Below are 117,239 nucleotides of genomic sequence, written 5' to 3'. Positions count from 1 at the left end.
AAAAAGGTTCTGGAGAACCATCCAGCGTCTCAAGAGGGGTCAGAGGAGCTTTGCTCAAGCTGTGTTTAGCAAAAGCTAAGAAACTCTGAACTCAAATGAAGACATTGTTGGGAGGTGGGAGGAGCATTTTGAGAAACTCTTAAACCCGAGAAATATGACTCCCTTACAGGAGTCAGGACCAGAGGCTTCTGGGATATTGGAGTCCATTTCCCTGGTAGAAGTCACTGAGGTAGTTGGGAAGGTCCACAGTGGCAAAGCACCGGGGGTGGAAGAGATTTGCCTGGAACTGCTTAAGGACCTGGATGTTGTAAGGCTGTCATGGCTGACATGCCTCTGCAATTTTGCATGGACCTTGGGGACAGTGCCTTTGGTTTGGCAAACTGGGGTGGTGGTCCCAGTCCTTAAGAAAGGGGACCGGAGAGTGTGTGCCAACTACTGGGGTATCACACTTCTCAGCCTCCCTGGGAAAGTCTATGCCAGGGTGCTGGAAAGGAGGCTCCGGCCGATAGTTAAACCTCAGATTGAAGAGGAAGAATGCGGATTCTGTCCTGGTCGTGGAACAGCGGACCAGCTTTTTACCCTCTCACAGATAATTGAAAGGACATGGGAGTTCGCTAATCCAGTCTACGTGTGTTTTGTGGACTTGGAGAAGGTCTATAACTATGTTCCTTAAGAAATTCTATGGGAGGTGCTTAGGGAGTATGGGGTGCTGGGGCCACTACTGTGGGCTGTTTGGTCTCTGTACACACAGAGTGAGAGCTGTGTCCGCATACTCAGCATTAAATCAAGCCCGTTCGATGTGGGTGTTGGACTCCTCCAAGGTTGTGCCTTATCTCCGCTCCTGTTTGTGGTTTTCATGGACAGGATGTCAAGGCGCAATTGAGGTCAGGAGGGCATTCGATGTGGGAGTCGAAAGGTGATGTCTCTGCTTTTTGCAGATGATGTCCTTTTGACACTGTCACATGGTTGCCTCCAACACGCACTGGAATGGTTTGCAGCCGAGTGTAAACTGGTTGGGATGAGGATCAGTACCTCCAAGTCTGAGTCCATGCTTCTCTGACGGAAAAGGATGGCATGTCCCCTCCAGGTAAGGGGAGAGAATTTGCCCCAGGTGAAGGAGTTTAAGTATCTTGGGGTCTTGTTCACGAGTGAGGGGAGAAGGGAGCATGAGATCTGTCGCTATACCGGACTGTAGTGGTGAAGGGGGAGCTGAACCGTAAGGCAAAGCTCTCTGTTTGCTGGTTGATCTATATCCCTACCCTCACCTATGGTCATGAACTCTGTGTAATTACCGAAAGAATAAGGTCGCGGATACAAGTGGCTGAAATTAGTTTTCTCTGCAGGGTGTTGGAACTCACTCTCCGTGACAGGGTGGGGAGTTTGGACATCTGGGAGAAACTCAGAGTAGAGGTGCTACTTCTCCATATTGAGAGGACCCGGTTGAGGTGGTTCAGGAATCTGATAAGGCTGCCCCCTGGCCACCTCCCTTTGGAGGTATACCAGGCACAGCCAACTGGGATGGAGCCCCGAGGTCGGCCCGGGACCCGCTGGAGGGATTATATCTCACAGTTGATCTGGGAACTGCTGGGGATCCCCCAGGCTGGGCTGGAGGAAGTTATGAGGGACAGGGGTGGCTGGTTCTCTCTGCTCTCCCTGTTGCCACTGCGACCCTAGAAGGACAAGCGGGCAAGAAAATGGATTGATGGGATCAAACCTGTGTCCTTTCACATCACCAAAACACCATGAGGCAACCGTGTCGCATACTGAACCATCATGCTGCCCTCTTTGGCACAGGCCTTTTGTTGAAGTTTCAGAAGCTTTACCAGTTTAGAACTGAACAATGGCTACATGATTTTTATAGACTTTACCTATTTACCAATATTGAAACTTTTCCCATAAACCTTTTTAGTTGATAGGACCACAATAATTTGCATTAAACATAACACATTCAACAAACAGCAAAATTAACAAATTTCACCTATGAAATTCACAGTTTGCTTCTTTTAATTTGTCAACATCGAACAGAGAGATAAAAAGAGACTAAGGAGGCACCTGTGGATGAAACTGTCTGAAAGGAGCATGTGGTACGGAGGATAGATTGTGTAGCAGTTTTGTTTGTTGGCTTTTGAATTCAGCAAATCAATAGTAATCACACCTTAAAATAGAAAGAAATATGTCATGTTCAAGGCTGTATTCTGCAGAGGTTGTCAGCTTATTTTTAGGGGATGGGCTAGAGTGCAGCTGGTAGCGTAGTGGTTAGTGCTGCTACTTTTGGATCCAAAGGTTGCAGGTTTGAGTCCCACCTCTGGCTGTAGTACCCTTAAGCAAGGTACTTACCCTCAGTTGCTTCAGTAAAGTTACCCAACTGTATAAATGAGTAAATAATTATAAGCATTGTAAGTCACTTTGGAGAAAAATGTCAGTTCAGGGAATCATGCAATCTAAAGAGATGGTGCTTGCACCTTTGCATACTTCAATTTAAGCTCCAACTTTTTATTCAAATTTCCTCCAACAGGTAATGGCTTCTGATTTGTCATGGTAATTTCAAACAGTGTAAGTCTTCCATTGTTACATGTTCATAATTACACACATTCCCATATTCGTCAATATGCCCCAGAAATCCCCAGCTGATCCATGGCTTTGTACTGTGATACAGTTAAGTCCATTTCAACATAAGAATTTATATTCAATACAAAAAAACAAGTGAATTAATTTTTTATTGATAAGCCCAAGCAACCTTTCTTTGGGCTAATGTTGAATCTTTACAGTATTAATTGAGAATAAAATATTTCTTCAAGTTCTTACTTTCTCAAACTTTTGCTGTGTAAGTGTTTGTTTTGGAATTTTATCAAAAGCTGTACTACTCATACTTTAATCATAACTTTACATCTTTTTGATAAGGTGTCTTCATTTCTTCAGAAAAATCAAAAATCAAATCCAAAAATCTTTTTGTTAAGGTGTTTTCATTTTTGCCCACTGATGGACATCTCCTTGGTGTGGCAATGACAGTTGTATTTGTCAGGGAACTTCACTGCTTTATGACACCTTACGCTCCTGGTAGGGTCTCAACTGGCAAACAAGTCTCAGGGTAGAGTCTACAAAAAGAATGGCATTTGTGTTTGAAGGAACTTGTGCCGGATTCTTTAAAATATAATATTCTTGTCTGTGAAATTCTGAAATTCTCTTGAAGGGGTACAGTGTGTCTTCAAACATAACAAAAAGTTTATGGGAAAGGTCTTGGCATTCTATTTACTGCAGTCTTATGGAGTCTCACATTTTCATAGCCGTCACAGCACAGGTCTGAACATCTCATCACAGGTCTGAGTCACAGCTCATATTCTGTATGAGTTTTTGTGACTACCAGCATGGTGGCAGAGTGACTAGCGGTGCTGTTTCACAGCATCTGGGTGGTGTGAGAGGATGTTGGTTCAATCCCGCCTCAGTCTGTGAGGAGTTTGCATGTTCTCTCTGTGTGGGCTTTCTCCTGGTGCTCTGGCTTCCTCCCACAGTTCAAAGACATGCTGGTTAGGCTCACCTATAGAGTATGTTCCACTGATGTATGGATGACTGACCCGGTGTAAGTAGTGTATCTAGCAGTGTAAGTCACCTTGGTGAATAAGGTGTGTGGGCTGATAACAGTACATAGAGTTCATTAGAAGTTGCTTTGGAGAAAAGTGCTAAATAAATTGTTGTTAAATAAGTTTAGCATCTGCTCTTTCTTTTTGTGCAACTGAAACAAAACCCATCGAGCTACTGCTTCTGTGACTGCTCTTGTGGAATAATGCATCTCTTTACACTGATAAAATTTAACAAATTAATGCAGTTATATTAATGCATAATTTTGTTTTTGATTCTTGACTCCCAATATGCAGCTATTGCAGACAATATGCAGTCGTTCTGTACATCTGTATGATGTAAGAAAAAGATGATTAGATTATTGCAATATTTTAAAACATTATCATTTAAAGAATAAGGTATAAAGGTAAAGTATAAAGGCATACATTTATTTAAAAAAAGTATATATATATATCACCCACACACATACACACACACACAGTGTCTACAGCTGCTTGTCCTGAGCGAGGTTGCAGCAAACCGGAGCCTAACCGGGCAACACAGGGTGCAAGGCTGGAAATCCCAGCACAGGAATGGCAGCAGGGTATAAAGAAGAGGCATGAAAAGGCAACAAACAGAGTACAAGTGTGGGGGGTGGGAGAGATGAAACAGTTCAGGTGTGCAGTGGAGATAGCGGTGGGAAAGAGTTTGAAATTTGACTCGGGCTCTGAGTGGGAGCTGCTGTAGAGTATAGGATGGGGTGGTTTGTATGTCGTTGAGAGCTGAGAACATCAGGTATCCAGCAGAGTTCCTAAAGAGATATAATAGTCATATAGTTGAAGGAAAGGAGTCAACTAGCAAAGGACTGACATGATTTGGTCTCAAAAGCACCAGGAAAGGGTCCGCTTTGGTGGGTTTTATACAATAAAGTAGACAGCATAACGTGTCATGTAGGAGATAAGGTGAAAGAGTGGCAGATGGGTTTTAGGGCGCTGTCGTACAATACCAAGATTTCCAAAAAACTGCGAAGGGGAGATAATGACAGTGTCAACCGTTACACGCAGGACGAGTTTACCAACAGGGGAAGGGGAGGAGGAAAGGAACAGGATGTCTGGCTTCAAGAGGCTCGGTTTCAGGAGATGACCGTTCATCCAGGCCGTGATTGCTGCAGATCCTGAGATAACTGATTAGTCACATAAACAGTAGCTTCTGCAGTATTTCCAATACATTAAGTTCAAATGTGCTTTTCTATTTTGTCATATATATTATGAAAGGTTTTTTGAGAGGGTGTTTCAGATTTTTCTTGAATGTACTTTAACCATTTTTACCAGAGAGGACTTGACAGTATGGTGGCTAATGACCTTTGGGTCATCGCCAAAAAATCTTAAAGGCCCCCTTTGCAGGGAGAGCTTGCTGTTGTGCACTAGAGAAAACATGGAACCAGAAAACATCCAGTGGTGCCCTGAGAATGAGTAAAAAGGAACCGGGACAAACCACGTTCTGAACCTCTACATAAACATTTACTCCGAGACACTCCTATCACTGACGCCCTGGGACGTGTTTAGAGCTGAATGTTAGCAGTTGAAATGCAGTCATTCAAAGACAACAGTTCAGTTTTTGTATATTTTGTCTAAGCTCTTTGCATGGATTTGCATGGATCATCAGATATCTGGAATGGAGTAAAAAAAAAAAAAAAAACATGCAAACGGTAAATGCTAATGAAAAATCTGCCCTGGAAAGCTTCTTTCAGTACGTTCATAAAGTTATCAGCCAGTAAAAATATTCATTATTTGAATGGTTTCAAGTAACGGTCTTTGCTAAGAAAACAAGGGACGTGAGGCTCTGTCGGTGTTCCATGAGTTTCGGCCCAAAACAGGAGACCTGCTCTTAGCCGCTGGGAGCTGGAGAGATGACTACAGTGAGAGTGTGGCGGAGTGGCCACTACAGTGTCCTGTGTCACGTCTGCAGTCACCGTGACAGTGACAGAGCCAAGAGACCTATTAATAGTGACCGTCATCATGGCAATTGTTGCTTTGGCCGCACTGCCAGTGGTGATAATCTCCATCGTGACCCTCCCCTTGTTTGAACGTGACTGGAGAGTTCTGAGTTTACACGGGATATTGTTGGTTTGAGCTATCGAGCTCCAGTTTGTGGAATTGTTTCCATTTTCCATTGTGTCAATAAGGGGCTGAAATCTCCAAAACAATGGAATGCTTTCTGGACTAACATTGCACATGACAATTATGGGCGGTTATCTTCAGTTACAATATATGCAGCAGAGTTTTGACTTTATATCTATGGGTATCAATCGAATTTGCAGGCTTCGGCACAAAAGCCAAATTGCTTGTGTGCTTATGAAAAGCAGTCTCCGAAAAACACAACTGTTTCACTGGAATCCAAGGCACAGGAAATTATTTTTCTCTGTCGGAAGACATGAATGGCACAAACCATTTAAATGCCCATAAGGGCAAATCTCAGATTCCATCTGAATGTAATCTAAGCAGACGGTCTTTTCACGTGGTTATCCACGTAGATAACCATCCTACAATTGCGCAGAGGCGGCATCATATGGGTCCAAGGCAGACAGGCTGGCAGATCTGCTTCTGTGTACCAAGTCACGTCCTCACAGATAAGGGTTGGGAGGCGGGGATTTTGGCTCAGGAACGTGAAAATGGCCCTAAAGTAAAGCTTGTGCATGCACTCTGCAGAGGGAGAGCACTGGGTAAGTCCAGGCCAAGGACAGACATAAGGGTCACTCTTTCTTAGAAGGACCCAGACTGGTCAGTTGTTCTGACCAATAAAGCACTTTGCCATTGACTATAAGCCAACAACAGGGAGACTGGAATAGCATCTTGTCATTTATTGCATCATCACTGAGGTGTTTAATGGTTGCCATGGCATCAAATGACTGCAGACACTAACACATGCATTTGAAGTAGAGGAAAAAAGACGGGGAGGTAGCTGTTTACAAATAGCTGACCAACAGTTGAACCTGCAGTTGGGAACAACAGGACAAGCATGAAGAGTAGAGGGCAAGGAAGGTGAGGACCGAAATAGTGACATTCAGCCTCGCAGATGGTCAGTCTTGGATCTGCTGTTGCTGAACAGGGCCAAGGCCGGAGTGCTGGAGCAATGACCAAACAAAATGTCACAAAGCCCATGAGGTTACCACACTCACAGATGTTTTTTTAACTATAAGTAATCAAGGCACTGTTTATTCATGCACAACACAATGTGTAGTCTAGAAGTGCTTGGGTTTGGTTTTAGTTAGGATCTGGACAAACGGTCCACAGTAGTAAAGCATTGCATGGAGAAAAGCTGTAGTTTCAAAGTTTGTGTGAATGCAGTTTTATTAGTTATTACTATGTCAGCTGCAGTTTTGTTGGCTAATAGTACTTATTTCAGTGTCAGTTATTACTGTGTCATTAGTTGTATCTATTTATTAAATTTTTATTTTCTTGGTTCAAGATTAATTGAATGAGCCCCCTGTCCCTCAGGACTGCTGAAACCCAGCCAGCATTCAAAAAGGGTCTCAAAACGCATCGTTTTTGGATCCAATTCTTTTTTGATCTCATAAATTTGACATTGACTATAAACATACATAAATTCTATCTACATACTATCACCTACATTCATCTACATCTACATCATAAATTTGTATACATTTTCATCTGACCACTTGTCATGATCACCTTTGCATTTGCTATCTAACCCAACTCTGTAAGCAGCTACTCCAGAAATGGTGTCTCAGAAAATGTAACTGTACTTCAGCAATCACACGTGCATCTAGAGCTTTTTGTTGCGAAATGCACTTCTGTTTATTCTGAGCTGTTTGTCACTTTGGTGGAAGGCATCTGCTAAATGAATGAATGTAAATTTAAGAGCTATTTTTGTTAGGGTGATGAATAATGTATTTGACATTCAAACACCTGGTGAGAAGCCTTCACATTCTTGAAGTGTCAGTGAACTGCAGGGCATTGGAAAGAAGACTAAACACTGGACCAGATGGATGTGATAATTCAAGCTTAATTCACTTTAATATAACCTTAATTTGAAAAGAAACATTTAAATCTTTTTAGAAAAGTTTCAAAGTTTTCAAAAGTTTGATGATTGTGTGAGCAACCAGGGCTGTGTTACGGCAGAAGAACAGGGAAGGTAAGGTCCCCCATCTCCTCACCTAACTTGATAATCAAAACCTTAGTAAAAAAAAAAAACAGTTTCTAGCAAGAGTCCTCAAACTGCTTGTCAAACAGCAGCAGGTAAAATGACAAATTCAGAAAGTTGTATTGGTAGCATTTTAAAATACACCTTTAATCAATGCTAAGACAAGTGTGGAAAGACTGATGAAGCCTCTTTTTTATCAACAGCCCCCTTTCCAAGCATATGTAGCAGTGCAAGCGTGGTTCTGCGTTACTGAGAAGAGGAAAGGGAAAGACTGATTGTGTGTGAATCAGTGCTCATCTAGAGTGTCTCGGTGTGCTTTTGCACGTACAGCGTTGGCCTACAGGGAGCCATGAATTCCGTGGTTTCCTGCATCTCTGCATGCCTTGACAAATGGAGAATGCATATGGACGCGGAGCACATGGAAGGTGACACTGGACTGCGGTCTACAAACAAAGACACTGCTCTGTGTTATGAGCCCCCACCCTCATTTTCTCCTTCCTCCATGTCCTCTGGAACAATGCAGTACATGTCTGGATGTCTTCCATCAGTGAGTTCCGAACAATAACTGACTGCAGTCTTGTCCTTCCTTTATTGTAACATTTCACCTGGACTGAGTCAGTCCAGCCTCAATAGTTATATGGACACCAGCAGCACTGGGTGGACATTAAATTTATGTGCATATTAATTTTTTTATTAATTTTTGCAGATCTTAGCGATGCATCTGATGCAGAATGACATGACAGCTTCTTGGTTGTCACCACTCTACAACGGTGCAACTCGCCTCTTAGTTATTGGCTTGGCTTCTTTGAGTCCAACTTTGCGCCAAAGAAAAAGGACATCTCATGGGAATTTGCCTCTTACTTTTCTGTATGTACATTCTTCTGTTTAGCTGTACGTGTTTTCAGCCATTTTGGAACTTCTACATGTATAACAGCAAATCCTGCATCAGCAGAACACGAGATGGTGATGCTGTCACGACCAACGTTGCTTTGGAAAGATTAAAACCTGACTACTGGAGCCAAATTTTTAAGTGCATTTTGATAAGATGGTTGTCTCAACGGTCTTGAACCCATATCATCCAGGCCACTGGGGATGAGTTTATCGTCACATCCCCTATTGGCAGAAATCCGTCCGTTTCCTTCTACTGACGTTTCAGGTACGCCAAGAAAACAGCATTTTTTTCACCTCCATAACATTGCCCACATCAGAATGTGTCTATCGACCACTGATGCGAAGAAACGAGTTCATGTTCTCATCACGTTGTGTCTTGTTTACTGTAGTTGTCACCTTGGCTACCACCACTACTTCAAGTCTCATTTGGCATATCTTGCCAGTTCAAAGAGTCCAGCTGGAGTTCTTTTGTTCAAGCTTTTGGCTAAGGCTGCGTGACCTCTGTGATGTGCAATAACTTGCTTGACTCTAAAATCCTCTGTCATGCGATGATTGTGCTCATGTGTTACTAATTTTTTACTGTAATAAATTAATGTAAGATAGAATGTTAGATATTGCTCAACTTAGGTGTGGGCTGAGAAATAGTATGTGCTCCTGTTTTTAAATGTGGAGTATCTCATTTTTCATCTTAAATGATGTACTTGTCTTGAACAAACTTGAGTGATCTTTGTGGCTCATTTGTTAGCTTGACTAAACTGACTAGAACACAACGTACTGTATAGCGTGTCCTGTTTTATGGCAATCTTCTTCACCCCAGGTAATTATAATGACAAGATACCCAACATCCAGGAAAATTATTACACATCCAGTGTTCTCTTGGTAAAGACATTGTGACAGACACTGAATTTCTTGCACTTATACACATCTTGGTATTTTTACCCAAGTTATTTATTTATTTTCTTTAAGCAGATATCAAGAGCCTAAACGTTTAAATGTTTTCAGATGTTTACTGATTTGGGCGATTTTGCTTCCCGTGTTTATTACTTGCAACAATTAACTGAAGCAGAGCGTTTTCTGTTTTTTACACGTGCAAATGTTGTGCGAGGGTAAGTAAAAAAAATATCCTGATGGAATTTTTTTCTAAACATTATTGTGGATACTTTTTGACTACCCCTTGAATGTCATTTGCCCTTTTAACTATTAAATGTTGTGTCTTCTACAAATATGCTGCAGTATAAGTACACATGCATGCATTGACTGAAATCGCTTGTCCTGAGTGGAGTCATGGCGAGCTGGAACCTAACCCGGTAGGGTGTGGGGCTAGAGGGGACACACCCAGGATGGGACGCCAGTCCACCACAAGGCATTGCAAGTGGGACTCGAACCCCAAACCCACCAGAGGGCAGGCCCAAGCCAAACCCGCTGCACCACCATGCCCCTCGCAATGCAACTAATGCCAGTAATATAACAAGCAATATGACATATATCTATAAATTAAAATGAAAACATTTCTACTAGTAATGCGTACTTAAGTAATGAATCATTTTTAATGTACTAGAATTTACAAGAAGTCCACCCAGCATGGATAGCATAGTTTTTAGAGCTGCTGCCTTTGGATCCCCAAGATTGCAGGTGAATCCCACCTCCATCTGGTGTACCCTTGAGCAAGGTACTCATACATTGCTCCAGTAAAGCATTGTCCAGCTGTAAAAATGGATAAGTTGTAGGTTACTCAAAATTGTAATTTGCTTTGGAGAAAAGCATCAGCAAAATGAATAAATGCAAATATAACAAATATAAATATATAATAAATATAAGTGTGTGTGTGTGTGTGTGTCTGCATGTTTGTGTGTGTGCAAATATAACACTCCTATGTTGTTTTAAAGATGATTTTATTTATTTTACATTTTGTTACGCAACATATTTGCTATTTACTTACTCGGTTTCATTCACTATGAAGTGTGGACAATAGCCTATTACAGCTGGCAATTCTAATTCACTCAGGAATTTTGGTGAATTAGGTATCTGCAAATAAAATGAATGGCGTCAAGTATGGACTTACACTGACCAAAAATAGAGTTGCCACTGCTGGTCACTGGAAAAAAAGGGGGATGAGTGATGGAGAAGGTGCTTCTCTGTCCTGTGTCACGTCTGCAGTACAGAGCCTGATATCCTATTAATAGTCAACGTCACCATGGCAAGTGTCTCACACACACACTGACTGAAGCCTCTTGTCTCAAACGGGGTTGCAGCAAGCCGGAACCTAACCTGGCAGTACAGGGAGTTGGGCTGGAGGGGGAAGGGACACACCCAGGATAGGACACCAGTCCATCACAAGGCACCCCAAACAGGACTTCAACCCCAGGCCCACCAGAAAGCAGGACCCGGCCAAACCTGCTGTGCCACCACACCCCCCAGTGTGACTTTAGTAATTATTGACAGAATTTGAAAATGACAGGTTGACCTTTAAAAAAAATTAACTTCAGCTATGCATCAATTCTATGAGTAAATTCATTTTTTGAAAATATTTTCTAAATTTTTGTGCATACTTTTAAAGTGAACATTTTCATCATAACGTAAATACACACACACACACACACACACACACACAATGTCAACAACCGCTTGTCCCGAGCAGGGTTGCAGCAAACCGGAGCCTAATCCGGTAACACAGGGTGCAAGGCTGAAGGGGGAGGGAACACACCCAGGACGGGACGCCAGTCCGCCACAAGGCACCCCAAGCAACACTCGAACCCCAGACCCACCATAGCATAAATACACACACACACACACACATTTTCTGAACCGCTTGTCCCATACGGGGTCGCGGGGAACCGGAGCCTACCCGGTAACACAGGGCGTAAGGCCAGAGGGGGAGGGGACACACCCAGGACGGGACGCCAGTCCATCGCAAGGCACCCCAAGCGGGACTCGAACCCCAGACCCACTGGAGAGCAGGACCCGGTCCAACCCACTGCGCCACCGCGCCCCCTACCATAGCATAAATACTACAATAATAATTTATAATATGATTATAAAGTGATATTATAATAATCATATACTGTTCAGCCCTGTGAAGTCTCCCAGGCCATGTGGCAACATTATGCTGTCAACACTGTGATAGCAGCAATGACATTGGCTGGACAGTGGAAATTGGGTTTCATGCCAAACTCATGCATTTTTTTCATTATTTCGAATTTCGACAATTTTAAATTTAAAAAAATCTAAAATACGGTGGAATGAGCTCTCTTTGTCCTTCAGAAATGTCGAATCCCTTCAGCATTCAGGATCTCAAAACTCATCTCTTTCAGACCCATCTCCCTCCCGAACTCCTTAAACCTTTGTGAGGTAGTACTTCATCAACTGCTACTTTTTTATTGAGCGCTTTTTCTTTTTTGTGAACCACAAGTCCAGGAAACTTCTGGAATCTGTGTGCTATCCATGTACACGTGTATGTATGTAAGCCTTCTGCTGTGGAGAAAAGTGTCTGCCACTTGCATACATGTAAATGTAAACTTCACGAAACGTTGACTATTAATTAATGCAGTCATCGTTTTTTTTGCATGTGCAGCTTGTGGATGTTTTAGAATTACTGAATGCTATGTCAGTTGCCTGCAAATATGCAAGAACTGTAAAGGTGGCAAAAGGCACTGTCAAGGTGAATCCAGGACAGTCTTTGCTCCACTCTCAATCTAACCTGGACAAGTGGTTAATAAAAGTGAGGGTATGAGTTTATATGCAATAGTATCTAATTTATTTATCTTTCATGGCAACTAATGAAAAGAAAAAAAAGAGGAACGAAATAGAGGTTCTCAGCACAGCGTGTCCTGAATGACTGAATGACACAATGTCATTTAAATATACCTGGAATCTTAGATTGCTTTCAGATAGCAAGTGCTGTTACGGCATATGTAAAGACTATGGCATGTGGGTTGTTGCTGTGCACCGAGTCACGTCCACACACAGATAACGTTGACTGAGTGGGTACAGGGAGTTGTGGGGCGAGCTGGACGAGGAACACACAAAGCTACTCTCAAGCCTGAGTGTGTGCCCAGAGACCAATGGAGCAGAACGTGACGGAAAGGGCTCTCGGTTTCTGAGAAGGACTCCAAATGGAGCATTAAAAATGCTGTTTAAGTAATTTGTCTCTGTACCACAGTAAGGGAAACTGCCAAGGCCACCAGTCCCACTTCTTAATTTCAATATTTAATAACTGATATGGGAGCATGGAGCAGTGAATGAATGTAAAATGTGAATACAGCGAGGAATGTGAGGGGGGTTGGGTGCTGGTATTAGAAATAGTTGACCTGAAACTGGGAGCAACGGGACAAATGTAAGAGGAGAGGCCAAGGGGGTGTGATGACCATAATAGATCCCGTACAACTGCACATGCGAAGACTGCTGGGTATGTTGTAACGGTAAAGGTAACAAAAACAGTGCATTAATGACCTACTGAAAGCTCATCACTGAGTATGAACTTACTGGACACTTCATGTTTTAGCATTGTTTTAATATAATGACCAGTATCCTGCCCTTGACATTATCTTAGTTCATAGGTGGATTATGTTATTCCACAACTGCCTAAAGGGCAGCATTAACCAGGAATACTTAAACAGGCAAAGTTAGCATTGAAAGTAGTTTGATGGCACAGCTGGTAGTGTAGGGGTTAGAACTACTGCCTTTGGTTCCAACGGTTGCAGGTTCATAACTTGCTTTCCAGCAATGTACTTATCCTAAACTACTCCATTGAAAAAATTATCCAGCTATGTAAGTAATTATAACCTTAACAGGCAAGTATCAGCTGAATAATGTAATGTAGTAAGGGACTGTTCTGTTTTCACCCAAGGCTGAACACATTGCTTTGCTGTGTTCATGTTTTCACTTCATCCTGTGACTTTGAAGGATCATTGAAAAATACATGAGAATGGAAGGATAGAAACACACCGGCCTTTGCAACGAATGCATTTATGTTTAATAGTGACCCTTAAACTGCAATACAAAATGCACAGCAATAATATGATGTTAAACCGGCAATAACCAGGGCTAAATGTTTAAGAAAAGGAAGCATACGGCATTAGAAAGTGTTAAGCTTCACCATAAAAAAAGCAAAGATTTCAAATCCATTTCAAAATTAAAAAGCAGTTCCCATCTCCCTTCTCTTTGGAAGTATCACTCTCTTATGCTGGTCTCTCATTGAAATGAAGCATGAAATTATATCATAGTTAATCCCTTTTATGTAACCACCATTTAGCAAACTGAAAAGTACAGCAGTAGAACTGAAATATCGTTGTGCCCATAGAGAAAAAATTTCCATTGCAGACATTCTATTAAAAAATTCAAGCTATAGGCAAATTTAAACTCATCATTAGTCATAACTGTGGCGCTTTCAGTTAGCAGGGTTGTGTTCATCCCTGGAAATTCGCATCCTTATAGAGGGCATCCAGTTCAGCAATCATGGAGCTCATCACATTTCTGAAGGCATTTTGCCCAGCTGCGTCCAGTATCCCCTTGTCTCCAGTGATCTTCACAATAACGTCCGTGATCAGCTGGGAGGGGGAAAGGCAGACAGAAGGGGATCAGTGCTGCACGCATGCACCAGTTTGATGGACCTGGTCTACCACTGGAAGCAACCAATGATTTGAGTTTTAAACATTAAACAAATCTTTATGAGCAAAGTACACATAAATTTCCCAAAACCACACTGATGATGAGCTAAGTAGAGAAATGATGAGAAGATCACAATGATTAAAGCATTACTTCCAACACAAGGAGGGTAAATACAGCACCTGCGATAGAACGCTCACCTTAAAATTGCTGGTGGGAATCTTATGTGTTTTGGCATGGCTGTTGGCGAAGGGCTTAAGGATGGCTGCGTGGTTCCCCCTGGCCTTCAGAATCTCGGTCAGCTTCCTCAACACTATCTCACCATGTTGCGCCACCGCTGGGTTGGTGGCCAGATCACCAGGTGGGATACCAGCAAATTTTGGGAAATATTTCAAGGTGTCTGGGTACTCCTTGAAGAGGCTGGAATGAGAAACCTTAGGGCATTAGAATTTGCATAACAGATGAGAAGCTTTAGTTCTTTAGTCACAAATGTGGATGACAAAGTTAAAAGGGAAATACAGACAGTTTAACCAACCATTCCCTATGCAGAAAATTAACAGAAAGTATAAGCGCATATCCTTGTGTGGAAGACAGTTTAAAGCTCATGCTAAACCCCTGTATTCTCATTTAAAGCTGTCATAACCATGTGCAGCGCATTCTCGGATCAGAATGAACTCTTGTCCTTGAGTCCTTGGAGGGTGGTCCTCTCTAAATTTTTGTGTTCCCATTTTGTGTTCCCATTTTGTGTTCCCATTAACACCAGTTAAAATGTATGCTGCAAAACCTGTATGACACAGTCCCACAAGAACCAGATGTGTGCATCCCTGAGCTATAAATTCACAGAATATTTTGGAAAGAATGTGAAGCAGTGTGAAATCCCATTGACTGACCCGTACAGAACCTCTCCACCGATTCCATTCGGGTCAGCCTCCACAGCATCCCAGTTTTTCAGAATCTTATCGTAGTCAGACATCTGAAAATAAGAAAGATGAATTACCCGTCTTTCTAGTGACTATATTATCATCTCATGTATTTCGTATTTCCGCATTTGTTCTGACACCAGTGCACAAGTGCCACTCACAATGAAGAGCAGAACTGTAAGATATTAACCATATACATTTTCAAAAATAATCCCAGCTGCACTTGGGTTACTATTAATGGTGATATAATGTGCACAACTATATAAGGCTTCCACACGGAAGGAGGCAGTGAACTGCTGGCCAGATTTCAATGACCGGTCCAGATCAGTCCGTTCAGTGACCACTCGTGATGTTTGTATCCTATTATGTGATTTATTGATCTTAACTTAATTGAGTACAAGTCAATTTAATTTTTAAACAATTCAAAGAGTTAGAAGTCACTGTGGAATTCACTGCATTAGTAGTACATAACAGATCTTAAAGTGCTTCGACGGAATAATGTTGTTAAGAATTATATAAAAATTAATTGAATTAAATATACTTTCTAGTGTCTAAATTATACAAGCCATTTTACATTCAAGCGTAATAGCAGAGTTAATTTATAAAGTAACAAACACATCTTCATGTGCAGATCTTCCATTGGTGAAAGATATATTAAATATGCTGCTTATAATAAAGTAATAAAATATACTTCTAAACACACACACATTTTCAGAACCGCTTGTCCCTTACGGGGTCACGGGAAACAGGAGCCTACCCGGCAACACAGGGCGTAAGGCCGGAGGGGGAAGGGGACACACCCAGGACGGGACGCCAGTCCGTCGCAAGGCACCCCAAGCGGGACTCGAACCCCAGACCCACCAAAGAGCAGGACTGCGGTCCAACCCACTGCGCCACCGCATCCCCCTACTTCTAAACAAATAAATGTAAAAATGTAAAGTTAAACTCATCTCTGCACAAAAGTGTTGGCCGTGGACCACTGAAGGATAATATTCTAGGAATAATCCAGCACAACTACATCCAAAAAGCATTAAATACCTAAAATAAATACCTTCAGAGCTCATTACGTTGAACTGTTTCTTACTCTTGACAGGGAATGCAACATTTTATAACAGGAATACTTTGGAGCATTAAATTTGAAACTAAATAAGCAACAGTTAGATTGCTGTTCTTTGGCATGTCTTTTACTTGTCTGCATTGAGCTTTTTTATATTGTAAAGGTGATTTGATTTTTGGTTACTCTCATGTTAAAGTTGCATAACCTAAATGGAACTAGTGAAATTCCCACTATATTCAGTTCAATTAAACTCAGTTTATGTTTATTTTCGTCCGTTAAGCCGATACTTTTTTCTGCTTAACTGTTCGAGTGAAGGATGCAGCAGCACTGTCCCTCCAGGGTTTGAACCGCCAACCTAGTCAAAGCTCCAGGTCCATAACTACTGAACTATGTGCTGTACAGTACTGCTTGGTCACAAAGTCAAATAACTTTACATTCAGTGGTGGGAAACCTTCCGTATAATGTGCTGACTTTTAAATAAAGGCTGTCAGTAATGTCCCATTCCATTTATAATAAACAGCAGAATTTCAGTGCCTACTCATATTTTGTGAAATCAAATGATGTTGCTATTATTGCAAGGGGTAGATGATTACCTTAAAAGAAACAATACAAGAAAGTTTAAAAAACAACCTTGAAATTTTGAAAAAAGCAAGATCAGTTTTTCTTCTCCTTGTACATCTCGAATTCAGACCCTCAGCCTTCAAACACTTGGCAGTCTCGCTTCTTCCCACTGACTATGGGATGTTTTATTCTAGTAAATGTGCATCATTTTTCTATTGTTATTCAGTGTGACCATTTCACACATCTAATGAGAGCGAAAGAGCTTGAAATCAAGCAAAGAATTAGATAAAATAGCACTCATGTCAATCACTTTCTCTAGTGACCCTGGAGCTGTGGCTATGTGAAGAAAAAAAAAATCCTCATTTTGAGTGATGACTGTGAGTGAATATCAAGGATCAATGACAACTTTCCAGTAGTGTGACACTGATTTTAACCACTTCACCCATTCCTTAAGACACGCGGGAATAAAATGACTATTGGTAACAGGTAAGGCGGTGTCTTCGGGGGAAAAAAAACATTCTTTGGAGGAACATTTTGGTTGCACATGGTGGAAATGATCGCTCCCTCCAGTAACTTGAAACTTGCATATTTTGTATTATTTCTTCTACAGTCATGAGCTGTCACTTGGCTTTCATCTCTACATGAATTGAGACCTAACTGGTTAATTAATGAGGTTGACTAATTGAAAACTTGTATGCAGATGTGTCCATTATAAACTTGTCTGCTTAAATTCCATCACTGATGATAAGTGAAGTGCAGGTTTGTTATTATTAAAATATTAAGCTTTTCACGCACATTGATGGTCACAGAAAATGCAAAGACACCCAGAACGGCTTACTTGTTCACATTTTTTGATGCATTCAAAGTCCTGAAATGGAAAAGCTTAAGGAGAAACCAGCAGACATACCGTAACAACCAAATGAATGCAGTCCCAAGTGAAGATGTGTGATTCCTTCCAACTCCCAAAGTTGGTTTAGTCTTTGCAGTTCCACAACATTACTTTATATACCCACTCAGCCTCACTCATGTATTACATCCCACCTATCAGTCTATTTCCCTCCTTCCTACTGTATTGTCTCACTGTACAAACTCCACCTCTTATGCTTCCTCCTTGGTATCTTTACCATCTCTTACTGTCTTATCCTCATTTCACTGTCTTGCAGTTTTATGTTGCGTGACATTTTATTTTCCTATCCGTCTGAGATAGGGATGCTTTTTTTCTTTTTCGTCCTGTTTCAGTGACACCGCTGCAGAGCTCTGACACATCTTTGTCTTGAGACAATGTGTCTCTTCAAATTATCCATCTCCATTTTGCTCCCATTTTCTTTCCTTTTATGTCACCGATCCTGTGCACTACACTTTGTTGCTCAATCCATCACTATAAAACTACTTGCTACCGGAATGTCAGAGAAAAGAATCAAGATGTTTCCACAGATGCTATTAACACCGTCATTGTTTTGGGGTTGGACTGGAAGAGTGCAATTAAAGAGGATGTCAGTCCAACACAAACAGGCCTTGGACTTCATAACAAAAATAATGTTACACAATGATTTACACAAGCAGCAACAATGATCAGAGATATGTGCAGGCCTGTCATGCTATCTCTGAGAGGAAAAGGCCAGAAAAACTTTACTGGAGATTCTGTTGAAGTTCTCACAAGTCAGGAAACTCTCCGCAAAGGTTAAACATACAATGGTTTTCGGTCTGAAAGCACAAAGGTTTTCGGTTCTGGCTCCAATGAGGTGGAACGACCTCCCCCTCTCACTCAGAACTGCTGAATCTCTCTCTACATTTAAAAAGGGTCTTAAAACTCACATCTCCTGGACTCATTTCTCCCATGATCTCTTAAGTTCATGTTAATGTGTAAATGTTCATACACTATAACTTTAAGAACATAACTATTTAACAACGATAAACTTTCATGCAGCTACTCATGTAATGTAATGTAAATGCTCAAAAAAACATTAGGAATGTGATTAGGAATTGTCGATATTCGGATTAAGTTTTATGCAGCTACTCGTGTGATGAACATTCTTTCATATGGTGGAAAGAAACAAACTGCACTTAAGTATCACATGTCTGTTTCTAAGTCTCTCTTTCTCCTAATGTAATGTACACATTGTATTTTCTATGAGATGTACGTCGCTTTGGAGAAAAGCATCTGATAAATGAATACATGTAAATGTAAATGTCTCTGTCTCCTGTCTCACACTTCCTCTTTAATTCAATTCCTCCTTTCCCTTCACTTTTCTCAGTAATTTTTTCAATCACCGCCTCCAGCTGCTGGGTAACTTTCTTACAGCCAATGTCATAACAGCACTGCAATGTGCTTATAGGACAATAGCATATCTTTCTTACCATTAGGTCCACAACTGACATTTTCCCAAATGTTCATCGAACTCATAGCATCAGAACTATAGGTTAATGGTCGAAATCTGAGCTTTCCTGCTAAAGTTTTAAATTTTAAAAGCAGATTACAAATGAAAAAAACATTATGAGACTTACTACCAAAACAAGGTCTTCATTTTTAAAAGGGAGATTGATGTGACTTTTTATGAGAACAAATAGTTTGAGTACAGTGCCTCCTGCTCTAATAATTAATGTCCTATATTGGTACCCATGAGCATCCTGAACACTGTAATGAACAAGCAGGTTGCGTTTGTGCTGTACCTATATGTGTAATGAGGGATTCAAAGTGTGTCGCTTTCGTGATTTGACTTCAGACCTTCTAGCATTGAGTTACTTTCCTGCAGGGTAAATCATTACCTATAGAAGTTAAACATTGACAGCAAGCCATCTTAAGGGGGACACGTGGCCTGTGCCTATTGGGGAAATATATCAGGTTTCATAAAGAGGGAAAGGGAATTGTTACATAATGAGGAAACGTGTGGTAAGGGGAGTGAATACAGCCAAACAGACAAATAATGGGGACTGAAGGGAACGGGTGAGAGATCAGACTAGCGTTCAGTAGAAGTGGAGGGGACAGTTAAAGATCAGTCTCTAACAGTTGCCAGAAGAAGCAGTCACTCACTCAGTGAAGTCTGCAGCTGCAGTGATCTTTGTGGTTAACTCAGTGGTGGTGCTATGGGATGGTACATTGGGATGATGCACTGCTGCAGGTACAACTGCTACTGAGAGGGTGCAGACAGGCATGCAACATCTGTGATGTAATCACCCCCTGCTGACCGACAAGAGAAAAGACATCACAATCATGAGAGTAGAATATAACACCTTCAAAAGTTCTCATCTCTGTGTCTAGTTTCACTGTGTTTGCAATGTCAAATTAAACAGGATCATTTTTACATTATTTATTCATTTAGCAAACGCTTTTCTCCAAAGTGACGTACGTCTCAGAGAAAATACAATTTGTGCATTACATTAGAAGAAAGAGAGACAGTTGCAGACATGTGAGCCTTAAGTAAGCGTACTTTGTTTCTTTCCACTTTTTTTTTCAGAGTTTCTGCAGTTCTGAGTGAGAGGGGGAGGTCATTTCACCACAACGGAGGCAGAACTGAGAACCTCCACGCTTTAATTTTTGTGTGTGGTACCATCAAGCGAGCAGAAATAGATGAGCAAAGTGGTCTGGCTGGGGTGTAGCAGTTGATCAAGTCTTGTAAATAGCTGGGAGCAGTTCTACTGATGCATTTGTAGGCAATACCCAGGGTCTTGAATTTGATCTGGGCAGCTATAGGAAGCCAGTGCAGAGATCTGAGTAGGGGAGATACATGGCAGTAGCGGGAAGGCCACACAGGAGAGTTGCAGTAGTCCAGACAGGATGTCACCATGGCCTGGACAAGTAGTTGTGCAGTAAGGACAGATCCTGAAGATGTTATGCAGGATGTATCCGCAGGTCCAGGTTGTGGCTTGGATGTGCTGAGACAAAGACACACACACACACACACACACACACACACATTTTCTGAACCGCTAGTCCCATACAGGGTCACGGGGAACCAGAGCCTAACCTAGCAACTCAGGGCATAAGGCTGGAGGGGGAGGGGACACACCCAGGACAGGATGCCAGTCCATCACAAGGCATCCCAAGCAGGATTCAAACCCTAGACCCACCAGAGAGCAGGACCCGGTCCAACCCACTGCGCTACCGCACCCCCTACGAGACAAAGATAGACTTGAGTCAATGTCACTGCGAGACTCTTAGCTGAGGAGGTAGGCAAGATGAGTGAGTTGTCCAGTTTGATCAATAGATCATGACAGGAGGACAGGCCAGCTGGGAGATGAAGAATCTCTGTTTTGGAGAGGTTGAATTGGAGGTAATAATCAGACATCGAAGCAGAGATGTTTGACAGGCAGGCAGCAATGCGTGCAAAAATGTCTGATGCTCCAGGTGGAAATGAGAGGAAGAGCTGGGTATCATCAGTGTAGCAGTGGTATTGAAATCCATGGGAGGCTATGACCGGGCCGAGGTAAGAGGTATAGATCGAGAAGAGAAGAGGACCCAGTACCGAGCCCTGCGGGACACCAGTTGAGAGAGGCAGAGGAGAAGAACGGGAGCCCTGCTAGACCACTTGATAGGATGTGTCAGATAGGTAGGACTCAAATCATCTTATCGCCACTCCTTTGATCCCAAGCTGACTAAGAGAGGAGAGTAGAATCTGGTGGTTGACAGCGTCGAATGCTGCAGACAGATCAAGGAGGATCTATCGATAATTCCATAATTAAAAAATTTAGTGAAGTAAATTAAAAAAATTTGCATAGTTAGCAAAAATGCATAAAATCACTTGATAAGTCATTGCCCCTTTGCAATAATCGAAATTGGATGAGAAATATTACATTTCTATGATCACACTAGAATTTAAGATAAAGTACACTTGCATTGATTTAGAGTTTGCTAAGAATAAATACTACTGACCTTGTGAGGTCCCAACTGAAAAAGCACATCAGATCGGTTATGCTCTCAGGAAGATCAATGAGCTGCCTTTGGAAATCAAAGTGAAACTGTTCAGAGGCAGTTGGAAGTTGTCAATAGAATAGTAAACCATTTATTCTTTCTTGGAACATTGTGAAGTCAGCTGCAGCAAAATGGTAACACTCCAACAGAATCCAGTCACTACTGAGATCAGGTTTTCCCACCAAACTCAGCAAGCATCTAAGGAAGGCAAAAGACTAAAAGGCCAACTATAGCCCCAAGGGAACCACAGAGCATCGGCTGAAACAGGAAATATCGTCTTGGGACCAACAAAGTCTTCAACACTAGAGAGATTTAGGAGTTACCAGACAGAAGGCACTTATGGGAAAGGCCAACATTAAGTTGTATGTCAAGTTTCCAAGGCGCCATGTGATACAACCTTCAGAGCTTCTGAAGATTGTGCTCTGATGAGCATACAGTTGGCCTGCAACTGGAAATAATAAAATAAGAATAAGAAAAGATGGCAGGAAAGGTGAGGACCAGAATATATCACATAAAACTCTATAGCTGGAGAGCACTGGTAAGAAGAAAATGAAACTGGGTAGTGCACTTGCTAGATACGTTCCTAAGAGCAAATCATTAATCATGAATTAGCTTAATACTCTTCTTTAGCTGCAGTCAGTCATGACCCCTTAATTCCATCACGATACCTAGGCTCTTGGCTGCATCACAGCTAAGGAAACTATCCACTTTAGCATAGTAATGCATTAAAGTAGTGTGTGATCAGCTTCATTACTGTATTTAAACGTGGATTTATATCATAGCTCAGTTAACTGAAGAGTAAATAATCATGAAACCCTCTGGACCTTTGTAGATTAAGCAGTCAGGTGGCATCGTTTTACACTACATAGAAAGTTGGTAGGGTTAAGAAAAAAACAAAGTGTTACTTTACAACTGACTTTATGGCATTGTTGTCAGTCAGGGGAACTTGAAATATTACATTTATTCACTTAGCTGACATGTTTCTCCAAAAACTTACACTGTTAAGGTCACAGTTGTTTATTCCTTTAGACAACTAGATAGTTTTACTGGAGCAATTTAGAGTAAGTACCTTATTCAAGGGTACTACAGCCAGAGGTGGGGACTGAACCTGCAATCTGGGGGTCCAAAGACAGCAGCACTAACCATTACACTATCAGCTGCCCCTAATGTTAATGTTTCATTGCTTTGAGGCGGGGTGCGGTGGCCCAGCAGTTTTGGCTGGGTCCTGCTCTCTGGTGGGTCTGGGGCTTGAGTTCTGCTTGGGATACCTTGTGACAGACTGGCATCCTGTCCTGGGTGTGTCCCCTCCCCTACCAGCCCTGTGCTGCCAGGCTAGACTCTGGTTCACCACAACCCCACTCAGGGCAAGTAGCTTTGGCCAGTGTGTGTGTGTGTGTGTTGCTCCAGGGTACTATAGCTGGGATTCAAACTTGTGACCTTTGGGTCCAAATTCAGCAGCTCTAACCATTACACTATTACTACCAATAAGCTGGTCAGACAAGAAATGAGTCCATTTTCACCAATAACTGATATTGCTTCTTTTTCCAGCGCTCATGTTTTTACTTTGCCCTGTGACCAGTAAGGATCGCTCTAAAAATACACTTTACAGGATGGAGGAAGAACAGACAGACACTTGTTTTTTTTGTAAACCAATGCATTTTTTCTTTAATAGCAACTGTGACACTGTAACAGAATACACCGCAATAAAATAAAATAGCTGGTGTCAGGAATCACAGTACATTACAAAGTCAGCAAAAGTAATAGTTGCAAGTTGTGATTTAAGTCTCTTTTAGGACAGGACAAAAAAACATTTTGTTACCCCTTTAAATTATGGCTTTCTCTCTAATCAGATTTCTTAATATCAATTCACTAAACTGTATTCATCCAAAAACAACATACTAAAACTGAAATGTATTACAGTAGAATGAATTGTCATTGTGTCAGAGTTACAGAGATTACATACTCTATTGCAACTGAAATCCCTAATGAAGTTAAAGCTCCCATTAGTTATCACAACGGTAATTTCAGCTACTAGGGCACTGTTTATCCCTAGAAACCAAACTTCTTGTAGTAGCCATCTATTTCAGTAACAGTCACATCCATAACCTTCCTCATGGATGCTTGGTCATCTGCTTCCAGTCCTACCTTCTCTCCCATGACCTTCACCGTGGCGTCCGAAAGCGGCTGGGAGGGGAAATGCAGGCAGAGGGAGGTCAGTGGCAAAACCACACAGTTCATAGGAGTCAGTGTACCATCACAAGTTACCATCACTGTAAGCAGTGTAATATTGTACAAATTGGTGTTGTGACCTAAATGTGGAAAGTGATCACACTGAGAAAGGAAAACAAAGCATTTCCATGAAATTGTTGGCAAGGTGATGTTTCCATGCTTCTTCCACATGAAGTGCCAGAGACTGCATGGGGGGGTTGGGTAGTGGTGGTCATGTGAGAATCCTCACCTTGAAGTTTTCAATACCAGTCCTGTGACTGTTGGCATGGATGTCAACCAAGGGCTTCAGGACTGATGAATGCTACCCCTGGGCCTTCAGCAGGTCACCTAGCTTCTTCAGCACCAATGCCCCATGGGCTGCTACTGCTGGGTTGGTGACAAGCTCATTCTGTTGGGCTGTCAGAAACTTGTGGAGCAGCCTCTGGGTTTCTGTGTAGTCATGGAACAGACTGGAGTGACAAAATGAAGCTTAGTATACAATTAGAAGCTTTGGTTTCTCGGCCACCATCACAGATGAAAGGAAGTGAGAAAGGTGTAACTAAGCAAAAAAACCTCCCTGGTTGGGCAAGACTTTGAAACAAAGTGGAATTCCATTCACTGACCGGAGCAGAACCGCCCTTCCCATTCCATTATAGTCTACCTGAACAGCATCCCAGCATTTCAGAACTTGATTAAAGTCTGCCATCTGAAAGCAAGAAATAGGAGTTACCATGTGTTCAGAAAGCACAATGACACAATAGGTGAATATTTAGACCAGAGTGGTACCAGAGACAAGAAAGAATCCCAACAGCTGATTCGAGGTAGTCAGAGTGAAACAGCTGTAACAGGACTGGTCCTGGGGTTTGTACACAGGATGGCTCAGATGCATGACTGCTGCGAGCTCAGTTTACCAGGGAGGCTGAGGTGAATTGAGCGCTGCGTGGGCCAGGAGAAAGGCATGTGGCATCCAGCTCCAAGAGGGCTCACAGGAGGAGGCAGGATATTTCTGGGAGAATGGGATCTGGATGTTCACACCAGCTATGCAGATACCTGCATGAAATTTTCCTAACCTAAAACGGACTGGCTAAGAGTTCGGTTTCACTTTAGCTTCAGGAAAAGGTTTGGTTTAGGGTTAGGGTGTACTGCAGCACTGCTCTACAAGTCCTTCTGTATGCAGCAGTAAAAACAGTACTAGCTTAGGACATAACACATCTCCATCTGAAACCGCTTGCCTCTGCAGTTCCCACTGAAATTTACTTGTTTTTTTTTTTATTACATTTCTTTGTATTTATTCTTTTTTACTCTGTAAATATGGTATTTATTTATTTATTCTGTGTCTGTGTCAGCTTTCTGTCTTGTCTTTTGTCTGTAATATTGAAAGCACCAAGCACCAAAGCAAATTCCTTGTGTGCGTAAGCACACTTGGCAAATAAAACCTCATTCTCATTCTCATTCTGATTCTGAAATATTAAATACACTCTTCGCTGTAAAGCTAAAGCCATTCGTGCAGAGCGGTCTGTGGTGATCCTGGTCTAGGAGCAATCCAGAGCAACCATGTGCAATAGGGGGTTGATATATTATTCCTGATAAAAGTATTAACAGCTTTTTGCATAAATGCTGTAGGAGCTCGTTCCAGTTCCTGCTCATGATAGAAATTGCTACCTTTTCTATACAAGCATATACTATATACTTAATTACTCACTAGGCAAAATTAGTGCACTTCTTTAAAAAAGGTAAAAATTTCTCAAACTGAACCTCTGAAGATTTTTGTCATTTTAAGAGTTTTTTTTGGGTGCAAGCATTATGCTGCATGACTCTGCATTCTGCAAGCACATTGGACCTGCTGTTATCTGCTCTGTGTTCTTCTTATCCTTCTTATGTTTTGAAGGTTATTGTCCGCATGGACTTGGTTTTAGGTCAAAGGAGGTCTTGAGAGAAGAGCTGTGGTGCTTCTCTTCTCTATAAATCTCCCTTTTCCCCCTTGTGAAAAAACATGAAAGCATAGTTTAATTTTTGTGCACATTTTTGAGGTTCAAATATGTGCTCAGCAAATGAGTAATGTAGAGGAACTGTATAGTCATCACTTTTCTCACACATGACGGGCACGCAATTGTAATTTTTATCCATTTCAGTGCAAGATGTTTTTTTTTCTTATTGAAGAATTTGTATTAATTATTACAGACAAGTGCACAGCAGCAGTGTCCATCCAGGATTTGAGCTTGAGAACAGTTACACAAACAATTCTTTAAGATAAGTAAGTAATAAGTATTAACCATTCGGCTGGAGTAGAGCATAGACGGCATTGAAAGAAACAATACTAAAAAACTCCTCCATCCATCAAATCAAGAGACTAGCTTTAATATTTGTACCAGAGGGAGTTAGCATAACCTGTACAAACAAAATGGTTCTTTTTATACTCTCACACACACTGCCTGAAACCACTTGTCTTGAGTGGGGTCATGGCAAGCCGGAGCCTAACCCGGCAATACAGGGCCCAAGGCTGGAGGGGGAGGGGACACACTCAAGACAGGACACCACTCCATTGCAAGGCACCCCAAGGAGGACTCAAACCCCAGACCCACCAGGCAGCAGGCACGGGCCAAACCCGCTCCACCACCAACCCTCCGCTGTTCATACTTCTATGGGCTAAAATGTTAAAACTACAGCAGATAGTGTCGTGGTTAGAGCTGCTGCCCTTGGATCCCACAGTTGCAGATTTGAATCTGACCACCAGCTCTAGAACACTGCAGCAAAGTACTTGTCCTATATTGCTCCAGTAAAATGTATAAATGGGTAAATAACTGTAGGTAACAACATTGTAAGCTGCTTCAGAGAAATGTAAATGTCATACATGCTGGCATCTTAAGAACAGATTTGGTCATCTTGTTAAAATGCAATGTTAATCATCACTGTAGGGCAAGTTTCCCATTATTAAAGTAAAAAAGTTTACCCATTCCAGCCCATATTCACAAAACACACACACTCACAGCGGTCTGTTTCTTCAGATGCTTGAGTACGTTAAAAGTCAAGCAATACAGACTCAAGAGGAAATAAGGACACATACCATCACAACCAGACAGCTGAATTCCTAAAAGAAACTGAGTATGAATCCTTCAAAGCCCCAAGCTGGTTTACTCTTCCCAAGTCCCCAACCTTTCCTTTTACACCAACCCACCATCATTTTACCATCACTTATTACATTTCACCTATCAATCGCCCTCCCTCTCTTGTCATAAGATATTTACTACATCTCTGACCCTTCCTCCTTAATATTGTTACCAAGTTATTCCACTCTCTCTTTTAAATTGTATGCTGTATGCAGCGCTGATTTTAACTTGGGCCCGTATTTGTGATAGGGATAATTGTACTCTTGTTCTTTCTTGCTTCAGTGAGAACTCTGTACAGGACTGATACTGTGTTTCTGAAAGGGTTTGTGTCATGTTGAACCATTGCATTTCTGCTTAAATTATTCATACCTGCTTTCCCTCTCATTCTCTTTTGTCCTCTGTTACTGACTCTGTGCATTACACCTTGTTAGTGAGTAGATCATTAAGGTATTCCCCACTTTATTCCAGCTTAAGAAATAGATGCTACTCTCCCCTTTGCCCATTGGGAAATTGCTATTTACTTTCTTTGAGACAGAAATCACTTCCAAGTCTAACATTAACTGGGAGGGGGAAGGTCTCTCTCGAGACCTCCTTTGACCTGGAAGGGAGAAAGACAGACAGAAGGGGATCAGTGCTGCATGCATGCTCCTCTTTGCCCATTGGGACATTGCCATTGACTTTGGGTTGGGCTGAGCCAGTGCATTTGAAAAGGATGTTTTGCACCCCTTTCCATCATTGGCTCCATGTCTCTCACTATCTCCAAGTGCTTTGCAGTTTTAAAATAGTTCTAGGACCAGAGCAGGCTGCACCAACATTGTCAAAGCATTATGCCATGGATAAATTTATGTCTATAACGTTTTCCTATTGCCATTAGGTGCAAAACTGATGCTTTTCCAGATGTTCAGCTCACTATTGAATTGAATTCAGGCAAGACAGTGATTAATATGTATTCACTTAGAATTTAATGAGAAAATTTTAAACCTTAAAGCAGATAAAAACTTTGCAAAATTATGAGATGCACCACCAAAATAAATGATTTTAATCATTTAATTATTCAAAAGCAGATTATGTTTTTTTATGGCAATGTATGAAACTGTGCAGCATACAATGTCTTTTTTTCTGGGTACAGAATGGTGTCCTGTAATAAACAGTGTTCAGCATTAGTGCTAATAAGTACTGTAATGGAAAAGTGGATTGATAGAGATGGGCTCAGAACATGCAGTCTTTGTGATTTTACTACAAACGTGTTAAAATTGAGTACCTTTCCAACAGGGTAAATCGTTACCTGTGAATGTCTACCACAAGCCATCATAAGGGTGGCATGTGATCAGTTCCTTCAGGCTTATCCCCCCTTCAGGGAAACACACACACACACACACACACACACACGCTGTCTGAAACTGATTGTCCCATATGGTGTCACAGGGAGCTGAAGCCTAACCCGGCGACACAGGGTGTAGGGCTGGAGGGGGAGGGGACACACCCAGGATGGAACGCCAGTCCGCCGCAAAGTACCCCAAGCGGGACTTGAACCCCAGACCCACCAGAGAGCAGGACCTGGTCCAACCCACTGCGCCATGGCGAAGCAAAACTCAGTAACCGGGAGAGCAAGCAGGGGTCAGAAGCCCTGAGAGTCAGAAACACAAAACAGGGAATAAGGTACAGCGAGTAGACCGCTAAATCACAAGCCACATAGGGAGGGATTTGCAAGATTCTACAACCCTGTGCGGTTATGGTGCTCCCTTTATACCTAGCTGTGCTGATTAGCAGCAGGTGTGGTCGCTTGGCTTGCTGCTGGGGCCGTGACAGGGTGGTTTCACTGACAGCAAAATGGAACTGTTAGAGTATATATTGTCTATGAGATGTACTTCACTTTGGAGAAAACACACACACACACACACACACACACACACACACATACACATGCACGCTGCTTGCCCCAAGCAGGGTTGTGGTCAGCTGGAGCCTAGCCTGGCAATGCAGGATGCAGGGAGAGAGCACACCCAGGACAGGGCACCAGTCCATCACAAGGCACCCCAAGTGGGACTTGAACCCCCAGACCCACTGGAGAGCAGGCACAGCCCACTGCACCACTACCCACCCAAGTGAATACATGTAAATGTAATGAGGAAGGGCAGGGTAGGGGGTGAATAAGGTCAGATAGACAGAAAACAGGGCTGGATCAAAGAGAGTAGAAATAGAGGTGGAAGATACAGGCAAAAGATAGCATCTGGCAGCAGTGAGAAAACAACCCCCTCAGTGTAGCCTTTAATCCTAACTACGCTTTTGGTCGACTTCATCATCTGCCGAAGGGTGGCACTAGAGATTGATGCACTTGGGCAGGTACAGTGACTGCAAGACTGCCTGCCAAATCACTATCTTTATATAGCTTCAGCATGTGTCTATCTGAAACGTCCACCCCTCCACCCAATTTCAATAGCCTTTTGCCTGATCAGGGCTGCAGTGATCTGGAGCCTATCCCAGAAGCATGAGGCACAAGGCTGAGAGGGGTACACCCAGGATAGGATGCCAGTCCATTGGAGAGTAGCAACACAGTCACTCACTCATTCACACACTAAGGGAAATTTTGAATCACCAATTCACCTGAACCATGGGTCTTTGGACTGGGGGAGGAAACCCAGATGTGTCGGAATACACATACAAGCAGAGTGAGTCACTTGGTTTGTCACTTGAGCTTCACTGAAGGCTCAGGTTGTGTAGAGGTCATAAGCAACAATACGCAATGCCACCATGCTATTCTCTGTACCAAAAAAATGAAAGCAAATCTGAATACAGCCTTGTACACTTCCAAGAAAAGTAAAGAAACAGGATGGGAAAGAAAAACTCCCCTTAAAGGTATTTATGTGGAGTCTGTCACTCATGCATCAGGTTGCGCAGAGGTCTTGGGAGGATACAGTAAGTATCGGACATTCTGTCCCTCTATTGACTAGAAAAGCATGGAACCTCCAGAAAGCAAACAGCCTTGGTAGATATTTTGATGCCTTCTGTAAATGACAGACAAATCTGCAGGGTTAAAGCAAACGAGAAGGGTTTATTTTTAAGATGCAACTCACTCTACACATACACATCAGTACTAAAAGTCAAACTGGGACATTTTTCCTAAATTCAACCACAGAATATTGGGAATTGCACCTGAGAGAGATATTTTGCCATCAGTGAAACAAATTAATATTGGAATCTGATCAAGAGACAACCTTGTTGCTGTCAAAGTTGAGATTTTAACCATTTTTTTAAAAATAAAAAAAAAAAAAAAATTCCAATCCTTTTCTAGAAGAAGGCAAGAAACTTGTTGCACTAATGCTCTTCCCCCCCTTTAAAAGAAATTCCAAAAAGTCTACTCATTTATTACAGAGTAAATATACACACACACACACACACACACACACACACACACACACACACACCAGGCCTGAAACCATTATGCTTTTGTACTTCAGAAGGGTGTTTTCAGGGACTAGAAGGAAAGGGGAGAGAGAGAAGGAGAAAAGGTCCTGCTGTGTGAGATGTTCCACTAGGAAAGGATCCCAGTTGCCAATACCCAACATTCTGGAGAATTAACCCCCCCCCCAAAGACCTTTAAAGAAGGGAAACAATGGTTTTTGCATTAAAGTGCCTTTAATGGAAGCTTTTACACCAACACAACAATGGCCAGGGCTAGATGACAAGGATCTACAGGTATACTGCACTAAGATTTTTTTTAAGTGCCAGTTCACAAAATGAGGGGGCAGCAGTTCCATACATCATCATTCAGTTGACCTACACTGAACAAGATTTCACCATTGCACTCAAGTGCAACATCTCATTAGAAACATTGATTTGAAGATGTCCTGTCATTTGTGGCCATGCTTGTTGGGGCTGTATTCATCCCTGGAAACCCAATTCCTTGTAGAAGCCATCTATGTCAGCAATGATCACATCCATCACATTCCTCAGGGCAGCTTGTCCATCTGCATCCAGTAGTCCTTTTGCTGCAAAGACTTTTACAAGGGCTTCTTTGAACATCTGGGAGGGGAAAGGAGTCAGAGCATCACAAGTTGGCACTACCCCTTTGTAATGGGTAGCTACTGATGTATCAAGCTGTTGAGCCAGTGATTTAAAATTGGTCTTCAGCATGGAAGTCTGCATTTGTCAAACATGAGAATACTGACCTTGAAGTTATTGAGGCTTATCTTATGAATGTTGGCATGGGTTGTAGCTAAGGGTTTCAGGATTAGTGTGTGGTCTCCCTTGGCCTTCAGCAGCTCACCCAGCTTCCTCACCACTACCCCACCATGTTTCCTCACTGCTGCATTGCCAGCCAGCTCAGCAGGTGGGATGGCAGCAAATTTTGGGAACTGCTTTTGGGTATCAGGGTACTCCATGAAAAGACTAGAGAGCAAGATGTTATCAAGTTTAATAATACAGGATAACTGGTTATTCCATGCCCCAATTTAGCATGCCTTTCATCCTTGAAAGCGATGAACTCATATGCAACACATTCACTAGTCAAATTTTAGTCTTTGAGCATACACCATTCTACCTGGTCTCCTTTGGATTGCATGTTATGCTTTACTTAGTCTTAAGGCTGATACTGTTCCATCAAGCCAAGCCTTATCAGATGAACCTTGAAGGACATATTCTGGAATGAAATCCTTCCTGTGGGTTTGATACACAGTCAAAAACTTACCAATTCAGTACTTCCCCACCAATCGCATCAGGGTCAGCCTCAACAACAGCCCAGCATTTCAGAACTTTATCAAAGTCTGCCATCTGAAAACAGTTACCATGTGAATTAGAAGAGTGTCCAGACAGTAGTCCAAGTGTTACCCACAAGCAAATAAATATACAGCACCCGCCATAAGCAGGTTAAGGAGGCAATCCCATATTATCAGTGTATACTGGGGAAAATGACAAATAAGGCATGCTCAGCTTTTGTACACAGGGTGGGTCAAGTGGCCAGCTATTTTAAGTGGCCTACAACACACCAATTAGATAATGACACTGTACTATTCCAGAACTCCTTGCAGCATACCAGTTTAGCAATACTATCAGTCCTGTGTGTCATTTCTCCTCATTCATTAAGACACTAAAGATGAACCCAGGTTTTAATGAAGCTTTTAGATTGAGCAACAGTAGCATTGCAGAGCAAGGTAATCCCCACCTCATGTAGTAGTGAGGAGACTGAGGGAAGTCATCCTCCACAGAGAGAGAGCCCTACCTAGTGAAGGACAGGCATTTGCCCTGTGGCTTATAGATGTTTTCTAGTCCACCCTTTCTTAGCAAAAGCACTCTCCATGCTTAGTACCAGAAGCATTCAGAATAGTAGATAGCACTAACATTCAGGAAGTACTTCAAGTGACTTTGCCTAGATGAAAGCAGCTATTACTGTTGAATTAATTCACATATGTGAAATGACTAGCATCACTGAGCCCTTACCATTTCTTCAATTAGAATGTGACCCATACACCAGATTATATTAGTATTAATTTGATTAGAAGTTGTTTCTAGACATCTGCTTAAGTCTATAAGGCTCAGTCAAAAACACCTTAGTCAACACTTTCATCATCCAGTTAAAAACACTTACTATGATGATAGACTAAAGCAAAAAAAAAAACCAACACATACCCTAAAGACAAGCCAGATACAATCCCCAGAAAAACCGTATGAATCCTTTAAACTCCCAAACTAGCTTAACCTTGAGAGTGCCTCAACCTTCCCTTTTATACCCCCCCCACTTCACTCAACCATTACGTTGCACCTGTTACACTCTTCCCGCCTCTTCTTGCTATTACCCTACAATATAAACTCCGCCTTTTACCTGCCCCTTCTGATATTGCTATCCTTTTTTTCCAGTTTGTTTTTAATCACCCCTCACATTGCTCTTTACTTGTGTGTGTATTCAAAAGAATGGTACTTTTATTCTGGCAATATTTACACATGGGTTTCATTCTGGTTGAACCATTGCATCTCCCCTTTTCAGGTTACACTGAAATGAAAACAAGGTTCACCTGAATTAATTTGGAGTCTATTTGTGCTCAGTCTCAGAAGCTCAGCACAACTTTTACTGACTTTTTAAGGTCTCAACTGGAAGACAGATAAGATCAATTACATAATAATACCAAGGAACTGCCTGTGGTATTTCAGATTGAAGCTGCTTAGATGTAAATAAATTGGAAAAACTATATAAAAAGGTAAAGAATCAGTCCTTTACAGGAATACAATTGAGTCTCTCACACACACACACACACACACACTTTCAGAACCGCTTGTCCCATACAGGGTCGTGGGGAACCGGAGCCTACCCGGCAACACAGGGCGTAAGGCCGGAGGGGGAGGGGGACACACCCAGGACGGGACGCCAGTCCGCCGCAAGGCACCCCAAGCGAAGCGGGACTCGAACCCCAGACCCACCGGAGAGCAGGACCGCGCCCCCCACACAATTGAGTCAATTGTAACAAAAATGGAAGAAAATCTGTTATAAGTCAGACACTACTATGAAAAAGAATTCCTTTTATACTGAGCAACCAGGCAAAAAAGGGAAGAGTATTTCTGAGATTGAACAGTTGAAGATTGAAGAGTCAATTGAAGAGTAATTGACAGTGAAGTGACTGAGAAGCCAGCTACAATGCAGACAGACTTTGATCACTGGCTGAAAAAGGAAATGTTCTTCAGAGATTAATACATTTATTAATTTAACAAACATTTTTCTACAAATGCAACATACAAATGAGAGTAAACAAAAATCAAAAGTGCACTGGAGAGAGATATAGTACAGAGCAATACCAATTTTTGCCATCATACATTGTAGCTGGATATACAATTTATAGAAAATCTTTTAAGAATTTTAACAGATAAATGGAGAAAATGTATGGGACAGATAGAAGATCAGGAAAGAAGTAGGTCAAAAAAAGAAATGTTTTGAGACTCATTCTTAATCTTGAGAAGGATTGAGCACTTCTGAATGAGAGACGGAGGTCATTCCACCACACCTGAGCCAGGACCAAACTTTCAGCTTTTGATTTTGGACCTCTTGTATTGCAGGACCACCAAGTGGCCAGAGGTGGAGGAGCAGAGCTTTCTGATTCAGTTACTGAGAGCAATCAGGTTATGCAGATATCGATGAGCAGATCCATTGATGATCCATAATCAGTCTTGATCTTGGTGTAACCAACTATAGAAAGCCAGTGGAGACAAAGAGGCAAAATACAATATACAGTTTTGGGAACATGGCTAGACAGAAGTCAGTTCCAAGGCTAACATTAAACTATGCTTGGTGTTTTCCAGAACCAACTGGGCAAAGCCCTCATTCCTTATAATTCTGTGATGTGACAAAACTGAAGTTAACCAGCATTCATTGAAGTATGTATTGAGTTCTTCAGTGGCTATTTCTGTACTAGATTGTGTTGGCTTGCACTGTTATTCCATCCTGGACTGCCATCTGTTGGCTATCTTTGCAAAGCTGTAAACAGATTTGGTCTGTATAATCTTTCAATGTAAATCAGTCACAAAACTCCCAGAAACAAATCAAGCATAAGAGAATGTGTAAGTCAGAAAGAAAACCGTGTTAATGAAGCATGTTGGATGCAATGGAAATGAAGGTTAATTTGCAAAGGTAATAGCTGACTAAAATTTTGAGAGCATGGGTTAACTACACCATCTGTAATTATGCCCCCCTTCATAATAGACAGCTGGTAATATAATGGTTAGAGCTGCTGCTTTTGGACCCAAAGGTTGCAGGTTTGATTCCAACCTCTGGCTATAGTATCCTTGAGGAAGGTACTGATCTTAAAACTGCTCCAGTAAAAATTACCCAGCTGTATAAATGGGTGAATAATTGTAAGTAGCTTAATATTGTTGCTTTGTTGAAAAGTATCAGCTAAGTGAATAAATGTAATTATAGAGGCTCCTTGCAAAACTTCAGAAAATTTAGCTTCGCAGTATATCATATATGATCACTTTTCTTGCCTTTATTCTTTCATCCTCCGCTCTAATTAAATTTCAAGACCTTGGTACAGTACATCTACTTCTCAGCTGATATCCAAATTCCTAGAAGCCTAGGACAATGAATAAGCAGGTAGGTGGCTGTATTACAGACATATAGGAAGAGGAATGTCCAGTACATGCAATATAAACTGGTGACTATTTCCAGGGTAATGAAGGGACCTGCAGCCCAAATATCTATAGGTAAAATTGCTCTTTGGAGCCAGGGGGATTGTATTACCTTTTTATCACCTAGCAGCAGTACCCCCAGAGCTCTCAGTCAGCTGGACAGGACACCTGCATGAACAGATGCATTTTTATTTGTTAGCATGGCAAAGCACCACCACAATAACCAGGCATGGATGAAAAGTATCAGAAGATACTCCTTTAAGAAGCTAAGCACCAGAATATGTATAGATGTTAAATCATATCATACAGGGAATTTTAAGTCCTCCCAAATAACATTCCTCTTACAAAACTTAGTGGCATTTTAACCAAAGTAATACTGATGCATAGATGTGACCAAGTTAGAGTAGTTTTCTTGCAGACATTCCATTAGAGGTTTGAGCTCTGATGTTGAAGCTTTCAGTACCATTGTGGTTTAATTTATTCAGCTGATGTTCCTCCCTGGAAACCAAACTCGTAGAAGCGATCAGCGTCAGCAATAACCACATCCACCACATTCCTCAGTGCACTTTGTCCATCTGTATCTAGTCCTGCCTTTGTTGCCAAGAGTTCTCAAGGGCTTCGTTGAATGACTGGGAAGACGGGTATCAGATCAGCGAACTCTGTCATTGACAGTTACCAGCTGTGCCATTTAACACTTAATCCCCAATAAAACTTGAACATTTACAGGAAAAAAGAATTGGTTTTATGAAGTCACATGCCAGAGAAGGTCAGGAATGAAAATTCAATACCTGTATGAGATTTTATACCTTGAAGTTATGAAGGCCAGTCCTATGAATGTTAGCATGGGTTGTGCCCAGGGATTTTCAGGATGAAGGTGTGCTCCTCTGCCTTCAGCAGCTCACCCACCTTCCTCAGCACCACTGCTCCATGTTGTTCTACTGCTGTGTTGGCATCCAGCTCACAAGGTGGGGTGTGTGCAAATTTGAGGAACAACTTCTGGGTGTTCTGTGAACAGACTACTGCAAGAAGAGAAGAGCTTAGCCAGAATGTCATCCTTTGATGAACAAGCTTTTCATATGTTCACTTTATAAACCAACTACTGTGTAGATGCAGTTCTTCAAGAGTTTTCTCAGTACACTAGGTCACCAGTAAATCACTGCCTTAATAGATGTTTGGTTTCGTTACAGCCAATTCTGTACTTGGAACGTTGAATGGCTGCGGGGCATGTAGTAGTTTGCTAAATGGCAGTTCTTCATCATGTTAAAAAGCATTGATGTGCCCTTCTCGTACTATGAGTCAGGCACCACATAACACACATTTTGCAATAACTGATCATTTCTTGCTTTGAAATACTTTAAAATCCATCTACTAACTTGGTCAAAACCTCTCCACCAATTCCAATGTACCTCAACATTATCTCAGCATTTCAGAACCTCATCAAAAATCAGCCATCAGAAAGCAAAAAAAGGGAGGAAACAAATTGAATAGTGCCACTTAAGTTATAAACATATCTAAAGCTATGAAATAGTAACTTTATGTATTAAACTACTAGCATAGTACTCCTGAGAAATTAATCTTATTTATACCATCAGATAAAAACTCATTTATTGTTAAAGGGGGTAGAATTTAAAATAGTTAAAACATTTTCATTAATTATCAGATGCACTGGCTACCCTTTAATAAAGAGAGGTTTTGATGCCTCTTTTCATGAATCCTAAGTAGTGCTGTGCAGTATGTTTCAAATGTTGCAATCCCTACACTCATCAAGAACTGGTTAATTGAGGAATTGTTCACAAGCAGTTCTGTTTAAGTATGCTTTGCCACCATAAACACAAGTCTGGCTTTTGAAAATCCCACCAGTGAAGAAGTCTTAAAACCAGAAACCCATGCTTAATACATAATATTATTTCATTAAAAATAAATACACACAGTAAGGCTATAACAAATTGCAAAGTTGAACAATGTAAAGACTTAAAGAGAAATCAACATATATATATACCACAACAGCAATCCAGATGATTTCCACAAACACATACATCCAACCTTTCTTTCCTCCCCTGTCTGGTATCCTACGACATTTACATTTCTATTTATTCTCCCTCCCTGGTATTGCTCCCCTGCTCCACAATCTCTTTTAATGATCTCTCACATTTTATGTTACATTAATGGGATCTCAATTTGAAAAAAAACAGGCCTTTTACTCAACCTTGATTATGTCACGCCCACACCCATGACCTCAGCGTAACAAGGAACACCTGCAGCAGATTATGGGACAAGAACATAAAAGGCGTGCACAGAGCCCAAGAAGAATGGGGGACCATGTTCAGTTATTTTAAGTGGCTGGCCAGTTTTTGGGCTTGTTTCAGCTGGGTTTCCTTCTATTGAAGGATGGTGGTATCTGTCCATACATGGATTACCAAGGATTAAACTGCATCACAACAAAATACCTACATCCATTACCCTGATCACTGCTGACCTCAAACAGGTTCACCAGGCTCATTGGTTCACCATGGTAGATCTGCGAAGCACATACAACCTCATCTGTGAGGGGAATGAGTGGAAGACTGCCTTTAGTATGTCTCTGGGGCATTATGAATAGCTCATCTCTTTCAAGTGCTCTTAGTGTTTTCCAGGCCTCTGTTAGTCATGTTTTAGGTGACCTGGTCAACAAAGGCATATTGGTGCATTTAGATAATATCCTCATCTATTCCCCATTGCAAGAGCAGCATGTTCAGATGGTGTATTAGGATTGCAAAGGCTACTCCATCACTGCCTCTTTAAGGCCAAGAAGTACCAGTTCCAAAGGCAGATCTCCTTCCTAGGGTTCATCCTCAGCAAGAATGGCATCACAATGGACCCCAATAAGATGAGAACCATTCTTCACTGGCTTTGTCCCGCCTCGCTTAAGGCCCTTCAAAGGTTCTTAGGATTTGCTCATTTCTACCAGCGGTTCATTTGGGCCTTCAGTACACTTGCTGCCCCTTTGACTGCCTGCAAGACAACTAGGTTGCCCTGGTTGGAGGATGTGCAATGAGCCTTCAATCTTCTGAAGAGCAAGTTCACGTCAGCCCTGATACTCTGCCACCGGGACCCTGACCCTCCATTCCTTGTGGAGGCTGATGCTTCAGAAATGGGTAGGTGTAGTCCTTTCCCAGAGGCAGGGAGACTCTGCCAAACTGTATCCCTGTGCTTTCCTTTCAAAGGAACTGTCCTAGGCCGAACAAAACTATGATACTGGGACCCGTGAGTTACTGGCAGTGAAGCTTCTCCTTGAAGAGTGGAAGCACTGGCTAGAGGGAGCCAAATACCCCTTTGTGGTCTTCCAGAATCACAAGAACCTGGAGTATCTACAAACGGTCAGGCAACTAACACCCAGACAAGCCAGGTGGGCACTCTTCTTACTTCAATTTTCACCTACAGACCTGGTGGGAAGAACACCAAGGCAGATGCCCTCTCTTGATTATATGAGAAAGACCCAGAGTTCATCCTGCCCCTCGCATGCTTCATAGCCCTGGTTCAGTGAGATTTCCTTCAAGACCTCACTCAAGCTACTGAATGCGAGCCACCTGGTAAGCCAGAAGGGAAACTGTTCTCCCCCCCTTCAAATGCGGTCCACTCTCTTGCAATGGGCCCATGACCTTCCTGCGGCTGGCCACCCCAGGTTCAGTTAGACCCAGGACCTTCTGCAGAAGATCTGGTGCCTCTCCTTGCAAGAGGACACCCAGGACTATGCTTGGGCCTGTCAGACTTGCGCCCAGCTAAACACTCAAACCAGAAACCTGCGGGTCTGCTGGAACCTCTGCTGGTACCCAACTGCCCATGGTCTCACATTGTCCTGGACTTCCTGGCCAACCTGCCCAATTCAGATGGTAAGACCACTATTATGACTGTTACTGATCACTTTTCCAGGGGCTGTCATCTGGTGCCTCTCTCCAAGCTGGCTTCGGTGCTGGAAACTGCAGCGCTGCTGTTTCTGCATGTCTTCCATCTCTATGGCCTGCCTGAGGACATCGCTTCCAATTGAAGACCTCAATTCACCTCCTGTCTCTGGAGGGCATTCTGGCAGAAGCTAGAGTCAGTGAGTCTCATCTCTGGGTACCATTTGCAGGCCAACGGCCAGGTAGAACAGCTACAGCAGGATATAGGCTGGTTCCTGTGCAGCTATTGCTCAGAGAAGCTGCAGCAGTGGGTATGGTACCTGCCCTGGGCTGAGTGTGCCCACAATGCTCTCACTCATACTTCTACAGGCTGTTCTCCTTTCCAGTGCATGCCAGGATACCAACCCTTACTGTTACCCTGGCAACCAGGGTCCAGTGATGTACCTGTGGTGGACACCTGGTACCGCACCAGCAGAGGTATGGCAAGATGTAGGAGGTGCCTCCGTACACAGCCAGGCCTTTCTTCTTTCTTCTGCCTGGGCAGAGAGTCTGGCTGTCCACCAGGGGTCTCCGAGGGCTGTACATGTCCTGGAAGTTCAGGCCCAGTACCTGGGACCCTTGAAGATCATTCAAATTACCCCAGTATCCTACTGCCACAACATCTGCAGGTCTACCCAACCTTCCACACCTTTCTCAGGCCTTGTGCTACTTCTCTGGGCTGCCACCCTCTCCCCTTACAGGATGGTGGTGCAGTGTGGGCTCTGCTAGGTTCTCAGCGATGGGGTGGGGGGGCTCCAATATCTCATTGACTGGGAGGGCTATGGGCCAGAGGAGCAATGCTGGATGGTTACTTGGGATATATTGGACCCTGACTTGATCTCTGCATTCCACAGGGACCACCCAGACCTCGAGGCTGCCTTCTGAGTCGCCGCAGTGCGGCTAAAGCTGCCCCTAGAGGGGGAGGTACTGTCACAGAAGATCGCAGAACCACGTTCAGCTATTTTGGGTGCTTTCCTTGTACCACTCAACCTGCCTGTCCTCAACCTCCTGCCCATTCCTTGCCTTCTAAGTCTTCCTAGTGTTGCTGATCTCCTGCTTGTCTTCATGGTTTATGACTTCAGATTGTGTTCTTGGATTATGTTTGTTCATGGGTGACCTTGGCTTGTTCTGACTTTGCTTCCTGGATCATAAAATAAACTCTATGCTCTGCACTTGGGTCTGATGGCTTCCTTCAGTGTGTGACCATGACAGATTACATGACTCCAGTTTAAAGCCCTGACACAAGTGTGGTAAATGTTTCTGGTTGAGCCCTCAAGCCTATTTAAATAAATCCTGTATTTTTCAGATTACATTGAAATACAAGCAAGGCCCATGTGTGTTGATCTAAAGCCTGTCTATTCAGTTTAGAGCCCAGAATAAATATGACTCTTTTTAGAAGAGAGATCAGAACAATTGCACTCTTGTAAAGAGCAAGGATGTGCCTGTGGGAGTTCAAAATGAAGCAGTTAAGGGATAAAAATAGTGGGGAAATGTATGAAAGGAATAGTAAAGAATTTCCAAATTAAGTTATGTCCATTGTAACAAGCAGGAAAAAGTCTGGTACAAGGCAGACACAACCACACTAAGGCCATACAGAGCAACCAAACAAAAACTGTAATTGTCAGCAAAGTAAATAAGAGGCCAGGTTAAACTTTTTTTTTTTTTTTTCCAGGTCAGAATGGATCAACAGCCAACCCAAAGGTGTCTGGCTCCACACAGTCTAACCTGACAAAAATGAAATGTGCCATAAGGATTAGAAACCCTACACCTAACATAAAACACAACACACCACAAAATGCAGCACTTACATTCACCAAAAATAGGAGTTACGGTGTTTTATAAGTGCGAAAGGACGTGTTACTTACCCCAGGATGGAGGATCTGCCACAAACCTGTGGGGTCACAGGCAGAAGAGGCCTTTCAACTTCTCTTTGGCTTCTGAATAACCTCATTGAGTGACATCTTTCGCCATCCTAAACGTTAGGTCAGCCCAGATTTTATGATACACACCCTGGATGCCCAAGTCTACCCCTGTCTGGACCAGCTGGGTTCTTGCATTCCAAAGCATTTGCTTGGCCACACTAATCACCAGCCACATCTGGGCAGCTGCTGCCTTCTGAGAGCCAGGGTCCCATCCTCTCAAGACTTTGTGGTATATCAAAACCATCTGCAGATCAATCTTCTTGCACAGGTGAGTCACCAAACGCCAGACCTCCCACACCTGCCCGGAGTCCCAAAAAGTATGTGCGAGAGTTTCACTCTCACCTCACTGGAGTCAATTTGTGCCTGTACAGGACTACTTTGACCGGAAACTTACTGTGTAGACAACGCCAGTTCAAATCTTGCAGATGGTGGTCAAACTCCTTTGGCTGAATCCTGGCCCAAGTGCCCTCCTTGAGCCTCAGAAGATCTCGAGTTCCTCTCTTCTTGACCAAGGTCTTATACAAGGCCCTGTGCTTAAGGAGGGTCTCTGCATCGACCCCGGGGCCGTGGTCTTACTCCAATTTACAGCATGGTTCTAATACTCAGGCCGTGTCTCAGCCTTTGGCCCGGTGTTGGACCAGGACTTCACCAATTGGTGCATTGGAAGGGCCAACCAAAGACGCACAAAGTACTGGTGGGGATGCTCAATCGGAGCTGACAGTTGGTTACATAACTGGGAGAAGAAGAGACAAACCAGTTTAAGAGGAATGTCAGGCACATCCCTCCGTCCCTCCTCCTTTGGAAGGTACATGACCTCCCTCCTCATGTACTCATACCTGCCCCCCCCCCCCGGCGAGATCAAAAACGTCCTTCGTGAGGCCTCTCCGCATCGTGTGGGGCAAGGGGTCATTACCTTCCTCAGGTGCTCGGTCAGGACTTTCGCTATGATCTTTGCATCGACACAAAGCATTATAAGGGGTCTCCAGTTGGCAAGATCGGCTTTATCGCCTTTCTTGTACAACAAAGAGAGCACCCCTGTACTCATGCTCTTGGTAAGCATGCCCCTGCCCAGCACCTCCTTGACAACGCGCAGAAAAACTGGCTCCAAGACATTCCAGGTTGTGGAATAAATTTCCACTGGTAAACCGTCGAGGTCGGGAACCTTGCGCCGATTCATCTTACCAAGCGCCTCCAACAGCTTGAGCAAAGTGATGGGGCTCTCTAAGCTGCCAAGGGCATCCTCGGGAACCTGTGACATCAAATTATCTAAAAAGCTTCTTTCCGTTACCGGGTCCGTTTCCCTGACTTTAAAAAGATTTCTATAAAAACAAGATGCAACTTCTAACATCTGGGTGGTGTCAGTGAAGGACTCGCCCTGGTGGTTCCGCAGAGAAGTAAGACCTCTCTTACATTTCAAGTCCTTCACCTTATTGAAAAAGTAGGAAGTACACTTCTCATTCTCCTCTACCTCCTTAACTCTGGCGCCAAACAGAAAGGCTTTGGCCTGCCGCTCATGCAGCCGCCTCAAAATAGCCTTTATCGCCACGGCCCTATCATAATCAAAAGTCCCTCTGTTATTGTGGCAAGAATACATCTTCTGGAGTTCCTCCTCAAGCAAGCTGATATCCTGACGTTGCAAAGTGGCATGTCGGATACAATAGTTGATAGTGAGGGTTTTGGCCTTCGCCTTGACCCCCCTCCCACCAATTAGCCGCCGAGGGGTAAAAATCCACGGAATCCTGCCACAACGAAAAATTCTCATGAAAAGGTTTCTAAACTCCTTTTCTTGGAGAACTTCAATATTCATCTTCCAGCAGCTCCGGCCATGGGTCGGAGACAAGATGGAAATTGTGGCCTCGACCATCATATGGTCCCTGGGCCACTGGGCAGTTAAGAGAACCTTCTTAAAAGTAAAGGAGGGCGATGCGAAAATGTAATCTAAACGACTACAGGCATCGCGACTGTTGCGTCAGGTAATACCCGGATCAGTGGGGTTGCATTTCCTAAAACCGTCAGTGAGGTTAAAACTGCTAATAAAGTTTTTAAAATGTTTAATACTAGCATTGTCCTTGCTCTCAAGAACAATGTTGAAGTTTCCTCCTATTAGTAAATGTCTATCAGTCACACAATGAGGGACCAACTTGTCAAACAGAGTGACGTGGGACTTGACCTCCACCGGAGTGTAGATGCACAGAACACGTAAGTGAAAACTTCTCCACGTGACGTCCACCCTCAACACTTGGCTGGTATGAACAATGAAAGGCCTTACTTACTCAAAGGTGTGGTCCCCAAAAAGTATTGGCACACCTGTAGAGCGGACGCCACCTGCGCTCCAGTAGAACTCACCCTTCCTCCATTCTTGAGAGAACAGAGTCACGTTCCGCTGGTCCCAGAGGTGGACTTCCTGCAAAAAACACAGGCTGAAGGCATAGGACTCAAACTGGTTAAACAAAGCAGTTTTAAAATCAGCCACTGGGGTACGTTGTTGAAACAGCAAATAAAACAATAAAATAACACTAAAATGAGATTAAAAACCAGCCCTTTTCAATCCATTAAGACCTCCTCCCCAGAGGACACCACTGCCGCTGCCCCGCTAGAGTCCCTGTCTGGCAGATACACCTCCAAGTTGGGCATTGCCTGTCCCCCCTCATATGACGACCGCCGACTCAGCGACGTCGATGGGGAGCCACGCAGGGCCCACACGGCTTCCATCTCCTCTGGGGAGGAGGAGCGCTCTAGGCCTTCTTCCGAAGGGGGCCAGGCCAGCAAAAGGCCCCCCTCTGGTGCCGTAGCCTCCCTTCCAGACTTTTTCTTTTTCTTTTTCTTTGGAGTTGAGTCCTAATTTTTCCGCTTTTGAATCTCCGCAAGGGTAGGGGCAGGGCTTGCACCCAGGACATCATTGGCTTTGCCAAGGGATTCTCCAGTCCCCGCCGCCATTTCCACTGCCATCTCCATCACTTCGATTTTGTTATCCACCAGTGTTAATTCCTGAAGATCCTGCTCCACAAATACCCTACTTCCAGACAGGGCATCTGCATACGAGGATTTATACTGCGGACAGAGACAAGTCAGGTGGTCTTTGCTGCTGCAAATGTTGCAGCGACGGGGGCCCTTGCAGTCCCTGGCGAAATATCCGGTCTCTAAGCAGTTATTACATTTCATGTTTTTGCACGCTTCTGCTGCATGCCCCTGACCCTGGCAGAGCCTGCAGAAGGGAGGCTGCTGAGGGTAAAAGAGGTAAACCTTACTATTCTGTATAATAAAATATGCCGGAGGATGATGGAGGCCGTCAGGGGCCACAGGGTCGGGATGCAGGCGCGCCTGAAACTGCCTGCGCCTGTTCCATATGTCAGACTCATCTCAGATATTCCTGTGGCCTGGAAGGAGGTCGACGTGGCGCTGAAGAAAAGCATGGACGGCCTCGGCGGGGACGAAGGGGTTGAAGAGGTGGACAGTGATTTTCCTTCTATCTGTACACCAAAGGTGCTCAATCTTGTATTGCTTCAACCCCCTGTCCTTCTCCTTCTTACAAATTTCTCCAGTTTTTTGGTAGGTTTCATCTGCAAGAACAGTGATGTCGACAAACTGCTGGGGTCCATTCCTTTGGATGCAAACAACTTGTGCAGCAGCCAGACAGACCCAGCTTTCTAAAGATGACTTCCCTGATGAACCCTGCATGGTCCGGGAAGTCCTCTGCTGCCTCCGAGTTTCGCCATCTGAAGCGAGTAGTGTGCTTCTTTCTTGGAGCCACTAGTAATGCAGACTGCTTCTTCTCCTCTGGACATCCACCCGGGGCATCAGGGCTCTTCTCGGGCCTGGCCGCCTCTTCTGTAGGTGAGACCATCGTTGCTTCCACCCTTACAGTTGTCATCTCCTTCCTCGTCGCCTCTGCCGCAATGTTCAGGCTTGCCGCTACTGCCACCTCCACCACCGATCCTCCTCCTGCCAGCGTTGGCATTGCGGCTCCCTTGATAAGGGGCTCCGACATCCCTGATGATCCCTTTTCATCTGGGGAGCTCTTCTGGGTGTACAACTCCTCAGGGAGAGCAGCATAATGCTACTTCCCTGAAGGAGATGGCCTCACCTGCCCCCTAGTGATTGTCTTTGTCTTCGCCATTGTCTTCTCCGCCGAGGCCGTCGTCGTCTTCTTCCTGGCTGAAGTTGTTGTTGTCTTCATTCCCATCGCCAGCCTCCCCGCTGATGTCTGTGAGGGCTTCATCCCCCGGCGCAATCCAAGAGAGGGTTGAAAGCGATGTGGAAAGCCCTTAAAAGGGCTATGCTGTAGAAAAGCTCTCTTATTGCCCCTGGTGACAAAACTGCGGTACTGCACTTGATCTTAGCCAAAAGGTCGAGAAGCGAAAGTAAAGTCAGCAAAGTAAATAAGACATCAGTTTAGAAAATGACAGAATTACAGAGCTTTGGCTACAATAATAAACATTATTCAGAGATCAAAAATATAATGTATCATCACCATCTCCAACTTAACCTCTCCAAAATAGAGAGATTCTTTAACTCCCAGCTGGCCTGTCCTCCTGTCACAACCTCTCAATCAAACTGGACAAGTCACTTATTTTGCCTAGCTCCTTTGCTAAGAATCTGGGAGTAACGGCTGATGCGAGTCTGTCATTCTCTCAACATATCGAAGCCATAACCCGGTCCTGCAGATACATCCTGCATAATATTCGTAGGATCCATCCTTACCTCACTACTGACTCCACCCAACTACTTGTCCAGGCCATGGTGACTTCCTGTCTGGACTAATGCAACTCTCTTCTGTGTGGCCTTCCTGCTAATGCCATCAAACCTCTTCAGCTTCTACAGAATGCTGCTGCACGAGTTGTGTTTGATTTGCCAAAGCACTCCCATGTATCTCCTCTACTCATCTCTCTGCACTGGCTTGCTATAGCTGCCCGAATCAAATTCAAAACCCTGGTTACTGTGTACAAATGCATCAAAGAACTGCTCCCAGCTAATTACAAGACTTAATCAACAGCTACATCCTAGCCAGGCCCCTTCCCTCATCTACTTCTGCTTGCTTGGTGGTCCAGCACACGAAAGGCAAAGCTCGGAGGTTCTTGGTTCCGGGTCCGTTGTGGTGGAATGACCTTCCCCTGTCACTCAGAACTGTGGAAACTCTGTTTATTTTCAAGAAGGGTCTGAAAACCCACCTTTTCCAGATCCATTTCGCCTAAGATCTCTCCAGCTCGTCTATGGTGTAACTGTCCACGCATCATAACTCCAGAAGCATCCCCAGATACAACCTTTATTCAGCCATTACTCTGGTATTGTACTGCTCATTTGTGTATGTTATAATACTTAATTTTAAAAGAATAAAAAAAAAAAATTGGTGTGGGTATCATGATTTGTCTGTGTCTTATGCACCTACTTGAATGATGAATCTCGGTGCAGCAAGCGGTAGGGAACAAATTAGGTTTGCCTGAGACTTTCATATCTGCAGCTATGTCTCCTTCTCTCAATGTAATGCATAAATTGTACTTTTGCTGAGATGTACGTCGCTTTGGACAAAAGCGTCTGCTAAATGAATAAATGTAAATATCTTTTGCACAACAGAGATTTGGAAGGGGGGTGCAGTGGTGCAGTGGGTTTGGCCAGGTCCTGCTCTCTGGTGGGTCTGGGGTTTGAGTCACGCTTGGCGTGCATTGTGACGGACTGGCGTTCCCTCCTGCGTGTATCCCCTCCCCCTCAAGCCCATTGCCCTGTGTTGCTGGGTTAGGCTCTGGCTCTGGCTCCCTGTGACCCTGCATGGAACAAGCGGTTTCAGACAATGTGTGTGTGTGTGAGAGTTGGGAGCTGCTAGACAGTGGCCACTTCTAATGCCAACACGAAGTCAAACATTTTGTTTTCCAGAAGCCGTGGAAAAGGTTTTTCAGACCTTCTAGATGATTTTGTGGTTAGACAAAGCTGCAGTTGGCCAGGAGTTGCAAGGAAAAAGGTAAGTGGGGCCTGAACCAGAAGAAATGACAAAGAATCCATAAAATGGAGAGAATATATGATTAGGTGAAGTGAGAAGAAAAAACCTAAGATCATGTCACTAGATTTGTTCACCGCACACTGTTTTTTTGTGAGATATCAGTTACTGTGACCCCATTCATTCATTCATTCATTCATTCATTCATTCACAATACACAGGTTCCTGACCTTGTAACAGCTGGTAGCATAGTGGTTAGAGTGCCCACTGAGCAAGGTACTTACCCTTCCTATTAACTGTAATTACATTATAAGAACATACACTGGTTTTTCAACTAATGCATTTTAATAGTGATCTTGACATTAACAGAAAGCACGGCAATAACCAGGACCAAATGGCAAGCATCAGGAAGCATATTGCTTTTAACATCATTTTAAAAAGCTGCATAAATATTAATGCTATCCATGACAGGGAAAACAATTCCATCCCCTTCTCCTTAACATGTTTAACATCAAGACAAATTACACTTATCCAAACATATAAAACAGGTAGTACTGCTACATCATTACACCAAACTTATAGCATGTTTGATAAAATTACAAATTTAAGTATAATGAAGCTCAGTATCCTCAGGCGCCATGCTCATTGTTTTTTCAAGCAGTGGAATAATGTTCATGCCTGGAAACCAAGCTCCTTGTAGAAGCCACCTATGTCAGCTACAACCACACCCATCAAATTCCTCAGGGCAACTTGTCCATCTGCTCCAAGGCCTGCCTTCTCTGCAAAAACCTTCACAATGACCTCAGTGAGCAGCTGGAAGATAAAAAACAAAGGGAGGTCAATATCACACACACTAATGTATTTCAATGTGCAGAGGGGATGTATTACAAATGTTGCTAACCAATATATCCTTGACAATGGTACTTTACACACTCAAAAACCTAGTAGGTAGATTATGAAATAATATGGTCTTCAAGCATGGAGGTTAGAAGGAAGGGGAGCAAAAGATTTTAAAAAAGCAGGAAATGCATGAGAATCATCACCGTGAAGTTATTGAGGCTGATCTTGTGTATGTTGGCATGGGTTGTGGCCAGAGGCTTGAGGATGGATGCATGGTCTCCCCTGGCCTTCAGCAGCTCTCCCAGTTTCCTCAGCACTATGGCACCATGGGCGGCAACTGTTACATTGCCAGCCACCTCACTAGGTGGGATGTTGGCACACTTTGGGAACAGCTTCTGGGTGTCTGGGTGATCCTTGAACAGACTGAAATAAGAAATGGGAGCTTATTGTAAAAATAGCTTTGATTCCTTTGTAACCACCGTAGATTGAACTAAAGCAAAGAAGACCATGCTACTAAGGTGTTAATTGTATGCACGAAACAGTTCTTGGATGCAAAGTTCTCAGTTTAAATTCATTTCTTTGTGCAGCAACTAGTCTAAAATCAACTTGTGATGTACACTGCATTATTTTCTGTTCCAAAGCCATCAGGTAATTTGCTGCGTATATTCAGAGAATAAACCACAACTCTAGTTTTGGAGCACCTGCTGGCTACACCATTTCACTCAGCCTCTGCTCTTAATTGTATATTGTTACCTGGAAAACTATATCTCATTCTATACTTCAGATGTAATACATAATCCTACTAGTTTTAAGTCCCAGAGACAAGAGTTGCAAATCCCTGAGGTAGAAACACTATGGATTCCCATTGACTGACCGGGTAAGAACCTCCCCTCCGATTGCAGTGTAGTCAGCCTCAATGGCATCCCAGAATTTCAGAACCAGATCAAAATCAGACATCTGAAACAAAACACCACACTATCAGATATTAGATGTAATGCACATTCTATTACATCCTAATATAATGCACAAATTTGTATTTTGGCTGAGATGTACATTGCTTTGGAGAAAAGCATCTGCTAAATGAATAAATGTCAGTGTTAATATAAATATTCAGAGAACTACTGGAGACCAGTGCATGAGTGCTACCTGTGACATATACCTTACATCTTTTCATTTCACATTCATTTTTCTCGAAAGTGACTTACAATGTTAAACTACCTACAATTTATAAAGCTGGGTAATTTAGCTGGAGCAATTTAGGGTAAGTACCTTGGTCAAGTGTACTATTAATGAAACAGTAAAATAGTCTCAACATATCTCTGTTGTAAGGAATAATGTCAATAACTGGTAGAAGCGGAGAGATGGGAAGGTGTGCGGGCCAATTTAAGTTGTTTTTTAGTTTTGTACACAGGATAAATCGCGCCAATGACTTTTGGGCACACAATTACCTCATTTTCAATTGGTCCAAAAACTAGCTCAATTGAATATTGTGATGGCTGAGTTTAATTCCTTCAAAAATGAGTAAAAGCCCTATTACATTATAAAGCAAGTTAATGTATCTTCACTTGAAACTCCTTCCCTCAGTCCAGGACCTTGAGAACCTGTGCTTATATATCTCAATGACTGGTTTTAGCAAACAGCTGCATTTATACACAGTCTAAGTAACTTTTTGGTGTTTTCTCATACCTTAGTTGAGAGATCTTAGGACCAAGATAAATCAAACTGGTCATTTTATACATTCATCATCAAGAAAAAGCTGGTAGGGAATTCTAAACTCTTCTAGTCTAGATGTTAAGAGAGATCTCTAGTAGACTATTATGATGGTCTCCCATTGTCCTTAACCAAGATCTGCCCTCAACACAACTCCAAAAATGGCTGTGTAAGACAGTGATTGATATAATATCATATTTAGTTGCAGATCAAAGGGTGGTCAGTTTCTAGCATCTACAAAATAATTTTTCTCCACCTGGTCTATCCTTATATAAATACTGACAGTTGCAACATTTGATTGTAGCCCTAGTAGAAGAGAATAGGCTACAGACAGAGTTAACTGAAGAGGAAAAATAAACTCATTGCAATAAGCAATGTTCTGGAGGTATGATCTCTGCACTACATACCATTTGAACAAGTGACACAAGGTAATGTACTGGTGTACTGGCACTTGCAGTGCATTGAAGGAGACATGGGAATGGAGCATTGACTTGTCCTTTACTGATGATGAATGGTCATCTGTTTCTGCTAAAGTCTTCCTTGAATGCTTCTCCCAAAGCATTCCCAAACAAAAACTTCAAGCTTATCCACAGAATGTGCCTTACTTCAGTAGGTCTTCATGTTATTCCCAGAGACTCCTCAACTCAGTGTTTTAAATGTTATGCTGTTCCTGACACTTTGATACCTTCATTCTGGGAATGTGATAGGACACAACCCTACCGAAACTGTGTTCGCTCAACCATTCCAAGGAACTTCAACAAGCATTTTGACTGGTCCCCCTCTACAGTGTTAAACCACAACTCAGAATTCTTTTTCTTAAGTTGTAGAATATTACTTGATTAGTCCTATATACTTGGAAAGAAATGTATTTTATAGTTTATAGTGTATACTTCAAGTTCCCTCTGTATGTGGGTGACTGAAGGGTTTAATTTTCTTAAAATAGTAAAATTAACTTTTGATCACAATGATAATTTAGATGAATTCTGGATTGTCTAATGGCCCATTTGGGACTTATTAAACTGTGCTATGTGATCACACCTGTGAAATATTGTAACCTTTTTCCTTTATTTTATGTACATTGTATATGGATCTATTTGCAAATTCTCAGTGCACTGTTTCATTCTATATTGCTGTAACCCATTGCTGTACTGTTGTTAATGAAAAAGAGAGTTTGTTGTCAGCAAAGGATTACCTGAAATACATACTCTGTTCTTTACCTTATTTAGTACTCCTGCAGCATAAGCTATGTGAGGACAGATCCAGATTTATATCTTTGAATTTACCAATAGGAGGTATACACACACACATCTGAACCGCTTGTCCCATACGGGGTCACGGGGAACCAGAGTCTAACCTGGCAACTCAGGGCGTAAGACTGGAGGGGGAGGGGACACACCCAGGACAGGACGCCAGTCTGTCGCAAGGCACCCCAAGTGGGACTTGAACCCCAGACCCACCGGAAAGCAGGACCCGGTCCAAGCCACTGCGCCACCGCGCCCCCCACCAATAGGAGGTATTTGTTGAAAAAACAATAACAGAATACGACACCTACACTAATTAATTTAATAACAATATTTATACCTTCAGATTTGCTGGACTCAAAATTTCATTTTTGATATGTACTGGGGGACATTTGCATTAAACATTTCAGTGTATAGCAGCATTTTGGAATGAGCTGCTGCTGCCTCTGGTCTCACAGGACCCAGGTTTCAATCTCACCTCTGGTTGCAGCACCCCCAACGAAGGTATTCTCGCTGAATTGTTCTCTAGAATTGTTGTCTAAATGGGTAAACAACTCTAAGTATCTTAGCACTGTAAGCTGCTTAGGAGAAAAACGTCAGCTAAATTAATAATTGTAAATAAGACACTAGCTTTCTCTAGTATGAATAAATATCTCTTTAAGATCCATTTTCATGATTTTAAGAATCAAAACGTAATATGATTTCTTCTAAAGTTTCATTCTAATTTCTTCTAAGCTTGTTATTCCAGCACTAACTGAAAATTTATTGAAAATAGAAAAAAATAATTTAATATCTTGATAAACACTTGAGAGTGAATTTTCTATTTTTCTAAATGAGTAATAACTAATTTACTTGCCCCCATGTCCAAGGAAAACATAAAAGGGACTGGGTATTCACTCTTAAACACATTCAAAGCTGTGCCACATTCAAAATTTTGAAAACAGAGCCACACACTTACTGTAACACGTAGCTAGATGATGCTGCAAGGATAAAATGTGCATAAAGCTTTCAAACTCCCACAGATGGTCCAATCTTTGCGGCACTTCAGCCTTACCTTATATACCCAACCACTTTCATTCATAAGTTATATCCCACCTATCAAAGCCCTTTCTGTCCTCTCTTTGTTGTTCTACAATAATGTCTGCCTGTTACCGTGCCTCCCTGATGGTGCTGCTCTCTTGTTTCACTCTCTTCTACTTCATCCCTCACATTTTGTGTAATGTTGCCTCATACTTGGAACTGTATTTGCGATAAAGGTACTTTTGTCCGTCTTCAGTAACACCAGTGTAGCTCCCTGAATGGGTTTGTCTTGTGTTGAACAGTTGTGTCTCTGCTGATGATATGCATCTCTCTTTTTCCCACGTTCCTTCTTTTTGTCACCGACCTTGTGCACAATGGCCTGTTTGTCAGCTCAACACTGACAGATTGTGTACTGTAGAACTCTCTGAGGTTTTCTCCAGTGTACGAAATAGATAGTATTGACCCTTTTGCCATCTTTAACACTGTCCTTGTCTTGGGATTTGCTTGGATGGTGCAATTAAAGTGCGTGCTATTCCAGCATGAATAGGCTGTTATCTTGATCAAAATGGTTTTAGGACCACGCACCAGCTTTGTCAAAGTATTCAGCTGACAATAACTTTAACTTTTGACATCTCTTTAGTGACTCTACTCCACAGCTCTCCCAGAAAACCAAGCTCCACATCCTTTCACAGGAAGGGAACCCAGTGATCTTGTGGTTAAATCTCATTTTGGCTGCTTGCATCTGCAATCTGGTTCTTCAGTCATTATCTAAAGCTTGTGGTCATAGCTAAGGAAGGGGACATACACTGATCAGCCACAACTTTAAAACCAATGACAGGTAAAGTGAATAACATTGATTGTCTTGTTACAATGGCACCTGTCAAGGGGTGGGATATATTAGGCAGCAAGTGAACAGTCAATTCTTGAATTTGTTGTGTTGGAAGCAGGAAAAATGGGCAGGCATAAGAATGTGAGCGACTTAGACAAGGGCCAGATTGTGATTGCTAGACGACTGGGTCAGAGCATCTCCAAAATGGCAGGTCTTGTGGCATGTTCATGGTACGCAGTGATTAGTACCTACCAAAAGTGGTCCAAGGAAGGACACCGGTAAACTGGTGACAGGGTCATGGGTGCCCAAGGCTTATTGATGTATGTGTGAAGCGAAGACTAGCTCGTTGTAACAGACGAGACGCTGGAGACTGTAGGTACGGTGCTCATCTGGTTTATTTGTGGTTCCCCTGTCACAGGGCAGGAAGGGGAGGAAAAGGGGGAACAGGCAACAGGTTCCAGTTGCTGCGACACCATCCACGTCCTCGTACTCAGGGTTGTGATCGTGATCATGCTCTCCTCCTCCGTCTCTCTCTCTCACTGTTCGACACAGGGAAAGAAATAGGGTGCGTGATTAGCCCTAGCTGTGGCAATTTCATCCCTCTCTCCGCCCCCTTCCCTAGCCACAACGGCATGCCACCCTCATCCCATCTGATCCCACAAAAGAGCTACTGTAGCACAAACTGCCGAACACCTTAATGCTGGTCATGATAGAAAGATGTCAGAATACACAGTGCATCACAGCTTGCTGCATATGGGGCTGTGTAGCTGCAGACCTGTCAGAGTGCCCATGCTGACCCCTCTCCACCGCCGACACCACCTACATGGGCATGTGAGCATCAGAACTGGACCATGGAGGAATGGAAGAAGGTGGCCTGGTCTGATGAATTACATTTTATTTTACTGTAGATCATGTGGATGTTACCCCGCTCTCAGACAAGGGTGCCTGAGTGGGAGTGAACTGAAAGTGATAAGGAGACCAGGCACCAGTTAGAATGTAACCGGTTCTGGCGGTGACTTTTATTTTTTTAACTTTTGAGCCTTCTGCCAGAACCAGAGGTTCCTTATCACTGCCAGCGCCCCCTACAAGCTCTCTTATTGAACAGCATTCACACCCTGGTCAATTACGAACTGTTTTGCAACAACTGAACACAACGCAAAAGAAAAAAATTGTTTTCGTTGCCATCTCTTCCCTTTTTTTCTATTCAATTTTGAACCCACTACGCTCTCCCCTATTTTTTTAATGTTCCATGTGATCTACTCTATTATTTCTTCAATAAGCACGGTCATGACAGTAGGAACAGCATGGACGACTGAACACAGGGCAGTGGTAGGGAGTGTGTAGTGTGCACCAAGCTGGGATATACCACAGTGACTTCACTCCTGCTCTCCCCGGTCTGTATGATGCTGACCGAGGGAGTCGTAAGTAAATACTTCCCTCGGTCTTCGAATCCTTTGAGATCTCCTTACATTCCCTTCCGTTTCAGTCGCATCCATTCCTCTCTCTACATTCTCTGCCTCTTTTCTTTCATCCACCCTTTCCATCTCCAACTCATCTGTCTCTCTTTGATCCCCATCTTCCATTGCTTGCTGGTGACTGGGGAGCTGGGGAGATTGTACCTGTTCATCTTGAACCAGACCTGTATCCTGACTTTCTCTGACAATCCTCTGCGTGGAAGGACAAAATTCGCGGGCTGTTGCATGAAGGTTGGAGTGGTGTATAGGGCTCTGTTGTACCTTGTCCAAGCTCTGTGGCTGAGGTTCACAGGGTTGGTAACAAGGTATTTGTCTTCGAAGATCATAATGGTAAGCGTATTCTTCCTCATCTGAGTCATCAGCCTCTGGCTTACTGACAGGATGAGCTTGTAAGTGTCTTTTCTATCTTACTCTTCTTGTCTCCTGTTCGGCAGGAACTTGGCTTTCAATGGGCAAGTCACTGAGGGGCAGTAAGAGATTACGGTGTAGTATCCTGGAGGTCTGGCTGCCACTTTCTGGCTGTACCTTGTACACCGGACCATCTCCCACTCTTTCCACCACCCGGTGTACTTCCTTCTCCCAGTAGGCACGCAGTTTTCCCGGGCCGCCTCTCTCAGAGAGGTTCATCACTAGCACTCTGTCACCTGGTTGCAGGGTAGCACCTCTCACTGTCCGGTCATAGTAATTCTTGCTCTTGGTTGAAGATTTCCGGCTATTTTCTGCTGCAATATGGTAAGCTTCTCCCATTCTGGCTGCCCACTTTTGTGCAAAAGTATGACTGTCTGATGTCCCAATCTCTGGTTTGAGATTAAACAATAAATCAATAGGCAATCGTGGAGCCCTTCCGTAAAGGAGAAAAAATTGAGAATATCCAGTTGCTTCATGCCTTGTACAATTGTAGGCATGCACTATATGGGACACGTGGTCTTTTCATTCACTTTTCTTCCTCTCCTCTAAAGTCCGCAACATCTGAAGAAGCGTCCTATTCAACCTTTCCACTGGATTGCCCTGAGGATGATATGGAGTAGTATGTGAGCGAGTAACTCCTGACAATTGTTGTAGTCTTTGAAACAGGCTATTCTCAAACTCACGTCCTTGATCATGGTGGAGGTGAAATGATCAACGAGGACTAGGACATATTCATATCCCCCTTTACTTGCTTCCAAATGCAAATAGTCTACGCTCACCAACTCAAATGGTGAACTGGTGGAAATGGAGCCCATTGGTGCTCTGTGCTGGGCATGAGGGTGCTTCTGTTTTATTCAGGCACATTTTTTGTCACATATTCCTCTATCTCTTTCTGCATGAAGGGCCAATAGAACCTTTCTCGGGCAAGATGGGTCACTTTTTCTACTTCCACGTGCCCCATGTCATCATGCAGATTCTTTAGTACCATCCCTTTAAGTTTCTGGGGGAGTACTAGCTGCTTGTGTTGTGCTGTCTTCCTGCATAAAATTCCATCCTCCAGTTCCAGTTTGTTCCATTCATACAATATTCACCTAGTTTCTTCAGGTGTTTCTTGAATGAAAAGGAGAGGAAACACCTAGTTTCTTTCTTCAGGTGTTTCCTCTCCTTTTCATTCAAGATCCAACTTTTTTCTTTCAGTGAAATGATTTCATTGATGGCAGTATCTTCTCTTTGAGCTTCTTTAATATTCTCTGGTGTAACAACTGAGACACTTCCCACCACTAGATTATGTTCATCCTCAGAGTTCATTTGCAAAGCTATTGCCCATGGAATATTGTCATCTCTCACCCCTTTACGCCTTGCCACACTGCAGACACCATTTCTGGAGACAATGTTTCTATGTACTCATTCAAATGGTCCTGGAGTTTTAAAAGATACCTTGACAATGTGTCCGCATCCGTATTAATTTTCCCAGGTCTATATTTTATGTCAAAGTGAAAATCTGCTAGCTCACCAACCAATTGATGACCCAGAGTGTTTAATCTGGCAGTGCTAAGGACATAGGTCAACGGGTTATTATCTGTGTAAACCGTGAATGTTGGAGCATAGTAAAGGTAATCACGAAATTTATCACAAATTGTCCATTTTAGTGCCAAGAATTCCAGCTTACCCGAGTGTAGATGATAACTTTTTTCTCTGCTGGAGTTAATGTCCTGGACCCATATCTGATGATGCGTAATTTGTCACTCTGTCATTTGCTAGAGTACAGCTCCTAGTCCCTCATTTGAGGCATCTGTGTGCAATATAAAAGGAAGTTCAAAATCTGGATAAGCTAGTATGGGTGGATTGGTCAACATATCAACAAGTGTTGAAACAACACTCTGATGTTCGGTAGTCCATGTGATAGCAGTTCCTTTAATGTAACTGCCCTTTGTCTTGCTTGTGACCTTTACCTCTCAGATTGTTGGACTGCATTTTGGGAGTTCTACCATTTGTAGGTGTTGGGCTTTGGAGCAATTCGAACAGAGGCTTTGTCAGCCGAGAGAAATTTTGGATGAATGGCTTGTAATAGCTGAAGAATCCAAGCAATGTGTGAACCTCTCCAACTGTGTAAGGTTTCCTGTCCTTCAGTGCCATCACTGCTTCCAGGTCTTTTGGATCAACCTGAATTCCTTCCTCTGACACCAAGCGACCAACGTACCTCACTTACCCTTTTAAACAGCTCACATTTCTTTGGTCGAAGCTTTATGCTGTGTTCACGCATATGATGCAGTACTTGTTTGAGGTGGTCCACATGTTCACTAAAGGTCTTTGAGTAGCAAAGCACATCATCTAAGTATGGGACACAGCACTTATCTCTAAGACCCTCCAGCACTCCTTCCATACATCTCTGAAATGCCGCTAGGGCATTTGTCAATCCAAAGGGTATGCGGACCCACTCATATAGCCCCCAGGGTGTGCTAAAAGCTGTAACATGTCTGGATTCTTCACTGACAAAGCCTTGATGATAGGCACTACCTTGATCCAGAATGGAAAACCATGCATTGCCACCCAAGCTATCCAGCGGGTCTTGTATCCTGGGCAGGGGATGCCGATCAGGTATGGTCTTATGATTCAACTCTCGAAAATCTACACAGAGGCGTAAACTACTGTCCTTTTTTCGTACACAGACTACTGGCGAAGAGTAAGCCGATACGGATTTCTTAATCCAACCTCTTTCCAAAAGATTTTGCACGTATTCTTTAACTTCCTTATACAGAGGTTTTGGGATAGTGTTGTAGCACTTCTGAACAGGGGTATCATCCACAAGGTTGATTTTCAGCTTCAAACTGGGTATGCATCCAATGTCTCCATCTTCACGAACGAATATGTCTGATTCCTCATAAAGCAGCTGTCTTACTACCTCCGGTTCATGCTCACTGAGGTGACTGAGATCAACAGGTGGGTGCCATTTTTCTATGGATCCACCTTCATTTGGCTGTTCTTTCCCCTCACAAACAGCATCAGCGGAGCTGAGCTGCGATGAGCACAGCAAAATGTCACTGATCTCATCCTTTGGTCTTGGAGCACTAGACTGAGCACTTACGAGTCTGGCTTCTACAAGTGGCTCAATGCTACCTAACACTAATCTTGGAGGAAGGTAGATGTCATGATGTGTTGGATTCTGAACAGGGATTCTTACAATTTTAGAGGCACCAGGGGGCACATCCACAAGAGCCGGAAACAGTTCCAACCCCTCTGGGCAGCCTTGGTCCAGGGCCGGCTCAAACACCATTGTGCCCCCGTCTGGCCAGGACCCCAAACGACACTTCAGCTCCTGCATTTGACCATGGTGGATAGTAACTCCACCTTTCCCAGTCTTCACAACACAGCTTATTGGCATTTCCTGGAGCGAAGCATTCACAGACAAAACTAGAGACTTAGCAGTGTCCTTTGGTACGTTCATAGTTTCAGAGAGTAGCTCAATTAGGTGGATGCTATCTGCCTGATTATTGTTCCCTCTGATGATCTTTTTGATTACATTGAAACCCAGCAGTGGGCAGTCCGCACAACTTGGACTCACTAGCATGGGTACATGTATCGCTATTTTTCCATGTTTGCTGCTAATGATTTCCAGCAGGCTTTCAATCCAGCCTTCAAATGGTATAGAGGTCCAGTTGGCTGCTGTGACATGGAGCTGGCTGCCAGCTAACAAGCTCTCAAGAGATTGGATTCTGACCTCTGGCAAGGCTTGCTCAACCCATGACTTTCCAACGATACTAATCTGGGCCCCACTGTCTAACAGCATCTGAACTTTGACTCCATTTAAGTGAAACATTATCATACACACACACACACACACACACACACACACATTTTCAGAACCGCTTGTCCCTTACGGGGTCACGGGGAACCGGAGCCTACCCGGCAACACAGGGCGTAAGGCCGGAGGGGGAAGGGGACACACCCAGGACGGGACGCCAGTCCGCCACAAGGCACCCCAAGCGGGACTTGAACCCCAGACCCACCGGAGAGCAGGACTGCAGTCCAACCCACTGCGCCACCGCACCCCCTCTCATTATCATACACTTAATGCCAATTAACTGGGCAACAAATTTCTCTTTGGTTCCAGGGCCTTGTCTTTGTGGTCTTTCTGCTGCTAGCGTTTCCTTCTGGAGACAGTTTACCATAGCGTGGGACACATGATGTACAGCAGTCACTGGTGGTCCCTCTCCAGTGACCTTCCCAAGTTTAATGCTTGGCTTTTCTTCAGAAGGCAAGAGCCCTGTTCAACTGCCCTGTGAACCTCTTGGCCACATCTAAAACAGTGAGTGCAACTTCTCTGATTCTGAGATATGCACTGCTTGCACTTTCCCTTGGTTTCAGGTCCGACCAACTGTTTTGTGCTTGATGAAGCTGCCAGGGTGTGTTCTGGTGCTCTACTTACCAATGGAGTGACAGCAGTCTCTAGACTCTTAGCTAATGCAGACACTTGTGAAGTCAGTAACTGTAACTTGTTCAGTTACCTCTGCCAGTGGTGTCATCGGACCAGTCCCAGAGGGTGCTGCAACTCCTGATATTGATTGTACCTGTGAGCTTGTTGCAGGGGGCGAGCCCATCGGCCCTATGGACTCTGCTGACTCAGTGTTCTCATTTCCATGGGACACCAAGTCTGTAGTTGGTGCTTGCAGTGCGTCAATGAGGTCACAGAAGACAAGCAAGCGGGCCATCCCTTGGTCCTCCAGACTCCGCAGTTGTTCACTTCTCAAGAAGTCAACAAGGAAATCAAAGAGTTCTATCTCTGTCGCCTCCGCTGTAGGCAAATCCTCTCCTACCTCTTCCTGACATGAGACTGCAAGTCTATACAGCACATTAGTGTTTGCTGCACTGACCAGATGATGAAGTTGTCTCTGGATGTCCCGCCATAGCTCAGGTAGTGCAGCCATGACTGAACACGTGAAGTCTGTTGCTCAGCTCGCTGATCTCCGGAACTTGCTTTCAGATTCCAGCAGTTCTGTGATTATTAACTGTCACCCAGTATGTAGCGCAGATCCCGGACGAGCCCCCAAATTGTTACCCCGCTCTTAGACGAGGGTGCCTGAGTGGAAGTGAACTGAAAAGTGATAAGGAGACCAGGTGCGAGTTAGCTCGTAACCGATTCTGGCGGTGACTTTTATTTTTTTTTACTTTTTTTTACAATTTCCACAGAAACAAGGCAAATCCAACAAAACAGTCATTAATTCAATAAACACCACACTTCTATTCAAGACAACCAACCTTTACCATTTTAACACTCCCATGTAGCAGCCGCGCCGCTAAAATTGTTTTAAAAGTTCACATAAACCAACACATTTACCCATCACGGCAGTTACACCAACATCAAAATAATTTCTAGTTTTTACAAACTGAGACATAACAGCACACTTTTGTGAATGGTAATCACACACATTCACATTGTGATTCACACTGCATATTATATACTGCCTGCATAGCATTCCAATTGAGCAACATTATCTTAAACTAATTTATGAAACAAATATATTGGACAATCGTTTGCTTCCCAAAACGTAAAATATGATGTACAACATTCAGTAAGTCACTTCATACTTACAGTACAACATTTAGGAGGTTTTAAACTGTTTTACTAACCTAAAAAGTGATAAGGAGACCAGGCACGAGTTAGAATGTAACCGGTTCTGGCGGTGACTTTTATTTTTTTAACTTTTGAGCCTTCTGCCAGAACCAGAGGTTCCTTATCACTGCCAGCGCCCCCTACAGGTTCTCTTATTGAACTTTGAGCATTCACACCCTGGTCAATTACGAACTGTTTTGCAACAACTGAGCACAAGGCAAAAGAAAAAAATTGTTTTCATTGCCATCTCTTCCCTTTTTTTCTATTCAATTTTGAACCCACTACATGGACAGCCGGGTGTGTGTGCGTCGTTTACCTGGCGAAAAGATGGCAGCAGGATGCACTATGGGAAGAAGGCAAGCTGGTGGAGGCAGTGTGATGCTCTGGGCAATGTTCTGCTGAGAAATCTTGGGTCCTGGCATTCATGTGGATGTTACTTTGTCATGTTCCATCTACCTAAAGATTGTTGCAGACCATATCCACCCCTTCATGGCAACGGTATTCCCTGATGGCAGTCGCCCTGCAACACTGCAAAAATTGTTCAGGAATGATTTGAGGAAGATGACAAAGAGTTCATGGTGTTAAGTTGGCCTCCAAATTCTCCAGATCTCAATCCAATCAAGCATCTGAGGAATGTGCAGGAAAAACAAGTCTGATCTATGGAGGCTCCACCTTGCAACTTACAAGACTGAAAGGATCTGCTGCTAATGTCTAGATTTCAGATACTACAGGATACCTTCAGAGGTCTTGTGAAGGCCTTGACGGTTCAGAGCTGTTTTGGTGGCACAAGGGGGACCCACAAAATATTAAGTTTTAATGTTGTGGCTGATCGGTGTGCTTTGAGGGGTAAATTGCGAGGTTTGTCCAAAGGCTCAGCTGCTACTTCACCACCATGAATCGGTGCACCAACCTCACTTTCAGCCTCCTATTCCCTTTTTCCCCATCACTAATCAAGAAAACCAGGAGATACTTAAACTCTTCCCGTAGGTTCACTTGCTCCCCCCTCACCTAGAAAGAAAAACCCACTCTTTCTGGAAGAGGACTATGACCTCAGACATGGAATGCTGATTTGTCCTTCTCAGCTGATTTACAGTCACTGCTTGCTGAACGCCACAATTAGGTGAAGCCATCATCAACAAAAATCAGACCTTCTACGTCTCCCAAATGGACACCATCCGACACTCAAATGCTTCTGAACGTTCTCATTCATTCATTTACTCGCACATACATAGACTAAGTTTATAGCTACCAGTTCCAATAAAACACGTCTGTGTGGGAGAAAACCAAGCACTGTGGGTGGAAACCAACGACAGCACAGAGAACATGCAAAGTCTCCAGTCACCAGAGCTACTTGCTGTGCCACATGCTGCCCAAGAACAACAGAATAAAAGGAAATAAAAAGGAATAGTAAGATAAATTATGGGAGGGAAAGGGGATAGAAAAAGGACTGTAAACAAATATCTGTAAGTAATTCTGAAGATGCGGGTCATTAAGCGTTAGTGCTTCCATCTCACTGTGCCTGGGTTGTATGGTGTGGATTTGAATCCGGTTTGCATGTTCTCGCTGTGTCTGTGTGGGTTTCCAGTGGATGCTCTGGTTTCTTCCTACATTCCAAAGACAGATGAATCGGCAACACTAAATTGCACATACTCTGTGTGTGCGTGATGCTACCTACTCTGCTGCTCTTTCCTGCAGTTGTGGTGAGCAAATCTAAAACATTTCTCTGCAGTCATTGATGACATTGAATCCAAACATCAGTGTAATGGTTATTAAGCAGTAGATTATTATTATTAGTAGTAGTAGATTAGTGTGCAGTACAGTACTCATTCAACCTTCTGTAGCTAGAAATAAATGCTTTTTAACAACGCTGCTGGGAAGTCTGCATGAAAAAGTACACTGTTGTGAATCCTTAGTCCTGTGTATCACCTCTGGCTGGGTTAGTCCTGCTACTAGGATACAGCTACTTTTTACAAATACATTTGTTTGGCCTCTCACCCACAATTCGCTCTAGCAAGTTCTTGATTTTCCTTGGTAAATCTCTGATTGTCAGCTAAGGGTTATGAACAGAATTCGTGCAGCGAGCCATTTTGTAAAATGGTAAAAGACGTGTCTAAAATATATATATTGTTTAAGTGCACGGGCAAATTAACAACAACAACAACACAGACACAAACACACACGGACACATTCACAAATATATAACTCAGACACCTCATTACTATACTTTACATTTATTCATTTTATCAGGCGCTAACTGACGTACTCCTCGCGGAAAATTACATGTGCACTACATCACTGGTTCTCAACGGGGGGCGCAAATTGTTTCCAAGAAAAAAGCACAGAGACACAGGTCATCATTGGGTACTCAGTATATTTTTTTGCTTTTCAATTATAATTTGCATAAAAATGAAAAACCTATAAAAATCTATGTAAAAATCTCTTCATTATTTAAAAAATATAATAAAAAAAAATTAAAAATAATTATAATTAGTGGGGGGCGCATTGGCGCAGTGGGTTGGACTGGATCCTGCTTTCCGGTGGGTCTGGGGTTCGAGTCCCGCTTGGGGTGCCTTGCGACGGACTGGCGTCCCGTCCTGGGTGTGTCCCCTCCCCCTCCGGCCTTACGCCCCGTGTTGCCGGGTAGGCTCTGGTTCCCCTCGACTCCGTATGGGACAAGCGGTTCAGAAAGTGTGTGTGTGTAATTAAAATAATATTTTAAAAACGCGTTCCTTCTCCCTCTGCATTTTTTTCTGATTTAGAGACGCGGAGCTTAAGCCCGCTTTTTCGTGTAGCTGGCAGTGTAGACACGAGTCAGAACGTAAGCGATACCAGTCGAACTAATAAGTTGGTATGGATAAGTTCATCACACCTGCTAAAAGGAGTTTTTTTTTTAATTATTATTATGAAACAAATCACACACAATACCAGAACATTAATTCAGAACAGTCAACCTAGCCAGGGGGAATTTTTTTTAAAAAAAAAAAAAAAAAAAAAGGAAATTATAAAACACTCCAATAACCAAATATTACATCAAGACCTTAAAAATATCACAATAAGAAACAGTCTTAATAGCCTTCTTATTATCACATTCCTCGATAGTGTCAATGTACTGCTTAACTTCTTTAAGAAAAACAGAAAATATAGGCTTTTTATTAGCAAATTTTGACCTGTGTATATGATATTTAGCCAAAATGATTAATAAATTAATGATATAAGCCTGTTTCTCTGTGTGCTTATCAAAACGGAAGAACCCAAGCAGTACACATTCATAATACAAAGCAAAATCCTTACACAATTTATCAATAATAAATTTTGAGACATCTCTCCATAGCTGTTTGGTATAACGGCAATGTCAAAAGAGGTGAGGCACCGTCTCTGGGCGAAGGCTACAAAAAGAACAATTTACATCAATCCCATCCTTGAATTTTCTAAGAAAATGCTTGACAGGATAGAATTTGTGTATAATCCTGAAAGAGATTTCCCTAACCTTGTTGGTTAAGAAATATTTGTGAGTCAACAGCCAAACTTTCTCCCATGAGACCTTGTCAACAAAGGAGTTCCAATAAGCAGTGACATAACGTAAGGTGGCAACTTCATTCCGAAGCAAAGACCGAACCGCTCTGTTATTATTTCTGAGAGACTGCGAAAAACAGATCTTTCCACATGGAGTATCAACTGGGTTCACTACAGAAACAACAGCGGGGTAAGAGACACCTCCAAGCAGAGTCACAGAACCATTAGGAATAGCCTGCATTACCAGGCCAAACTCTTCCCTTGTGACATGAAATCCAAAACATGATATAAACTAAAGTCAGTGTAACTCATGAGAACTCCTCGTGAGGTCAGTGCTAAAATGAGTTGTGGCGACGGTCCGTTGTCAGCACCTCCAGCTAAAAAGTCTAAGCTCTTGCTCTCTGCCTTCGTTTTGGTTGAACTGTGATGACTGAATATCCGAGTTGTCTGACGCCGCCGTTAAATTGCTGCTTCCATTCGCCTCAACTTATTTGTGCGAGGTCGGGTTTTAAAAATAAACTGCGTTGAAAACAAAATACCGAAATCGCCTGCAGGGGGAGGATGACCTCAGGCTTCGCTGTCCAACATTGAACCGCGCATTGTGCTTCTTTGTAAAAAGAAGCAAGAGCACGTTTCCCACTGATTTATAATGGCATGGCTAGCGAAACGCACCCTACGTCCCAGTTTGCATATCACATTACATTACACGTTGTTACAAATTAGTTCTATATTGTTCAAAAATATTCTTGATAAATTAAGGGCGTGTTCCACTACTGTCCTTTATATAGTTTTAAAAGAAAAAAAAAACATAAAAGTTAAAAAAAAGTACAAAAAATCTAAAAAAAATCTATCTATCTATCTAGTCGGGGGGCGTGCCACATAATAGGAGAGGTTTGGGGGGTTTTAGTTCCAAGGCTGAGAACCACTGTACTACCAGAGAGGCTAGATGCAGTTGCGTGATTCTAAGCACATTTTAATTTGTGATATTCCACATTCATACGAACTAATGTACATTACAGGAGTAGCGGCGTAAAAGGTTTATCCATTGTTCAACAGTTATAATCTAAGTTACTGAGCATAAACAATTACACAGATAATTAACATGAAGTTAAGAGATCGTGGGAGAAGTGAGTCCGGAAGAGGTGAGTTAAGAGATAAGACGCTTTCATAAATGTAGAGAGAGATTCAGCAATTCTGAGTATGAGGGGGAGGTCATTTCACCACACTGGAGGCAGAAATGAAAACTTGAACCTTTTTCGTCTGGGTGGGGAGCAGTGAGTGATCAGGTCTTGCAGATTGGGAGCAGCAGATCCATTGAGTTTTGTAAGCCATAAAGAATTTCATCGTATGTACAATGTACAATGTACTGGAGCAGCTCTACCACTAAATTATCAGCTGCCCTCATACTTGCTTACAATTAAATATTATGTACCGTTGTCAGCGGTGTTGTTATGTTGTAAATTACAATAAATCTGCTGATTTGGTCTGACTGAAACCATTGGAATGCTTTCAGTCGCACGAAAGTAATCTGACACTCTTCAGAACTACCATTGGGTAATGTTGCTGTCAATCAATTTTGTGAACGCAAGTACTACCGTTCATTGGTGAAGTGAGTATCTGCTTAAGAGTTTGATTGGCCTGATGAGATGTGACATATAAAGGCAAAAAAAACTTTACAGGAAAGGATACACTTTAGACTAGTTTGTGCGAATGCTGTTCTGTGAAGGGGTGTTTAACGCTTGTACTTAGTGAAGTTAGGGAAGTGGATTTTGTAGCCTTTTTTGAGCACAGGTAATGGCTGCTGTGGGTAAACAGCTGTGTCTGGTTCTTGTTCAGAGACGGGTACTGTGTTGTGTGCAGTAGAGAGCCCGCGGTGCGATGCTAAATAATGCAGCGAAGTGCGATTTGCTAATCCATGATGATGACGAAAACAGTGTAGTAGTAGCGGGGGGCATAGTTCTGAGGACAGGAACTCTCAGTAACTTGTCTTGACACACACTCGTAATTCAAGTAACAACTCCTGTCTTTTCTAAAGTCCAGAATGATTCAGACCTTGCGAAATTTCCGACAGATTTCCACTACCACAGTGACTGGTGTCATGAAGCAACTTTGTGAGTACCTGCTTATATTATTATTATTATTATTATTATTATTATTATTATTATTATTATTATTATTTTAATATTATTATTATTATTTTAATATTAATAATATGATCTCCGGACCGTGTGTGGAAGTGGAGTTTCTGGGCACTCTATACTGTAATTGCAGACTTAGGAACACACAGTTTATACACGAAATTCAATTGCCTCTTATTTAAAATTCAGCGTTTAAAAAATGCATCACCGTACACCGTACTGTGTACACGGTACAGGACAGAAAGAAAGACAGCAAAACACGCGTCAAACACAAGTTTCCAGGAAGTATTCTCAAACTTTGAACTACTGTAATTTATCACCCGGTTTTCTTTTCTATAAAATTTAACTATAAGTTGGAAAGATGAAGTTTGGTTTTTTCGGTTTTGTGTTCAGTAAGAACTTTTAATAAGCTCAACCCTGAATGGGTGAACGAATAGTGATGCACAGATTTAAGACTCAAACTCAAAGTCTTTCCTCAATGTCTCGTACTTCTGCTGTTTCGTTGTTCTTGACACTCGATTACTGTCCCTCAGGTTCAGAGCTCTCTGTGCCCGTGCCCTGGGGAGAAATAAGGGGCAGAATTTGGGGTCCTAATGAGGGCCGTCCAGTGCTGTGCCTGCATGGCTGGGCTGACAACGCAGGGTCCTTCAACACTCTCATTCCACTGCTGCCCACAGGTGTTATTTGTGTTGCTTTAACTATACTTGTGAAATGTATTCACCCCCCAGGTTTTTTATTTTTTTTAACAATATAGAATCGCAATAAATTTGTAAGGCATTTAAAAAAAATAGTTATGTCGTGGTATGTAATGTGTACATATAACATATATAACCAACCAACCAATGTCCGTAACTGCTTGTACCGAGCGGGGTCACGGTGGGCCGGAGCCTACCCGGCAACGGGGCACAGGGCCAAGGGGGGAGGAAACACACCCTGGATGGGATGCTGGGATGCCAGTCCGCCGCAAGGCACCCCAAGCAGGGCTCAAACCCCAGACCTGCCACACAGCGGGCACTGGCCAAACCCACTGCATCACCACACCCTCAGTTATAGCATATATAAATGTTTGCAAAATATATACAGTTCATTAAACATGTCTTTGGACTGTGGGAGGAAACCAATGAAAACACAGAGAACATGCAAACCTATCATAGCCTCTACCATGTAATTTTTCTCAAAAAATAATTTTAATTATTAATTTAATTAATTTTTAAATCGCTGCCTAGTGTGCACAGGGAGAACCAATATTAAAAAACCTCCTCGTTTTATCGGGTCAAATTAAAAATTTTCAAGGATGGATTTCCCCAAATTTTTCCCGAAAGCTGCCTTTTTTTCTTCACTGTCTTCACTTTTTTTTTGCTGAAATTTGTAAGTAGTAGTGCAAACACAACTTGTCTACCTGCTCAGGTGATAATTGGCAGTAAAAAACACCTAGTTTGTAACCGAATTAATTCAACTCCATTCCACAGCGTTTAATCATTGTCAACAGATGGAAGGAAAGCAGTCAAACAATATGAATATAGTAACAATCTGTAGTTACTTCAGAAAAAAACAGTAGCAGAAAGGAGAGAGTAAGCCTTCACAATTTTTTAAATGTGTTATAACATTGTCTTAGGTTTTTATGAATTCAGCATTTGAATAAATGAGTGCGCATCTGTACAATTTAGAAACTTTAGAGTGACAAACAAAAGGAGTTATGATCATCCCTCCAGTCACAAATGTCTATCTAAATTGAGGACCTACTGTGCTATGTTTTGGTCCATTAACTTGAAAGTATTCTTCAGATTGAGAAATAATTTTGTACCTTAAAATTTATGGCCATATACACTACTTGTATTCACACAGATAGCTTGTTTATGCTTACCCTTTGATAACTTCTAGACAGCATTTGAGAGTAATAAATGACACTTAAAACATTTTTAGTTTATTTTTTTATAACAAAGTTCATATTTCTTTAGATACCATTGCTGACTATTTTATCAAACTGGAATTTACATTTAGTAATTTTTCTGGTGCTTTTCTCCAAAGCAATGTACAATTATAACTGTGTAGTGTTTACCTAATACAGATAGTCCCTGGATTATGAATGAGTTTCGTGTCCTCAGTCTGTCTTTAAGTCAGATTTTAACGTAAGTCGGAACAGTTAGGTATGGTGGGTATGTAATGTCAGTTTTTCACGTTTGACTTAGTATATCGTATATCGTGTACCTTTCTATGCATAAAAAAACATTAGAGAAACACTTCCGGATTCATTAAAACATCCTTAATATAACACACACATTTTCAGAACCGGTTGTCCCACACGGGGTCACAAGGAACCGGAGCCTACCCGGTAACACAGGGCGTAGGGCCAGAGGACACACCCAGGACAGGGCGCCAGTCTGTCGCAAGGCATCCCAAGCGGGACTCGAACCCCAGACCCACCGGACAGCAGGACTGTAGTCCAACCCACTGTGCCACCGCACCCCTCAAAAGGAACCCCACTGAAGCGGGCAGCTCTCCGATACGGAGAAGCCAAGCATCCCCGGGGAGAGGTGGAGAAAGCCACGCGCTCGGCTACCGCACCCTTAATATAACAATACAGTAATAATAATAATACAATTTAATGATGATAATGACAATAATAATAAATGTAACTGCAGTATTTATAATAGAGAGACATAGAAAGAAATAATAAATGTTACTACTGTCATGCTGAACAGAGGACATGGAGGCAGCTGAACCCAAGTGCAGGATCATTTATTCAGATCAAAGGACTAGACGTGATCTTATGGTCGGAGATGGGCGAATGGTCATTCAGTCAATCGGCGAGCTGAACAGAGGCGAGGATCTGAAATCGTGGTTGGGGGACAAGGCGGGAGGTTGTTATCAAAGAGACGTGGAACGGGACTGGGGGCAATGAGGGACAGCACTTGAAGGAGCAGCACAAGGTAAATGGGAAGAGGTCGAAGTGTCTTTTATAGCTAAGTGTTCCGATTGGGAGGGGGGCGCAGTGGCCCAGTGGGTTGGATCGGGTCCTGCTCTGCAGTGGGTCTGGGGTTCAAGTCCCGCTTGGGGTGCCTTGCGGCGGACTGGTGTCCTGTCCTGGTGTGTCCCCTCCCCCCCTGTCCTTACGCCCTGTGTTGCCGGGTTGGGCTCCGGTTCCCTGCAACCCCGTATGGGACAAGCGGTTCAGAAAGTGTGTGTGTGTTCCGATTGGTTGAGGGGTGGCCGTGGTGCTGACAACTGCAGTATTTATAATAGAGAGAGAGAGAGAGTGTGCGTGCGTGCGCAAAACATTAAAGAAACTTTGTTTGCTTTTCCAATGTTCATTGGCATTTAATCTTTTTACGATCGCTTTATTATTTCCACTTTAGTTTTAGTTGTGATCGTTTTCCTTTTCTTGGATGCATCACCATCACTTGCATCACATTTATGCTTTGGTGCCATGGTTAGGAGGGTAAATACAAAAAAGTTAAAGCCAAATACAGTAACACACAAGGCACTGTTGACAGCAGCGTGGTCTGACTGAAAAGAAGGAAGTCTTTGTCCTACCTCGGGCTCATGCCCCCACGAGCCGACAGTCCGCTGTAGATGTGCAATATTTTGATGCGCGTCACAAAGTAGCCCCCATTTGTTATTACGAATCATTGTATGTAACTCAAATTTCAGTAGCCTTAATTATGAAGTTCACACACACACACACATTTTCTGAACCGCTTGTCCCATACGGGGTTGCGGGGAACCATAGCCTAACCCAGCAACTCAGGGCATAAGGCCAGAGGGGGAGGGGACACACCCGGGACGGGATGCCAGTCCATCACAAGGCACCCCAAGCGGGACTCAAACCCCAGACCCACCAGAGAGCAGGACCCGGTCCAACCCTCTGTGCCACCGCACCCCCCGCCCCGCATTATGAAGTTCATTTAATTGTTATTTAAGGGTGACAAAAATATTAACTTCCGATCAGTAAGGGGGTGGTTCGTAACTATGGGCTGTATGTAAGTTGGACGTTCGTAACCCAGGGACTGCCTGTACTTTTATCTAAGGCAACTTACAATACTAGAGATACTACACCAAAGTAAAAGTGACCACACCTTCATCTGGTAGACCAGGGTGTTGTAATACACCCATTATGTATACACCCACCCACAGTTTAATATCTTCAAAGACAGTGCTTTCTCAGGAATTGTGTTAATAAGGGCCAGGCAATACAGAATTCTGCTGTGTGTTCAGTGTTCTTCTCTGAATTTCTGCCAAACTAAATGTAGTTCATTGTTTGTCGTACTACAGAAGGTGTGCATTGAAGTGAATATAGCCTTGGTCTTAAACTTGTTATAATATGCACAGATAAAAGTAATTTTCAAATTTACGCCCATTCCGCAGGAATTGGGGTTGTTTAGACTCATGAAATCACCCAGTTAAATGAAGGTTCAGTGTAAACGGCCTGAATAACCATTATTCTCCGGCCTTTCACCGTACAAATCAAGAGTACACAATTCAGTTAGAGGTACTGTGTAGATGACAGATTATCTTCATTTCATTGCTAATTCAGGCATTCTTTTCATTAGTGTGAAGGTACACACACATACATAGACTGAAACCGCTTGTCCCGAGCGGGGTCGCGGCAAGCCAGAGGCCAACTTGGCAACACAGGGCGCAAGGCTGGAGGGGGAGGGGACACACCCCGGATGGGATTCCAGTCTATTGCAGGGCACCCCAAGCAGGACTTGAACTCTAGACCCACCAGAGAGCAGGCTTGGGCCAAACCCACTGCGCCCCCCTTAGTATGAAGGTATCCATGTTGTAAATGCTGTTTTATGATTTTAATAACTGAATTTATAATTACATGTTTATGGTTTGTTTCTTAGAGTTGAGGAGCAGCAGGCAACACAATGGATGGACCTAGTGTCTCGCACTCAAAGCACCTGGCTTTGAATCCTGTTTCCACTGTAGTACCTTTGAGCAAGGAACTTACCATGCATTAACAATAAAAATTACCCTGATATTTAAATGGGTAAATAGTTCTAAAGAACTTTATTGTAAGCTACTTTGGAGAAAAGCATCAGCTAAACAATTTAAAAAAATATATATTATCACTTTGAACTTGCTATATTGTGATTTATATTCACCCTGATTGACTGTTATTTGTTGCAATTGTCCATGTGATCAAAAGGAAGTAGGAATTACACAGTTGTTTTTTTCCTACCCTCAATAAGGTGTAGGCTTATAGGAATATCTATCTCCATGCAGTGCCTATATTAGAAGACAGCAGTCCAACCACCATCATTCAAGTCCTCCTTGTATACAAGCAGTCATAGTTTGCAGGGTAATGTAGAGGTCAATACGCTAGATTGAGCCAGAAGATACCAAGCGTGACACCTTTTGCAACTGAGACACCAAATGTTTGTCTCCATCTTAGAACATCTGATAGAACTACTGATGCCATTGTGCAAGTGCAAAAACTTTGTAGTGGGAAAAAATACTGTTGTACTGAATAAAAATACTGAAACACTAGTGTATATATTTTCATAAGCCATTGTATGTTTTTTGTTTTTTGTCATGCAGGACTATGTTAGATAAGAGCTTAGTGCATTATTATTATTACAAAATGTTTTATGATAACATTTTATAGTGAAGAACTGATGAACATAGCTTAGTTTTGGCTGAGTAGATCTGGCAGTTTTGTGTTGAGTTGCTGCTCTATTACAGATGTCCATTTCACTTTTAGAGTGGAAGTTCATAGCAGTGGACACAGTTGGCCATGGGTTCTCTTCCCACAGACCAGAGGGCATGTTCTACACCTTCCCTGCCTACCTCTCTGATGTGCGGCGTGTTATAGAAGGTACAGGGTTTTCTGTATTGCCCTTCTTAGGTGCCATCTCAGTAAAAGCTGTTTTTTATTGTGTCCTTCATCCATTAGACCAGGGCTGAAGTGTTGCGTGACAATCAGTGACAATTGATTAAGATTGTACTTGTGATGACTGCAGTGAATCGTTGTGTCGTTTCAGCTCTGCAGTGGAAGCGCTTCTCAATAATTGGGCACAGTATGGGTGAGTGTCTCTCAGTGCTCTTATGATGCAAATTGGTGTAACTTTTTTTTTTCCCCTATTCTCTATCATTTTATTTCCTAGCTCTTTCTACCTTTATGTTTCCCTTAGGGTTTTACAGCTTTTCATAGCTCATCCAGTTAAGTGATATATGTTTTCTTAGTATGTCACAGTGTCTCTTCTTATATAAAATGTTCCTCTTTTTTTCTGTCACATAGGAGGAAACATTGCTGCACAGGTGAGACTTCTTCTGTTATTGTTTTATGTGTAGTCATTTTCCTGTCTGAAGGTTTTTACGTCTGTGAACTTGAATTAACTGTAATGATTAAGAATAATAGTATGTTCCTCATCAAGGGTTGTTTGTCCAGTTTTTAATGCAGGGACCTTTTCTTGCAGTTTTGCGCATTGTATCCAGAGATGGTCGAATCAGTTGTGTTACTGGATTCTGTTGGTTTTCAGCCCACTGATATGGTAACTCATTCATTCCTGTTCGACTGCATTCACACCAGTTTAATCAGTGACCATAATGGCTGTTAACAGCTTCCTCACACCATCAGTGGTCTATTTTACAATCTTGTTTTTTTTCTCTGCCTTTTCAGAAACGTATACCTGAATTGATCAGAAAGGGGGTTGAGGAGATGATTGAGTATGAAAAAAAGAAAGATGAGAAGACAAACCGTGTTTACACATACGAGAAAGCTGTGGAAAGGTAATTGAGAGTTTCTTTGGAAAGGTTTTGATTGAGTGGTGTAATCCAGTCATGTTGAATCGATGCCAGCTGAACAATTGCCAGTGCAGAACAACATACTCCACCGATGTGAATGAGTCTTCCTGACATTTCCCTCAATAAGGTGTATAAAATGTTTTTTTTTTTAAAAAATAATGAAAAAACCTATAATTTATGATCTTGGTGCTCTAAAAGTAACTACAGTTCAGCACATTCTGTCTCTCTAGGAATTTTTCTGCCCGTCTTACATTTAACCAGGCATAAACATTCGCTAAACTGTTTTCCTCTATCCTAGGTTGATGGTAGCAAATCCATCCCTTTCTGAGCAATCGGCTCACATTCTTCTCGAGAGAGGGAGCACACGAGTGGAAGGAGGTTAGACTCGTTTCATTTGCTGTTTCTCAGTGCTAGCAGCTACTTTTTTAGATGACACTCAATGTATTATTCATTCATTCTTTACCTGTATATGCTTGTGCAGTGCAAGGTTTTGGTGGTCTGAACCCAATACCAGAAGGCTAGGGCGAGAGGTAGGGTACATCATGGATGGGATGCCAGTCCTTCACAGGGCCATCACACACTCGCAGTCTAAGGGTAACTTAATGTAACTAGTCCAGCTGAAACACATATATTTGGACTTTGGGAGGAAAGCCTTGTGAACAGTGGGAAAAAATGCACACTGTACACATTTTGATTCGAATCCATGTTTGAACCCACAGGCCAGAGATAATTATATTCACAATTCTGAATATAGTCTAAAATTAAATCCAATAAGCCAAAATATGTTGCTCTAGAATTATCTGCTTCATACATGACAAAAGCATACTGCTAATAGCAAAACCAAGAAACCCCACAACATTTAGAACAGAAGTCTCAAACTCAGTCCATGGTGGATTTAATCCCTGCTCATTTCCTTTTTCATCAAGCCTCCTGTCTATACTGGACCAGTAGGTACAACTGATAATATTTTAAGATGTGCCCATAGAAATGCTTAATTAGGTATTTGACAAAAATAATGCAGAAATTCACCATTAAAAATGAGAAATGTAAAACTGATTGCCCTTACGTGCAAACTGTTTGTTTTCCTGACAAGTCTTCAAAGTGTGAAAATTACTTTAAACTATTTAGGATTATGTACAGCTGCTTTATTTGTTTTTTTTTCCCCACGGGAACAATTTAGGGCAAGCACTTTGCTAAAGGGTGTTGCAGCAGGAGTAAATATTCAGTCCTGGGTGCTTTGAGTGCAAGGCAGTGACTCTTACTCACTATGCCACCTGCTGCCTTGCATTATTGTATAGAGTCCAAACGGCCTAAGGTGAGACCCTTGGTTTAGAATGTGGAAGGGTGTAGAAACCCGATGATCCAAAGAAACTGGTAAAATCAATACTGATGTTGCAAGCTTGCGTTATAAATGGCCTGAGTGTTTTGGTGGACATGGATGGGTGTGCTGGACTACACGTACTCAGTGGAAATACACATATTAGAGGTTGTCATGTAGAACGTAAGTGTACAGTACTAATTTGTGTTTCTTTGCTATGCTGGTGTAGTAGTTTGCAGTGCTCTTTTTTATTTGTCTTGACACACTGCAGTGATCTCTTCTTATTTTTTTCATAGGTGTGGTTTTCAACCGAGATTTTAGGATCAATTTGGTAAGCCTTAAGTATTTGTTTTCAAGTATCTACAGATTATGGTTCTGTGTTGTAATAGTCAGTTTGTTTGTATGCACATTATGTTGTGTTGGTCGCACTGTTATATTCGTATTGTGTCAGTGTTCTGCTGTCTGTGCCTTACTTGCAGACAAACATTATTCGGACCAGTCCTGAGCAGTGTTTGGAGCTGCAGTCCAGGATACAGACCAGAGTTCTAGTTTTACTGTAAGATTTTCCCTCCCCTTTTTTGAAGAGCTGATATTGGGTGTCTAAAATGTTCCATGTTCCACCTTTAGGAATTATTGTCACAATTTCTTTATGAGAAAAATATAAGAAACAATGGTCTTTTGCACTTGTCTAATGGTCATAGTGTTGCAGTCACCAGGGATTTCTTTCAGGCTGCTGATTTTCTCATTTTTACAGTGTGCTGGTACTTTAAAGTTATTTTAATTCCTTGTGTAAAATACAGTTGCTGCAAAAAATGACCCTTTTTAGTTCATATAATAAGCCTTGTAAGTTTAAAAAAATGCACCAGTGTTTTGTATCAGTATTTTAACTGTTTTACTTATACCAGAACAGCCCAGCTTCTATATCAGAACCTAATGAAACAACCTAGTTATTAAATAAAGATGTTTTCTTGAGGGGGGGGGGGGCACAGCGGGCTAGGCCAGGTTCTACTATGTGGTGGGTCTGGGGTTCAAGTCCTGCTTGGGGTGTCTTGCGACGGACTGGCATCCCGATATGGGTATGTCCCCTCCTCCTCTTCCAGCCTTGCACCCTGGGTTAGGCTTCGGTTTGCCACGACCCTGCTCGCTACAAACGGTTTCAGCCAGCGTGTGTCTGTTTCCTTGAGGATGATTTTGTAATATGCTTAGCTGTTTGCTCTACATTACTGTTAATTTGTAGGAGCTAGAAATTACTCATGTGTGAATTATGTTCAAACTGCCTTTTTCTGCCTGTCTCTGTCAGAGCGGAGGGTGGGATTATAACCAATTTCAATAAGCCAGAGGAGGAAAGAAATATCTCAGCTTTGTTGGATGGCTTTTCAGGCAGAGGGGTAAGTATCCAAACAGACATACTTGGACACACTTCTTTCTGTTCTTCCTTAGTGAACACGCAGATTCTGGCATGTGCACATGTACATCTGTGCAGGGCAGAGAAAGTAGGAGCTGAAGGACAGCCATTATCTAAGTAAAAGCACAGTCTTCATAAAAACTAAACAAGCTGCCCTGTGTAATTAAGTTATTGGGAAATGACTTCGGTAAATTATTTAACTCCAGTTCTCTCTGTGCCTGGCAGTGTGTGAGCCAACCTGCCAGGCGGTGTAAATAACCTTATGATGGTTGATCTTCCCGTTCCTTCTAAAGGCCACTGTGGTTACAGTGCCAGGGGACCACTACGTCCATCTGAACAGCCCAGAAACTGTGGCCAGCATTGTCACAGACTTCCTGAAGGTGGAGCCTGCTTTGCAGGCCGACAGCAGCACCGTGGATGTGCAGCCTGCCAAACTGTGACTCTTGGGATGTTGGTTGCTCTCGCACACTTTGCTTAACTCCTCTCTCTCTCTCTCTCTCTCACTGACAGTATCGCTGTACCACTATTGGAATGTCAAACATTTAACACTGACTTTCAGTCTTTAGGGCATTTTTGTAGCAAGCACTCAATTTAACAAAATATACAGTACCTGGAAAAATATTTGACTTTATGTTAAGTCACAATAGCTATGAATGTTCCATGCCAACATAACATGAAATATATCATAGTGTTAATATATATTTGCTGGTATTTATAGGTCATTTGATCGGTGGTTATCATAGGGCTTGAAAATTTACAGAAATGTGTGCATTTTATCAGCATTTTATCAGTAAAAATTGTACTTCGGCCTGTTCAATGCTGTAACTACAGAAAATAAAATTTCTTTGAAACTTGCTTTCTGAATGGCTCTTGACTGCTGTAACAAATTTATATGAATAAATGTCTGATCCACCTTCTCATCCTAATAAGTATGCCTTAAGTTGTATTTCACTTCTTTAAATTAAAAAAATCCTTGAACAAGTAGTCCAACAAGAACAGAGCCATGATACATGTTTCCTCTTGTAATCTTTCCACAAAAGTGCTTCAGCTGCTATACATGATGCAGGTTTTCTTGAGCATTTATTATAATGTGAAATCAGGTTAATCTCTGCCTATGAGCATAAATGGCTGAGACACTCTGCTATGCTTTGGTTTGAATAACCGTCTCCTTTGTTTTCCTTTACTGATTAGGGTAATGAATTCCTTCCTCTGGCAAGGTTATTAAATGAACTGGAAGCAAGTTACACTGGCAGCACAGCCCTATTTTTTGAGGGCTGCTTAGGACTCTTATATAAATTTCCTTTCCCTCAGGGCTCAACATCACCAGGCCAGTCTCCATGGCAACGTCTCATCCACCCCTTCCCTCACACACCCCCCCTCCACCTCCAAATGTGATGTCATAAGGCAGAGCAAGACTAACCCGAGTGCAGCAGCTGACTGCCACACATCAGAGCACTCATCTCCAGGCAGTGACTGGAGTGTTGCATGCAGCAATCAATCGTGCAGCGGAGCACTATTTCCTGTGACACCTTTTGGATTTAACAGACATCACGAAGGAGGACCAGAGACACTGTAGATTCCTGGTATGTACAGCCACTGTGTAAATGTATGTGTACAAGCCTTATTTACGGAGTCTTGTCATGCGTGCATTATTACACGCTGACCGAACCATGCATTTTAATGAACACGTTCTTATTTGTGCTAAGGCACTGTGCAAGGCAATGGTCCCATTAAAACTGTTTCCAGCGTTTGGTTTAGGAGCGTAGGGAGATGTGTAAATATATTAACCTAAATTCAGATCACCAAAGTATTTTATATGAGTTATCTAAGTGTAAAATTCTGAATGTAAACATTTTTGTTCCATATCTTTAGGCATACCCCACAGATATCTACAGCAGATCCAGCTCCCTCTGAGCAGGTAATGCAACATGAGGCTGGAATAATTTCATGAAAAAGCCCATTAATGTTTTTTGCCCTCTGCGTAACCCTGTTTTAAATTCTTACTTTGAAGCTTTTTTGCGCATCGCATAGGTGCCTGAGTAATGCTGTGCCAAAGCGTTCTCGTAAATCAGAGATATGGTAATAAAGTAGACTGACAATGTTGATGTGTGCTCTTGAAGGACACCAGAATATGAAGCCATCTCTTTCTCATTATTTATTCATTTTCGCACAGGAATGTTAATGGCATAAAATGAATGTTGTCACAGCAGCAGCACTGAATGACATTGACATGTATAACACAAGGCATCTACTTTCAGCATGGATCTGCTCACAGTAAGGTCAAAACAATAATCATTCCGCCTTCTCTGTGCCTGACAACAAAAATCAAGTAAAAAAATTACAGTGTGTGAACAGACACTCAGGTACTGGCTGTCTCTCAGCTCACTTGGGCACTTGAGGGTAAATACATTTCTCGAGGATGCTACAGTGTGGGGCTTGACCCAGTATCCTACAGATTACAAGCCCATAGCCTTAACCACTGCACTACCTGGATCTACTGTATATTTATAAAGTCACAAAATGCTTTAGTATTTTTTGTGTTATTTATTCAGCTTTGAAGGTTTTAGTTGCAGTGGAAGTAAAATGATATTTTTAGTTTAGGCTGAAAAAGATTGATACTGTGGGACAAATTAGAATTAGAGTTCTAACCAAACTCCTTTGGAACAGGACTCAGTGGTTTTATGATTTAAATTAGACTGGTTACGTACCTACTGTACTTGTACTGTATGTATCTACATTCTTACTAGTTATGAACATACAGGGATTTGATTATCACAGCACACATTTGATTAAACAGCAACTTTGGTTAAACAGGAGAAAGTTAGAGGAATAAATGCTGTGACCCTGGAGGTTCTCGTCCCTGCTATCACTGAATCCAAAAGGAACTCTTACACTCAGGTTTCTTGTAATGTTCTGGTATGATAAGTTTCAAACCTATTTGTATATCACTTGGGGCAGCCCTGTAGAATTTGGAAATCCCATAATTTGAATTGTTCAAAAGGTCCGTCTTCCACAATGAGCTTTTAATCCGATTTTGTCCAAGTTTCTCAACAGAAGGATGCCGTGGCTCTTCCTGGACTGGTTTGTTCCCGTGTACCTGCTTGTATCCGTCTTGGTTCTGGCTGGGTTTGGTGCTTGCCTCTACTTTCTGGAGCCAGGACTGCAGGATGCGCATAAATGGAGTGCCCAGTCTGCACACAGGCGTCCACTCGTGTCCAGCGATGACAACTACGGCAAAGACGAAGACAACAATGCACTAATATGATAATAATGACAGATGCTTCAATGTTGTGCACTGTTTTATCTCATTATGAAGAGCACTTCTTATTTACATTTCAGGGAGAACTGCACTGAAGGTTTCCTATTGGGATTAGGCTCATAATACCCCCTAATCAAAGACAGATAGAACTCACAACAACAACATTTCTGACACCAACAAAAACAGTCTGTTGGGGCAGGTAACACCGCCTCAAAAAAATAGTGGTACTCCTCTACTAAATGTGCCAAACTGTACCAACAGTGAAACAGAGAAACACAGAAACAAGTACGTTAAAATGTTACTAATTTTACGTCTGTGATTCTTTTCTACTTGGCGCACAGCAGTCTGCTCTGTCCAAGTGCACAAGGGTTCGAGGCCCATCCTCTTTGTGCTCTCAAACAAATTTCCTTACGTCAACATACACAACGGAGGCCAGGGTTCCTGCCATGTATGTTTAGATTTTATGTGCCAATGCTCCAAAATTTGTGTGTTTGTTCTTGGCATTTTCGTAGTGCACCTTGTTTATCAAATATGTAAATTGATATAAAGTTATGAAGAGTGAAAAGCTGTTCTTCATGAGAACAATGTGTTCAAGGTGTGGACACAATCCATATATATGAATAAAATTAAACTTATTTTATCATCAACCTTAGTTTGTATTTCATGTGTTCGCTTTTTTGTTTACAATAGCTGCACTTAAGTGGTGGGGGTGTAATGCACCTATGATACGATATGTTGGGTGAAATTATTTGTACCATACACCTTATTTTTGGAATGTACCTATTTTTGTTACATAATTGTTATTCTTATATATTATGATTCACTCTTAATGATTGTATAATGATTTATCGTGTTTTATTTTTAAATTTCCTTTAATATTCACCACATGGTTTTCATCTTTGCATGTATTTTATCTGTGTCTGTGATATGGCCTGCTGTGGAAGTTTCTAGAACAGAAGGTTTCTGCTGCTGGTAAAATTCCAGCAGAGATTGGATGAAGAATACTTTGAAGGGTCTTTGTGCTCTGGCATAAGGAAATAGCACAGGTTGAGCAGTATAAAAAAACACAAGAAAAGACAAACAAGCGCATGCCTATATTGAGGAACATCTGATGAAAGCTGTAATAAAACAGCTTTTAGTTTTAAGCTTCTTGTGCCTTGTTTTTGAAAAACTCCAGAGAACCTCAAATTTAACACATATCAGTTCCAACAACTGGCTTAACAAACAAGATCATTGAGAGCAGAGAATTTGGATCTACACTTTGAAGTGACAGACCACCTGCCAGCACTTTTCACCTGGCAAGAAGCTATCCTGCACTTCTGTTTCTTACTATCTATAGACTGGCTTTCTCAAAGCTCAATACATGATAGGAGTTTTAGTAGCAAAGATTTATGGCTAATGCAGGACTGTATAACTAGGTCCAACTGAGGAGAGAAACTGATTCTGGATCCAACTGAAGAGAAGTATCGATGTGTTTCATTGTGTCATGACCCTCAGTGTTAGGACCCCCATTCAGTTTTTAGAGCCCCTTTTTGGTCCTATAATCCTCATTTGCTTCTACGATTTCCTTTTTGGTCTGACATCTGTAATTTAGTCATACGATTCCCAGTGTGTGGTCAGTGCACAGCTCTATGTAGTTTTTGTGTTGCGTTTGGACTGTCTGACCATCTGAGTTTTTGTCTGACTATTTTTTGAATGTTTTGGGTTTTGCAATTTTTAAGCTTGGTACACTGCTTGATTTTTTGTGTAGCTCTTTTCCATTGTCTATTTTGTTTGACCTCTTTTGTGAGCTCGTTCTCTTGTCTACATCATGTTTGAGAGCTGGCCCACTTCTGAGAGGAGGCCATGCAACCCAAAGTGACTTAAAAGCAGATGTCAGAACAGTTGTTAAGATGTATTGAAGAACAACTGGGGTTGCATAAAATCACAGCCCAAATCCAGAGAAAGTTTCCTATCTCTGGTGAGCAGTAGTCGCTGGACGACAACAGGAAAGCATGGGGGAAAACAACTAGAATGCAATCTGATAGGAGGTAACAAGTCCAGTGGGTGTTAGTCATCCTGTGTCTATTGTGTAACAGGGATGAGTGCAAGTTGCATACTGAATGTGATAAGAAGGACAAAGTGTCAAAAGGTCAGTTGACTGCCATACATGAGCAGGTGCAGAAGGCTGAGGAATGTTGTGAGAAGGAGAGCGCTCTACGGGAGAAAGTGGATGTTGACTGCAGAGAGCTCAGAGACAGACTGGCTCAAATTGAATAGGACATCAGAGCCCATTAACAGAGCATCACCCTTTTTACCGCCTTCTTCCACATCGTCAACAATTGGAAAGAGGAGCTGAAGTATACCCAATTGCTATAAACAGAAATGGGGGGCCTGACGGAGCAACTTCTGAGGCAGCATTCTCAGACCATGAAACCAATGATGAAATTGTTAGTGTCATTCCTGGCTCCTATGAGAACTAAACGATTTAAAGTGAAGAGAGAAACTGATGGACATGGTCATGCTGTGTATTGGTATTGTCACGCCCACGCCACTGAGTCAACGCGGAACACCTAGGGCACACCACAGACGGCTGCAAAAAAGGCAGTGTCAGACAAGGAGCTGATGCGGAACCTTGTTCAGCCTTGTTACTGCAATCTCTTAGCGACCATTCACCCCTTTCCTGATCCCCTGCTCCTTGAACCTCTGTGTCTCCTTTGATCATCGACCTCTCGACTGTATACCAACCTTACTTTTAGATTGCCTTTTTATCAATGTCTGCGCCTCGAAGACCTTTCCGTCTGTCCTTTGACAAATTCTCCTGGATTTCCCATAATAAAGCCCTCATTCCGCTCCGCACTTGGGTCTGCCACTTCCTTCCGGGTCCGCACCATGACAGGTATGATGATATGTTACTGCATATGGCTGCAGAAACTGGTCCAAGGAGCTGCCACATCCACAGGGAAGGTGGTCTGAAAATCTGGGAGGAACCGCTCAAACTTAAGAACATTTATGGTCTACAACCACTGGATGGTGTACATGTCCTCTCAGTCATCTCACTTGTGAGAGGAAAGCTACAGTCCTAGCCTGGAAGGCTATTAAGAATAGGCTACTGGAGTATTCCCCTGCATAAAGTGATTGGGGAAAGGTGGTAGTGTGTCAACAAAAAAGTCACTGAAGAAGTTTCTGAGTTCGAGGAACATTTTGGTGATGTGTGGCTTGAACACTCTGGTGTTTCTGAGATCACACCTGACAACTTTGACAGCAGTGAGCACAGCCCTCTGAAGTCAGCTTTGTATCTGGTTTCAGGCCTGAGATAGCAAAAATGTTGATAATCACCAAACCAGAATGGGATGGGCAAGGACCAACATATTCACAGCTGGTTGAGAGTGCCAATTGACCAGACTGGTATGAACTCCAAGAGAGGAGAGATGAAAGCTGGCGTCCGTCTTAAGGGCCTAGCTGGAGCATGCTGCAACTGTGGGAAGATGGGTCCTTCGACAAAGGCCTGAATATTGAAACAACAAGAGAAATTCCTCGAAATGGCAAAAACCAAGTAGGCCTGGCCCTAGAGCCCTGCTGGCATTGACACAGCAAAAGTGTGATGGGCTGTATGTTAACATCAAAATGTGAATTACAATAATGACAAAGTGACTTCTTTTGAACTATGAGACCTCAAGAACATCTCTGCAATGGTTTTGTCAACTCCTAAACATTAAATTTTCCACTGGCTGAGCCCTCAGGGCAGGTGGAAAGGATGAACTGGGTCATGAAAAAGGAAAGACTGTCAAAGTACCATCAAGAGCAGACACCCTGAGCCTCAATTCATCAGATTGTCACGGGGAGGCTTGTGTCACTCCTTGGTTCCACTGATTTAAGAAGTGCAGACATTCACATTCACTGATGCTTTGGTGATCTATTGCATCCGACTAACCAATACTTACAACTTTCCAACAGGTTGCTGATGTCTGCTGTCATATACCAGTGGTATGTCATTCCATTGTACCAAGTGAGTCTTCTGCAGAAAATCCCAGAAGGAACCCTTGTGGGTCAAGTGGGAAGACCCTTATCAGGACAAACTGTGCTATCAAAGTTGCTGACAGTTACAGTGGATCCATGCCAGCCATCTCAAGAGACCATGGCTGCCAGTGAAAGGACATGAGTAGAACAGTAACGTGTGAATGTGGTCACCTGCACCATCCAGATGAGCTCAGCACCTGACATCTGACACATTCATAACTTTACCATACCCTGTAAATGACTTAATGCTCATGGAGACATCATCCATGATATTACTTGGGCCAAACCATGGTTAACCAGACCCCAGCCAGGTAGCGCTACCTTGAACCCATGGCTCACCTCTTATGATTCCCAGATATCTAGATGCCATTTTTGCAGCTTCAGACATAACTTTTATAGCCTTCCTCCTCCGACTGCCTGTGATATGCACGCTATAGACCCGGTAAGCCCTGTAATTGCACAATAATTACAAGATGGGCTATTAATTTCTGGTTTGTTAAACAGATAATACGTGATATATCGTTCTTTATCCGGAGAAGACAGTATTAATTTGAAGAGAAGTTATCTTTTTCTGTTTCATTGGGGGGGGGGGGGGTGCGGTGGGTTGGACCAGGTCCTGCTCTCCAGTGGGTCTGGGGTTCGAGTCCCGCTTGGGGTGCCTTGCAACGGACTGGCGTCCTGTCCTGGGTGTGTCCCCTCCCCCTACGCCCTGTGTTGCCAGGTAGGCTCCAGTTCCCCACGACCCTGTATGGGACAAGCGGTTCAGAAAGTGTGTGTGTGTGTGTGTGTGTGTGTGTTTCATTAGATCACAGGGTGAACATGTAATAGCTATCCATGCATGCATCTTCATTAAGAACTTTTCCAGTTCAAGGTTAGAAGGTGGACTGCTGCAGGACTGATACAATAAATTATCTTGAGTGTTACATCCATTTGTTCAATGGAGATATGGCAATATAAAATGTTGTGTGTTATTTTGTTAGATAAGAATGTCTATTATTATCACTTAGATGAAGATGGGCTCATATTTTAGGAGCATTCATGCAGAAATCCAGATAAATTTAAGGGGCTCATAAACTTTTTCTCACAATTGTCTACTGCTGTCAAGCCACAGCAGCCTTGGACAAAGGCACCAGGCAAGTAAATAAAACAAAATAAAATAACATAAAATGAAACAAAATATTATTTAAGTGCAAACTTCAACCCATGTTTCCACACTTCTTTTCTTTCAAAATCATCTGTCGACCAATCGTTCCATTCCAACCCTTTCTATGGACATTTACTCAACCTCCGCCATACTTTTGTGTCTACGTCTATTTTCCTGTAACACCCTCCTTGATTCTGTCAGCCCTGCGTCCGACCCTTCACTACACCAAATGAACCACACCAACCATAGTCAGCAGAGAGATGAGAGTGGGTGAAGAACAGTGGAGCCATAGATCACAAAAATGGCGGGAATGTGAGGGGTGCCCACTACTTTCCGTTGTTCTCTCGCACTTTTACTCATGTTTCCTCTTCATTCACTGTGCAGCAGAAGCAGACAAGGATACGCAGGTCAGTTTTGAAATACAGACTTAGTTTGCTAACTTTTGATGTACAAACTATCATTTTTTTACTGATAAATGAGGTTTACAAAATGGATCTATAAAATACATGTAAATGTAATGTGCCATTGCATATTTATCATAAATGTTTTTCCAGTAAATCTTGTACTTAAACTATTTAGTCTTTATCAGTATTTTCTCACTGTCACTATTTTTTCTTTGCTGGAATGCTGTCACAATTAGATTATCTTTTGTATTCTTTGAATACTTTTGAGTTTTTTGCGGATATATTTAACTGTACACTGACTGTCTTTGTCCATCGTTTTCTCTTTCTATGTTCCTTGTTTGATCTCTTAAATCAAAGAGCATGTCTTCCTTATTTTACTTTCTTTTGCACCTAGCTGCCATAAGTGTGTGCTTCTATACGACAATCTTACATTCCTTTTCACAATCAAGTTTTCCTGTTTATTATGAATACTCATTAATACAATGTTTTGTTCATAATTACTCTTAATTTATTGCAGCAACTATACAATGAGCAGTGACAAACCAGACCCCCAAGAGACATGTTCACCCCAGGTACCTGTCCTGACCACACCATCCCAAACACTTCTGCACACACAGTTCCAACCACTATCTTCTCCAGTTGTCAAGAAGAAACTCATACAGATCTCATCCTTCAGTGACAAAGCGCTTGTCTTGCAGATGCCAGTTAAGCCTAACACCCTCCTCAGCAGGTATGCATCCTTGACTTACAATTTCCAGAGTTTTAAAGAAGAAGCAGTCATAATCTCTCCTTCATTAATTTGTAATCACCCTTTTTCTGTAATCCTCTTTCCCCAGCAAAGTGAGGTCATCTTCTTCTACTTCTTTGGCAAAATCAACATGGGCATCAACAAGACAAAGGCAGACAATCAAAACACCCAAGCCACCTTTTTTTGCCTGCTCATTGAGTAGTCATACGGGGAGGCAAAATATAAATGCACCTTCAAAAACTCCCACACATAAAACCAGAGCAAGCGTTGCCACAGGGATGATTCAGAAAGGCTTGGCCTCAGCAGATATAAGCCAAGAGTCTGTGTTAAGCCACACCTTGCCTGAAGAAGTGAAGGGCTTAACAACTCCCACCTGGAATAATAAGGGTATAGGAAGCCAAAGGAAGGTGGAGTTTTCTAAATCTGCTGTAAGTGAGACAATTGGCAGTAAAGCTGCTGTGTCACATCTACATCAGCGTTGGTATATGAAAAGTGCAGAGACTTCAAGTTTGGAACCAAGGACTACTCGTAGATGGCAGCATCTTACTAGCGAACCTCAAAGGGGATGTAAAACATCCATTCCACAGAACAAAGCCCAGGATTCTGACTCAAGTCATGCAGAGTTTGGCTTAAAGAAAAGTGGACAGAATTCTGAATCTAAATCCAGGATTCCAGCTGCTCATGGAAAAGAGCTGAAAGAGCAAAAGCGTGGCAAGGCTCCTGGACTAGAGACAAAGCATCCAAACTCCTTTGTGAAGTTTAAAGGGGACAGAAGTTCAGCAACTGAAGATCAGAAGTTTCAGGGGAATTATTCTCCTTTTACTGCAAAGAAGAATCCATCGCATTGCAAGCATTCAATTCCAAAGGGAGAACCTTCAGAAGAACATGTTGTCAATAAACTTTTTCTACGAGGCACCCAAGTCCCTGATCCTAATTTGGGTCGTATTCCTGTTGAGCCTAAGGAAGGTAGTCCTGTCTACATGCTTCAGACTAGTGCACGTTACAAAAATCCACTCATGACAAAAGCTACCGTAAGCTGCATGAAAAGCAATTCTACTCTCAAATTTTGCCACCAACATTTATATTTCAATGAAACATCACCTTTAGAAGTAAATGTACCAGATAATTCAATGAGCATTTCTGCTTCAGAAGCTAAATCCATGTTTCAGACTGATAATTTTGTTATTCAGGATAGGGGCCTCCAGCATCAGGATGACAACGGCACTGATGATTTGCAAAGTGAAGGAAAGACAACAAATTGTGGTGATAATGCTGCACTCTGCACAGAAAGGACAGTGTATACAAATCCATTCCTGCTTCCATCTGAACTAGAACATGCTTGGAAGCCCAAACATAACCCAGGAAAAACTCCAGACTCTGCCAAAAATGAGCACCATAATAAAAATCTTTACCAGGTCAGGAAAGATACGCTAGACTCTAGAATGGCTGCAATAAGTGTAAATGGGAGTAATTCCAAACAATTAAATTCATTACATTTATGTACTAGTGTTAATGTTGTCATTGACAAGCATGAATTTCCAGACAGCTCACACAGAAGATCTATTTTTGATACTACTTTGAAAAAAAAACCCTCATAACTTAAATCATAGAACTACGGAAAGGTTGCAAAAACTGAATGAAGATACTCAGCTCAGTCCAGAGTCCACCCCTATCAAGAGTAAGAAGAACCTGACACATCTGAAATACAGAACAAGACCTAAAGGTTTTATGGATAACATGAATGTACTTGCAAATTTATTGTGTCATACTGATCAGCCTTATCAAACAAATACACCAAGTAGCAAAACCTCCCTTCTACCTGAGGTCCATGCAGTAAAAACCCAGCCTTATATCCCACATACCATGGTAACACCAAACCATACCCAGGAAGCCTCATCTACTCCACCTGCCCAGACAGAGGCCCCTAAGGACACTGATGTTGATCTTAGGGCAAATGGGCAAAACGCTGGCACAGAAAAAATATACGACTCAAATTACACAGAGGCTTGCTCACACTCAGCTGTTCTGTATGGTGGCTTAGGCCCTGATCTAGCTTTTAATCAATCAAATGAGAAATACAGCTGGTGTCCTGTCATATATGGCAAAGAAATAAAAACAAATGGTGAAAACATAGGCATGAGGTCAACCAAGTTTCTCCCTGGCATCACCAACACACACCGAGACACACCTCAGTATTTCTCAAAGGAATGGAATACCAGGTGCATCCTTCCTGTTGATCATAGTCAACAAACGTCAAGCCAACCATCTCACCTCAGAGGAACTGGACATGATGAAAAACAAGCCCTCGCTATTTCTCCCAGACATGGACTTGTCTCTCCAGGATCAGTCTTTCGAACGGGTGCTGAGGGCTCCAACTGCTCCAGGGATCACCCCCATCATACGGGACCAAGCTGGACACCAGGTAAGCAGAGCCATGAGACATGAAAGGCCACCATTAACTGAATTGGTGAGGGAACTGGAGAGTAGGCCAGCAGAGAGGGACACGTGCAAAGATTACTGAGAAGAACTATCTCAAGCACTGGAGTGGTTGTGTGTGCCTTATCTTGCGTGGCCCAGTTGTTTGCGACTGGGGGAGATAAAACTGAAATGAGGGGGCAACAACCGAAAGAGAGGGGAGAGAGACATCCACCCAGAAGGAGCTGGGGTCTAAGCACTTAAAGGGAAGGTTCAGCCGGAGAAAAGCCTGATATGTGAGTGTTTTGTCACCGTGCGAGTGTAAGCACACCTATGTTGCAGTACGGACTGTTAATGGAGGGTATCCTGCACCATCTAGAGTGATGGTGTAGAGCTAAAAAAAGTAATTTTATACTGGAATCAGATGAGTACGTTTTTACTCTGGTTAATAGTGCTGTTTAAAGTAAATGATATGACATAATGGCATAATGACTGCTTGTACATAATGCAGCCAATTTAAAGAATTTTATCCTGTAAAATGCTGCTATGTTAATCGTATTGGTATAATCTGCATTGAATTGTCAGCATTTCACTGAGAACAATATTAAAATAGTAGTAACTTTTTTGTTATTTGGGCAATCATAAACAACCATAAGCCCTTTTAACGATCTAGTCTCTATAAAAAATCGCAATGTCTGTATTAACCATTCATGCCGTGCACTACTGAATTAAAAAGGTGTTCACTTTACACGGCATTTAACTCGATTAAACCAGCTGAGGCCTCCTCCACCGCAACGACAGCGCGGAGTTCGCGGCTCGTGACTCTTTGTGAGCATGCGCGCTGCATCCGGCTGTCCTCTCCTCTCGTTGTCCTGGCAACTGAAAAAAAGGGGGGCGAGCGGCTCAAGGAGCGACCACAGAAAAAAGGGAGGGCGGGGGCAGAGGCACCTAGACGAGTCACGTGACCAGCCTTGTACGTCGCCTCGTCTCTGTACATCTCCATTGGGCATAGTGGGGCTTTGGGTTTTGTTTGGGCGGAGGGGATACATATTCATTGACATATTCCAGCAGAAGTGGGTTGAGGGAGCAGTGAATTAATACCTGGTAAGTGGAAAAGGGCTGCTTGCTCTCTAGACTAGTGCAGTGCAACCGTGTCATCGGGGCTCGGAGGTGCTTTTTTTTGCCTTCACTCGAAGCGGGACAACAATGAATGCTGGATGGAAGGAAGCCAGGGACGGCGTTCGGGATGCTGCGCGAGCGATGACGCGCAGGACCGTTCGTGGCCGAAAGAGAGAGCAGTAGCTGCTTTACATTTATTATAAATGATCCGACATCAGCTCATGAGCACCGTGCGCCAGTTTGATAATTTAGTGCGTAAACCGTTAAACGGGGGCGCGGGGGGTTGGGGGGGGGGGGGGTGGCATGCGGCATGATGATGCCCGAACGAGCTGTGCGAGCCATCGGAAAATGTAACTTTGACTGAATTGTAAAATTCCCACTGCTTCACTGCAAAAATATCAGCTCAGTGGTAATACGGTCAGTAACACTCGTGGATGTTAGGATTTACCTCTTCATTGTGATGTACAGTAACAGCCAGGTGTTGCATTTGCATATTGCATGCATGTCATTGTGTTAATGCATGAGTGTATGTCTGCGTGTGTGTGCAAGTCTGTGTGCTTGTTGCCGTGCATGGACGTGTGGGCATATCTGCGCGTGCACAAATGTGTGGGCATAAATGTGTGTGTGAAGGTCTGTGTGTGTGCATGTGCAGTACGTCTGCATATCTGTGTGTGCCGTGTCTTTACATAATGGCTTTTCGTGTGTGGTGTGAAGCTGCATGGGCAGCAGATGTGTGTAAAGGCTGATGTAAAGGATCTTGGAGAAGAACGATGGAGGTGAGCGGAAGAGTCAGCAGCATCATGGTCTCAGACCTGAACCTTGCTCTGTCGTCAACATATGGTTTACCTGTGCTGCCTTACTCTGCGAGTACCATGGTGAAATGCCTAATGAAGGACTAGCTCTTGTCTTTAACCCCCTTGTCCGTCCGTCTTGTATCCAGACATGTCTGAAATAGTGCCCCCAGAAGTGAGACCCAAACCAGCAGTCCCAGCCAAACCTTCTCATGTTGGCCCATCCTCTACTGGGATCCCTTCAGCCCTTGGCTCACAGGGGTCGGGGGTTGGAGGCCATGGGTCAGGTGGAGGTTCTGCACTTTTGGGATACATTGGGATTGACACCATCATCGAACAGATGAGGAAGAAGACCATGAAGACAGGATTTGACTTTAACATCATGGTCGTGGGTGAGAGCAGTATTAATGTTGTAGGTTTGTCTACCCTATTTTGGGCGTATGCGCCATATTTTAGGATCAACACTGGATTTTATATGTTATTTTGGATTCAGATCTGGACCGTTCAGAACTTAATGTGGATCATTCCAACAGGAATTCAGCTTTATAATATTGATACAAGGTATACTTGTATTTAAAGTAAGCAATGTGGATCATCATAGGTTCTTCACAAGAGAACCCTGTCACTGGCATCAGATGCATCATTATGATATTATTCAGTGTGGTATTAAACAGCTCTCCCATCCTCTCTCATGTCCAGGCAGCAGTGGGTTGGGGAAGTCCACCCTGGTCAACACACTTTTCAAATCCCAGGTCAGCAGGAAGAGCTCAGGCTGGAGTCGAGATGAGAAGATCCCCAAGACTGTGGAGATCAAGGCTGTGTCCCATGGTGAGGGAGAGAAAACTCTCGAGAAATCATGTTGTTTTACCCAAAAACAGAATATCAGAGGGGTCTGCAATAGAAATTTGCAGTAACTACTGTGCTCTCCATGGTTCTGAACGGCTCCCCGCTGCTGTAGTGCTGGTATTTTATTGGATCAAAACAGCCGCCGAAAATACTTAATTAAATTCTGAATTCTTTTTTACTTGTGTTAACTGTGCATAACTGTGCTTTAGCCCACATGCTTCATGTCTACAATTCGCATGACGGTATCGATGCCGTGTGCAGAACCACATGCATTCATGCTTTACGGGATGGCAGCATAGGCTGAGTTCAATTGGTGCTGACATTTAGTTCTTCTAAATTTATTCTGCTTGCTTTATCTGTTGCCATTGTAATTTCCTGGAAACTGTGAGTCCTTTCTACTGTATGGGACATGAGTGTACTGTACTGGAGTGTGTCTGCTGTTCTTAAAGTGTGCTGATTGCATCATAATGCGCTGCAAATGTCCTGCTTTCTCAAGCTGTTTCGGCACGCTTTAAGTGGGCCGGGGGAGGGGGGCATGCTCACGGTGACATGATGGTACACGATGCCATTCTGAACTTTGGTCACAGCTGGCGTTTTTAAACAAAACACGGCAGAGATTTAAAGTTTGACTTGGCGGATTCCATATGCGGATTGCAGACATAATTATTGTTCACTGTAGCGATAATAAACCATCGATCCATTTATTATTTGCTCTGTCAAATCACCATTTCAAGCCGAGTTGTTTCTGTTGGTGGAAATGTTAATCAGACTGCATCAAGCAGGGCAGAAATGAACTTTTTATGGTATTTTCCAGTCACCATGATTAGTGGGAATTGTTTACAGTATATCATTCTGACACCTAATATTGTATCTATCGTCTCTCTTTTGTCCATTTAATTTTGATGGTACTACACCAAGCAATACAAAGGAATTTACTTTGTGACTTTATGTCAAATGGGGGTGCAGTGGTGCGGCGGGTTCAGCTGGTGCCTGCTGTGTGGTGGGTCTGGGGTTCAAGCTCTGTTTCGGGTGCCTTGCGGCGGACTGGCATCCCGTCCTGGGTGTGTCCCCTCCCTTTTCGGCCTTGAGCCGTCTTGTTGGGTAAGGCCCCGGCTTGCTGCGACCCTGCTTGGGACAAGCGGTTGTTAACAATGGATGGATGGACTTTATGTCACTGTACCGCCTATAATAAAATTTTGAGGCTGTCCTGTTATGGTCCTGGGTAGCAGTTGCTTTACTCGCCTGCTGAACATCAGCATTTAACACATAATCTTGATTGATTATGCAGTATTTCATTTGGTCAAGTCCTATGGTGTACTGAGGAGTAGAAAGCCTGCTTTGCCACATCCCTCCACGCCTGGAGCTGTAACACCTGTGTTTTAAGCTTAAGACTATCAATCGTAGTTGTTGAAAAATACTTTCCACCTAGAAACAGTGACGTGGTTATCTCAATTTTAGCATGAGTTAACATTATGCTGCAGACTGTCACTGGAGATTTTTACACCTTCGAGCATTTCTTGTGTTCACAGATCGTATCCAGCCATAACAATATCTTGGCAACAAATGCTTTTAGGCCCTTTGCAATATGGTGTCATCGTGCTTTATCTGATCAAGGACAGCAAGGGACTGTTTTGCCGCCAGGGGAAGTGCATGGGGCTCAGTGTAGGACACGGCTGACAGTGGGAGAACACCTTGGCTGCCATGTGGCATCCTCTCATCCCTGCACAGTCAGGCTCTGCGGAGACGTGACTATGGGAGTAGCAGGTTTGTGGATGTTATGGAGAAGACAGCCGTACATTGTTCAGTAGCCGTGTGACTGGTATGTTCATTCCCCTGTCTGTTTCCTGGGGTCGGAGAGTTATTTGTGAAAAAACTATGGGCTTTTAGTTTATTAGGGGTTAAATGTGGCTTTGAGCACTGCTGAGCATCGATGCTGCATGACATCCATCCAGCCGGTCTCGATGACCACTTGCTCTGAGCACGGTCACCGTGAACCGGAGCCTATCCTGGACATAGTGGGTGCATGAGGGGAGTATACCCTGGATGGGAAGCCAGTGCTGTGTAACATCTCAGACTAATTGTATAATTTCACTGCCATCCCTGTGCCGCTCTAGCAGTGAAAAAGAACGCAGTAATGGAGCATTTACTCTTTTTTTTTTTGTTGTTGTTTTTTCAAAGTGGGAAAGTGAGAAACCCAGAGTGCGCTCTGAGGTGCTTGTGCATTACATAAATGCATGTGCAACAATTCTTAATGTTTCTTTGTTTTGATGGCTGTGTCAGACAGGGCTTTGTGACACAACACAAATCTTTTTGTTATGTTGGCAAAAGTATCTTTCCCTATCTTATACGTGCCCTGCCCTCGATGTATTTTTGCCTGAAGTGTCCGTATCATTCCAAACAGGATTTCACAGATATAATTTGCATTTGTGCGCGGCCTAAATGAAATTCCGTGCGGTCCAGGGCCTGGGTAGACACTTGCGGTTTTACCACCTGCTCCTGCTTCCTTGCCATTGGAGCTGAAGTGTGTGTTTGGAGAAGATGCACAGCGATGAAAGGATGCCAGCTGTTCTGCCTATTAAAATCCAATTGTGTGCTCCTTCAGATTCTTTCTGCAGGTTTTGTCATTTTTCTGTGAGTTTTCCATGCTCTTTTTTTGTAAATCACGCTGTCCTGAGTGTGTTAGATGTGTTGACCTGGAAGATCCTACAGATGTGTGTTCTCCTCTCGCCTGCATTTAAAAGGCTTTAAGTTTACAGTTTCTTTGCATTCACAGTTTTCATTTATGATTCCAAAATGCATGTTTGTGTGGGTTTGAGGCCCTTTTAATGGCTCGTACATCACAGTGGAATCCTGCTCACCCTGCGTTTATCTTCAGCTGTCACTTCAGTTGAGTTGAGTGTCCATGCAAGTGTCTTTTGCCAGCACACATGCCTTAAATCAAAAGTACTCATCAGTGCACACACTTATTACTATTATTTATTCATTTTTGCTGACACTTTTGGATGATAGTGTTTTGTATAATAAATAACATACAGTCCATCCGATGACAATGTCTGCTCTGTCCTGATCAGGGGCATGGTGACCCAGAGTATATCCCAGAAGCATTGGGCACAAGGCTAAAGGGGGGTACACCCTGGCCAGGCTGTTAGTCCATTGCAGGGGAGCCACACACACACACACACCCATTCACACACTATGGGCAATTTAGAGACACTGGTTCATTTGAACCACATGTCTTTGGACTGTGGGAGGAAACAAGAGCTGGAGGAAACCCTGGTAGACATGGGGAGAATATGCAAACTCCAGACTGAGTGGGGATCAAGCCCATGTTCTGTCACACCACTGAGCTGCTGTGAGGCAGAGGCACTGCTCGCTATACCACCATGCCACCCATAGCATACGCTGATTTACTAGTTTATATAGCAGGGTATTCTTACTGCACCAAATCAGGGTTAATAACTAGATCAAGGTACTACAGCATGAGCGGTATTCAAACTTTGATTGCAATGTGACAGGTCGAACCAATGCAATACTTGGTGACCCTAAAACTACAGTGTAGTTTCATGTACACTGTACTGAAGACTCTTAACTAATTTGATTTTCCTCCAAGAGTAGAAATGAATGTGTTTATTTTACTTTAGATGGAGAGGTTTTACTCACAAACTCTCTCCTCTCATTTCTTGTACCTTTCTCGACCCTTCCTTATGGTATAAGTGCTTGTCCCTGCAGTTAGGTACAATGATTTTACCAAGGAAATACGAAGAGTATTACAACATAAAATTATGACCACAAAGATGTTAATTTAATTATGTCATTTTGATACTGCAGTGATTGAAGAGGGTGGGGTGAAGATGAAACTCACTGTAATTGACACTCCTGGATTTGGGGACCAGATCAACAATGAAAACTGGTGAGAAGGGGTATTTGCATTTGAGTATAAAGAAGAATGAATATGTTCTGTTTGTATTGTGCATGTGCAATACGGTGGGGAAACTATGGCACAAAATCAACAATTTTAGTATTGATACTAGATAGTTCATTCTCACTTTTTGCATTTTTCTCATTTCCCTCTTTTTCCATCTTGCAGCTGGGAACCCATCTCAAAGTACATCAATGAGCAGTATGAGAAGTTCCTGAAGGAGGAGGTCAATATCGCTCGCAAGAAGCGCATACCAGACACTAGGGTTCACTGCTGCCTGTATTTCATCTGCCCTACTGGACACTCGTGAGTGACCTCCAGTACTAACACAGCCTTGATGCCACTCTTCCCATAATATTCCACCCATCGAATGTCCATAACTTGATGTACATCTATGACATTAAAATGCTCCCTATGACCCTAAACTAAGAAGTGCAGTCCATTGCAGTGATTAATTCTAGTATTTCAACCACAGCTACCCTCAGTCTTACAGTAGTATTTAGGTATTATTCCTATATACCACTGTGCTGAAGAGCTGCTTTAACAAAATGTGTATGCTCAAATGTGTCTTCTGTGAGGCATGAAAGTTTCCCTCTGTAGAGCAGTTTCAGCATTCATTTCGTATTGCTGGGACGAAGGCCAGTTCCCCCAGTTGTGTCTGACATGCTCATCAGCCAACTTTGGATTCTGTGCTTCTCTTCTGCCCACTGACACCATCTCAATGGACCCTATCCCTGTCTGCCTCCCAGTTTGCGGCAGCTGGACACAGAGTTCATGAAGCACTTGAGTCGTGTGGTCAACATCATCCCTGTCATTGCCAAGTCTGACACGCTGACAGTGGAGGAGAAGAATGAATTTAAGCAGAAGGTAGGAGAGAATTTAAAGGATGGTACAACTCATTTGATGTTGCATTACCAGTGTGTTCTCTCCTTTGCTCTGCCATATGAAGATGTAAAAGAGTAATTAACCCATGCTTGCATGCATGCTGACATTACTGTTTTGTAATAACTCTTTGCCTTCCATATCTGTCTAATGTAGGTCAGAAAGGAATTGGAGATATCTGGAATTGAGTTTTACCCTCAGAAAGAGTTTGACGAAGATTTGGAGGACAAGAGCGACAACGATAAGATCAGAGTAAACATTATGTTCTGTTTTTCTGATGTGTGCATTTTACCAGCTCCCACCACTTTCTTTGCTTCACCATCCCTTTAGTCTTTTTTCCAGACATGTCTTCAGTCTCACACTGTGCTCTTCCATTCTGTTCATAAGTAACCATCTGCTTTTTGCAACCTGATGTATTGCCTCCACTTTCCTCATATCCCAGGAGGCCATGCCTTTTGCAGTGGTGGGGAGCGACAAAGAGTACCAGGTGAATGGCAAACGAGTTCTGGGCAGAAAGACCCCTTGGGGGGTGGTTGAAGGTGAGTTTTTAACAAAAACTTTTTGTTTTTGCACCTTCACCTCCCATGGTTATTCTTCTCCATTGACGTTTTTTAGTTGATTTTTGTAGACTGGATGACAGGTATACAGCAAAATTGCTGTTGATTTGCTGTTAATGAAACACAATATAGAGTGTCTTGAAGAAGCTGATAAACTCACACAAAGAATCGAGTGAATAAACATTTGAGCTTGAGGCCATCTAGGAGGACTTCTGTACTCCTGTGAGTGGTAGTTATTTTTTGCTATGTCAGAATAAATCAAACCATATACTGTAAGTGGTGTAAGTGTTCCCTCATAAGCTGTGTCAAATGGCCTTGGATGAATACTGTGTGGAAAGCAGATAATAAAAACTATTGTCAACAGCATGTGTCAGTATTATTTCTGGGATAAAATGAATGAAACAGCAATAATGTAGGACTGTAACATTGTGATACGTGTCTGAATGTTTGTGTACTGGTGTTACATTTAATTATTAAACATGCATTTACCTCTTACAACTGCTAATTTCACTGTTTGCAGTGGAGACAAAGTATACTTCCAGTATGTTTCATGTTTTTTTAATTCTTCATTATTGTAATGAAGTTGGTTGCTGGCTCATTCTCAAAAGAATTTTTTTTAAAACAAAAAATACAATATATGTTAAAAGCCCTTGATTTTAAAATGTGCATGCATTCAAGTACCACAGACACGATAAATCTAACACAGAGCCACTAAAATGACATAAATAAACCGTTACCGGTTGGTATATCTTCATAATTATTCATTTTCTGTTTACCAGTTGAAAACCCAAATCACTGCGAATTTGCTCAGTTGCGTGATTTCCTGATTAGGTAAGGTTAAAGAAAATTTTATTTTATCTAAATTCTTTAACATACTTAATGTATCTGAATGAATGAATCGGTTTTCCTGCATGTATGTGAATTTTTACCTCAACAACTGATCACAAAATCCTGTTGTGTTGTACCTGCTTGTTTTTCTGGAAATTTATGCCAACAGTTTGAATTCCAAAATTATGTAACATTTCAGTATTTTCCATCTCTGTCCTTTTTTTGCTAAGCATGGATGTACTACAGTAGCGTAATCCACCTTTGTGGCTGTGCTGTACTAATCTTTCCCTGGCTCGCAGGTCCCACCTGCAGGACCTCAAGGAAGTCACTCACAATATCCACTATGAGACATATCGTGCCAAGCGGCTTAATGACAACGGAGGCCTCCACCCAATCTCCTCTGCCACTCCCAGTGACACGCAGGAGAGCAATCTGTGAGCAGAGAAGGGGAATGCGTTAGAAAGATACAGGAAGATGGTGTCAGGAGTTTGCATTGTGTCAGCATCACTGCATGCTTGGAAGATGTAAATGCAGTCAGACTTTCTGTAACTATAATGAAAAGACATTTTCTGTACTACTCCATCTCTCCTTTACAGCACCCCCAAATGCACAAAAGACTGACCTTTTAATATAAAGAGAGACACACTGAAGAAAGAGAACAAATTGACCTATTGACCTAAAATCTATTAACCAAATTATATATAACCAAATATGAATGTTTTTTATCCATCTTGTCTTTCTCACCCCAGTTCTGTTGTATGGATTCAGGTGGACGTTTGGCTGGTTTCTTCCATCTGTTTAGTTTTTGTATTTGTCTATGCGCAGTTTACTATTCTGCAAGCTGAACACATTATTTTCATTTCTACATTTTCCAGCACACCGGTAATTTGCTTTCTGTATATTTCCTTCCCCTGTTCCACAGAGTAAACCATGATCAAAAAGCAAACTTACACTTTGAACAGTCTTCCATGATTAACTGTATATATTACAGTATATCATAATGCTTATTCATTAAGTATAATAGGATACTACTGTTTGAAAGAGTTTACCATGGCACAACAGACTTCTGAGTTGGTGTTATACTGTAATGTATAGCATAACAGTACAATGGCAGCTTCTGGAATCTGAAAATAAACATCTGGTCTCTCAATATATAAACTAGTATTAAAGGTCAGTCCTCAGAGAATTGTTACAGTGTCACAAGACTTTCTCGTAAAATTTTGTACAATCACATTATATGTGCGAGTGAGTGTGTATATATTGTCTTTTGTGTCTAGGACATATCTTGTCATGTAACAAGTAGTTGTATAATTTATTTCAATGTAAGTATGGTAGTTGTTTTGTAAGAAAAAATAAAAGATAGTATTGAGAATAAATTAAAGGCGGTGCAACTTTATAACAGAATTTTCTGCATGCAAATGTAATGATGTCTGGTCTTTTTTTCTTGATGTTATTCTCTATTATACTTTACTTCAATACAAGTTTTATGAATCAGTTTAATGATTTGTAAACTTTTATTCTTTATTAATAATTTTTTTTTATATAAATACATATATAATGATGTTGCTTTCAGTATATCCAACATCAATATCTTAAGTTATATCATACCATAATATACATGCTTTTTTCCAGTTCTTAATTTTCCTTTTTATTTACATCATGAGACAATGTGTTACACTGTATTTTCAGCAGTTTTACATTTTATTTGCTGAAACTTAATTTCACCAAGTGGACCATCTTTTCCTCATATTCTTTCCTGGCCATTTTCCTTTGTCCGGTACTTGCCAAATATCCTGTGCTGAACCTAAAACAAAAGAACAACTACAGCAAAAGTATGCTTTGTGTGTGAATGATAATTGTTATTGTTGCCATAATATTGGTGTGTTGATTATGATTTTTGTAAAAGGAAAATAAAACTTGACTCTTTAATTACTTATCTATGGCCTATTTTAAATGCATATCTATTTATTTGTATACTTATGGTCCTCCTTCTAAGAAATACTTTATTACATAGGCTATACGCTGTCTACGTGTGTTGTTCTTCACTAAATCAACAACTGAGGCACCGCATTACTATGCGGATATGGAAGTCGCGTGGCCAGGAAACGTTGCCGGAAGTGGAACGGTTGGGGGAACTGATGACGTAGCACATCACGCAGCGCCCAGGAGCTCGAGGAAGGTGTACAGGACGGCTCTAAGCATATGACTTTATTTACCTTAAAACATGACACTAAACAGAAACCACTCGCAAAACGGAGGAGTACTGATTAATAGCGGCGAAAGGTGAGTTTTTCTTCTAATTCCATTTTCTGTAACTTTTTTTGTGTAGCGTAGTAGTGGCTAAGCTAGTCAATCATCATGTCAAAACAAGATAAAATGTAGCCAGTCACAGTTCAGCTGCTAATGGATTTCAGCATGAACCGTAGCCTTTCATGGGTCAAGCAGTTAAAGAGAAGCTGAAAACTCCGCTTTAGTTCTGAGTTCAAATATTTAGCTTTGACTGAGGTGAAAATTATTATGATGGCATGATGATGAATGTTATTAAGTTACGATTCTTAACAAATCAAATGTTTTGTTGAATTATTCTCTTTTAGATTTCTTAACTGGAAAGTCGTTTTTCTGCATGTATATTATTATGGTACTAAAAGTATCTATGTCTTCTACTCACGACTTAGTGACTTGTTTTTGTCAACTGTGACTACATTGGTCTGACGAATTCTAAGAGGTTTTTTACGAAAGGGCGTTCCGTAAACGGTGTTACCTATTTTCCAGGGAGTTTTTGTAGCGTTTTGATTGGTTGACAGGAATGTCAGTCTTTGCGGAACTCGCAGTACTGTGCAGTAATTGGACTACAAAGAAATCACGTGGCCACGTTCGCTTCCACAGTTCCGGGTTTCCGTTATGGGCGGTCATGGCCCAATGTCTCCCATAAGCCCATTATAAATATGAATAGAAATCAGTTCGAAGTTTAAGTAGTTTGTTTCATTGTTATTAAGTTTGTTTTTTCTCTGCTTGTTGATTCAGAATTAAGTATAACCCAAAAGCTTATTGCATCCACAAAAAGTGACTTGGCCGATGTGATTGGTGAGAATATCTAATAATATCATCAAAAATTTTGACCAATACGTTTTTCGAGAATTCTGAGAAAATACATTTGCTTGCAACACGCACACACTCAAACCGCTTGCCCCAAGCGGGGTCGTGGCGAGCCGGAGCCTAACTCGGCAACACAGGCTACAAGGCTTAGGGGGGAGGGGACACACCCAAGACGGGATGCCAGTCTGTGGCAAGGCACCCTGAGTGGGACTTGAACCCCAGACCCACCAGAGAGTAGACACAGGCCAAACTTGCTACGCTACTGTGCCCCTCTTTTGCTGCAGCACTTAGTTAGTAAACAAATACCCTAAAATTCATTTCTAAATGTTATCAGCTATCCAGAAATTAAACTAGGAAAATTTTCACACTTTTCCAAAGTTACGTTCAGCATTACATTACAATAAATTGCAAATGAGTTCACAAAATTAATACTCAAGATGTTTTTTGTATATTCTGATTGATGAACATTAAACTGTTAGCATGTTCATCAGTAACTTAACAAAGTGAGAACAACTGACAAAGTTAAAACATTAAATGTGTAAAAAATCAAAATTAACAAAAAGAAGGTACAAAATGTAACAGTATTTTTTTTTAAATGTATTCCTGTAAAATTAAAAAATATCTTTGTCAATATGTATTCCGGAAAGTTTGATTTCTTCTGAAAGATTACTTACGAACAGGTAAGAGAGTCAAAGTAACTTTCCACCACCCACTTCTATTCATCTGTGGGGTAAGTGTATTATAGCAGGACATGGACACAAATTACGCGGCTAAATATCTGATAGTTAGGTGTGAAAACACAAGGAAAACTTGGTCATGGAACTACATAAATACAGAACCCTCTGATGAGGTGAATTCAGTGTGCTTGTGCGAGGACAGAACATATGCCCACTAGCATTATGCATAAGGAGAGCGTATGTTTTACCAAAGAGCAATTATAAAATTATAATTGTTTGCCCCACATGAAACTTTCTTTGTTAAATTCAACTTTGTCTCCAAAGTAACGGTAGGCTTTTTTTCCCTGATGCTGTATACCAGGAAATACCAACAGTCATACCAAAGATGAGGGATAAATACTGGAAGTGAATTTAATTAAGACAGTCCCACATTTCTATTCTACAGGCAGGTCCTGAGTTACGAACGTCTGACTTATGTACAACCCGTAGTTATGAACCCTGCCCCCCAAAAGCCTACTATAAGCCTACTATATTAAAAATTTTAGTTACTTACAACGGTTTGTAACAACAAACAGGCGCTACTTTGCAACGCGCATCAAAATATTGCGCATCTACAGCAGTTTGTTGGATCATGGGCATATGAGCCTGAGGTAGGACAAAGACTTCCCTCTTTTCAGTAGGACCACGTTTCTGTTAACTGTGTCTCTTGTGTTACTGTATTTTCCTTTAACTTTTTTTGTTTTTAACCCTCTTAACCATGGCACTAAAGCATAAACGTGATGCAAGTGATGGTGATGCAGCCAAGAAAAAAATCACGATTGCAACTAAAATGGAAATAATAAAGCGAAAGGTGAAATGCCAATGAGCATTGGAAAAGTGGCCATTAAAGTTTCTTTAATGTTTTATATACACACACACACACACACACGCTCTCTTTCTTTCTCTCGCGCTCTCTTTCTATTATAAATACTGTAGTTGTCAGCACTACACCCGCACCTCAACCAGCAGCTTCAGTCAGAGCACTTGGCTATAAAGACACTTCTTCCCAGTTGCGGAATATCGCTTCAAACAACCTCCCCCTCTCTGCTCTTCCAAGTTCTGACCCTCATCATTCCCCAGTCCCATTCCACATCTCTTTGATAACGACTGCCCGCCTTGTCCATCAACCCTTATTTCGAATCCTCTCCTCTGTTCAATTCGCCGATTGACCGACCAGCCATTCGCCTGTCTCTGACCACAAGATTACGTCTAGTCCATTGAGTCTCAATAAACGATCCTGCACTTCAGTCCAGCCTCATGTGTCCTCTGTTCATCATGACAGTAGTAACATTTATTATTTTTTCTATGTCTCTCTTATACTGTAGTTACATTTATTATTATTGTTATTATTATTATCATTATTATCGTTTCATCATTACACACACACACACACACACACACACACACACACACACACACACACATACAAAAACCGGCTGAAACAGCTTGTCCCAAGCAGGGTCACAGCGAACCGCAGCTTAACCCAGCAACACAGGACGCAGGGCTGAAGGGAGGGGGACACACCCAGGACGGGACGCCAGTCCATCGCAAGGCACCCCACGCAGGACACAAACCCGCTGTGCCAGTGTGCCTCCCCCTTATTACATCATTACACTGTATTATTTTTATTACTGTATCGCTGTATTAAATGTTTTAGTGTATCCGGAAGTGTTTCTTTCATGTTTTGTATGCGTAGAAAGGTATACGATATACTATATACTAAGACAAACATTTGACTGACTGACATTAGACACAAACCGTACCTAAGTGTTCTGACTTACATACAAATCCAACTTAAAAACGGACTTACGAATGGAACTCGTTCATAAGCCAGGGACTACCCGTATTTGGGTGTGCTTGACTGCCATCTGTGAGCTCAGTGGGCAGATGTGACCACATCACTCTGCTAAAAATAACTACTTCAGGATGCAGAAAATGGAAAAGTTTTTATCTTTGAAAATGAACTGTTGTAAACATTACTATGTGCTGCCACTATACGGTGCCTCTATCAACTTAGTGTCTGCAAGCTTTGCAGAGTGGGAGACATTGGTAGTGAACTTACTTCTCATTATAAATATTTGTGAGCCATAGTACCAATCTAAACCATACACTGTATGGGTACACTGTGCCTCGCATCCTTTGCTTGCAAGAAAGGCTGCAGATTACTGCATCCCTGCTCTGGACAAGTGGTTTTCTGCATTTACATTTATTTATTTAACAGGTGCTTTTCTCCAAAAGCGACTTCCAGTTAACTCTGTGTGGTGTTATCAGCCCACACATCTTATTCACCAAGGTGACTTGCACTGCTAGATACACTACTTACAATGGGTCACTTGTCCATACATCAGTGGAACACACTCTCTCTGTGTCACTCACACACTACAGGTGAACCTGAACAGCATGTCTTTGGGCTGTGGGAGGAAACCAGAGCACCCAAAGGAAACCCACATAGACGGGGGGAGAACATGCGAACTCCATACAGACTGAGCAGGGATCAAACCCATGTCCTCTTGAGCCATGCAGGCGCTGTGAGAGAGCAGCGCTGCTCACTGTGCCACCGTTATTGATAATGAATGAATTAATAAAAATTTAACATTTAAAGACTAGCTAAATAATGTTGTTACAGATATTATAAATATGTATTCATTCATTTTAGGTGACACAGTGTTTGTCCAGGTCCATGAATGGATTGTTTTATTTCCGTAAGAAAAAATGTTAATTTTAGCAGCACAGAACAGGGATTTACCTAATTGGGGATTTCAGAGAAAAAAATTAAGCACATTATATAAGAGATGGGTTTGCATTTAAGGAGCTACAGATAACTCTTTTCCTTAATCCAATTCAGTCTGAATTACTCAAAACATATGAGATAAAAAGTAGGTGAAATTCATATTGTCATCGAATGATTAAAAGAAACCAAAACTTAATCCAAGAATGAAATTTAGACTAGTTCTGTGACTTTTTTTTTTTTTTTACACTTCGCTTTTCACGGGGGGAGGTTGTCTCAGAAAGGCTAACTTTGTTTCATAATGGTACCTTGCCTTCCTGTTGTGCTGGAAAATGGCAAATTTTTACACAGATGTATTCCAATTTCATGTGTCCTCAGTTATATGTTTATTATTGTATTAATTGAACCAGCTGATGTATAAACTTAATCAAATGAAAAAAAATACTGGGTTGTCTTGGAGCCTTAGCATTTGTGATGTGGGAAGCATGTCCTATAGTCTAAGCACTGGATGCTATTGCTGCTCTTCACTCCCTTGCTGGATTAGTAGAAGGATTGAGTGCCTTTTGATAGCAGCAAAATCTTTAAGATGCCAAGAAATCTAGCTGAGGAGAAAGTGTTAAAGAAATGTTAACGTTTATTTGATGTCTCCTGTTCTGTATGTCTCAGCGTGCTGAACGAGTGCAAAAATGTGGAGCTGTCCTTCAGCGATGTAACTAACAGAACAGAACTGCTGAGGGGCACCAAGAAAGGCACTGTTTACCTGACTCCATACAGGGTAAATCCACTCTCTCCCCACTGCTGTTGTGACTGTGATGTTCTCTGGTGGTCAGCCTGGGTGGTCTCTGAGTGAAGCCTGTCACAACCTCTCTCTCCTGTCTGGGCAGATGGTGTTTGTGTCCAGCAATACTAAAGACATCCTGGGCTCAATGATGTTCCCGTATTACCTGATGAAGGGCTGCAGCATTGAACAACCTGTCTTCAGTGCTAACTACATCAAAGGCACAATATCTGCTGAACCTGGGGGTAGGATTTTACCTTTTGTATCTAGTGGACCTGATGTTTTGACCACATTACTGTTATTAGGAATAATGTATTATTGAAATTCAGTATATTTTATCTGATTGTAGTATAATTTTACCTGGACTGCTATCTAACATTATTTTCTATATAATTATTATTTGCCTAACCAAGATCATGTTTAACATTGGATATTGTACAGTGTAATTGAAAGTATAAACTGAGTATCATTTGTATGCTGCAGCACAGATAAAATGACATTGGGTACTAGAACTAGTGAAGAGTAATATAGAATTAGTGAGTGCTCTTTATCATCACAACATGAATCTATGGCATTAATTTACCTTGTTGTTTTCTCCTCATAGGAGGATGGGAGGGCCAGGCTACTTTTAAGCTGGCATTCCCCACTGGAGGTGCCATAGAGCTGGGACAGAACCTGTTCAAGCTGGCCTCAAATGGTAGGAGCTAAAAATGTATTGTCCATGCCCTTGTGTGTTACAGAAGCATGGCGAGTCACTTCATACCATGTTGATTTGTCACTCTTTGTCTTGTTTGCAAATATGAAAACCACACATACTGTGAATTTATCTATCTTTGTTATAGTAGTTTTTCTTTTTTGTATATATGTATGTCTGTACTTGAGCATTTTATTGTCTGTTTATCAACCAGTTGCCAGTGTGCTGTTGTGTTCAGAATAACGTGTAAAGTTCTGTCTATTTTAATCCTTTGTTTTCTGTAGCATCACGTGGCCAGCCAGTACAAAGTGGGGGTCCATCATTTGGGTATCCCTCCCCTGGAGTCATGAATGGTTTTGGCCTGTCGCCAACCCCTCACAATTACCCCTATGGGCAACCACCACAGAATAACAGTTTCTATCAAGTGCCACCTCAGCCGCCGGGTAACATGGGTTATCTCTACCCTACAGCACCTCCAGCACCCGGTGGGTGACATCAGTAACCTAATGCATGTTATGCTGTCACTGAAATATTTGTCATTTGTAGAGGTGTTCTTTTAGTATACTGAGAAATCAATAAAATCGCAAAGTGTAACATTGAACGCTAAGATGGCATATAATTTGTTTTTTTCAATAATTTATACAGTATACTAATAACAAATTCAGTAATACAGAGACATATTCAGATAATGTTTAGATCACATTACATTTATTTATTTAGCAGACGCTTTTCTCTAAAGCAACTTCCAATGAACTCTGTGTAGTGTTACTAGCCCACACACCTTATTCACCAAGGTGACTTACACTGCTAGATACACTACTTACAGTGGGTCACTCATCCGTACATTAGTGGAACACACTCTCCCTGTCACTCACACACTATGGGTGAACCTGAACAGCATGTCTTTGCACTGTGGGAGGAAACCCACATAGACAGGGAGAACATGCAAACTCCACGCAGACTGAGCGGGCATCAAACCCATATCCTCTCGCACCACCCAGGCGATTATTTATAATGCTGTTTTTATGGTTACAGGTGTATATCCATCTGCCCCAACTGCCCCTGCCTACATGCCCCCGCCACCACCATACCCTGGACCTCCGCAGGGCTGGGCTGCCCCCACACCGGGTAAAATACCAGTATCCCTCATATGCATGGATAACTTCTGGATTAGACCGGCATAGAGGAGTGCATTAATTGAGAGGAAATGTGGTTCTTCTAAACTGTTTGCTCCTGTTGATATTCATATGTCTCATTTTGGTAGGTCAAATGTTATGTAAATTAGTTTAAAACAGTTTTTTTGTTCATATAAGCATCTCTAATTTTAGAATAAAATAAAGTGTATTAAAAGTAAACATGATTTGACAATTAAAAATGATCAAGCACAACCTGTCACCCAGAGAATACAATCTTTACAGTTAAGCATGGTGGTGACAGCATGAAGGACTGGAGATTCATCAAAGGCAAAATGGACTGTGTCCAGTAAAGGCAAATCCTACTAGACATGGTTTCAGTGAACAAGAGCAAATTTCAATGGAGGAACAGTCCAAACTTGTGAAATCGAGATGAGCATACATACACACAAAGATGAAGTGGTTGCTGCTAGAGGCCTGTTTACAGAAGTATTGAGTTGGGGCAGTGCTATTTTTGTAGATGAGCCGTTGTCGTCTCAGTTTTGGAAGAAGGTTGTTTCACAAAACATTTTTAACATCATGTTTTCCTGAAGGGGAAAAATATTTTCAAGGATTCAGATTTTAAGATGTAACTGAACAATAGAAGAAAGGGGTGATTACTTTTTGAAGTGTGTATGAATGATTTTCTTAAAAAAAAAAAAAAAAAATCAAATTTTGATTTTTTTTTTTTTTTTTTAAAAGTTCTAATCATACCAGTTGCAAACTATATAAATTGCAGATTTTTAAGGTGATCTTTTTTTAGTTTATTTTTATCTCGTTTCTGTAGAATGTTTATGTTGGATTATCTTTATCTGGCAGTATGAACTCACTGTGAGAGTCACTCTGGAGAATAGTGCTGGATAACACTTCGATCATTGACCTGTATCACAGATTATTGCCAGTATAATTTTATTTTCCTCTATACTTCCATGCTTTGCAGTAAACGTGCATGTGTTTATTCTGTCTTGTACCAAGGACCCGCAGATGCAGCTGGTAGCGCCTATTACAATCCTAATAACCCGCACAATGTCTACATGCCCATGGTGAGCATCTCCTTTCTATTTTTCTTCAGTATTGATGTTAATTTATTCCTTAATCACAAGAATAAGGACATGCTGTGGAACACCTTTTGTAGGAACATGCATGAATGTTTCTACTGTATCTTTATGCATTTTTTTGCTATTTAACAGACTTGCAAATTGCTTTAAGTCTGTCTGATAGATGCATAAATACTTTTCCCCTCAAGGAACAGCCACCTCCATATGCCCCGTGTGCACCTTATCCTGACAAAAAGAACAATTAAGGCACCAGGACAATCAGGAAATGACGGCAAAAGTTTCTTCATAGATACCAACATAGGAGACTAATAACACTAATAATACTCCAAAACCATGTAACCTTTCAACAGTATTTTTCCCACTCCTTTTCTCTCACTTGATCTTTAAAGTTATGCTGAGTTATACTTTGTTATTAAACGTAAGTATAAAAGTTATGTAATCCATATAGTTTTGAAAGTTAGACATTGTAATGATAAAAAATATGACTTTACTGGTTTGCTGTTGAATTAATGCTCAATATGTTTTGGTTTTAATACTAATTTTTACTGAGCCTGTTTTGTTTTCCTGTTGTGAATTTTTCAGCATATGCTGTTTTCGCACAGTGTTTTCACATAGTATTTTAGAGAAGGTAGGTAAGGAAGCCAAAGCAATTTTTCATAGCAAAGCTACAATTTATGGAATGGTATGTGCATTATTGCTGGCAGTATGGAAGTGTGCAGTTTAACAGGAAACGGAAAACGTTAAAGCCAAATCAGATACTTTTGTGATTTTTGGTTTTTGCAGAGCTTCTCCATGGTCTGGCAGTATGGTTAAAAGAAAACAGCTTTGATAAACTAATTTTTTTGATACTTTTCTTACACTGTTTTCTAACAATTCTCTAATGCTTTTAGCTCAAAATTTGAACCCAAAATTAGAATAGGTCACAGAAACAAAAGCAGGTTTTAAGGTCATATATGGCTTTTGTCTCTGGACTCCTATAGGTCACACATGTATTAATGTGGGTGAATGCTGCACACTTATTGCTAACATTTAACTTTTAATGCACTCCTGATTTTGGTAATTTATTTCCAGTTTTACCACTTTTATGGAACTGTTTTTGCACATCTTTGGGGTTGGTTTGACAAGTTAAAGTTATGTAAATAGGTAAATGTTAATGCCCAAGTGTTTTTCAGTGGATTTCACTGTCTGTTGACATTATGTAAATAAATATTTTCTTTGTCAGAACATTGTTCTGTTATGCAGCAGATGTGTGTTTCTCCCTTGTTTGTGCATTTCAGAATTTTCATTTACATAAAGCTATTTTTCTTTGGGTTTCCAAGTGGCACAGCTCACTGCACGGTGAATCCTACAGCAGCCTGAAGTTCTCATTTCTGAAGAACACATTTTCATAGCACGTGATCTCCTGATTTCAGATATAGTGAATTAGCTTGTGATCTAAACCATGATTCAACACATCTTTACGCTTACACATTGATTCCTGGGACAAAATTGTTGTGCCACATTACCTAAAAATAGGTACAGGTAGTGGCTGTTGGAAGTGTTATTTCCTGATAGTTTTTTTTTTAAATTATAATTTATTCCTTTAGCTGTTGCCTTTGTCTAAGCCTACTTACAATGTTAAGTTTGTATACGGAGCTCTTTTGGTTATTTGTCATTTATACATAAGGTAATTTTTTGTGCAAGTGAGCTACAGCAGGAGCAGGAATTCGAACCCATGTTCTTTGCTTGCAAGGTGATTGCTCTAAACGCTACACTTTGAGGTACTGCTACTAGATGAGCTTACAGCTTTTGGCAGGATGCTGGTTCCCAACAATGAGAAATATGGTGCTCCTCCCACAGCTTTAAGCATTCCTGAATGATGGAAACTGGGCAGTGTTGCTGTGCATATATTCAAGGAAAACTGCTTGCTTAACCCATTGCAAATTCTAAATGAAATAAAGGACATCTTGCCAATGCAATTTATTTTTATTTTATTAAACTTGATTTAATTGTATGAAACCCCAGATCTACAGTCTTACAAAGCTTTATTCTCTAAAGCTCTGTATAATGTTGAACTTTGTTATGTCAAATACCAATAGCATAGACAAGGTAACGGCGCTTTAAGAGATAAATGTTACTACTGTCATGATGAACAGAGGACACGGAGGAGGCTGGATACAAGTGCAGGTTCATTTATTCAGATCAAAGGATAAGATGTAATCTCATAGTTGGACATGAATGGTCGGTCGGTTGAACTGAACAGAGGTGAGGATCTGAAATGGTGGTCGGGGGACAAGGCGGGCGGTTATCAAAGAAACGTGGAACGGGACAGGACTTGGAAGAGCAGAGAGGGGAAGGTTGTGTTGAATAAGATTCCACAACTAGGGGGAGTGTCTTTTGTAGCCAAGTGTTCTCAGAGAGAGCAAGAGAGAGGGACAGCCTGTGTGCGCATGTGGAAAACAAAGAAACTGTTTGCTTTTTCCATTGTTTGTTGGTGTTTCACCTTTCACTTTACTATAAACTCTTTAGTTTCAGCGTGATTGCTTCCTTTTACTTGGATGCATCACATTTACACTTTGGCGCCATGGTTAGGAGGGTAAAACAAAAAAAAAAAAAAAGGAAAAAACCAAATACAGTAACACACGAGACACTTAATGGGAAAAGAAGTCTGTCCTACCTCAGGCTCACGTGCCCTGCCCACAAGCCAAGAAACCGCTGTAGACACACAATGTTTTGATGTGCTTCGCCCAGTAGCGCCAAATTATTAGTATGAACCATTATATGTACAGTAACAGTTTTAATAGGCTTAAGTTTTCATTTGATTGTTACTTAAGGGTGGGGGGGGATTAACTTCCAGTCAGTGGTTCGTGGTTGTACGAAAGTCAGATGTTTAACTCGGGGACTGCCTGTACCTAAAAAGAGATTTCAGTTGGTGTTAACCTCAACCACCACTCTACATCCTGTTTCAGTTCTCCTCCTTTATGAACCACACTTCATTGCGTCGACCGTAGGGTTTCATTGGGGGGTCATAACCACAGCAAAAATAACTTGCTCGCTGGTAGGCGGTGCTGTCACCCAGAATGCGGGTGAGGCAAGCAGCCTCGTTGCGATACTCATTTTCATGAGCAAATCCTCCGAACCTCCTAACAGAAACAACAACAACAACAACATACAAGCCTGGTCAATGAAGCAATGAGTGTTTCGGCATGCACAATAATGCAACGTGGGAACTAGAAAGACAAGTCATAAATGGCAGAGCGAGAGCAAAACACACTGGTACTCACAGTGCATATACAGTCATGGCTGGTCTCTCTTCAAACTGGATTGTGCTGTCAGTTGGAGTGGGAGGGTTTCCCTGGTAACGCTCAGGGATACGGAGCCCAGTAACAATGCGATCTGACAGAGAGCCATCATCCTTAGGAAAGACTGTTATACAAATGGGTGCTGTCATGCCCATGCCTTCCCCTGAGAAAAAGGAGAGCAAAACACTTAGTTATCTTGGACCTAAGTCAAATGAAATGTCATAGTCAAGAATACAAAGGCTGCGATACAACAAATTTTGTAATGTATGCATATATAATCCATGTGTAATGGGGCAGTGGATAGCATAGTGGTTAGAGCTGCTATCTATGGACCTAAAAGTTCAAATCCCACCTCCAGCTGTAGCACCCTTGAGCGAGGTACTCACCCTAAATTCCTCCAGTAAAATTACTCAGCTATATAAATTGGTAAATAACTGTAGGTAGCTTAACATTGTCACTTTGTAGAAAAGTGTCTGCTAAATCAATGAATGTAAATAATCCATCCATCCAATTTCAATAACCACTTGTCCTGAGCAGTGTCAGGGTGAACCAGAGCCTATCCTGGAAGCATTAAGCTGATGGGGGCTACACCCTGGACGGGATGCCAGTCCTTCGCAGGGTAACCACATGCATAGTGCTGGGAATTTGCAGAGAGGAGACCAGGAGACTTGGAAGTATCTTCAGCAGGATTCTTTATTGCAGATGAGAGCATCAGTCTACAACATCAGAACGTGCTATTTCGCGCTGTAGTCATCAAGTCTAACTAAGGAAGACATACATTGTGGTTTTATAGGCATTCAATGGGCAGTCCTTAAAGGTGTGACCTTACACAAAGCTTTAGAGGTGATACCTTCAAACAAAGGATCAAAGGTAAGGAAGCCTTCACAGGAACCAACCTCCGACTGCTAGCTACCCCGAACTTCCTCATCACCAAATGGTTTGACCATCATCTAGTAACGAGAACTGGGATCATTTTCACATGGTTTCATTTAGATGCAAATAATCACAAGTACTCACTATGATCACATTAAGAAGCAGACCCATTCAACTATAAGTTTGATCTAATCATCCAACAGATGTCTAGAATGCCCACAAGCAATGTGTATTACCCTGATGTTTTCATATGATAATACAGGATAGACAGATGGTCAACTGATTTTAAAATGACTGAATTGTGGGTTCCTACAATAGTCACTCATCCAATACAGGCAACCTGAACTACAGGTCTTTGGACTGTGGGAGGAAACCACACAGGCACAGAGAGAGCATGCAAACTCTACACAGACTAAGCAGGGATCAAACTCCCATTCTATTGCACCACCCATGCACTGCGAGTCAGTTGCACTATTTGCTGTGCCACCCTTGTCATACATAAATATCCGTTACACATCATATGTGCAACAGATATTTATGTATGACATGTAGCTGACACTTTTTCTCCAACACAACGTATAAGTACAATTCTTTACCCATTAATATAGCAGGGTAATTTTACTGGTGCAATGTAGGGTAAGTACTTTGCTCAAGGGTACTACAGCTGAAGTGGCAATTGAACCTGCATCCAAAGGAAGTAGCTCTAACCACTATGCTACCAGCTGTCCCTGGTTAAACAATATCTTCCAATTTGCAACATAAAAATTCAAATTAAAAGAAAGAGAAAATTAATATTTAACACCACACATATTTAATATTTTGTTTTCCCTGCTTGATTTGTCAAGTTGGTGAAAAACAAAATGTAAATTAAAAAGTTGAAAAGCAATACCCAGTTCCAGTTTTAATTTCCTGGGTTTAACTACATTTTCCTGCAATAGCAAAAGCAATGTCATGCAATGGCAAAGTCATTTTATAATTTTCACTTTTTGACTCAACATTTCTACTGTCACTCTTTCTTTGCAGGCAAAGACATTTCTGAATAGTCATCGTGATTACAGGAGCTACATTCCAAAACCAGCAAGGCATAGCTGACCTGTGAACCAGCTAGAATATTTAACATTCTTTTGTAAGTTTGACAGATAAACTACATCTAAACTAGCACAATTTTATTACCATACAACTGATCGCTTTGGTGGATGCTTGTTTACTAAAAGAAAATATTTTACTAATTTTTTACCATAGTTGTATTGTTACAAATTATTTCTTTATCTTTGTGAACTAAACAACTTTGGGTTATGTAGTTGTGTGAAAACACTTATTTTCGAGGTGGTAATCTGGTCCTGAACTGCACGCTTCACTCAGGCTTTTTTAATTATGTGTTAAATAAAGGGCTCATTAAAAAAAATAAAAATAAAACCACACACAAAATCTAAAGAAACAGTGGGGTAAATTCACAGAAGTGTTTCTTTTCTTGATGTAAGGTAACATGTAGGAGGAGGACCACTCACCTTTGTCATTGCTTCCTCCTACATACATAAGAAGTTTCTTCACACACTCGCCTGTAGCCTGGTCGAAGGTCTTCCCCTCGCAAGTCAAAGTGGCATAGCGGGCACTTTGATACTGCCTCACCTCATAGCTTCCCTCTTCCTGGGCACAGAGATCAGGTCACCAAGTGCACCAAATTCAGCTCTCAAAATCTAAAGTCTTACCGTCTCAATTACCATCAATTTATTTTATATCCACCGCAACATGAACAACATCACAGTAAACAAAATGAAAGTGCAGTGAAAACTGAGTTTAAAACACAAATCATGAATAACGTAAACAAAATTAGAACCTGCAGGACAAGTGCAAAATCTGCAATAAAATCAACTCAGCCCTTGACATTTCCTTCAAATAAATAAAATATAGATTAAAACTCAAGGGCATTTGTAAAATAGAGCACTCAAGTATATTAAAATGATTATATTAAGAATACAGTTTGGGATTAGAAGTGGAAAAATTACATTTTTAGTTTTTGTAAAATACATTTATGAAAATTAAAAAAATTGCATAGTCAACAATTTTTTCTTTCAAATGAAAGAAATGTCACTGAGTGACAAATCCCTAAGACAAACACATCAGCAGGAGGCACCTCAATCAGAATGTCTCCTTTTTAAAGAGCAGAAGATAATATGAAATTTCAGGTAATAAAATGACATGAAATCAGTTCTCCCTGAGAAGTGCATCACTTTGGAGAAAAGTGTCTACTAAATGAACAAATACAAATGATAACAATGACATTTACATTTAGCTGACACTTTTCTCCAAAGTGACTTACAACGTTAAGCTTCTTACAATGACTCACCCATTTATACCACAGGTTAACTTTTACTGGAGCACTTCAGGGTATGCGCCATGTTCCAAAGCACTACAGTAGTATGTGGGATTTGAACCTGTGACCTTCGGCTCTAAAAAAACAGAAGCTTAAACCACTACCTGCTACCACAAACCAACCAAGTACGTTGAGAGCTCATGAATTTCTTGATGATGAATGTAGAATCAGCACGACACATCTTTCGGTGACTCTTACAAACTGGATTTGAGTAGATAGAGGGCATATGGAAACATGGCAATGGCCACTGGGCACTATAACGAGTCCTCAGACTGTCACGCTGGTACTGACTTGTTATTGCCCGAGTGGTACTGCACAGCCTGTACTACTTTTCACTGTTTTACTTGTTAGCACTCACTATATTTATCCCTGCGTCTTCTGACACTGCTTGCTGTATGCATGCTGTTTCAGCCTCATCATTTTAGTTTGGGATCAGTGAAGCCTTTGTGTCTCTCTCTGAAAAATAACTATTCTAAATAACAAAATTGCTATTAGAAAGGCAGATACAGATGAGTCCTATTAAGCTGAATGTGTTTTGGTTTTAACAGTTTTAACTGAGCCCACCTTCCTATATTTACCACTGTAAAATGCCATTTCCTAAGGTAAATTACACAACTTAAAAGTTCGTAAAAGCGAAGTTGTCAGTTTACTCAGGGCTCCTACATCAGTCACACAAATGACAAAATTTGCAAGAAAAGCATTGGTAGCACTCAAAGTTCAGCAATAGGGATAGACAAATAAACACACACACACTTTCGGAACCGCTCATCCCATACAGGGTCGCGGGGAACCGGAGCCAACCCGGCAACACAGGGCGCAAGGCTGGAGGGGAAGGGGACACACCCAGGACGGGACGCCAGTCCGTCGCAAGGCACCCCAAGCGGGACTCGAACCCCAGACCCACTGAAGAGCAGGATCCGGTCCAACCCACGATGCCCCCGCGCCCCCCGGATAGACAAATATTTAATGACAATACTAAAAGCTCTTGGGCAAAAACACATTCTGAAGTTCTGAGAGCAAAACGTTGAACCACGAGCCGTGGAAAAATATAACATGGGCGCAGGAGTTGAGTTGATGCCGTTTTCAGGCAGGTTAATGTTTGGCAAAGGCAAAACAAGCCCACAGCTTCTTCTGACAGCTGCAGAAGGTGGTGGTGGATCTGAAGTCCTCTTGGTCTTTTCATTCTCCAATCTACTTTAAGATCATGATTCACGTGTAACTCAGGTGACTTGACAGAACAACTTGGAGGAGGTGCCAGCGACGTTTCTTTGAAAAACTCACTCGAATAATATCATTGGAGACAACAGGGGCCTGACTGGAACCCACGAGTAAAGTTCTTGCATCAACCCAAGCAAAGGCCACTGACTTTTTTTTTTTTTTAAGCTAAAGCTTTCTCGAATTACCATACCAAACACAAAGAAGCATTTCTGTGACAAGATGTTCCTTCTCCTTTCTATGATATACCTGTGGAACATTTCTTTTTGTATAGTTATTTTTGTTCAATCACTGCATTTTTTTTAATACATTTAGCTTTCCGTTACCAAAAGCCTGTCAGCATTAATCTTGTTTGTATTACCCAACTGTAATTGCTTTTAATTCATGCAATTTTTTATGCATTTTCGGTCACTGTCTTAAAATTTTTTTCTGCAACTCAGGGTATTATGATTTCTCAAGTTCTTTTGTTGTGCAATACTGTAAATTCAGAAAAAACTATTCTTCTAATACTGCTGATACACCATGTGGATGTATGAAGTTTTAAAAGCCAAGTCAACATTTTCCTGAATGTTTAGGATTTTCATTTCATACAACTTCCCTTCCCATAATCACCTCCCCCTGTCGCTCGTAACTGCTGAATCTGTCACATTTAAACTCACCTCTTTCGGACTCACTTCGATGATGATCTAGTAAGTTCATGTAACGTGTAAATGTTTATGTACCATAAGTTTGAGATCATAACTGTTAAATAATGGATAAACCTTCACACAACTACTCTTGTAATATAAATATATATTTATACAGTATATAGATACACAGGCTGAAGCCGCTTCTCCTAAGCGGGGTCACGGCAAGCCGGAGCCTAACCCAGCAACACAGGGCATAAGGCTGGAGGGGGGGGCAACACACCCAGGACGGGACGCCAGTCCGATGTAAGGCACCCCAAGCAGGACTCGAACCCCAGACCCACCAGAGAGCAGGCTGAGGCCAAGCCAGCTGCTCCACCGTGCACCTACATACACCTATATTATATATTTAAAATTACTAGGTGATCAGGAATTGTCGACATTAGGACAAAGTTTGTAGCTACTCATGTGAAGTACATTGATTAATATGGTGGAAAAACTAAATAACTGTACTTATGTATCATGCATCTGCATTTAAGTTTCTCTTTCTGCTAATGTAATATGACCACTTGACCGACCAGACTATCGGGCGTCGAATCGACTCCGCTGGTCACAGCACACTTTCCATTCCTCTCTGGATCGCGCCTTCCTCATCCACGTAGCTCCAAACGTTTTGTAATATATAAATGTAATATACAAATTGTATTTTCTCTGAGATGTACATTTGGAGAAAAGCATCTGCTAAATGAATAAATGTAAATTTATTTGCATGTACTGCTTATGTAATAAATATAATTGAAATCACAGTCATCAAAATTTCAAATATAGTGTATACATGTATGGTGAAGACAGGTGAGAGAGTTTAAGGACAGGGATGGTCACATGATTTAGTTCTATGGTCTTATGACAGTCACTTGACAGTGTTATGACTTGTCATGTAAAAAATTATGACATGATGATGTGCAACAAGCACAAGCAAAATGTGATTTTTTTTTTTTTTTTAAGGCAATGTGGTTTACTTAAAATCTTCATCTATGGGTGTACAGTGAATGTGGTATGTGCCGAACTGGTCAAACATGACTCATGAGCAGTTAAGGACTGGGACCTGTCGCAAAAGCAGCGGTTTAAACATAGAATGTGGACAAACTGCAGCCCTGAACGAGGCGTTTAACCCGAACTTCTTGTCATCACGGGTGCGTGTGTGTGCGGAAAGCTGGGCGAGCTGTGCAAACAAAACAAAAGGAAACGAAAGCACTTTTCATTTGGGGCACGGTCTCACACAGTTCCAAGTGATGCACAACCGATCGCGACCTCAAAAACCGTGACCACACACAACCTGATACAAAGAACAAACGTGTTGTGAAAGACAGTGTGTGTGTATGAGCGAGCACGCAGGAGGAATTCCGTACCTTCGACTCAGTGCTGAGCACCTCGTACTTGGCCTCCTCGTTCCCCCCAAACAGGGAGTTCTTGATCATGCCGAACATTTTTCCTCAGCCACACACACACACACACCGTGAGAGATACACCAAAGACCTTCGCTGCGCAGTACCCTCGCCTCTCCGCTCCGCCTCCGTTTACTCGCCGTATCTGTGTCCCTCGTTTCCAGCTCTGCTCTTATCGCCGTGCGCAGGAGCGCGCGCCCGTCCCCGCTCGTGTCCCTTTAACGCACGACAACCAACTGCAGCTCTCCCCGAAGAAAACGGAAGCTAAAAAATGCAAAATAAAAAGACACACGCAGAAACACACTGCAGCGCACAGCGCCGTGAGGTTAGATGCGCGAAGAAGGGTGCACAGATAGCTTTCGTAATGAACATTAAATTAGAACACCGACACACTGAGAACTACTACCTCGGATCCGAAGACCCAGTTTCTTTTACTTTTTTTTTTTTTTTTTTTTAAAAAAAAAAAAAAAAAAAAAATCTGCTTGCCAAACCAGCTTTCCCAATCTGCTTAATATCCCCAAGCTTTTCCTCCGCACACTCCCAAACAGAGCCACCCCTTCACGCTACCTGGAATTCCCCCCAGTGGTTGAACACTTAATTTACGATTTACCCAGAATCCAACTATTTGCAATAGCCCATTACCCGCCCAAGCTCTCGGTAACGCGGGTCGTTACGTTATAATTCAGTTCAAAGAGCTGACATTTGCAGTAAAGAAAGTGTAATGTAACACACTGCGATGTGATTTAGTGGAAAGTATTACATGCTGTACGGACATTTTATTACACATCCTTGCATGCAGCCATTGCGCGGAGCGCTTCAACAGCGTTAACTCGAAAACTTTACAATTAATATGGCTTTTCTATTATTTTACACACACTTATGAACAGCGAGTATAAACTTCCCTTCAATGCATCTCTTTTTTTTAAAAAAAACGCAGTTTTGAATCATACGATTTCTTAGTTATGCGTGCTTTCTTACACAGTAGCACATTTTGGAGGCAAAAACCTCGCCGCCAATGTGATCAATGGGTTTGATCGTCTGAGGCCCGAGACTTGAAAGGAAACATACGTGACGCAGTGCCGTGTTTGTGTCGCCAGGGGGAGACCGAGCACCGCAGATGAAATACCGCCGCGCGCATTCTGACCACGTGGTGGAGCT

General features: G+C 42.0%; 7 protein-coding genes, 1 long non-coding RNA gene and 1 pseudogene across 11 annotated transcripts; 4 read left to right on the top strand and 5 right to left on the bottom strand.

Moving 5' to 3' along the window:
* Positions 1–13,559: 13,559 nt before the first annotated feature.
* Positions 13,560–17,744, bottom strand: LOC108939777 (myoglobin-like). Its single transcript, XM_018761379.2, has 4 exons — positions 17,660–17,744; positions 15,105–15,187; positions 14,415–14,634; positions 13,560–14,156 (listed from the first exon to the last, which is right to left on the bottom strand). The coding sequence occupies exons 2-4, from the start codon at positions 15,185–15,187 to the stop codon at positions 14,016–14,018; spliced, it is 444 nt and encodes a 147-aa protein (XP_018616895.2). The 5' UTR covers positions 17,660–17,744; the 3' UTR covers positions 13,560–14,015.
* A 5,966-nt stretch (positions 17,745–23,710) lies between these two features.
* On the bottom strand, positions 23,711–24,575 carry LOC108939778 (myoglobin-like; annotated as a pseudogene).
* Positions 24,576–30,607: 6,032 nt separating this feature from the next.
* Positions 30,608–32,648, bottom strand: LOC108939945 (myoglobin-like). The gene is made up of 4 exons (XM_018761639.1): positions 32,602–32,648; positions 31,664–31,746; positions 31,146–31,365; positions 30,608–30,999 (listed from the first exon to the last, which is right to left on the bottom strand). The coding sequence occupies exons 2-4, from the start codon at positions 31,744–31,746 to the stop codon at positions 30,859–30,861; spliced, it is 444 nt and encodes a 147-aa protein (XP_018617155.1). The 5' UTR covers positions 32,602–32,648; the 3' UTR covers positions 30,608–30,858.
* Positions 32,649–47,525: 14,877 nt separating this feature from the next.
* On the bottom strand, positions 47,526–48,650 carry LOC108939958 (myoglobin-like). The gene is made up of 3 exons (XM_018761661.1): positions 48,568–48,650; positions 47,897–48,116; positions 47,526–47,666 (listed from the first exon to the last, which is right to left on the bottom strand). The coding sequence occupies exons 1-3, from the start codon at positions 48,648–48,650 to the stop codon at positions 47,526–47,528; spliced, it is 444 nt and encodes a 147-aa protein (XP_018617177.1).
* A 16,523-nt stretch (positions 48,651–65,173) lies between these two features.
* On the top strand, positions 65,174–75,918 carry serhl (serine hydrolase like). Of its 2 annotated transcripts, none has more exons than XM_018761446.1 (13): positions 65,174–65,291; positions 65,572–65,611; positions 66,172–66,315; positions 71,349–71,462; positions 71,629–71,670; positions 71,886–71,905; positions 72,064–72,138; positions 72,267–72,376; positions 72,690–72,769; positions 74,006–74,040; positions 74,189–74,265; positions 75,010–75,097; positions 75,408–75,918. In XM_018761446.1, the coding sequence occupies exons 2-13, from the start codon at positions 65,599–65,601 to the stop codon at positions 75,552–75,554; spliced, it is 945 nt and encodes a 314-aa protein (XP_018616962.1). In that variant the 5' UTR covers positions 65,174–65,291; positions 65,572–65,598; the 3' UTR covers positions 75,555–75,918. The 2 variants fall into 2 exon arrangements, with proteins under 2 accessions (XP_018616962.1, XP_018616961.1); XM_018761445.1 differs by having other exon boundaries at positions 65,536–65,611.
* A 338-nt stretch (positions 75,919–76,256) lies between these two features.
* On the top strand, positions 76,257–78,964 carry LOC108939974 (uncharacterized). The gene is made up of 3 exons (XR_001966536.1): positions 76,257–76,697; positions 76,987–77,032; positions 78,158–78,964. It is a non-coding gene; the product is annotated as an uncharacterized LOC108939974 (long non-coding RNA).
* An 8,400-nt stretch (positions 78,965–87,364) lies between these two features.
* septin3 (septin 3) lies at positions 87,365–97,961 on the top strand. 3 transcript variants are annotated; one of them, XM_018761411.2, is made up of 10 exons: positions 87,365–87,379; positions 89,143–89,385; positions 89,693–89,821; positions 93,668–93,749; positions 93,927–94,064; positions 94,508–94,625; positions 94,797–94,892; positions 95,083–95,179; positions 95,977–96,028; positions 96,325–97,961. In XM_018761411.2, exons 2-10 carry the CDS (start codon positions 89,145–89,147, stop codon positions 96,461–96,463), a joined length of 1,092 nt encoding a protein of 363 aa, XP_018616927.1. In that variant the 5' UTR covers positions 87,365–87,379; positions 89,143–89,144; the 3' UTR covers positions 96,464–97,961. The 3 variants fall into 3 exon arrangements, with proteins under 3 accessions (XP_018616927.1, XP_018616926.1, XP_029102904.1); XM_018761410.2 differs by lacking the exon at positions 87,365–87,379 and adding an exon at positions 88,067–88,187; XM_029247071.1 differs by lacking the exon at positions 87,365–87,379 and adding an exon at positions 88,198–88,453.
* Positions 97,962–98,142: 181 nt separating this feature from the next.
* On the top strand, positions 98,143–107,451 carry LOC108940139 (WW domain-binding protein 2-like). The gene is made up of 8 exons (XM_018762085.1): positions 98,143–98,308; positions 103,232–103,340; positions 103,450–103,588; positions 103,948–104,040; positions 104,322–104,522; positions 105,073–105,165; positions 106,185–106,252; positions 106,456–107,451. The coding sequence occupies exons 1-8, from the start codon at positions 98,250–98,252 to the stop codon at positions 106,510–106,512; spliced, it is 819 nt and encodes a 272-aa protein (XP_018617601.1). The 5' UTR covers positions 98,143–98,249; the 3' UTR covers positions 106,513–107,451.
* An 888-nt stretch (positions 107,452–108,339) lies between these two features.
* LOC108940141 (heme-binding protein 1-like) lies at positions 108,340–116,506 on the bottom strand. Its single transcript, XM_018762086.1, has 4 exons — positions 116,046–116,506; positions 111,930–112,068; positions 109,531–109,711; positions 108,340–109,389 (listed from the first exon to the last, which is right to left on the bottom strand). Exons 1-4 carry the CDS (start codon positions 116,121–116,123, stop codon positions 109,212–109,214), a joined length of 576 nt encoding a protein of 191 aa, XP_018617602.1. The 5' UTR covers positions 116,124–116,506; the 3' UTR covers positions 108,340–109,211.
* Positions 116,507–117,239: the final 733 nt, after the last annotated feature.

Source organism: Scleropages formosus, chromosome 20, assembly GCF_900964775.1.
Source record: "Scleropages formosus chromosome 20, fSclFor1.1, whole genome shotgun sequence".
Classification (NCBI taxonomy): domain Eukaryota; kingdom Metazoa; phylum Chordata; class Actinopteri; order Osteoglossiformes; family Osteoglossidae; genus Scleropages; species Scleropages formosus.
This window is presented reverse-complemented; position numbering and strand designations above follow the sequence as displayed.

Excerpts from the sequence above, each read along its gene's own strand:
- LOC108939777 (XM_018761379.2), bottom strand. The coding sequence starts at position 15,187 with ATGTCTGACTACGATAAGATTCTGAAAAACTGGGATGCTGTGGAGGCT. Across the intron at positions 14,635-15,104 it reads GGTGGAGAGGTTCTGTACGG|CCTCTTCAAGGAGTACCCAG; the intron begins GTCAGTCAATGG and ends TTCTCATTCCAG. Across the intron at positions 14,157-14,414 it reads TTCCCACCAGCAATTTTAAG|CTGATCACGGACGTTATTGT; the intron begins GTGAGCGTTCTA and ends TCCCCCTCCCAG.
- LOC108939945 (XM_018761639.1), bottom strand. The coding sequence starts at position 31,746 with ATGGCAGACTTTGATAAAGTTCTGAAATGCTGGGCTGTTGTTGAGGCT. Across the intron at positions 31,366-31,663 it reads GGTGGGGAAGTACTGAATTG|TCTTTTCATGGAGTACCCTG; the intron begins GTAAGTTTTTGA and ends CTTGCTCTCTAG. Across the intron at positions 31,000-31,145 it reads TAAGCCTCAATAACTTCAAG|ATGTTCAAAGAAGCCCTTGT; the intron begins GTCAGTATTCTC and ends TTCCCCTCCCAG.
- LOC108939958 (XM_018761661.1), bottom strand. The coding sequence starts at position 48,650 with ATGTCTGATTTTGATCTGGTTCTGAAATTCTGGGATGCCATTGAGGCT. Across the intron at positions 48,117-48,567 it reads GGAGGGGAGGTTCTTACCCG|TCTGTTCAAGGATCACCCAG; the intron begins GTCAGTCAATGG and ends TTCTTATTTCAG. Across the intron at positions 47,667-47,896 it reads TCAGCCTCAATAACTTCACG|CTGCTCACTGAGGTCATTGT; the intron begins GTGATGATTCTC and ends TTTATCTTCCAG.
- serhl (XM_018761445.1), top strand. The coding sequence starts at position 65,542 with ATGATTCAGACCTTGCGAAATTTCCGACAGATTTCCACTACCACAGTG. Across the intron at positions 65,612-66,171 it reads TGGTGTCATGAAGCAACTTT|GTTCAGAGCTCTCTGTGCCC; the intron begins GTGAGTACCTGC and ends ACTGTCCCTCAG. Across the intron at positions 75,098-75,407 it reads ATGGCTTTTCAGGCAGAGGG|GCCACTGTGGTTACAGTGCC; the intron begins GTAAGTATCCAA and ends TTCCTTCTAAAG.
- septin3 (XM_018761411.2), top strand. The coding sequence starts at position 89,145 with ATGTCTGAAATAGTGCCCCCAGAAGTGAGACCCAAACCAGCAGTCCCA. Across the intron at positions 94,626-94,796 it reads AGAATGAATTTAAGCAGAAG|GTCAGAAAGGAATTGGAGAT; the intron begins GTAGGAGAGAAT and ends TGTCTAATGTAG. Across the intron at positions 95,180-95,976 it reads CCCTTGGGGGGTGGTTGAAG|TTGAAAACCCAAATCACTGC; the intron begins GTGAGTTTTTAA and ends TCTGTTTACCAG.
- LOC108940139 (XM_018762085.1), top strand. The coding sequence starts at position 98,250 with ATGACACTAAACAGAAACCACTCGCAAAACGGAGGAGTACTGATTAAT. Across the intron at positions 103,589-103,947 it reads AATATCTGCTGAACCTGGGG|GAGGATGGGAGGGCCAGGCT; the intron begins GTAGGATTTTAC and ends TTCTCCTCATAG. Across the intron at positions 105,166-106,184 it reads CTGGGCTGCCCCCACACCGG|GACCCGCAGATGCAGCTGGT; the intron begins GTAAAATACCAG and ends TCTTGTACCAAG.
- LOC108940141 (XM_018762086.1), bottom strand. The coding sequence starts at position 116,123 with ATGTTCGGCATGATCAAGAACTCCCTGTTTGGGGGGAACGAGGAGGCC. Across the intron at positions 109,712-111,929 it reads AGGAGGAAGCAATGACAAAG|GGGAAGGCATGGGCATGACA; the intron begins GTGAGTGGTCCT and ends CCTTTTTCTCAG. Across the intron at positions 109,390-109,530 it reads GCCATGACTGTATATGCACT|GAGGTTCGGAGGATTTGCTC; the intron begins GTGAGTACCAGT and ends TGTTTCTGTTAG.